Source organism: Myotis nattereri (genome assembly GCF_964212035.1).
Source record: "Myotis nattereri genome assembly, chromosome: 2".
NCBI lineage: Eukaryota > Metazoa > Chordata > Mammalia > Chiroptera > Vespertilionidae > Myotis > Myotis nattereri.
In genome coordinates this window covers 180,843,268-180,987,446 of record NC_138076.1, presented here as the reverse complement: position 1 = coordinate 180,987,446, position 144,179 = coordinate 180,843,268, and the positions used below count along the sequence as shown (strand labels likewise).

Below are 144,179 nucleotides of genomic sequence, written 5' to 3'. Positions count from 1 at the left end.
CAGAGGGTGTGGGAGGAGGTAGGTAGGAAGGGTTGAGAGTCAGGGAGATTGAGTGGGCTGAATTCTCTTGAAGTAGGGGTTTTCCGGAGAGTGAGGAGTCTGGAGATAAGCAGAGGTCTTTGAGGTAAGTGGGAGAGAGAGGTCTGGAAGAGTCATTAAGGAAACTTGAGAAGGAGCTAAGACAAGTAAACAGCCAGACACAGCAGAGAGGGCCAAGCAGAGGCTGGAGGTGATGCCAGCTGCAGTGGCAACAGGCTGTGGGTGTCCAGGTGAGAGAGACAATTAATTACAACACAAGTGAGGAGTCCTCGTGTGACAGGGTAATTTATTGAGACATGAATCTGTGTCCATTCACATTGCATTTCTCCCTCCACCCACTTTCAAGATGGATTTCAGGGAAGTTTTGGGTTAAATGCTTGAAGGAAACCGTTTGCCTGGCATTTTCTTTTCAAGCAGCGGTCCCGAAGTGGCCTTCTCCAGGCTAATACTTCGACAGATATGCTTCATTTGTAATGAATAGAATATTGAAGGTTTAAAAAATAGTTGCCAACATTTTGAAAGTAGATTTCGCATTAGAATCTAGACTTCGGCCTCTCCTGGGAAAATCAGATGACCTGGCAATACTGGGCTACATGTCCACCTGGCTACCATTACTTGGAGCTGAGTAATGCCTGCCCCTTGTAAGGGGGGCCCAGCCTCCAGTTCACTGTGGCCCTTACCATTCTCTCTGGTCTTACACGGAGCCAAAATCACTCATTTGGGTTAACTGCCTGATCCCTGGAACCGTCTCTAAAGTTGGAAATTATGTTAGGAGGAAAGAATAGAGAGAAGCAATAGGCAGTGGGTCACAGGTCTGCAGTTCCTTGGGTGTGGCAAAGGCCCAGAGGGGAATGGGGACCCGATACCCCTGAGGCCTAGATCTTCCAGCCTCAGCCAAGACTCCTACCTAGAAAACAGAAGATGAGGCAGGCTACCAAGCAGCAGGCTTGGACACTGACAATTATCTGGGACAGCCTAAGAATGAAGGGGCCCTTCCCCGGCTACACTGGCACGTGAAATCCTAAAGGGGGTGGGCGTGGGAGAGGCTACAGTGACTGAGATTATTTTCTACCAGCCCTTGGGGAGGCAACTTGAAATTAGACTGAAGGAGGGAGAATAAGGACACCTATCACTGCTTGCACATGAACATTTGTGGAATAAGATTTTAAACCCCCACGTGGAGATTTACAGAAAGCGCTCACAGAACACAGTAAAGAAGTGGGTGAGGTAAAGTTTTGACTCAGATAGGTTTTTGGAACTTCACAGAGGAGATGTAATTTGAGCTGAGCTTTGTAGCATGAGTAGGAGGCCTCCAAGCAGAGGTTTTTCCACCCGAAGACAAACACTTGAGAGTGCGAAGCATGTTCAGGAACTTGTGGTAGTTCAGTGCAAGGAGGGCATGCGATGCCCATTTTCTGGCTGGCGGATACAGGAGAAAGGAGAGTAGAAAGCGGGTGAAACTGGAAGGGAAGGTTTAGTCTTCATGCCTTCTTCACGCAGTGGGGAGTCTGCAAACCATTGTGTTTAGGAAGTTAATTGTGCCAGTGGCCAATACTTGGGGAGACAAAGACTGGACAAAGGCCACTGAGAAGGCTCTTACAATAATTCAGGTGAGAGATGATACAGCTTGGAACTAGGACAATGTTTGTGGGAATGGAGAGGAGGTTTGGATTTCAACACCCAGGGGTTTGTGCTTCTGTGTACCAGGCGTTGTGGATACACTGATAGATACTGGTTCTTGCCTTGAAGAAAATCATTGACTAAGGGACAAAGTTTACCACACCTGGCAGAGGCAGCAAAGAGCTGAAGCATCTGGGATTGTCAAGCCTTAGTTACATGTGTTGTGTATTCCCTTATGGGTCACATTCAGGGGGTCCCACTCAGTTCTACACAGGCCCGGGGCCCTCTGGGAGCTGACTTTCAACCTGTTTTGAAACTCACTTCCACAAGGCTACTGCAGCTTGTTCTCCCTGACTCAGAGGATGGGGAATGATCAGAATCTGTCATTTAAATTTCTAAGAAGGTACTTCAGTTACATGGACAATTGAAGTTGTAATCATTTGGACTGTTAGCAGAATTCTATTAATGCTTAAATAACATGACTATAATTTTATTGCGACAATAAAATTCATTCAGTTTCCAGATCGCTCTAGGTCTTTTCCCATGTGCAGGTATGGGACGCTAACTGCCTTTGACTCCTTGCCACGGATGACATCTAGGTCACACAGCGCCTGAAACACAGCAGGTGTGTTGAGGAAACAGATGCATAATTTGGAGGGGGATGCTCTGCGGTGTGCTGTTGCCTTTGGTGAAGTCATCAAGCCAAAGTGCTGTCAGAGAGATTCATTTATTCATCCAGCAAATATTTATTGAGAATCGATACATGGCTATTTATAAAAGGCAAGTAAATAAATACTTGTTTATTGCCAGGCACCATTCTTAGCAGTGGACAAAGCAGCGATAAAACAAAGTCCCTGTTCATCCTAGTGAGTGAAATGAGCAATCAACAAATTATGTATGTGTGTGTGTTCACATACGCATCCATATACACACACCGTGTCCGCAGTGACACCTGCTTGCTATGAAGAAATAAGAAAGTAAAAATAAGAATGATGTCGTGGGGTGGTATTTTATATTTTGCCTATGGGCTGCTCTTTGAAGAAGTGGCATTTGAGCAGAGACCTAAAAAAGGGTGGGGGGGGGGGTGGTTTGGAATCAGCCATCCAGACATCTGGGGGTTGAGTGTTGTAGACAGATGGAGGCGCAAGTACAACTATTCTGGGAAAGGATCAAGCCTCTCCTGTTAGAAGGCCAACAGGAAGGCGGTGAGGGAAGAGAGGGGGAAAGAGAAAGGGCGGGGCAATTGATAGGACTGGAGATTCAGTCCTTTCACCTGGCTTTCTTCAAATGCATCAGTTGGGGGGGGGGGAATCAGTGCAGAGGGATATGATCACTAGTTGACATAAATAACAACTGCTTGGCAAATACCTGGGAGCTTGTGGGGCTTGATGACGAGGAGTTTTAAGCACCATGATGAGTGATGCATTTGTTTGTATGGGTCACCGCTGTATCCCCTATGCCTGGCACCTAGGGAGAGATCAATATCTATTTGTTGAGAGAATGTTTGAAGTCTATTTTTGCTTTTTACACTTTCAGGATATTATTAATAGCTAAGCTGTCTCTTGCAAACAGCCTCACATTTGGGGCCCGGGAGGGGGGTATGGGAGAAGTATTCAAATTCAATCATAGGGCAATATGCATACATACCATTAAAAGGCGAACGAAATGCAATGGATTTGTCTTGTGTTTTGTGAATGTCTGTCAGCTTATAGCAGTCTGTCTCCAGGGCGGCATTCACTGTGCCCTTTAGACTGGAGAGTTTACAACCACTCTATCTTAGCAAATACTGGCACCTGACCTGTCTAAGTATTACTGGCAACGCCGAGATCGCTTTCCATCACATGACCAAAACCCTATTTGCAGGTGGTGGTGCCTCTCTACTTTTGTAACAGGGTTGGGGATAACTAAAGGGCATCATGAACTCCAAATCCCATCTATTCATTTTACATGGTTCATAAACATGCACGTTTCCGGAAAGTATTACAAAATCACAAAACATGGTCACTTCAAAAAGTTACTGTAAGACTTGATCATTTTTCCTAAGAAAAGTGGTTTGTAAATTTTTTAAAAAATCTATAAATTAAAAAACCCATCCTTCAGCCCGACTACACTAATTTCCTCCACTTTCCTGCACCACGCAGAATCCATTAGTGCTAGATGCTAGCAGCTAGAAAATCATCTCTTTTACTTTACACCTTGCAGGGGAAGTCCCAATATATTGTATCACAAGTAAATAATTTCCCTTGTGCGTAATCAGTGGGGCTTCAATTTGCAAAACTGAAACCAGTGACAGATGCAATGCCTCCACCAGCCTGCACTGCTCCCACTTTTGCACAGACCTCTGCTCTTGCACAGGCTCCCACCCCCACCCACAGCCGGGGGTTCTCCAGAAGACGCGGTCCAGGTACCTAGACAGACCGCGGTCTGGCCCGCATCCTGGCGCCGCCGGGCGCATCACAGCCTGGCACCCCCAGCTCCAAGAAGTTCCCGCCCCCAGGCCCGCCCAGGGCCGCCGACCTTCCTCTACCCCGCGCCCCGGAGGGCTGCTCAGAAACTGCTGCGTCAGGCTGGTTCCGGGAGTCCCGATCGGAGCCAGCTTTAATTCGGGAGGAATGACTATCCCGGGCCGGCCCGCTAGGGCGCAGCGGGACAGGGTGTGGCGCAGCTGTCGGAGGGCGCGTCCCCCTCCGGACCCCGCCCGGCCCTCAGCCCCGCCACCCCCGACCCTGTAATTCCCTGCAGCCAGCCCGCTCCTCCCCGCCCGCGTCCCCAGGGTGGCGGGCGCGGGGGCCAGCGCGCACGCGCGTTAGATCGGGAGCCCGACAGCCCCCCCTTGCCGCCCCCCCCCCGCCCCCGCCCCTTCTCACGTGCCGCGCAGCGTGCACCCCAGCATGTGCGGGCGCACGTGACAGCGCCGCGTCCGGCTCTGGCGCCCTCACCCCGCGCGGCAGCACTTTGAACCCCGGCGTGGGAGAGGGAAGTGGGGGGAGGGAGGAAGGAAAGCCGGGCTGGGAGCGGGCGGGAGGGGGAGGCCGGCCTCCCAGAGAAAGTCACGGGGAGGTTGATCGCTAGGCAACCTCAGAATGCGTCTCTCTTTCCAATCCCAAGCTGCTGGAGGCTCTCCGAGCTGATATCACCCCCTTCTGCTTTCATTCCCCCACCCGCCGCGCTGAAAGTGCGGTTTAGGGAGCCAGGGTGGGTTGCGCAGCTTTTCAACGAGCAGGTTTCAGGCACAGCGCTCTGAGCAAGATCCTGTATCACGCCCACGTGTGTCTGCAGAGCTCGCCAGGGTGCGGGCATGCTGTCAGGGTTCTTCACCTGTCCGGTCATCTGAGGATCACACAGCTATGTGCGAGCTGTGCAGAGGAGCCTGTTCAGAAGGATAGCCTTGAAAACCAAGCTCTGCCTTAAGGGATCATAGAAAGATAAGTTTAAAATGTCATGTTATAGAGTCTTATCTGATTACTCTGTGTAACAAATCTTCAGGGATTGGATCCAGGCTGAAGTTTGCCTGGTAAAGCTAATTTTCGAAGCAGTGTGGAGCCTGTACAGTGGCAATATTAAGGAGGCATGTGACAGATACTCAGTACCTCCGTGGTGAAGCGTTTGATATTCTACGTATAAACGTGTGCATATCCATATGCAAAAGGCTTCTCATGGAAACCGTAGCTAATTTGATAGTACCTAAATATTCCATATAAGCTGCAACAAGTTTTCTTTCCTACTTCCTAACTTCTAACGGTTCCCTCTGTCCAGCTTCATAACTTGTTTTGACCCCTTCTTTCCCGGAGAACCTTTATAGAGTTCAGCCAGAACAATATAGGCGGGGGAGGGGGGAGCTAGAGGCAGAGGTGAACAGCTGATCAGACAGGGACTTCCAACCCAGGGAAGGCACATTTCTGGATATCTCCAAAGTGAGTAGACAGTAAAATCATGCGGTTCTTTGTAGAGGACCTTGGAAATTGTTACTCCAGAATTTCTCTATCATAATTATTGCATGTTCTATGCCATAATTTAGAAAGGCCAGTACCATGGTAATCTTTCCTTCTTTGCCAACAAAGTATACTTCGGCCTCTTAGGACCTGGCATGGGCTAACTGAACTCATTCCCTGAGAAAACCGAAGCCTGTCCCCTCCTTGTTACCATTACTGTGGGGTAATAGTATAAAGACCAGTGGGCTCAGAACCAAACAATCTGGTTCCAATCCTGGTTCTGCTATTTACTGAGCTTTGTGACCTTGGGCTGCATTGCTTGCCTCAGTTTTGTCCAAGAGATTTTAGAAAACAGGCCTTGGGATATTCTCTCTCTCTCTCTCTCTCTCTCTCTCTCTCTCTCTCTCTCTCTCTCTCTTTCTCTCTCTCTCTCTCTCTCTCTCTCTCTCTCTCTCTCGTGAATGGAGAACATGGATCATCATGTTATTCCCCTTACTAGAAGGGAAAGAAATCAGTTTCTTTGTAAGACAGGTGGATGAGGTGAGACAGAGCTGCTTTCAAGATACTGTCTTGTTTTTCTTTTTTCCTATGAATGCTATATCCTTTGCAGTAGGACATACCATGACCCCCTAGTCCCAGTTTATGGTTCAGAACCTCAGGAGAAGATGATGGCGAGAGCCAGTATGACAGTAAAGTTGTAAAGAATGAGAAGTTAGGAGATCCTTGCTCAGACTCAAGTAAAATATAATCAATTAAACTGTCCTGGTTCTTAGTACAGGACCAGTGTGTGCCCGAGCCTTCTCCTCGGAGAGAGCCCCATGGACTCATGTACCTGTTTATTCTGTAAAACCCAGCTATTCTAACAGCCTCCTCTGACCCACCCAGATGAAGTTAGCAACCCTCACTCCCAAGTATTGTACTCACCCCCAAATAAGCACTTGCCATGTTTCATTATAACCCATTTTAGGGTGGGTCTGTCACCCCCACTAGGCTTTGAGATCCTCTGAGATGATTAATATTTTATTCTTCAACACTGACCACAGCAAAACACTTATAGTGGGAGCAAAACAAATATCTGTAACCCGCACCCATTTATTGAATTTACAGGCTCAAGGAGAAAAGGGGTATGTTGCAGTCAGCAGGGAGTATGAAACCTCTCACCAGAGGCTGGCCAGTGAGTATGTCTAAATTCAGAGGCACATCTGGGCCTGCACGCCCTCCCTGCCAGTTCCCCAGAATGCTTTCGCTGCACCTGCCAACCAAGATGTCCAAAACCCAGAGGTGGAGATGACACACCAGAAGCAGGGTCCAGGGTCATCCGTGAATCAACGTGAGAGCTGAATCAGTTTTCACTAATGACCCGGAGTCTCCTACTCCGATCAACTTGAAAGAAGTGCTCATCAAATCAAATCATTTATTCCTGGAATGGAAATTTATTTTGTGGTTAGTTGTGGAATAAAACCACGAGCAAGCTGGTTTTTTATGTAATAAAATGATCAAAAATATATAAAGTACCTGAAGGCTTTTGCATAGTGTTCTGATATGGAACATTGCTAAGAATGTGAAAGTTAAAAGAAATGAAGAAAAAAAGGTTGGGAGGAAAAACATTTCACTGTTTCTGCAAGCTCACACAATTTAGAGAAGTGCCCAACAGGTACTCTGTTAGAGCCTATTTATTCTAATTTTAGACACATTTTAAATGGGTGTGGTTTTGGTTAAATGGTTTCTCAGGCCTCAGTAAGTCAGGGGTAAGTGGCAAATTAGATAAGAGTTAGAGGCAGGCTCTCTGACACATCAAGAAGTGACAGCTGGCAGCCTGACCATGAGTAGAGACTGAAAAATCTATAAAAAGCAGATAGAAGAACTAAAAAAGAATTTAATGCAGGTGCCAATACTCCCAGATGATACCCAGAGTACAAAAGTGATGTTTATAATGATGACCCTGAATTATTGAGAAAGGCTAACTATGGACAGGGTATTTTTTTCCTAAGACATTCTGTAAGATATCTTACAGGACATGTGTAACATATTTCAGTAGGCTTTCCACTACAATAAGGAGAAAAAAAATGATAAACAATGTTGGCACTTGAACATAGAAAGTTCAGTGTCTGAACCAGTGTTTCATGGGCACATATTGTTCTCTGAGGTCAGATAAATTAGGCATCCCTAAAATGAGAATTTTTAAGTACCAACTTTAAAAAAGGGATAGTTTTACACTTGCTTGGAGTTTTCAATGTGGAATCACTGAACAAGTGCAAGAAACCTAATTTTAAGACAACGTCCATTTGTCCAACTCCTAAAAGCATATTTTTATAGTGCATGCTGCACATAGATTTTAGTATAAATCCCACCATCCTCACAGAAAATATGTGATAATTTCCTGTGTCAGCTCCCTATTAAATTCTATGCAAAACTGGAACCTTCATTGAACTTCAGCATGCACTGTATGATGATTTTGAACTTCATTAAAACAACACAAAACAATGAATGTGCCTAAATATATTGATCTGAGGGGCCAACAGATTTTGTTTTAATGAAACACATTAGATTGCAATCTGAAGTAAAATACTATTGTCATAATAGTACAGCCGCCTTTTGGCATTCTAATGGTCTTAATTCAAATAGTCTTTATTCATTCACGAGGACTCTGTTCATTTCTTTAAAGTAAAAGGTCTTTGCCCAGCCATGCCTTCCTAGAACCTCAATTGCCAATCACCTCCCACCGAGAAGTTCAGAATTGACCTGTGACATAGAAACAGGCCGAGGCTTCTTTTACATACATTTGAACAAATCTCAGGTGATGGATGGGCAGTCACCAAAGTTTTGGCCTGCATCACCAGCTGCAGAGAACTAAATGAAAAATAGTTTTCACAATGATAGGAACTAAATACTTTAAATAGCTACCGAATTATAGTTTCTAGTGCCTTAAAAATATGCTTAGCTCTTCTGGGGGAAAAGGCCATTTATCATTTCATTATAAAGTTTGCTGAGGAATATATGTATGTAAACTTGATTGGTGTAATACTGTATGTAAGAAGGACTGTTGACTCAAGATTCGTATTTCTCTTAAATTGAAAAATCCCACATACTATAAAGAAACTTGGCTAAAATTTCACCATTGCAGGTATATATACATTTGGACTAAACTAACCCTAGAATATCTGGTCCAACCCTAAGGTTTTTTATTATATGAAAGTTATACAAATACTGGAACATTTTATCATCCTGGATTTCTAATTTTTATTTCATCTGTTCCTGTAGGTTATTCATGACATTTCATGAATACTGCCCAAATTCAATTTATTTGGTTCAAGATGCATACAGCTGGTGGGTTTGCTGACAAGGGGATACAACATGTCTGGCCCCTGATGCTGGCTCCAGGTTAAGTGTGTGACTTTGGGAGATACTTGCTATCACTAGGCTTCATTTCCCTCCTATTATAAAATGCAGGGGGCTGGACAAACTCATCTCTGAGGTTCCTTCTGGCTCCACTTTCTATGACTTGCAGTTCTGCTGTCATAAAGTCAGCAGAGGGAGCACTCTTTCTACCTCTCATAAATTTTGACTATTATTTCAACACCTTTCAAAAATCAAGGGGTTGGTAAAGAACATTATTGAAACTAAAAATTGACAACCCGTCCACACAGTTGGTATCAGATCACAAATTTGATTTTAAATTGAGAAAAACCTAGAAATGACTTGTTATTTGAATTCCATGATGAAGTCCCACAAGAGAATTAGTTTATAAAGGTTAAGGAGCTCACATACACTGAGGAATGCAGCACCCCTAAGTGGTAGCATATTTATACAGGTCCCAGGGAAAGGGAGACAGACCAGATCTTTACAACAGCGGCTATCTGGTGTCAAAGATGAGAAGTGAAAAATTCACCAGTCACAAAAACATCAGCGAGTTGGGTCTAACATAAACAAACCACACAAGTTATCGGTAGTTGTTTCTTTTGCACTTTTCATTACGATACATTGGGAACAAGCAGGTAAACACAGCCAGAGCCTGTAGGCTCGCAAGAGATTGGAAACGTATGACATCATGCCAATGACAAAGTTGTATATTTGAGGAACGGGATGACTTTCACCCCTGTATTCATAGACATTTTAAAATTACTCGAGCATCCATTATGTCTTTTTAATTATTAGACAATCTCATATTGCATATTAAAGTTTTTATTCCTTGGTAAGAATTTTAAGATCAGAAAATAGTGTGGCAATATTTACGTAATAGAATTTATGGAGTGCTGAAAATACTAGAATATCAAGGTAAATTGTAGTTTATCTTCACATACTAAATTTTTCTAAACCAGCTGGTTTCTTGCAGACAGTATTTATTTTTTTTTAAAATAATTTAAGACAGCATAAGCTTGTACCAAGCATAAGCATTGTAACAAAAGTGCAACTTTTCAGCAAATCCTCCCCAAAAGATATTTTAACTCAAAATATCATTAGCACATATTTTCTCCCTACAAAAATAGCATGTCAGACATCATTAATTGAATATATTAACAACTATGTACATAAGAGCCACCTTGTAGGCTAAGAGTTTAACGTTGTTTAAACACAGCGTTTGAGGCAAACAGTAGCAACAGCAGCAGCAAATGCACCAAACTGACTAAAAGACCCAGATATTTTCTTCACTCACAGTCAGACTGTTGTGTCTCACCCCTTACATAACATTCAAGTGAGATTTCTCACAGTGCTACCTTGGCAACAAACTAAAAATATCTAGACAAGGTCTTGGTTTAAGCCTTATTAAAAAAGCCTTCTTTGTGATTATCTGGTATCTGGTTTGGTCTCCAGAAAATACATAGACTTGGAGAGAGGAAGGCCTCACAGGACTTCATTCAAATCTTTACAGCATTTCCAATGAAAACTGACTAGTTCAATGCTTTCCTCCACTTCTGTGATCTAACAGAATATAGGACAAAGCATTTTGGACTTTTCTTTTTTTTTTGTTTTGTTTGTATGTTTTAAGATTCAGTGCACATTCTTTTTTTTTTTTTTTTTACAGCAAGATTATAAAAACTTAGGAACAGGATGGATTAAATAATGCAGGGTGGGAATAGATGCTCTCTCTCTCTCTGGAAGTATTTATATAATGAAGATGAGTTTATTGATTCATGGTCAGTTTCTTAAAGTGCCAGCCAATGTACTAAGAATGATTCTGGCCTTCCTCGCCCATGCACTTCCCTGACTTAGTTCTGACAATGGCCCAACTCCGCGTCCGTTTAGACAAGTGCAAGTTACTAAGGGATACCATTCAAACCACTTCAGAATAGGTTGCGACGTGAGCAACTGCATCCTCTCCTCTTCCTCTTCGGAAAATAACGTCTTTTAATAAAAAGCTAAACATTACAAAATACTGAAGAGTAAACTCCACTCTGAAAGACGATTCCGTTTGCGGAAAGCCTCCTGAAGCAGCCAGGACAGCTTTGAGTCACTGACAGATAACTCTGCGGGTTCCACGTCAGCTCCTTGGCCACGTCCCCCCACCCGCGGCCCCCCCTTCCCACCCTGGTTCAACTGGCTCACCACCGAGCAGACCCTTCGGACTTCCTAGAGAATCAGGGTATTTTAAAAGATAATGCAACAGGCCTACGGGAAGGCAGAACTTATTTGGGGGAGTTCTTTAAAAAAAAAAAAAAGAGTATCTAGCGCAGAGGTGCTTTTACAGCGGGTGGGGAAGAGATGTTAGTGTGTGGAGGGTGGGGTGGTGAAAGATGAGCAAAAACAGGAACTCCCAATGTACACAAAACACCTGCTTGTTTTGAAAGCCTGGCGTGCATCTATCACACTTCCTCCCTTGAAAATGCTAAGGGTGTTTTAACGTATTAATGGGATTATTCCGCGCGAACCTCCGTCCTTTCTAGGAAAGGAGCGCCAGGACTCAGGGGGCTTTCTTTCCCGGCTGCGAGGGATCTTCCTGAGCAGAGCTCTCCGGCTTCCCGTGCTCGCGGGGGCCGGCGAAGGGCAGGTGGGTGCGGCCGTGCGGGTGCGGGGGGTGCCGCGCCCCCGGGGGGGCCCCCTCGTGCGGCAGCAGGGTCGCGGCGGCGGCGGCGCCCGCCTTCTCGGGAGGGGGCGACAACACCGAGGACAGGCAGGGGAAGGCGGCGGCGGCGGCGGCGGCGGCGGCGGCGGCGGCGGCGGCCGCCGGGGCGTGGATGCCGGGGTACAGCAGGGGGAACGGGGCGGCGGCCGCCGCCGGGTACAGGTACTTCTCCAGGCCGCTCTTGTCCAGGAAGGGCTGCATGTAGGCGGCGGCGGCGGCCGAGGGCGAGAGGAAGTAGAACGGCAGGCAGAAGGGGGCCGCGGCGGCCGCGGGCTGCGCGAAGGGCGCGCCCCCGCCTCCGCCGAACGCCACCAGGGAGCTGAGCAGGGCGGCGTCGGGTCTCAGCAGCGCGGCGGCGGCGGCGGCGGCGGGGTCGGGCCCCAGGAGCGCGGCCGCCGCCCCGCCCCCGGAATCCAGCTTCATCCTCTTGGGCGCCGGCGAGTCCTCCCCGGGGGGCTCCTGCTTGATGGTGACGCGGCTCGCCCCCGCGCCGGGGCCCTTCTCGCGGTCCGGCCGGGCCTCGGCCTCGCCGCCGTAGCCGCTGTCGGTGTCCGTGTCGTGCTCGGCCGCGAGCTCGGCGCCGGGCTGAGTCCGCTGGATGACCGGCACGCAGTGGGCGAGGGGCTCCAGCTTCTGCCCCGCGCGCTCCAGGCAGGGGGCGGCCTTGGACCCGGCGGGGGCGGCGGCCGAGGACGCCCCGGTGCCTTGGCTCAGGGGGACCTGTGGAGTCAACAGCTGGGGGGTGGGCAAGAACTGGGTGGCCACGGCGTGCAAGTGGTTGATCAGCTGGACGCACCGCGGCTCCCTGGGCGTCCAGCTCTCAAACCGGGAGAGGTATTGCAAGACTTCTTTGGCGCATGTTTGAAATCCCGAGTGGAACGCGTCCAAGTCGGACTGAATGGGCGATTTCAGAGATCGCTCCCCTAGGATGAGGAGGGGGTGGGGTAGGGGACAGAGGAATGGAGGCAAGAAGAAAAAACACCGACGTTAAAACATCTGTTTATCACGTGGGCCCTGCACTGACTAAAGTGATCTTGGTTTTTCCTCTGTATTCCAGTGATATAATCCACCGGTTGCAGAGGAGGGGGGGGGGGCGGTGGCGGGGGTGGGGAGCAGGGGGGCGCTCTACTCCCAACTGAAAAACCCAAGTGGAGAGGGTGCAACCGCCACTTAAAAAATTTTTTTTTTTTTTATTCCTCCGAGTTCTGCTGAAAGCCTCTAGGATGCTTCAGGAAATGGGCACTTTCCAATGAAGGGAAAGTCTAAGCAATTTCACAAATGAGAGTGAGCTCGTGGGTCCGCGGAAGGAGGTGGGGGTGGGGAATGAGTCCTAACACTGCTCCTCTGTGGGCTGCCCGGCCTCCCTGGACTGACTTACCATTCTGTAAAGCAATTATCTTCTGATGCTGCTGCTCGGTTAAGGCTGTTAAAGCTTTTAAGTGTTTCAAAGTTAATTCCAAGACTACCGCTTTCTCCAGATGCCCCAGCGTCTGCATTGGTGCAAAAGAGAAGGGGGCACTTGGTTACTTAAAAACACACATTTGGCTTGATTGGCTCTCCATTCAGCACAGCGACTTAAGCAAACACTATCCCTATACTTATTGCGCTTTCCACGAGATAGGCTATACATGATTTCCCCCCCTTCAGTTATGAGCACCTACTCCTGAGTTTGTGGGAAACTCTACACTATAGCATAACTTGTAAGGCATCTGATATTTACATTTATTCTTATATCTCTGGGGGTAGTAAGTACCAGGCGATTAACAAGCCCTTGGAGAGCAGCAAAGAAGGAAAATGTGCATCTTACTGTCAACTTCAGATGTTCAGGCAGTAAATCTTTCAGCTGAGCAATGCATTCATTAATCCGGTCTCTTCTTTTCTTTTCTATCAATCTATGCGGTAATTTATAGGTATCCTTAATATGTGAGAGTCATGGAAGAGAGAAAACACTAAGATAAACATTCGCTTACTGGATATAACAATAACCCCCACCACCCAAAACACACACTGTGTGATAAACTATGCCCAGGAAACCTCTTTCCCCTGGACTGTTCTGAAATTAAATTTAAATTCAGGTATGATGTTTAATCTCCCCCTGAGAGTATCCAGCAAACCACTTAAAATTCACAGTTGGGGAAGCTCAAGGGCTGGAATATATTTGCTGGCAGAGCTTCGCTGTGAAATCAATGGCCCTAATTAACTATCCAGGCAGGTTACAGGGAACATCGGAAACTTACTCTTACCTTGCTATCGTCTCGCTTCATGCTCCTTTTGGGTTTACACATATACAAAGAGGAATAGTCCAGGCTGCAAAACAGAAATCAGCATCAGGCACCCATTCGGGAGGGGCTCTGCCCTCGCCCGCTCCATACCACTTTGAGAAGAAAAAAAAAAAAATCAAACTGAAGCCCAGACAGATATTCGCAAGGGTGCGTGCACCTTACCCTATAAAATCTCTATGTTCCAGTAACTGTCTCTCTTGCAAATGAGGAATTCCTTCGTCCATGTCCAACCGCTGTCCGTTTTCCTCTGTTTCGTTTTTGGGGGGGTCCTGTTCTATAATCTGTGGGACGGTAGCTTTGAGAGATCTTGGGGGGATCTGTGCGTCTCCAGTCTCTCGCTCTCCCTCTTCAGTGCAGTGTTGAAAGTGTGAAGCAGTTGGTCCCCCTACCACCGCGCTCGCTCTCCTGCACACAGACGCATACACACGAACCCACACTCCCGCCGGCCCCTCAGCGCTGGTAGTTTGCTCTCACTCCGGGCAGTGTTTGGCCACAGGGCACGCGCGTCGCCGGCCAGACCAGCACCCAGCTCACGTGCGGAACGTACCATCCGCGGTCTAGCCCGGAGGGGGGCGGGAGGGGAGGGGCCGGGCCGGGAGGGGGCGTCGGGAGAAGTCTGCGAGGGAAAGCGAGCGGCGGGAGGGGGCGGGGACACCTGATCAGGGCCACCGGAAAGGAAAAACAACTTCAGCCAAGCTATTCATCTTCCCAAAGGCGCTGCAGTCAGCTGGGGGAGGAAGAGGGGTGCCGGGGGTGGCGGTGCGGGGGGGGGGGGGTGCGGGGCAGCTAGGGCTTCCTCAGCTCGGAAATGTGACTCCCTCAGTCCATCCGTCATTACGGTGCAGGAACGTGAACGTGGCTTTTTGCTTTTCCACCGACTGCGCTGTTGGTTTGGACCAGAGAAAGGAAAGAGAAAGAGAATTCGCGGTGGGTAAACTTCAGTCCCGAAGGAAATTTTGGAGACTTGTTTGCACACCGCCCAGTGGCCTGGGGGACCCCTTGGCCTTGGTTGGAGGTTGCCCCGAAAAGAGACCACTTGAAATCTTCCCCCACAAAGACTTAAGATAAATCAAAATGTCACTGGGTCAGAACGTCGCAATCCAAGAGTCTTTTGGCGACAGTGTCCCTGGGCCACCCAAACTTCCCGCAGCAGCCGGAATTGCGGTGCCACTAATCACAGCAGCAGATGACGACGTTTGGGGCCTCTGGTGCTCCCGGAGGAGCGCGGCAGGGAGGGAGGGGGAGAGAGCGGGTGGCACGAGAGGGGCCACCGCGGAAAAGCTATGCAGCATTATCACACGCCGCTGAACTCCGTCGCCCCTCCGCGCCCGGGGTGGCGCTGCGAGCTTCCTCTCCCCTCCCCCCTTCGTGCGATAAGCGACGCCGGGAGCGTGCGGAGCCCACGTTTACTACCGCTGGCACCTCCGAAGCCTCCCTCCTTAATCCTGTCTCAAACGGGTACCAGCACAGGGCCAGCAACGTGATCCGACCTGCCGCGGCTGCCACATCACTGCGCGGGGAACCCGGTGCGCGCGCGCGCGGGCGGGCGCGCTCGCTCCCCCTGCAGCCGGGGCGACTCCGAGAGGAAGCACGGGCCAGCGGGAGCCGGGCTTACCTTTTCCCCCGGGCCAGCCCGGGAACGTGACTCACTGCCAGTGAGAGTTACCCGGAGGTGCGGGAGATGCGCACTGACGCCGGCCAGCGGCAAAGGGCCTTGGAGGCCAAGGGCACGCAAATCCTGCGGGAATCCCAGGTCTAAGCCCCAGTGCCGCTACTTGGGTCTGCGGGAGTGGGATGGAGATGCATGTGGATAGAACTAAAACCAGAGGTCTTTCCTTCCTGTGCCCACGTTCTCCCGGGTGTTCCCCCGAAACAGTCATTATTGCCAGTGGCACGTGAACCAAGAGAAGTACGCCGAATGCACACGCACCAGGGCGCGGGGGGGCGGGGGGGGGGGCTGGAGCCGTCGCTACGTGTCCCTGGGCTCGCCCCGCCGGGCGCGGGTTCCGGGGACAGATCTGGGTCGCGGGAAGCGGCGGCTGGGCGGTCACGTGTCTGCGGGAGTCGCGTCTCCTCCCGGCCTCCCGGAGCCGCCCGGCCGTGGCCGCGGTGCGCGCTGCCGCAGTCTCCCGAGTCCGGGGCGGAGACGCGCGCCGCGTCTGGCTTCGTGATTCCGGCGGCGGCCCAAGCTCACCCCGGCGTCAGGAGACGCTCGCGGTCCGTCCACTGTAGAGGGCCTTTTAAGGTCGCTCGACTTCCTCCAATAGGGGGACTTTTTTTGCACCAACAGACAATTTAATAACACTTAAAAGAAAAAGTGTTTTTTTAAAAAAACGGATTTTATTTTAAACCTCAATCTAGCCTTTCTCTTGTTTCCAAGGGGTTGGGTGATGAATTCCTTTTGGTGGGAAGGGCTGTTTGGAGCTCTGAAAGTGGCCTATCCCTGCAGTATTGTATCATTTTGTTCTCGTTCTGAATTGACCAAAAAAAGCCAGAGTGGTGGGAATGGAAAGAATGCCGTTAAGATGAAAATTAAAAAATTAAAATACCAGTTTCCCTTAGAGGTTTGTAAATGTTTGGAGAAGGAAGAGGGTGTAAATATTTTCTCCGGAGCTAAATTTTCACTTGATGGCTTGAGTATTTAGTGAAAATGCAATGAAGACTGATCACTGCATCTGGGCCTTGTTGGGCGGAGTAGACAAGACAGAGGGCAGACATCTATCCGATCAGGACAGACCTTATGACTAAGTCTGTGGCAGACTCGGAAGCAAGTTAAAATAGGCGAGATAGAGAAAGAAGCCTAGTGGGCTATGGACGTGTTCATTTTTGAAGAAGCTTCCCATGATACACAGTCACAGAGGCCTGTTGATGCAAAGGAATCTTTTATGTTATCACTTGTATCTCCTCTCCCCCTATCACTTTTGTCCTGAGTTTCCCTGCTTCTATATCCAACATTTTTGTTTTCTCTTCCAATCCTTTTCCTGATACCCAGCTCAAACTGTAAATGGAGTCTTTTCTAATTTAAATGGCATCTTTTTCTAATTTTCTAATTCTCAGTCGTTTTTTTTCTGTCTTTCTTTTTCATGCCTGTCTTTCTACTCTTGTCTCCCTTTTTCGTTTCCCTAATGTTTTTCTCTTTCTACATTTCCTGTTAAGATAAATGTCTGCTGTTCCTCTTTCCCTGTAATTTTGTTCTATCTCTTACTTGCTTTTTGTCTTTTTTTTTTTTTTTTTTTTTTTAAATCTTTCACCTTGATGACTCCTTCTTATCCACCACCCTTAAACTTGAGTCCTACTCCTTGTCTTTCTCCAGCTCATGCCTTCTGGAATATCAAGCACAGTCTAATGCCTCCAAATGCCCCTTTGCTTCAAGCAGCTAACAACTGTATACCATTTGCAATTGGAGCACTAGACACCATTCTAAAGGCCTTTTATGTAATTAACTCATTAACCTTTTCCACAGCCCTATAAGATAGATACTATTATTGTCTCCATTCTACAGATGAGAAAATAGAGAGATAGGGAGGTTACAAAATGTGCCCAAGAGCCCAGAGCCATGATTTAAACCATGACAGTGGGCTCCCGAGTCTGTGCCTTTAACTATTACCCCTTGCTGTGACCAGCGGAGGCCAAGGTCAACTATCCAAGGGGCGTTTTCTAAATTTATCAGAGTGTGAATGTGCACATGTGTTGTATGTGTGTGTGCACGTGTGCAATTTGGAAGAGAGATGGGGAAGGGAGAAACAGCATTGGAGCTGACAGCAGAGAAAGAAAAGGATATGAGAAAAAGAAGGATGATAGTCTTTTGTCAATGAATGAGTCAGTCGGCATCTAGCTCCAAATTTATTGATTTAATTCCTATTTAATTGTTATAATTTCATATAGAGGGGCAGATGGAAGTACAGTTTAGAAAAGGCTAATGGTGACCAGTTGGTCACCGTTTGCACTGAGCAAACCAAGCCAAATTCTAATGTGAAGGCTCAGGTTAGTAATAGGGAAAGTTCACTTGTGGTGAGGTTAGAAAAGGGAAAAGAAAAAATTCCTGGTCTCACAAAGGAACAGAAGACAGATACCCTCTTTGGGTGTGTTTAAAAATAGGTTGAGTCTTATCTTTTTAGGAAGGTTTAATGCTATCCTGCTGAAAGTCAAGAAGATACAAGATGAGCTCAAAGCCTCTTTGAGCCTATAATTAAAGAATGTTGTGATGCCTTGCTTTCGATTAAAGATACCCATCTTTCTCCTTTTAATAGGCGAGGGAGAAGCAGCTTCCATTGCCTTTCTTTGGTTAAGTAGGGAAATCATTACCTATAGAGACTCTAATGAAAGGGAACACTTATCCCAGTTCTCACCTCCCTCCCCTCAACCCACCTAAGTATCCTAAGCCCTACACTCATATTCATCTAGTGACTTTGGAAAGTCTTATCATGTTTGCTTGCAAAGTCTTGGATTTCCAATAGAAACGGAACTCTCCTGAGAGGATTCGTTTCCAAGAGAAGAGAGGCTTTCTGCCTCTTTTGGATTTTGCAAGCCCTTCCGCTGTCCTAGAGGGATGAGGTGACAGGGTGTTTAGGACCCTGGGTCTGATTCAAACTAACTGTGCAGCTCTTGTGGCCTCAGAGGCCCCAGATCTGCCCAGGGTTGTGGAGCCTCCTGCCTGTACTGCTGTGAAAACGTCCCATCAAATGGGCAGATGCCTTTTTTATTGTTAAGTATTTTTATTTATATCAGAGAGGGAGAAAGAGAGAGAAATATCAATGATATGAGAGAATCATTGATCAGCTGCATATTGCACACCCCACACTAGGGACCAAGGCCATAACACGGGCATGTGCCTTGACTGGGAATTGAACCATGACCTCCTGGTTCATAGATCGACACTCAACCACTGAGCCACGCCAGATGGGCAGCAAATGCCTTTCTTAATCACCTCTTTTTGGCGTGGTGGACAAGAATTTACACACAGTCTACATCAATTTCACCCAAAAGAAGAATGTACCCCATTAAGTGGAATTTATAAAAATCTAAAAGAACATTTTGGGTTGATGCTAAAATCATGGTGGGATGCAGAGTGAGGGCTGGACAGAGCGGGATGATAGATCAGGGATGTGTGAAAGCTCCCCTTGGAATCCCTTTTCTGAGTATGCACACTGCTTCCAGGCGGGGAGGTTAGTGTTGTCAGGCACACCACCGAAAGAAGGCCACCTCATAGAAGGTTCTTAAGAGGAAGGTAGAACCAGCTGCTACTCACCAGAAGTCAAATCTGACTTTAAAATATTGATAATGCTATTTGCTGAAGATACAAGAGTTAAAATCTCCGAATAGAAGGTTGGGTTTTCCAGTTACAGACAGTTACCAGGAACAGTACAAGTATCCCTGTTTAATTTGTCAAAGAGCTTAAGTCTTTGTAGACTACAAACGAATGTGTTTTTATGGTGGTAAACATATACACGAATCACATTTTACATTTATGTAACACTGCTCAAGACATTGATACACTTAGTGTTTGCACAGCACCAAGGAACAGACGAAGTACAGGAAATGAGTTTCACTGCTGAAATCAGTGTGTTTTTGTATTTATGTGATCATCACAAACACTCACTTGGATGGTCCTGAACTTACCATATGCTCAGAGCTTCTGGAGTTTTTATCTACAAGAGACAGAAGGATGTTCGTGTTCCACACTTCTAATTTTTTGCTCCACTCTCCACCATCCACCCTCAAGATGGCCTGCTGGTCATCAGATGGCTGCTGGAACTCCTGCCCGGGAGGATAAAAGGGTGCCACTAGCTGAGCAGGTCTCCCATAAAGAGCTTTTCTATAAGTTCCACCCAGTGACTTCCGATTACATCTTATCTCCAATCCTATTCCATGGGGGCGAAAAATAGTTTCCTCGCTGAGGCTCCCTCAACAACGTAGGGATTTTTCAGTCAAGGGGGAGCAGGGAACAGACATTGGGTTAGCACTAGCCATCTGGGTGGTGGTCCGATGAAAGGAAATGGCTTGTTCAGGTCCTCTTCTTTTTTTCATCACTGGGTCTTTTCCCCAACTATGCCATATGTGTTGGCAATGCCCTTTTATTGTATGAGGGTATTTAATACCGATTTCAGTCTTTCCATCTGCAATTGCACAAACTTAACTAACTCCTTAAGCACATGCTTTTTAAATCGGTATTTTTTTTCAGTTCTAATAATTGCAGGAATCTGCTTAGGGAGGGAATTCAACAAGGTTTGCTCTTCTTGTAGAATGCAAATTGCAACTGCATGTTTTCTGGGAAAGGATTGTCTTCCTTTTTATGTGGCAGCATCTGTCCTCTGTTTGTTCTGTGTCTGTGGCTGTGCCTTCTGCCCTGCCATTTGAGCTGGAGAGAGCAACTCCCAACAGAAACACATCCTCTGATAGTTCCCACCTGACTGTAGCTAGGATTTTGCTCTCCCTCTACTTCAGGCCACACGGTTGAGCCTACAATAGCTTTAGGGTCAGAGGATGAGGAGAAGAGCTTTGTGGTTGAGTTGGGTTCTGGAGTAGATAGAGGAGTAGAGAAGAGGCGGGTGAGTGCAATAGCATGGGAGCAGAGGGGCCAATTCCTGAGACTAGAATCCAGAGGCGAATTCCAGAAGAAAATGCATCTGGGAGCACTTTAGTGTGGACAGGTATTCAGGCAGGCATTGTAGGAAGATGGCTTAGTTCTTTTAATTCTTTGAACTAGGCACCATAATCTCACTTCATGGGTGGACAACTCAGGTTTGGAAACTTTAGGGAACTTGTCTTTGCCACGTAGTAAATAGTGAAGCCAGGTGATAGGGCACCTACCGCATGAGGTGTGCTGCTGGGTGCTGTCACCTGCAGGAGTCTAGGGTTCTAGCAGTCACCTTCTCCTCTCGGCCCCTGAAGCCTTTCACCTCCCTTGGTAAAGCCCCTCAGGTGATGGGAGCCTTTGCCAGAGGCTGTTTAGAGATGAGGAGGATGGTGGGAGGGGGCATTCTTGCTCCCATTCTAGTGGTGGAGTGGTGTTCCTGATATTAGAGTTGAAATTCTGGATGTATGTTTCTACAGATGGACACAGGATAAAGATTGTGGTTAGCTCACTGGACAAAACTGTCCAGTGTCTTGGAATCTGCTATTCAGTCCTCGTCCATTAAATGAATATTTACTGTGCTTTTAGATGTACTGTGATGGGCATTAGGGACTCCTTATCTTCAAGGACCTTACAACTTAACGGGTCATAATTTCTCAAAGAGGAGAGATCACCAAGAAGGATGAGTAGTTGTCCTAAAGCCATTTCATGTTCCAAAGGCAGTACATGGGTGCATTTGAGATACACGTACAGCTATGCTTCTGTAGTAATTATTCCAGGAAATGCAGTGACCTCAACCTGGGTAAGTCTTGTCCTGCTATAATCCAAATACCCTTGGATGGAAAGATGGGCAAGGAAAATGCCCTCCACCCTGCTCCCATAGGCTGTCTATACCATCATTACCCTTCCCCAATTTGCCTTAACTGCCTGATGATGGCGAGAATGCCTTTTCAACACCCACCCCCTCAAAAACATACTCATTTTACATATTGTTGATCTGCTCTGTCTACAGATCTGCCAGCTTCCATCACACACGCTGTGATCTTCTCTTCTCGTGGCTCAGTGTTTGAACTTTGTTCGGTATTTGAATGTAAGCTCTGCCCTGTGGATTGTAAGTTGGTTTGCTCCCTTGGTGCTCCATACCCTCTACAGTCTCTAGTAAGAAGCTCCTACTCCATCCCCAACCTCAGCCCTCACCCTGACTCCAGCCGGGTGGCCATTGCCCTAGCACATTTCTTTGGGGAGATTTGGACAGAACTTGGTTGAACTAATTTTCTCTGCTCTGGAGCAGTTCTGAAAATGATAATAACTCATTAAAATGGCTCACAAGCTCTAGGATATAGAATTTCATGTCCTGCAGAAGGAAACCTCTGCCTCACTCTCACACTGTTGACTTCCATCCTTCTTCTTTGGCCTCCGCCTTTGAATCTGGACAGGGGACTAGCAAGGCTGGCAACTTGGGTAGCCTGATATTCATGGCTCTTCCAGCTACATGAACTGGATGGCAAAGGTATCAAGTTTGCCTGACCTGAAAACCACAAACATGGCAGTCATTCTTGACCCCTTCATGTGCCTCACTGCCCCATCTAATTCATAGCAATATGTTGTAGGTTCCACTTCTTGAATATACATTACATCCATCTCTTTTTTTCCATCCTCACTGCCGACACTCTAGACCAGGGGTGGGCAAACTTTTTGACTCGAGGGCCACAATGGGTTCTTAAACTGGACCGGAGGGCCGGAACAAAAGCATGGATGGAGTGTTTGTGTGAACTAATATAAATTCAAAGTAAACATCATTACATAAAAGGGTACGGTCTTTTTTTTTTTTTTTAGTTTTATTCATTTCAAACGGGCCGGATCCGGCCCGCAGGCCGTAGTTTGCCCACGGCTGTTCTAGACTAAGTCCTGGTAACTTCTCACCCCCAATACTGTAAGAATGTCTTACCTGCCTCTAACAGTTGGCGTTTAGTAAGGAAAGCAGAAACCGCTCTAGATATTTCAAGTAGGAAGGGTTTGACAGAGGGGATCAGAAGCATACATAACTTTGGACCCATAAGCTGGGGGAATCAAGGTTGGGAAGAACTGCTGCTGACTTTCAGGAAATTTTGAGACTCAGATGTTTCAGGGAAACCTGAGTACCATTGAGCTCAGCCGCCTGCCTTGCTGAAGAGGCTGACTTGCAGGATCTTGCCTGGAAGCCACTGTCAACCTCACATCTGCACACAGCTGCAGCTGCCACTGGAGAAATATGGCGTGTTGCTTCCACTTTCCACATCTGGCACCAGGGCTTCTCGTTGGCACAATCTAAGCTGGAGCCCCGTGGGCACGGGAGCATGGAAAATGTCATTCCCCAGCTTCTCGCCTGTGATGAGAGCCAAGTATAGAAGTCAGTGGAGCTGAGGTTGAGTTGACCACAGACATCTCACGCCTGATATCTACTGTGTGTGCCCACCTTCTCCCTTCGTCACACCTAATTCAGTTCTATATTATGACCAGATCAGTTTTTCTGTCCATGTCACCCTCTACATCAAAACCCTTTGTTTCCCATTGCCATTAGGTTAAAATAAAAATAAAAATTCTTGCCCAAGCCAGTTTGGCTCAGTGGATAGAGCGTCAGCCTGTGAACTGAAGGGTCCCAGGTTTGATTTTGGTCAAAGGCACATGCCCGGGTTGCAGGCTCTGTCCCCAGTCGGGGGTGTGCAGGAGGCAGCTGATTAATGATTCTCACTGATATTTCTCTCTCTCTCTCCCTCTCCCTTCTTTGAAATCAATAAAAGTATATTAAAAAAATTTTTCAGTGGCCTGGAAGACACTGTATGTGATTTGGCCCCTGCCAACATCTTTAATCTCATTTCTCTTCCTCTGTTTCTATACTCCAACATACTAGCTTTCTTTTAATTTATATATTTTAAAAATATGCTCTGCTTGTTCAGGGCCTTCACAAATGCTGTCCCAACTGATTGGAATGCTTTCCCCCACTTCCCCAGCCTCTGCCAACCCTTTTTCTCCCCCTCCTCCTTCAGGTGGCATCTGAAGCACCGCTTTCTCCAGGAAGCTTCCTCTGAGTTCCTAGACCAGGTTTGTCTCCTTCTATCAGCTCCTTTGTACCTTGTAATTCCCTGCATCACACTCCCACTGCTTGAAAGATTCCCAAGACTTTTCCATGTGTCTGTATCCCCTGCTAGTTGGAAGCCCCATGAGGAGTCACCTGAGGTATTTACTGCCGTATCCCCACTGCCCAGGACAGTGCTGAGCACAGAACGCTGCTTTTCTGAATGACTCCTGGAGGCGCTCCACCAAGTCCTTTATGAACTGAACCCTGTTTCAGGAAAAGGCTTGAATGACAGCTCCTAACCCAGCCAATAGCATTTGAAGGTCCTCTGCCTGCTTGAGGTGGGGAATATAATGTTGCCGATACCCTCCAATCCCGCTGCGAGGCCTTTCGTATATTGGTGCTGCTCTTATGGGCAGGGGCACCCTCACTGTGCATTTCTTTCTTGGCCTCACAGGCATGGGAAGATGAGGAACGAGAGAGCATGAAGGATGGTCAGGTGCTCCTGATGGAGCAGGAAACCCCAGAGTCTGGCAGGGTCTTGAGCGACATGGTGGGCATTTCTGCTGGGGGCAGGGCTTGGCACAATTGCTATTGGCCATGTGCCAGGATGCAGTAACTCTGCCAATGGGCGTGCTCCCTGACAATCTTGCTAGGTGGGCATTTCTCCCTCACAGAATCTTGCTTCCTTTACAGTGTGCATGAGCGAGGCAGGGAGACGTTGGGGCTGGCGCTAGTCCAGCTGACCTCCACAGGTGTCCTAGAGCCTGTGGGTTGGTGAGGCGACATCCAGGGCACCGTGCTCAGAGGCCAGGCCTGGGGAGGAGTGCAGAGTTGGTCATGGCAAGCTGTGTTTACAGATCGGTTGGGCTGAGTGGGTTGCAGGAGGGGGTTCTGGGGCAGTGCCAACCAGCTTGGTTACCAGGAGTGCAGAAAGGAGCAGGCCCTGCCAGGGTTAGGAGTCAAGCCTCAGCCTGGGGAACAAGGTGGGAGGGTTGAGAGCCAACGAAGTCAATCCATCAGAATGCCAAATGGGTAGCCGCGGAGGGGACAAGAAGGGAAGGGTCAGTGCAGACCAAAGAGAGCTGGAGCAACACCTGGGAGGCAGGGACCAGGTCTGGCTCACCCGCCACTACTGAGCGGGAATCCCCCTTGGGGTCCTCAGTCATGCTCCTGAAACAGGGGCATCACCACTTGGGCGCTGTTCCCTCAAACAACTTTGCATTTACTCCTGGCACTTACACTTGCGAAACAGAATTTCCATTTCCCTAATTATGTGTTCAGATAGAGCAGTGGTTCTCAACCTTCTGGCCCTTTAAATACAGTTCCTCATGTGGTGACACAACCATAAAATTATTTTCATTGCTACTTCATAACTGTAATGGTGCTACTGTTATGAATCGTAATGTAAATATCTGATATGCAGGATGGTCTTAGGCGACCCCTGTGAAAGGGTTGTTCGATCGGCAAAGGGGTCGCGACCCACAGGTTGAGAACCGCTGAGATAGAGAGACTTTTGATTTTCCAGAAAACGAGGCTTCAAAATAAGACTCCCTTGACCAGACACGGCCCCCTGGGTAGCAGCCTTGGCTCTGAGTTCACACCTGGTCAGCCACCCTGAATTGTCAGTGGCGATCAAGCAGGAACACATTCCGAGTCTATTGTGATTCCGGATGGCGGCACTAAGGGTTTTTCTGTAACCTGTGTTTTTTATTGTATTTTAGAAATTCGGCCGCAGACATGCCGAAGGTAATGAAATAGACACAGTGCATGTTTCTGTCCTGTTCCCTGTGATTCCATGTTCCTGCTCCTGGTGGCAGAGTGATGTGTGCTCTGGCTTTAAGGTCAGGGAGACCTGGGTTCAGCTGCTGGTTCCCCCTGACCGGCTGTGTGAGCTTGGGCGAAGCATTCATGTGTCGATTTTCTCAAATGGAGCGCAGAGGTAGCAGTGCCCGCCTCTGAACGGAGGTTGTACGGGTGGGAGAACACTTTCGGCCTGGTAGGTGAGCGAGCACTAAATGGGAACTATTATTTTCCCCATTTGAGTGGCCTGGTCAAAATGATGAGTCTCGTGGAATATGGTTTGAAAATAATTGATGGAATAAGTAACGTATGTTAAGTTCAAGAGGTAAACCTATTGCTTTCAATTATCCTTTCCTTTACCAATAGGTGAACAATGATAAAACAGAGGGCCAGACCTGTCGATATGATTTTCCGCTAATGAGATCTAATTATATTTCATGTGCTCGTTGGAAATGGGCAATACTGGCCACAACCTTATGCCTTTACATCGTATTCTCTAGACACTTTTCTGAGAGGTCACACAGTCCCACAATTGTGCACGAAGAGGGGAAATGCTGTCAGCCCATGCTTGGTCATAAGTTCAAGCCTTGTTCGGGTCTTCAGTGAATGACATGGATGAGTTAAGTTTCAAACTTTGTTAGCTGGCCATGGGAGATAGCTAGACTTATTTCTTCTTTATGCCAGCTAGCCTAAGAATCAGAGCAAGAAATATTACAGCAGTCACCCTGTGCCATGCTCTGTTGTAGAGTTTCAACTCATTTAATTGCTCAATAACGCTTTGGTGTAGGGCTGTGATAATGCCATTTGTGAAAGGAGGAGACTGAGGCACACAGGGGAGGGTCTGTCCATGTCACACAGCTAGCGAGTGGCAGAGCCAGGATTCCAGCTGGCACCTGATACAGAGCGGCTGCCCCAATCTCTCCCTTTACTGCCCCCTGCACAACGACCCCCGCCCCCAGTATCCAGACTAAAATGGAACACCCCTATCCACTACCCGTGATTTTTTTAGTGAAGAGAGGGTTCATGGTGCCAGAAGGAATATCTGACACTCTGAGCACAAGGTTAAACTTTGCTGCTATTTGTTTGGCTGTGAAAGGCAATTAATTGTTAAACCTATGCAGACCTCAGAGTTCTCATGTGTAAAGTGAGGATAGGGTCCGGCCAGCGTGGCTCAGTGGTTGAACGTCGACCTATGAACCAGGAGGTCACAATTCGATTCCTGGTCAGGGCACATGCCTAGGTTGTGGACTCAATCCCCAGTAGGGGGCATTCAGGAGGCAGCTGATCCATTATTCTCTCTCATCATTGATATTTTCATTTCTCTCTCCCTCTCCCTTCCTCTCTGAAATCAATAAAATATATTTTAAAAATACTCCTAATAAAGTGAGGACAGGGTGGACCTGTTGGGAGAGTGACTAATATCATGTCTGACACATAGTCCCTACTTTGAGTACCAAATATCTAAAAATATTCAAATATGCAATTATGGGTGATTTCTTTTCTCCTGAAAAATAAATTCTTGATTTCTTTTAACTTTTCAGCTTTAAGAAAAATTGGGCAAAATTTGATCACTCAGTTAATAATTGTAAAGCATCTTCTATGTGGAAGGCACTCCTTGCACTGGTCCTATGCAAGGGCTCTGTCTGTGGCCACGGAAAGGTTTTATCACCAGTGCTGTCCAATATGTAGCTACAAGCTGCACATGGTTCTTGAGCACTGGAAATGTGGTTAGTTTACGGCATTTGATTTTTAACTTTATTTCATTTTAACTACTTTAAATTTCAGTTTAAATAGCCCCATGCGGTTAGTGGCTAATCCTATTGCACAGGGAAAAGCTGGATACTTTAAATCAGGTCCGAACGCTGGCTGATTGACAGGCCATTCTATGGAGAAAGCCAGGACAGTCTCTTAGCCTGCTCTTTTCCGGAGGTGTCTCTGATGATCAGCATCTGTGTAGGAAGAAAAAAATATCAATTATCAGGCATAAATTCAGGCAAATAAGGAGAAACTCTAACCAACGACCTCTCTAAGTTTTATGACATTTGATAGATCCATTTAAATTTTACTGGAACCCAAATGACATAACTTATCAACATTTCAAAAAATACTGATCGTGAATTTGCTATGAATATTTTAGTCACTTCCCATAAATAGATAGTAATATAATAATTTTAATACTGCATATAATGCCACATGTCTATTAGGTTTGGCGATAGGCAGTGGTATGCTGGTAAATGTTTAATGGTCCTCTGGGAAAAATGTGTTTTAACTCATTTAATTGCTCAACAAAAATGTGTGTGTGTGTGTGTGTGTGTGTGTGTGTGTAGTTTATTATACATTTTCCAGTTATAAAGGATATGTAGCACATACTTACACATTACTCCTGTAAACTCATATAACCAATTGATTCTCACTGAATGCTTTTTTAAAAATATAAATTTTTATTGATTTCAGAGAGGAAGAGCGAGGGGAGAGAGACAAACGTCAATGATATGAGAGAGAATCATCGATCGGTTGCCTCCTGCACGCCTCACACTAGGGATGGAGCCCGCAACCCAGTAATGTACTCTGACCGGGCGGGAATTGAACCATGACCTCCTGGTTCATAGGTAGATGCTCAACCACTGAGCCATGCCAGCTTTTGATTTTTGCCAAACTCTTTTTATTTCTTGTTAGCCTATTTAGCACTTAATTCACCAGTGTATTGCTGACATGAATGTTGGTTGATGTTTTTATGTTAATAAGGTGAAAGTGAAACAATAAAAACATTTATTAGCACCTTACTCATTCATCAATGATATGAACAACTTTGTTACAAAATCAGATAATTTTCATATCCTGGAAAAAATTTCAACTTTTTGTGCTATTCACAATATAATGACTACCAACATTATGGTCAACATTTTCTCTATCACTTTCTTGGGTCTAACACTTAACAAAATAATAAATCAAGCCCCAAGTGTAGCATTTGCCAAATTCTGTGGTATAAATACTCCTACCATGGCCAATTTCAAGCTACAAGTGCCGTGTCACTGAAAGGAGAGTTGACAAGCTCTAATAGACATAACTAACCTCAAGAGCAGAGTTTATAGTAAAATGTAGCAACATAATTAGGAAGCGATGAGTTTTGATTACTTATTATTGTTCTTAATATAATTTATTTAGTTATAAGTTTATGGAACTTAATTTCTAATAATTGCTAGTCCCAGAGTTAGTCCTGTGTTCATCAACAATTTATTGAGAGGCCTTTCTGTGCCAGGACTAAGTGCTAGGGTCATAAATTTGATCCTGTCAGTATTTGTACCTTCCAGGATCCACTCTTCACCTCATCTGTATCTTTTTTTCTCCTGTATGACCTCATTTAGGCTTTAATACCATCTTTATGCTGATGACTCCCAAAGTTATGTTGACAATGCTCTTTCCTATTGCAAGTCCCAGACTCATAAATCCAACATCCTACTTAATGACTCCCTTGGATATCTTAGTTATCTTAAACTTAGCATGGACATTCCAGCCTGATTCTTCTCTCCCCCCCTCACTCCCCGCCCCCCAATATTTTCATTGATTTTTGGAGAGAGAGGAAGGTAGAGGGAGGGAGAGAGAAACATCGATGGGAGAGCCAACATTGATCGACGACTCCCTCTGGGAATTGAATTGGCAACCTCTTGGTGCATGGGATGATGACCAACCAACTGAGCTACACCAGCCAGGGCCCAGCCATATACTTACTAGCATCCACTGTCTGCCCTGAATCCTTCACTCTTCCTCTATTCTTCAGCATTCTCAGTCAGCAACACTACCACACACCAGTTGACTGAGCCCTAGATTTAGGACTCATCCTTGGTCCTATTCCCTAGTAAGTTTTTAATCTGTGTTTTATTTTCTGAATAGCTTTTAATCAAGATCTGAAATTGTCTTAATAATTTGTTTATTGTCTTTATTGCCCCTTTCCAGATACATACCATTAAAATATAAACTCCATGAGGTCCGGGACCTCATAATAGTCTATTATGTTCCACTTGTAAGTACTCAATAACAATTTGTTGAAAAAGTGAATGAAAGCATGGTGCCCGGCATCAGGATATGCACAGTCTATGGGCGAGAAGACAAATACTAGTAAAGGGATGATTACAGAATAATGTAATAAATGCTATGAAAAGGGCTCATCTGGGGTGTTATGGGCACCCATAAAAAAGGCACCTTGGGAAGCTTTTCAGAGAAATGACTACTAGGGTAAATCCTGAAGAGAAAATGGGAAGGCAAACACCAGGTGAAAAGGAGCAGGTGGATTTTCAGGCAGAAGATACTGAAAGTGCGAGGGCCCACAGGTGTTCGATGGAAAGGTATTATGGGTACTGCAGGTGGCTCGGTTACTGGGAAGCCTAAAGTAAAATGTAAGAACATCACAAAGGACTTTGCATGACCTACCAGGAGTTTTTAAATGTTTCTAGGTGGCAAGTAGGGCCCTTGGAGGTTGTCAGCAGTGTCCATTTTGCATTGTAGGAATTTTATCCTGATGTCACCATTGAGAGTAGCCTGCAGGGGTGGGCTGCTGGAGCAGGACACCAGGTCTTTCACTGTCAAGATGAAAGACCTGAGGACAGTAACAGTGAACACGATAAATATTTCAGAGGTAGATTCCATGGGATCGGTGACCAATGCATTGTGTGGAGTGAGGGAGAGGAAGAGTTAGGAATGACCTGGGACTCTGGCTTGGGTGACTGGGTGGAGAGTGGTACTACAAACTAGAATGGGGAATGCAGGAGGAGGATGGGAGGCAGATTTCGGTAGGACGTGTTTGAGATGCCACGGGTGAAGGAGACATCTCAGAGGCACTTGGATAATTGAATCTGAAGCTTGGAGGCAAGCTCAAGGCTAGAGATTTAGATTTGGTAGTCAATGGCATACGTGATGTGCAAGGTTGAGCTATTTCCAAAGACATAGCAATTAAAAGAGAAGTAGGTTGAAGGTAGTATCTTGGGGGACACCAATTTTTACGTGTTGGATGGAAGAAGATAAGTCCAAGAATAGGACCAAGAAGGAACAGTCAGAGGAAGGAAAGGATCAGGAATGCACTCTCATGGCCAGAACTTTCTAGCTCCTTCCTCTGCACATGTAATTAAGCGTTTATTCCAAATGTTTCCTCTTCCAGGTCCTTTCAAAGGGATGCAATTGTTTTTCATTGAATCACTGCCACACCTTATTTGTATCTATTTTATGACAATTGTCACACTGAGACATTTTTTTATACTCAGGTCTAATAATCTTCCTCCTAGATTATACATTTTTTGAAAGCAGTCTATGATGTACTTAGTTTTCATTCTTTGTACTTTTCACTGGGTGTAGCAAATATTTTGGAAAGTAACATTTGTTTATATCGATACACTTGATCATTGGGAGTTCCTATGTAGTCATAACAGAGAATTATTTATTGAATATTTCAGACATTCTGTCAAGTACTTTATTTATGATTTCATTTAATCTTCACAGTAACTCTGGGATTGACATTATTATTATTCCCATTTCACAGATGGAGGGTAGGGATCTTAGAGAGGATGAGTTACTTGCCCCAAATCACACAGCCAATAAAGGGCTAAGATTTAAAGCTGGGCGGGGCTTGTGTCTCTCAGGTGACTTTATAGAAAATCCTGTGCCGAGGGAAGTAGGGTATAGGAGGGGCACTTCAGAGGCCTGCCAAAGGATTTTGCTAATTTAATTGCCCATCGTCAGGTATGCATGAGTGATTAGAAATAAATATTTGACATATTTGCATGCGAAACAAATAGCCACGTTTTTGTGTTGTAGTGTAAAACAAATGCTAGGATGAAAGCAATCCATTGACTAAGAGCTTTAGAACTTTGCCATGGCGTACTATTGCACAGAAATCATATGCTGACCACCATGCTCTGAGTAAGGCAGGAACAGGTGAAGCTCATGGAGTAGAAGACCAACAACAGATGTTAGTGCCCAAAGTGGGAGGTACCGTTATTGCAGCTCTAGCAGAAACACCAGTTTCTCCTGGTTCTTTCTTAACAAGGTGGGGAGTAGTCTTCGCCCCAGCTGCCTGTTAAAACGGTAACGCATACGGTGTACATTGTGTCTCTCTCAGACTGTGAACACTAGAAAAAGGGCCCGGTTTTCCCATTATTCTGTAGCAAATACAGAACGAGGGCTGGCCATGACTAGGATCTAACCTGCAGCAATTACTGCCGCTGAGGCAGAGGATGGTGGGGGCTTTGCCGTTTTTGTTTACCACTGACCTTCAGCACCGATCCGGAGCTCAGTCATCTATGTGGAAAGGATGGTTGTACAGAATGGGGCAGTTGCTGAAGTAAACAGATTTTCTACTAAATCTTTCCATTTCCAAGGACTGTGATTATATATTATACATTGTCTAAATTCCTATTAAAAAGTATAAGGTGGTCACATCCCCTCTGCCAATAATGTACAAACTCTATTCATTTTTAAGTTTACTTTCCAGGTTATTCAACATAATGTTAAATTTGCTAATATATAATCACTTATTGGCACTATATAAGTATGTTGTTAACCATTATTTCATTTCATTGAAATATAGAGCAACTTTAAATGATTATCTTACTATATTATTGGGAAAAAGAGGAATTTTCATAATGGGAGACATCACCAACTCAAATCCATATTCCATGAATGGTAGACAGTCTGTCTATTGTTCAGTTTAAGAAGAACTCGAATTGACATGCCTGTCAAACTCTTGTCACATCTACGCTTGTGTAATCAGAATATCTCAGACTTCACCGGACAGACAGCACGACTGTATTATTCAGGATTCACCCCACTGCGAGTGGCAGAGAGCAAATAGGAATAATGCAACAGGTTTTAGTAATGCAGCTTTCCAAACCACGTCTACAAGCTTTCTTCCAGAATATACCTCCTGCTTTGAATACTGTGGGATGGAATGGACTCCCGTGTCAAGTTACATGCAGCTGCGTGATTGTGCTAGCTAGCGACCTTCATTCTCAGGGTGTGTTCTTGGAGCACCCCCAGGCTCACCCTCATCCTGACCTCTGTTGGGGCTATTTCAGTTTAAGAGGTATGAGGGACATTTTGTGCTGAGAGATTGTACCGCCAGCAGTGATTCTTTGATATTAATTTAGTCACCTGCATGTTTCCTCAAAATGCAGATTCGCCTTAACGTTTGTGCTTACAGGAATCTTACCCTCTCCATATACACTATTAACTTTGCAGAGAGTGAGTTAAGGCAAACTTACTATTTGTAAGTTGTTTTTTATAATAGTTTTATTGAAATATAATCCATACACCATAAAATCCACCCATTTAAGTTGTACAGTTAGTTCTTAGTATATTCACATAGTTGTGCAACCATCACCACACTTTTAGACCATTTTCATCACCCAGAAAAGAAACCCCTTACTCACTATGAGGTGCTCTTGCTTTCCCTCCCCCACCCTCCCAGCCCCAAGCGCCCACCCACGTACTTTCTGCCTCTTTGGATTTGCCTGTGAGGGACATCTTCTATAAATGGAAACATACAAGATGTTGTCCTTTGTGACTAGTTTCTTTCACTTAGCACAACGTTCTCAAGGTTCGTCCGTCTTGTAATATGTATCAGTACTTCATTCTTCCTGTTGCTGAATAATATTCCATTGTGTGGAGATGCCACATTTTATTTATCTGTTCATTAGTTGCTGGGCATTTGGGATGGTTCCACTTTGGGCGATTATGAATAATCCACTGTGAACATTCATGTACAAGTTTCTGTTTAGACACATGCTTCCATTCTCTTGGGAGCTGAATTGCTGGGTCATATGGTAACTGCCAGACTGCTTTCCAAAGCGGCTGCATTCCCATCAGAAATGTATGAGGCTTTCAGTATCTCCATGTTGTCAGGGGTGCTTTAACAGAAGACACGGTGAATGTCAAAGTGAGAAATAGGAAATCACGATCTCTCTTTGTTTACTGGCAATAAGCTCATGACTAGTAGACTTTTAAATTTTTATGACTTGATTGATTCAACATAGAACTCAGTATTTAAAATGCACACTTTTACTCATAAACATACAAGAATAAACCCTCAATGCGCAGAGCAAGTTTATCCCACACGTTTTAAAAAGTGACCAATAGCAAAGATTAATGTACCTGAACAAAGATTTCCGGTTGGTAGGGCTAAACTATTTTTCCCAAGATGCTCTTCAACACATAAGTAAGTTAGTAAATGCAACTGCATAGATGGGGATAATGATGTTGCTTAATTCCACTTCCTGGAAATATCCATGTCTGACCCTTAGCTCAGCCAAGACATTCCATAGCATATACAATAAAACAATTAACAATGTTAGCTACAGAATGAAAAAAATAATGCACAATAATATTCACAGATGATAAAAAGGCATGGAGGTGCTATCAAATAGGACTTAATGCGACATAGAAACGTCTTTGTAATCAGAAATGACTCTAGTGATGCGGCACCTCTTCTCTCCCCACTCTTCCTCAGCCAGCCTGAGGACGCAAGGCTTTTAAGGGAGCAAGAGCTTGCTTTTCAGTTATCTGTCCCTTCCCATCATGGGTGAATTTTTGCAGAACCATAGACCTTATGGTTAAGGTCTATGGTTAAGGTTGATATACAGTAGTTTGAAAAGTCTCTAAACATATCTGAGGAGGTGGGGTGAGTGTTCACACCTCTGTCTTTGCACCCATAGAACCATTGTTTTAGAAACATTGTGTATAAGACAATTTATTAGAACTTTAGAAGAGATCTTAATTTCAGATAATGAAGTAAATTTTATAAAATAGAAATGGTCGAGGTATTGTAGATAATTGGTACAGTTATTCTGTAGTTTGGGATTCTATTATGTAAATTCATTTCGAAGAAGGGACTCAGATCTCATTTGTGGATAGCAACCCATAAATTAGCATCGTGCACTTAAGGCCCCAGCTACTTCTCCTAATCCTGTTATTCACTGAGTGCCAGGTTATCTCCCAGGCCCGTGGTCGGCAAACTGCGGCTCTCGAGCCACATGTGGCTCTTTGGCCCCTTGAGTGTGGCTCTTCCTAAGCCTTAGGAGTACCCTAATTTAGTTAATAACAATGTACCTACCTATATAGTTTAAGTTTAAAAAATTTGGCTATTTGGCTCTCAAAAGAAATTTCAGTTGTTGTACTGTTGATATTTGGCTCTGTTGACGAATGAGTTTGCTGACCACTGTCCCAAGCTGTATGTCTCAGCCTTACCTTGAGACTGTTTTGGTGTCACCTGGCTTCTTCCCCAGATTCTAATTAGGTGGAATGGCCTAGGTTTTGGCTATGGGTTGGGGGGGGGGGGGCGGTGGGTGTGAATAAAGTGAGATGTGAGATGTGAGATGCTGCCTCGTCTGCATTGTACTTTCAGACACTGATGGGGAAGAGACCCTATATAAATCTGAGTAAAACCGAGGCAGTGAATCACTCCCCTTGAATGCTTTAGAACTGGCTTTGTGAGATAAATAGAACACAGTGGCTTCTGTGATGAGGGAGAATAGAGTGGATGTAAGGGGAAAATTCAGGGTGGGGAACAAGCTATAGTTAAGGTTTTACGTCAGGTTTTACCATTTTGACCCCTTGCACTCTGATTAAACTCAATTCCACTTTGCTTCCAGCATGATTTTCTAAAACTGTGGCTACTTCAAGTGAAAACAATCAACTGAAAGATTGTAACACAGTGATTTTTTTCTTTCTTTCTTTCTTTTTTTTTTTTTTTACCAAAGCTTACTTGATCAGTATGAGATTCTCTGAGCTGTGCTCTTATGTGACATTTCCATTCACAACTGTCTTGAAAATCAATGAAGACTTTATAGGAATCCCAAAATCCTGCATCTGCCCAATTGTTACTGGCTAATCTTAGTGCAATGACCATTCTCATCTGTATTGTTACACCCTCAGACCTGCTGGGTGCCCCATGCAAATGCCTGGATTTTAAAATCAGATATTCTCTTTATTCCTCATGAAGCATTACCCCTGTTTAAGGTTTGTAATTAGAAAAACTTTAAGCCATCTTGGATTTTAAAATAATGGTAGATTTTTCTTCTGGAATAGTTATCTAATGTGGAGAAACACTTACCATACATTGACGAATATACGGCTTACTTCCTTTGCATGATATGTGAAAACTATTTTTAAATTGGCTCTAGATGTGTTGCAGTTTATAAATTCCACCTCAAAAGTACTATATCTATTTGCTTGTGTTGCCACATTTGTAAACATGCAATAGAAATTTACTTATTCATGATTTTCATGATTGGAAATCCTAATGCTTTGTATTTTTTAAAACACCCCCATGAGATAATTAGTGATTAACTTGATGATTCAGAGTCACTATCACAATAGGGTATATATACATATATATATTTAATTTATTGTCTAAAGTTTTACATATGTCTCCCTTTTCCCCGCTTAACCCCCCCACCAAGCCATTCCCACCCGGGGCAAGCCCCCACTGCTCCAGTGCCCCTGTCCATTGGTTATGCTAATATGCATGCATACAAGTCCTTTGGTTGCTATATGTATTTTTATCGATTTCAGAGAGGAAGGAAGAGGGAGAGAGAGAAACATCAATGATGAGAGAGAATCATTGATGGGCTTCTTCCTACATGCCCCCCACTGGGGATGGAGCCTGCAGCCCAGGCATGTGCCCTGACCAGAAATTGAACCATGACTTCCTGGTTCATAGGTCAATGCTCAACCATTGAGTTACACCAGCCAGGCCAATAGGGTTTATTTTTTAAATCATCAAAGAAAAATCAAATTGTGTCCCTGATGATATCAATATTTAACTCAGTTTATTTTAGGCTACAAATTAGGCTTCAGAGAAGCCTTACACCAGACTCGAAGCCCAGCTTTGCCTTTTTCTAGTTCTGACCTTGAGCAAGATGGGTAACCTCTCTTAGCCTCATTGTTTCATATCGCTCTTTTATTGCTAATCCCATATAGGTCATAGGTTTCTCATGAGAATTAAACAAGCAACTAAATGAACATGTCTGCCACATAATTTGTATTTAATACATGTCGCTTGTTGTTATTGTCAATAACTGTAATGGCAATAACAGTAACACTTTGGAAATATTATTCTCTGTGGGGCATATACTAGTACTGTATTCTTTATTAGCCAAACCTGATATCCCATGACTCAATTACTATACCTTGTATGCATGACCACACACAGGCACACACACACACACACACATGCACATGCACACAGGTGCATACATACTGCACCTGAAGTTTTTAAGGAGCGGTTCTAGAATTTAAATCCCCCATATTTGGATACATATGCTCTCAAGGGCAGTACTTTTGCCCGTCTTCTCAAATGTGGGAAGAAACATGGGCACATAACTCTACTGTATGGTGTACTGTCTCAAACTCGAAGCCAATTCCGGCCGACTGAACACCATCTTAACCCAGGGCGCCCATGGTTTATAGCTCCCTCTTGATTGTGTCAGGAGGGGCTCAGGGCACTCTGGCATGAGCTGTAAGAAAGAAAGCACTGTGGAGAGAGCAAAAAGGGGATTTGACTCTGGGGCAGCACAGGGGGGCTTGGTTTTGCCTACCCAACTCACACACATGGCAGGTCACACATGGCATGCCACTCAAAGCCCGCTAGCCACATCATGTGGCTAGGTATTTTAACACGAAACAACATATTTCAGTGAAAGCTTTACTATATATATATTAAATATATATATTAAATTATATATATATATATATATATATATATATATATATATATATATGTATTTCCATTTCAGAGAGGAAGGGAGAGGGAGAGAGAGACAAAAAAATCAATGATGAGAGAGAATCATTGATTGGCTGCTTCCTGCACACCCCCCACTGGGGATCGAGCCCTGACTGGGAATGGAACCATGACCTCCTGGTTCAAAGGTCGACACTCTACCACTGAGACATGCTGGCTGGGCCAGGGAAAGCTTCCGATAGTGTCTACACTCTATACATCACTCTCCCAAATATGGCACCCTCACATTTTAGTCTGTTAACCAGTTCTAGTTTAACATATAGATGCCGTAAACCTGGTTTAATTATTTTTTCACTTAAGGTAATGATTTTATTTCCCAGGAATGACTATTTCTTTGTCCAATGCATATGGTTTAAATATGCTTCTGAAAGAGCTTGTTTACATGTGTGTCCCTTTTAAAAAGGCAAGTCGAGTGAAAGTTCCATTTTTCCTTTTGGGAAAATCCTTGTAAAATTTTAATTTGAGGACTCATCGGCATCCTTATAATCTAGGTGCTTACTAAAAAAATATGTTCAGGGAGACCCTTGAGCCTCCAGAATACTTTGTAATACATGAGCAAAAAGCTCAATGCGGTGAGTGCTGGTGGGTTTTGGAAGGAGGCATGAGGCTCTTGTGCTGTTACCAGGGGTGGGCAAACTTTTTGACTTGAGGGCCACAATGGGTTCTTAAACTGGACCGGAGGGCCGGAACAAAAGCATGGATGGAGTGTTTGTGTGAACTAATATAAATTCAAAGTAAACATCATTACATAAAAGGATCCGGCCTGCGGGCCGTAGTTTGCCCACGGCTGTGTTAGACCCTTCCTAAAACCTGGAAAGAGACAGCTGTCACTGGGTTGTGATGTATTCTGCATGAGGATAAGTCTGCCTCTGGGAAAGTCAGAGCTAGGCCACCATCACTCCTGGGGTTTCGAAGTCCGAGGTCACTGGTTTGGCCCTGCTCCCCAGAGGACTCAAGAGTGCTCTTTACCAGCCAGTGTGAGCAGTGGTTGAGAAATGATTTGCTGTAACAATTACTTCCAGGGTTTTTAAGGTACAGAAATTCTACATTGCTTTTCAGGCACTTGAATGTCAACTCTTAGTGGGGTTTTCAGGTGGGACTTGGAAATAAAGAGGCTAGTATTTTAGAAATCCCCATGACTGTTCTTTCAGATAACTCGTAAGTACCCTGTTTTAGAACAGGTCTTTGTTTTTTATTGTTGTTTTTAAATAATCTTGCTAGAGTGCTAGCATGAGATCAGCTTTTGTTAAAACACCTGAACAAAACCATCCAACATTACTAAATGCTTGTGGAGATGCTAGAAGGAAGCAAGGAGAGAAAGTGAAGGGAGACAGAGTTACTCTGGGATGTTTATATCAGTACTGGCGTTATTTCCCTACTTAGATTTCCTCTATACCATGAAAAATGGTCATATACATGGTCTTAATTCCTCTCTTCCTGTCACCCAGCACGGCTGCTGCTTAACATCCTCAGGTGGGTCTCTAAGCTTCTGCTCAGAGGCACTTTTTTCATATAAACGTTCACTATCACAATTTTAAAAATCATTTATTCATCCAACACATATTCATTCAATACTTAGTGTGTGTCAGCCAGTGTTTAAGTCCTCAGTCAGTGAGAAGACAAAAGCCGCCTGCCCTCCTGGAGCTCACAGTTAGCTCACACAGAGCATGTGACTTACCTGGGCTCCACAAAACCCAGCCTTCAGCAGGTCTGCAGGGCCCAGGAGCCCATGGGCATCTATTCCAAATGGCTTGTAGTGTGGCTTCAACTTCATTAAGACACTACACTCAGATATGCAGAAAAAATATTTTTAAAAATTTGTCTACATGCTATCTAATCTTCCTTATGTGCCAGCCTGATCTCTCCCCCAACTGCCCTCCCCTGTAGGCCTGATCTCGCCCCCAACTGCTTCTGCCTTGGCCCCCACCACCACAGCTTTGTCCAGAAGGAAGTCGGACATCGGAACCTGGTCTAATTAGCATATTACCCTTTTATTAGTATAGATAGATTATATAGGATAGGATTGCTTAAATGGGGGGAAAAGCCTTTTTCAGCAGGAGGAGATGCTCTTGGCAGACAAAAATACATAATCCCTATATCTGGACTGATAGCCAGCCATATGCACTATACTGCCAAACCAGTCATTAAAAAATTGAACTGCTTTCTTACACCTTACACCAGTGATGGTGAAACTATGACACGTGTGTCAGAGGTGACACGCGAACTCATTTTTTTGGTTGATTTTTCTTTGTTAAATGGCATTTAAATATATAAAATAAATATAAAAAATATAAGTCTTTGTTTTACTATGGTTGCAAATATCAAGAAATTTCTATATGTGACACGGCACCAGAGTTAAGTTAGGGTTTTTCAAAATGCTGACATGCTGAGCTCAAAAGGTTCACCATCACCGCCTTACACCAAACAGCTGCCCTTAAAACCCCTCCTCAGCTCCCACCTTAAGTTCTGCCTTTGCAGTTCACCCAGATTAGGTTCTGATTGGTTGGTTTCTATGCCAGTCAGCATTAGAAGCTCCGCCTCCTAAGCAGCCATTGGCTTCTTGCAGTTCACCCAGATTTGGTTTTGATTGGTCAGTTTCTATGCCAGTCAGTGTCTCCAGGCCTGATCAGAGAGGTGGGGCTGATCAGCAGCCTCCGGAGAGAAAGAGAGGTTCGGCTGCTGGCCAGGCCCAGAGAGAAAGAGAGAGGAAAGGACTGATCAACAGCTGCCACGGAGGCTATGGGTCATACCCTGCTTCTCTCTCCAGGCCTCGCTCCGGGCCTGATCCGCAGCCCTCTCGGCAGTCAGTGCTGTTTCGCCACAGCAACCCAGCACTGACTGCAGGACTGACTTCCGGTCGGTCCAGCCTTTGGTCGTTTTGGATGTTACAGACCCTGGGTTTTTATATATTAGGATATAATTTAACTGTTAATGATATGTTTAATAACTGTCTTGGAAATTTTCTAAAAATGTAATTGATTATCACAAGACACTATGTCAGGCTGAAAGCATAGTAGTCATAAATGATCTCTTTGATTCCTTTATTGCTATCCTTCAATCCAACAACAAATCATGTTAATTCTATCTCTATAATACATCTTGAATTGCTCACTTCTCTACTACATCATAGTTTTCATCACCATCACCTCTCACTCATATTCCTGCAAAAGCTTCTTAACTACTCTGTCTTCACTCCTAATATGTCTACAGCCCATTTTCCATGTATTTTTAAAATGTGCACCATATCATAGCACTTCCCATCTTAAACTCTTCAACATCTTCCCATTGTCCTTAGAAGAAACCCAAGCTCTTACCATGTCCAATACAGCTTTACATCATCTGCCATCATCCCATTAAAACTACATTCCAGCAACACTGGCCTTTCTTTTCCTAAAACATACGTAGTTTGTAGTAACCTCAGGGCCTTTGTGCTTGTTCTCTCTGCCAAGAATGTTCTTTTAAAAATTATCTTTATTGTTGAAAGTAATACAGATGCACCCTTTCCAAGAATGTTCTTCCCTCCCAACATTCCAGGGCTGACTCCTTCTCATCAGGTTCCAGTGAACTATCTGTCATCGCTGTGATGGTTAATTTTACGGGTCAGTTTGACTTGACTATGGGATGCCCAGACATCTGGTTAAACATTATTTCTGGGTGTGTTTGTGAGGGTGTTTCTGGAAGAGATTAGCATTTGAATGGGTTGACAGTAAAGCAAATGGCCCTCCCCAATGTGGATGGTCATCATCCAATCCACTGAGAACATGAATAGAACTAAAAGTCAAGGAAGTCACTCTGCCAGATTGTTGGAGTTGGAACATAGGTCTTCTGTTTTTGGTGCTCCTAGTTCTCAGGCCTTCAGACTTGGACCTACACCATCAGGTCTCTGGCTCTCAGGCCTTTGAACTCACCCACAGGCTTTCCTGGTCTCCAGTTTACAGATAGCAGATCATGAGACTCCTGAACCTCCATAATCACATGTGTCAGTATCTGGTAATAATTGTGTGTGTGTGTGTGTGTGTGTGTGTGTGTCTCTGTGTGTCTCTCTCACCACACCAACACACACACACACACACACACAAACACACACATTTATGTGTGTGAGTGCAAACATTCTTCTCCTATTTGTTCAGTTCTTTGGAGAATTCTGTCTAATAAAATGTTTTAGAAGAGGTCTGCCCTGACTATTTCATCTGAAGTAGCCCTCTCTCCTGTATCACCACTCTCTGTCACATTATCTTATTTCCATGAACTCAGGCAAATTACTTAGTCTCTTCATGGCTCAATTTTATAATTCGTTAAACAGAAGCAACTGTAATACTTCCCTCATAGGGTTGTGGAAGATGAAACGAGTTAATATATGTAAACCACTTTGAACATTGCCTGAATCATATTAAGCACTATACGAGTTTTAGCTTCTATTATCATAGTAATTACTGTTACTGAAGTATTCAAACTACTTATTGCTGCCTAAAAGTATTTTGTGCACGTATTTGTTTGTATGTTTACTTTCTGTCTCCTCCACTGGAGAACAGTCACCTTGAATGACTTATGTACTGCTGTATCCCATCACCTAGAATCGTGCCTGGCACACGCTAAGTACTTAAATAGTTCCTGAATGAATGTGTGTTAAACGAATAAACACAAGAACTGGTGGTGACACCACTCAGAGTCTTGGTTTATTTTTAGAAAAAAGTATCAAAAAGGCTTATAATCAGCATGATTGAAAAGGCACAGCCTTATCGGTATGTGGTAGATTTCCTTGACTCCTGCGACTGGTCAGCAAGGGCTTCTATGAATCCTGGGTACTGATCCTTCGTGAGAGCCACATCGCTGATGCCCTATGGTCTCAATCATCAGTCATATTGTGGCTAAACTCAGCTGGTATAGTAAAGTTGAAGTTGTGAGAACTAGAACTTACATCCATAGTAATGAGTGAGTCCAGACGCAGCACAAGGACCTTGGGATTTCTGAGGCCGGATGCTTCAGGAATGACTCAGAACCTTTGTTCTCCCCGTTGGAGAGGCTCTGCAGTGGTTATCTGTGGAAGATCTTGGAGTAGCCTCAGGAAGGTTTCCAAAGTTTGCTTTCTAGTGGTTGTATTTAGAGCAGATAGATTATCTAGGGCAAAAACCTTATCTCGAATGCACCTATCTTGAACCTGAGCAGTTGCTCAAGAAGGCAATTTAGAAAGGCTCATTTCCATATTTTTCATTTTTCATGTAGATCCCGGATATGTCCAAAGATGGTAAGGTTCATGAAGATTTCTGCAACTCACCCCCTGTTGATCGGGAAAACCAAGTGTTTTTCATACTGCTGTGAGCTTTTTGAGATTAGACTGCACGTCTCCCTTATCATTGCACACCGGGTCCTAGCACTGTGTACCTACCAATGAAAAATAACCTGTGGGTGAAAGACATGATTCCCATGTTCTGAATACCATCAATATGGCACCTGAAATTCTAGAAAGCAGGGCCTCGGTGAAGCTCTGTGAAGTTCTAGGGGTCAGAAATGCCGAATAGTCTACCTCCTCCTTCTCACCAATTCCTTTTCAGGAAGCACTGAGCAGAAAAGAGCAGATCTTGGAATCAGAGAGATCTGGCTTCGGGTCCTGACAGGAGTTAAATGACTAGTTAAGTGGCCTTGAGGAAGGTACTTAACATCTCTGAGCTTTTTAATCTGTAAAATGGAAATAAAATGATACCTATGAGGACTAAGTGAGATAGAGTAAATACATGTTTTAGCCCAGAATGTGGTACCTATTATGTGTTCAATTACTGGAAGCTGTTGATAGGAATCTTGTGGAGTGTTTTTTTTTTTGCTTTTTGTTTGCATGTTATCAGCAAGCATACTGAGAGGTGGAGTATGTCCAGAGTAGAGTAGAATTGGGTCCAATCACATAGGGCCATAGAAGATCCGGAGCCAGAGTTTTTTGGGAAGAACTGCGGTTTGGGCCTAGAGGTTGGGGCACTGCAATGGTAGGTGTGGTGAGGAAGCTGGGCATGACAATATAACAGAGAAAACAGTCCATGGGACCCAGAAGTAGATCAGTTTTCATGGGTGAGATACCTTTTATTGGGAGCAATACCTGGATCTCTTTCAAACTACTGGAGAATCTCTGTTCTTCATGGAATATCTAGTTATTAGAAAATAAAAAGCTAAACCATGTTCTATGACCATGGAATTAGAAGTCTGGCTGATTTTAAACTAATGACTAGTGTATTCATCCTATAACATAAGGTCACTAGGGAAACATTTATTTCTTCTTATATTAGATAGATCAAATAATAGAGAGTGAATCATGAGTTAAAGTTACTGGTGCAGATTGATCAGGAAAAGATGAATCAGTAGATAAGGGGTGAAAATTAAAGATGAAGGGGATGGGAGCAGGTATCTGAAATAGAAGGGGATGGTATTATCTTGAGGGAGGGCAGAGGGAAAAATGAGAAATAAATAAGACTTCAACAATATATAAATGAACCCAGCTTTATCCTTAAATGGCCATGCATACAATTGTAAGACCTCAAAAGGAATAAAAATCTTAACATTTAAGAAAATGTCCTTTGGCGGAGTAATAGACCAACGCCCCTTGCAAGGTTTTGTAATACATGTGTAGGCGAGAGAGTAATTTGGCAGAAAGGGGAAGAGTTAATCTGAAAGAGGAAATTTGAGGTTAGAAGAACATGAAGGCAAATAATTCATAATGAATATAAAGCAAAGAGCAAGATTTAATAATAAATCGAGGGACAAAGAAGAGAGCTAACATTAGTGACCACGTACAACACATGAAGCCCACTGTGCCAAGCTTTTTATGCGTATAATCACATTGATTACTACAATTTATAGGGTGAACTCTATGCTTCTCCCCATTTAACAGGGCAAGTAGGTGTCTTGTTTGTGCTGAGAGAGCTGGGAGGTAGGGGATCTGAGTTCTGCCTCTGGGTTCTCTAAGACAAAAGCATATATAGTTAACCATTCAGCTGGGATCCCCAAAGGGCAGAGAGAAGGTGATGAGTTAGGGAAAGGACTGGGAAGGAAAGGTACAAAGAATTTTATGTTAAAGAATCTCAGAATAAAAATAAGACACCGCGAAGAATAAAAAGGAAAAAGCATCCATGCAGGAGTCAGGGAGCTAATACTTATTGATCATCTTGAATGACTCGGGTGCACATTCTCTTTCATCACACACGAACCTTTTGAAATAGACATGATTTTCACTTACACAGATGAAGGGATAGAAACGCAGAGAAGTCACCCGTTAACCACTTAGTTCATAAATACCAGAGCCAGGATTAGAATGGCCCGTCTGCAGCAAGCATTAGAAAGCCCACAGTATTTCCATTCGAACAGCTGCCTTGGGAAAGGAAGTGCTAAGACTAGGTGTGAGAGAGCAGAAATGACATCTCCTTCGAGTGGTGGGGTAAAAATGCAAATAAAGGCATGACTAGAAAGACAAAAAAGGGAAATGAGAAAGGGAGGACCCCAGGGTGATAAGTAGGCCCACACCACCTGTTGTTCCTTTGGCCAAAGAGGATGTCAAGGCTCTGAGTGAAAAATAAAGAAACCGAGTGCTCAGAAAGGCCCACAGAGACACTTCTGTCAGTCATCACACGGAGTGTTCTGTGATGTTGAAACATGTGATTCTTCCCTTCCTCCCACCCTCCTTTCCTCCCTTCCTTTCTCCCTGCCTTCCTTCTTTTCTTTTTTAATTCTTCTGTATTTGCACATCCTCACCTACTTCCCGCTCTGGGCCTCCTCTCCCCCAGGACATGGCCATGCAGGAGCCCACCTTGCCCAGGTTCTGTAAACAGACTTGTAACCTTTCTGGCCACATCGGACATCCCCAGACGCTAATAAGCTGGTCAGGATGGAGAAGGTCCAATAGCTTGGTTGTGACACCTTCGGGCTCCGAATGACAGCGGTTTCTTACCATCTGCATTACAGGATCTCCGACTATGCTTATTGACTCTGAAGAGCCCTGGCAATTCCCTTTATAATCAGAAAGGCAGATAAGGCCCCAGTGGAGGGAGGCTGGCTCGCGGGTCACTGCACAAAGAGTTGAGGAGCCCCGGCAGGCAGGGTGGCTCTCATCGCAGACAGCTAGGGTCCCATGAGCTTTTTATGTCTAGGACTCTCTGATTTCCCCACTGCCACCTAATGGCCCCTTGAAAACCAGGGGCTGTGAGTCCCAGTTGAGTGCTGTTGAAAGATTGACCTCATTCCGTGGATATGACATTTGACATCTATCCTGCCAATATAGTTCATAGTGTGGTCCGGCTCACAGGCACAGGGGTAGGTAGCTGAGGTCAGGATATCTTTCATTTCAACTGACAAGACCAAGGCTGGCCTGCCAGCACCTAGGGTGGGCCACAGTCTCCTCTGCTCTATTGCCTTTAGTTAAGACTCCTCATGGACACCACAGCCACGTGACCAGCGCTATGGTCAGGAAAGGCAATACTGCCTCATGGCTGGAGGCTAGTTTCACTCAGCCCTGGCCATACTGAGTGGGGAGGGGATGGGGTCCTGGCTGGAGTGCAGAATCCGTCTCCAGGGTGTGATAAACAGATCAGCAGAGGATACTGAGGCCCTGAGGTCTGACCCTGCTGCAACATGCCCTGGTAGGCGGGAGGGTCAAATAGGGCAGCAGAGAGGCCCCACGGCTAACTCTCTGTCTGAGGAATTAACTGAGTCACTCAAGCAGGAGTTTCGCTAATACCCTAGCCAATGGTCGGCAAACTCAGTAGTCAACAGAGCCAAATATCAACAGTACAACGATTGAAATTTCTTTTGAGAGCCAAATTTTTTAAACTTAAACTATATAGGTAGGTACATTGTTACTAACTTAATTAGGGTACTCCTCCTGTGGCTCCTAAGCCACACTCAAGGGGCCAAAGAGCCGCATGTGGCTCACGAGCTGCAGCTTGCCGATCACGGCTCTAGGCATTATGGGTAGTAAACATGAGGAAACTGGGATAGGCAAGGCAGAAGCCTAGGCAGCATGACCAAGCTAGAGAATGGCCACCAGGGGAACATGAGGGTGGGTGTAGTGTCTCAGGGGTTTGTCTGGAGGATGGGTGTGTGCTCTCAGGTAGGGATCTCCTGGGGCAGGTAGAGCGGCACAGGGGGTCATGCCCAGCTGAGCCACTTTGACTCTGTCTTTCTGGATAACTACAGGAGCTATTCGAGGGTGGCTCAGGTGTCATTCAAGCAGCAGGGTTCCTTCTGCACCCATTCATGAAGTTGATCATGACTACAAACACAGAAAGGGCTGATGTGTAGATATTGGAATAGGAACACACGTGGTCTTTGAGTATTCCTGTCCAGAAAAATCTCAGATGCAGGCAGAATTGACAGAGACAGATGTTGATTGAATGAGAAAAACCGATTTTCTAACCTTCCAGCAGCAACATGTGCTTCCTGAGTGGTGTTCTCAGCAACCAGCACAGTGCCTGGGACACAGTCCCCACTCATGGAATGGACGGCCCTCGATGAAGGTCCATTGCTGAGACAGGATCCCCCAGAAAGGGTCTGGGTGATGAAGGGATTGGCTCTGACATCTGTGCCCTGAGGAGCAATCCTAGATGGTTCTGCAGATCTCAGTGAACATCTTGCCTGCAGCAAGAATCCTTTCCCTCTGACTAAGGAGGCCTGGGGGTGCAGAAAAGGTGGGAAGTGAAAGCAGAGCTGCTCGGGGAGTGGAGCAGGCGCTGTGGTGGATTGTGGGGGGCTGCAGAGGATACGTGAATTCCATTTTGAAAGAGAGAACCCGGGAGCATAGTGTGTGCCGTGGACAGTCCATGACAGTCAATATTTGATCAAGATAAAGAAAACAGAAAAACGCCCTTGTGGACAAATGGACACTTGTTTTCTCTTCCTCACTTACCTCTGCCCCCAAAGGGGCTTTTCCTTTCAAATGAGCTGCCCTTTTACTTTTTAAGTTAAGATTACATTGTTTGCAGACCCCAGTGATCACTGCAGTAGAAACACACACATACCATGGGTGTGTTATGTTGTAAGATAAATTACTCTGCTAGTCAACCATAGCTGCCGGAGCACACTCGTCTTGACAGCAAGCGCTGTCAGTCATTTGGAGAAATGCAAAAAGCAGCGTTCAACATAAACCATACAAATATCGTGGTTTGCTTTGTGTCCGTGATGAAAAAGGGAATGCGTGATGTTTTGCTTTATAGATACTACTTGTCTGTGACAGCTCTTCAACCTTTTCCCTTCCCTTTTTTTTAAAAAAATATGTTTTTATTAATTTTTTTTTTTTTTTTAGATAGAGGAAGGGAGGGGGATAGAGAGACAGAAACATCCATAAGAGAAAAAACACATAATTGATTGGCTGCTCCCTCACACCCCCCAACTGGGAATTGAGCCGGAAACCCTGGCCCTGATCTAGAATTGAACTGGTGACCTCTTGGTTCCTGGGTCGATGCTCAACCACTGAGCAACACCGGCTGGGCTTCCTTCCTTTTTGTAACCTGCTATCCCCTTGGTTCCCTCTCACTTCTCACCTCTCCTGCTGCCACTCTGGTCAGAGCCACTGTCATCTCTCATCTTACATGAGCCTCAGAAAGTCTCCCTGCTTCTGCCCTTTCCTTCTCCCACCTGTTCCCAACACAGCAGTTGGAGTGAGCATTTTAGAATAAAAGTCATCTCCTGTCACTCCTCTGCTTACACCCTTGCCATGGCTCCCGTTTCACTCACAGTAAAAGTCACAGTACTGACCTAGGTCTGCATAGCCCCTCATGATCTGCTTCCACCCCTCGTACCTCCGACTCCTCTGCTTCTCTTCCCTTACTCCCTTGCAGCTGTGGTCTCCTTCCTGTTCCTTAAACCCATCAAGTGCCTTGTGAGAGTTGGGGGTGGGGGGGCGTCTTCGTTTTAGTCTTCCCCCAGGTCAGCCTCTGGGCTCTCTCTCTCCTGCAAATCTTTGCTCACATCTTTGTTCTCAGTGAGGCCTGCCCCAGCTGCTCTAATTCTGCAATTTAGCACCTTCCCCTGAACTCCTGCTCCCCCTTAATTAGCTCTACTTTATCATTCTTTCTCATTACTTATCACTTCTTAATATACTTCATGATTTCCTTATCACATTTATTCTTTATTGTTGGTGTCCTCAAACCGCATGGAAACTACAGGGACCTCTATTTTGTTCAAGTGCCCAGAATAGTATTGGGCATGCAATACACACCCAGTACATGTCGTTGATGGTGTGGAAGCACGGGATTTGGTTGAAGATCTGTAAGAAAAATTCTCTGAAAGGTCGGGGGCCTCTGAGGGGAAGGTGGTTCCCTTGATTTTTCCAAACAGGTCCAATCGCCTGGGATGTTTTGCTAGCATCTCTATGTTTAGTCTTTAAAGGCCAGGCCTTGTAAAAGCACATACTTTCTCAAGAATACCTACCCTGCTAATTGTATCTAAAGGTTAATTTTAATTCAAGCTGTTATGACAATAAAAGCCTAAGAAGGCAGGCAAACAGGACTGCTTTTTACTTCTAAAGTAAAACAGCCCCTTAGCCTCTCTTTCACAGAAACGTGTGTCAGAGCAATCTGTTCATCTGCCTCTCAGGTCTGCTGGTCAGCCCTGGCAGCTGAGGACTAAGTGAACAGATGTGTGTTTTCAGTGCATATTAGTCCATCCAAATCAGTGTCATCCTTCTGTGTCACAAACGCCTGGCCAGTTCTTTTGGTCACTGCCTCATTCGCTCTTTGGGCACCTGCTGCATCTCATTTGATGACCCAGTATGCAAATAATGTCAAATGCTCCTTTTTGTGTGTTTTGTTTTAACTTGAGAAAAATCATTGTCATATTCATCCTCGTAGTCATGCTTTCTCTTCAGTTCATTGAGGCTGCAGGGGAACCTCTCAGCCAGGCCCTGCTCTGGGCAAGTGAAAATCCGAAGTTTTCACGTGAGTTTGCTAGTCTCATCCTCAGGTGACTGTTGCTGCCGAGTTCTTCCCGCTGTTAAACTTGCAGCTCTCTAACTTAAACCCTTATTTATTTTATTCATTTTTATTTTATTTCTCGTATTTATTCTTGCTAGACATGGATAACTAGTAACATTGCGTCTTCCTCCAAAGCCCTTCATATAACTGAAGAAAGTACAACTGCCCCTCAGCATTCTGGTCCCTAAAGGAAACAGCTCTCCAACATCACTCATCTATCTCCGGGGGATGTAGCTTTTTTTCTGCAGCATGCCATGGCAACTTAAGAAACGCAACAGTTGAATGAAGCTCAAACTCGTTGGTGAGCAAAGATTGCCTTTTTGAGGAAACCACAGTAGAACTTGATTTGAAAGAATTTCGCTTGGTTTAAACATAAAATATTCATGGCAGAAGGAGAAATTCCATTAAGTTACAACTTCAAAATAATGGGAAAGCTTATACATTATCTGAAAAATAACATACAAAGTAACACCCAAATGAAGTTGGTAAGTGGGTAAGAAGATGTTTAACTAGAGTGGACAAGAGAAGAATAGGAATGTGCAGAAGCAAATAGTGTATGCTTCAGTGTGTGTGTGTGTGTGTGTGTGTGTGTGTGTGTGTGTGTGAGAGAGAGAGAGAGAGAGAGAAAGAGAGAGAGAGAGAGAGAGAGAGAGAGAGAGAGAGAGAGAAGAGAAAAGAAAGAAGAAAGCCTGAGGCCTAGGACCGTAGAAGCTAGATGTAAAAGTGGCCACAGCATCACAGCATGAAGAAACTGAAAGCAGTTGTTTCTTGAGAGAAGACAGGTTTAAACCTGACTGGAGGAAGGGGAGGAAACGCAGTGCTGTTTTTAAGAAGGCAATTAATACCTTCTCTGTGATCAATTGTAATCAGCTGTGAAGGTAATCTGAAATGGCTCAAAAGTCAGATTAGGAGGGGGGTTGCCTGTCTTTAACTTTATAAATTAAAGAGAAGGAATAAAATGTGGGCTTGTCTTTATCTTTACAAATAAAAGAAGAGAAGAAATCAAATGTGGGCTTAATGATTATGTGACTGAAGGAAAGAGGTAGAGCAGGTAGAATTGGGTGAAGGCCAAGCACAAGAGTAAGGGAGAAAAGGGTTTCCATTCATGGCGATAAAGATTGAATGTAAGTGGAACTTGTTACTCAGAGATTTCTATTCCTTTAAATACAGACATGTTATATGTCACACCATATCTTATAACATTAAAAATCAATAATGTACTTAGCACCCCAAAATTCCAAAAATAAAACATATAATCGAACTCCACCGTGCTAAGCGCTAAGGCCACGAGGGTGAACAAAACACTTGAACAAACCTGTGTTCAAGAAGCTTAGAGAACAGAGAAATGGTCAGATCATTTGAGCATGTCGTCTGAGCAGTTGTTTTAATAGAGTTATATTGGTTAAAGGAATGAAAGACGGAAGTGGGTGGCCTGCACACGAATGTAGTTTCTCTTCATTCTGAGGTCTGTGCAAAGCCCAGTAAGCAGATCACTCAATGGACAGTCAGCAGCACGGACACTAACGGTCAACACCTGAGCCCCACGCAGAGGGACTGGAAGGAATTCATCACCCTCTAGATCACAGCGTGTGCTCCGGAAAGCAACCTGCATAGGAACCATGTGCCAGCGCCTTCAAAACGCAGATTCTTGGGACCTTTCTCAAGAGCTGACTATATCCTATTTACAGTGTTGGGCGCCAGAGTCTTTGTTTTAAAGACTCTCCAGGTGATATCCTCGAGTGCTGTTTTAGAATCATGCTGTTTAACAAAGAATGCTTTTTGAACCTATGACATGATGGCAAACATCAAAATATCCTAAATCTACATTGGCTTACCTTCCAGGAACATCGTTTTGATGTAAGTCAGTTTATTGTTGAACATGAGCCCAAGTTCTTTCCTATTGTACTGAGGTCTAATCGGTGATCCTTTCCTACATTGCGTATGTATTCTTGTTGACTTTTCTTTTCCCTGAAGGTGTATCATTTTATACTTGTCCATATTACAGCTCATCCTGTTTTTGGAAGAACATTAAAAAATCTGGTCAAAGCCATTTTGAATTTACCTCTTTTCTCTGCAGCCTAAATAGCCCTGTATGACTTAGAACCAGTCACATAATTACTGAGCCCACATTTGATTTCTTTTCTTCTTTTATTTTTAAAGATAAAGACAAGTAACCGCCCCCCCTCCTTACTTTACCCCCCAGACTGTGGAATAAAGTGAAATAACACTCTACCCATTAGTGACCCTCAGCCATGAGCAACTTTGGCCTTAGATTCTATGACATTCCAATGAAGAGAAATGGCTATTTTCTTCATGTGTAATTGATTACCTACGTTATACAAACATCCCATAAAAATACATAGAACATGCTGGTGGAGGGATTATATAAGCTAGAGTTCTTGAATGAGCACTCTGATTTGAAAACTATTAACTTTCTGGACTATGAACGAGAACTGTGCTTCATATCTTAAAATGAAGAAATAATTTAGAAAACTGGCCGATGAGATAAGCTCCCTGCAAATGCCATCTGCAGGGAGCTGGGGAAAGGTTTTCTTCTTGCAGGGGGCTGTCCTTCCTGGTCTGACCAAGTCCTCTGGCCTTCAGAACATCTTATCATCTGCCCCTCCCAGATTTGGAGAATTGTATGGTAAAGCTGATATTTTAATACACAGCATTTTAACTGCTGCTGCCTCGTTCTGTGTCCTAATTGAATATTTTAAATTCTATACTTACGTCCCGAAGCAATCTAATCACTCAGGCTACAATTTAATAAGTTGGAGGGAAAATAAAAATATATAGTAATGAATGGGACTAATTGCCATTGTGCCTCACTCTGTGGCATCCAACCAGTAGATGCTTAAGAAATATGAATATGATCCTGACAGTTATCCCTGGAGGCAATGGACGTGGTTTTCCTTTCCTCTGAGTCACCATCCTAGCAGAGAAAAGGCACATTTGTACTTCAGTTTCACAATCCACAAAAGGAAATAGTTCTTGTTCACCATTATCAGCCCAGGATAGAGAAAGAAATGCAGAGAGATTAACTTCATAATTATCTCTGTGTCTGAAGGTGGCAGAGGGCCAGGTGTGCTCGGGCTCAACGGAAGCATTAGAATGAGATGTGCTTGAGTTGGGAAGCTTAAGGTTGGGTGATGAAATCCTGGAGAGCCCTTTCTGTCACCTTTTAACTGCTCTTGCTTCAGGCGGCCACCGCAGGAGGTTGGATCAGATGACCTCTCCTACAGTCTTGTCACTCCAAGTTACCGGCCAGACATCATAAACTCCAAGAGTGGTTCTTTGGCCAAAGCCGCTTGATAATTATGTGATCCAGGATGGGAACGCTGACTATTGAAATGCCTGAGCGCAGAAATTTAACAATGAAGAACTATAATTGAAGGTAACCATCAGAATTACCAGCAAGGACTTGACCGATGGCACATCGTTTGACCCAGAAATCCCTGGGCGATAGAGCAAACTGTAGGCCAGCCGGCCAGATCCAGCCTGCTGCCAACTTTTGTGCAGCTTGTGGACTGATAATGGTTCTACATTTTTTACATGGTTGAAACAAAATCAAATTCATGACCCTCCGAAAATTAAATACGTTCAGATGTCATTGCACACACATAAAGTTTTACTTAAACATAGACATGCTTGTTCTCTTATGTGCGGCTTATAACTGCTTTAACTACAGCGGCAGAGCTGAGTAGCTGAGGCAGAGACCACAGGGCCTTCAAAGCCAGAAATACTAATTATCTGTCCCGTTACAGGGAAACAAAAGTTTCTCTACCCCTGATCAGGAGAATCTATCAAGAAATGGACCACAAAATCTGGATTAAGCATGTTGTCACAGTGTTATCTATAATAATAATAAAAAAAAAATCAAGAAAAATGTCAACATTCCCCAAGTCTATAGGTATTATTAAGTAAATTGTGTTATAGCCACTCCATGGAACTTTTCAAAACCATAAAATGAAAGCAATGACTACCAATATTAAAAAATAAGATGGTTTTGTTAAAGTAGAAAAAAAAATCAGAGCATAAATGGGTGTAAGTATATGAGTATAGCCTTTCATCATTCAATTACTTTCTGTTATCCAACTAACATTTATTGGAGGGTAGAATATTATTGAGTCATATGCCATATACATGAGAGAAATAAAGACCTAGAAGTGGTTTATGGTGACTGGGTAGAAGTGACAGACTTTGTTGATTTTAAAAAATCTTTATTTCTGTTTTTTCCCCTGTAGGATGTTTACATTGCTTACATATTAAAAATCTTGCTAAGAAAGAGTGGGAAATGCACGAGAGTGCACAAAAGGACAATAGAGCAGCTCTCCCCCAGACGGAAGCTGCCTGGGGGGCTCGCAGAGGACGCCTGACACTGGGGACCGCAGCCAGTTCCGCTCCAGCAGCTCCCAGTCTCCATCTCCTTTACCGCATTGCTCTTTAGAAAAGAGCAAGCTTCCGGTTAAAGTCTTGCCTGCTTTCTATCCCCAGCAACCCAGGGAGCCAGTAGGCATGAAAGATTTCCCTTCATTCAAAATACATAACCAAGCTTATTTACCAACAGTTGTACCATCTGAGCACACGGCCACTCCTTCTCTGAAGAGATTTAAGCAGTGTTCTGTGTCCTTCACAATGAGTGGCCACAGAAGGCTGTCCTGAGAAAAGTTGAATGGGGGTTTTTCTGAAGGGGAACTGGTGCTGGAGCCTAGAAACTGAACACTCTGCTCGTTCTCCCCTCCCCCTTTGTCAGGAAAACGGCCATTCATGAAATTACTCTGTATCTTTAAAATAATCGCATCACCGTTCCTTAACATTGCTTTTTCAATATTTCAAGACATACTAGTAGCAGGATGGAATTAATAACAAGGGCAACGTTCTTAGGATGAACTATATGACTAGCACAAAACACTGAAGGCAAAGGCACAAAGGCATTACTATGCACCTATAAGGCATCCGTAGAAAGATGAAAAAAAGAAGTTTAAAAAGATGCCAGAATGATCCAAAGGGTGATCCACCCAACCCAGTGTTCTGAGGCTGTCAGGGCAGTAGGTGGGAGTGAGGGCCAGCGCTGAGGGCTGCTCCACATGAGGGAAGTAACATTGATGTTAGAGACGGTCCTCTCTCCCTCCCTGTGGATGCAGTTCCTATGCTGCTCAGACACTTCCGTGTGGGGACTGGGAAACTGAAATATATCTAATGATATTGATTGAGCACCAGCAATATTGGGGTCAAGAAATAAGTGAAGATGATGTTGTGCTCTTAGCGACAGAATGAGGGCAGTGTAGAGGGGGCGGGGCATTGAACTACTCCGGCTGTGATTCAGATGTAAGGAGATGAAGACAATAGAAAAGAGGAACAAGAGGACCATGAGACACATTTCAGAGGGAAAACATATATGGTTTAGTGACTGATTACATAAGGGACATTACATACAAATTTCTCTGAGGGCAGAATTTGTGGCTTAGACATGTTGGGAGAAATGTGCCATTAGCAAGATTAAAAGATAAAGAAAGTGATTAAAATATGTTTTCATTGATTTTTTAGAGAGAAGAAGTGAGAGGGAGAGAGAGAGAGAAACATTGATGTGAGAGAGAAACATTGATCAGTTGGCTGCCTCCCGTACCCACGCCCACCAGGTTCAAAAAAAGCCAGGTAGCGTTTGTCACACCTCCGCAGTCACCAGTCCAGAAAGCAGTTCCACTCCCTGCATCTCTCCTAAGCATCTATTAAGGATGCAGTAGCCTCAGGCCTCTTTCCTACACCCAGAAGGACAGAGCTGACTTCTGCATGCCTGAGCACTTACCTGAGGTCATCCAAGAAGGAGGTGAGTGATCTGAAAAGACTGCAAATGATTGGACAGGATAAACATCTGCAGATTGGGCAAAATATGTAGCCACCAGCCACCCCACATAGCTCCAATTCCTTAACAATGTGGGACTCAGGAAAAAAAATCTGAACAATTACAATGAAATAAAGAAACTGTATTTCTTTGTATATCCGTGTATATACAATGTTAGTGTATATTAACCACGGCTACACCTTCTTAAAATTGGGAGTTAAATGAGAATTGACTAGAATATACTATGCTCAGTGTAACTCTATAAATCTTGGATAAAGCTACACTAAGAAACCTGTCTTCAAATGTATAGCATTAATTCTGATTGCTCTAAGTAAGAAATATCCTATGCCAATAATAGACCATCTTTGTCCAATGATATTAAAAATAGACTTCAGAATATAGTGCTATTTTAAAAGTCTTCATGTATTTACGAAGACCCCAACAAGTGGATTGATGAACACTGTTGGAATCCTTTCAAAGTATCAAAGCACTATAAAAAAATTCTATACAAACATCCCTGGATTGTATGCTCCACTTCTTGTTCTCTAATCATCTATTGTTATTACTCTAATTTTTCTCTGTGGTCTATGATTTGCTAATTCCAAGTCAGCTAGAGGAAATTTGCTTCAATTCAGAATCTGATATTTTGTTTTGAATTCATTGAATAAATACTTATTGAATAAGTCCTTTTTCCAAGTTATTTCTTCCCCCTTTTAGTGCCACTTATTCAGTCATATGGGCGATCTCTCGCTCATTCTCTCTCTGAATCATCAGACCTCTTGTTCTAATCTGCTGCTTTGATGGCTTCCAGTTGTTATGTTTTGGATGCCATATCTTTATTGATAGCTGTGAGGACACTGATTAAAATTTTTAGCTACTTCTCTTCTGTTTCTGAGGTTCTCCCTGTTCCTTTTGAGGGCTGTTCATTTGCAACCTTCTGTTTTGTCCTGTTGATTTTATTTATACACTAGAGGCCTGGTGCATGGATTCATGCACCAGTGGGGTCCCTCAGCCTGGCCTACACCCTCTAGCAATCCAGGACCCCGCGGGGGATGTCGGAGATTCCGTTTCAGCCCGATCCCCGCAGGCCAGGTTGAGGGACCCCACTGGTGCACAAATCCATGCACTGGGCCTCTAGTATGCATATAAGATCTTTGGTTAATCTCTTCCTGCCCTCCCCCCTCCTCCTTCCCGCTGAGATTCATCAGTCTGTCCCATGTTTCCATGCCTGTGGTTTCGACTCCTGTGTTGAGCGTCTGCCTCCCTGGTGGTCAGTGCATGTCATAGCTATTGGCCGGTCGGCCAGTTGACCGGTCGGTGGGTCGACCAATCACTTTGGCTTTTATATATAGAGATTCTGTGATCCTTGGGTGCCTGTTCATACTTAGACAAAGGGACAGGATACAATGACTGGCAGACTTCTGGTGACTTCCAACTTCCAGAATTGGGGAAACTTTACTCTTGAGCATGATCTGCTATCGTGGTAATCTCAGTTTGTTTCATTTCTTTATAAAAGAGTGTGGAGATAGACTTCAGGATGGAATGAAGGGTTTTTTCTGCATTGAAGAGTGGAGGTGGAGATAGGGATGATGGGCGCAACTGTTCTCTAAAGAGATCTTTAGTTAAGTTCCCAGTTTTCAGGGCCACCACTGAACTTTGCCCTCTCTACCTACAGATTCAGAGCCTAGAGCCTACCTACAGCTCTACTTGAAATCCTGCCTCACAACCCTTCTTTTGGGGGGGTAGCCATGGCTGCTACTCCTGTTAACATCCTCCCTTCGTCTTCCCAATGTCTAGATATTTGTTGATTTTTTCATATGTGGATGATTCCTTCCCCTTTCTCTCTACTCTTATAGGCTTTCTTTCTTTCTTTCTTTCTTTCTTTCTTTCTTTCTTTCTTTCTTTCTTTCTTTCTTTCTCCTTTATTTTTTACACTTCTTTATGGCCAATTAAATAGGGTCTTGGGAAGGATAGGCAAATGCATATGCTTAATCATAATCTTGTATCAGAAGCCCATGGTATTTCTCTTAGAAAGCTATTTTAGGTAATTAATGGACTAGCCATTGTATCTTCGAATTTTCTGTTTCAAGAAATTTAGAAGCTAAATCCCAGCACATTAAAATAACATTAAAATATATTTTCCTGATCATTTTTTTCTTATCTCTTTTTGGTATTATGTTGACAATGGCTCACACATGTGGATGATTAAAGTTATATGGTGTGTTCAAGGATAAATAAAGAAATGAAGACTTATTTAATACTGTAAAACTGGTAGACAAGGAAAAATTCATTTGCAGCCATCTCAAAAACTCAAATGAAATATGTGATACATGTGATTTCTGTCTTAAGTTCACAAATTTCTTTTAGTGGAACATCACAGGACATGGAAGGTAGAACTCTCATGGTTGAAAGAGTGCTTGGGAGGAAATGGCCAGGGTTTCATTGGTCACCAAGAAAATAAATATACCTTGTTTACAACCTAGTAAAGATGAAGTAAAAATAAATCAGGAAACTTCCTTGCAGTAGCCATGAAAAATGTTAGACATTATTTGAAGGTCGAACTCACACTTTCAGGGCATCATCACTAATTTATTCTACACACCTGATCTTTAAATACTATCTTGGTTAAATATTGATTGTTCTTCAGGCTCCACTTAAACTACAAATACTGATCATATCTACCTATTTTTTTCATTTTTAACAGCTTTATTGAGATATGATTGACATATAATAAATGGTACATATTGTAAGTATATAATTTAATAAGTTATTTTTTGTTTTATTTTTTTTAATCTTTATTGTTGAGAGTATTAAAGATCTCCCCCTTTTTTACCCTCATTGCCCAGCTCCACCTGGTTCTCTCCCCCTACCTCAGCTCCAGGCCTTCAACACCCTATTGTCTGTGTCCATAGGTAATGCATATATGCATATAAGTTCTTTGGTTAATCTCTTCCTGCCCCCATCTCCCCTTCCCTCTGACATTCATCTATCTGTTTCATGTTTCCATGCCTCTAGTTCTATTTTATTCATCAGTTTATTTTGTTCATTAGATTGCTTGTTCATTTATTTTTATTTTTAGATTCAATTGTTGATAGATATGTATTTATTGCCATTGTATTATTCATATTTTTATCTTTTTTCTTCTTCTTAAAGAATGCCCTTCAACATTTCATAATACTAGTTTGGTGGTTATGAACTCCTTTAGCTTTTCATTGTCTGTGAAGCTCTTTATCTGACCTTCAATTCTAAATGATGGCTTTGCTGGGTATAGTAATCTTGATTGTAGGTCCTTGATATTTATCACTTTGACTATTTCTTGCCACTCCCTTCTGGCCTGCAAAGTTTCTGTTGATAAATTAGCTGACAGTCAGATGGGTGCTCCATTGTAGGTAACTAACTGCTTTATTCTTGCTGTTTTGCATCATGGGGGCGTCAGAAGGAGATGAGAGAGAGAGGGAGAGAGGGAGAGAGGGAGAGAGGGAGAGAGAGAGAGAGAGAGAGAGAGAGAGAGAGAGAGAGAGAGAGAGAACCTATTTGAAGAAATAATTACAGAAAACTTCCCCTACCTGGTGAAATAAATAGGCTTACAAGTCCAGGAAATGCCGAGTGTCCCAAACAAGATGAACCCGAAGAGGCCCACACCAAGACACATCATAATTAAAATGACAAAGGTTAAAGACAAAGAGAGAATCTTAAAAGCAGAAATGTAATAAGTTTTGACATATGTTTACACCTATGAAATCATCACCATAATCAAGATAATGAACATATCCATCACTCTCTAAAAACTTCTCCTCTCTTTGCAGTTCATCTCTCCTGCCCCTCCTCAGTTCCATTGCCACCTCCAAGGAACCACTGGTCTGCTTTCTGCCACCATAGGTTAGTGCGCATTTCTTTCTAGGGTTTCTTAACACTGTGTGTACTTATTTTGTCTGGATAGTTTCTCTTGGACTAATTATTTTGCAGTTCTTCCCTGAGGTTGTTTCCACTTTAGGACTGTTATAAATGAAGTTGCCATGAACATTTATGTACACATCTTTGTGTGGATATAAGCTTTCATTTCTCTTTGGCTGGGTCATATGGTACGTGTATATTAAACTTTTTAAGAAGTTTGTGCTATCTTGCATACCTAACAATAGTATATAAGAATTCCTCCACATTCTTGTCATCCCTTTGAATACTCCATCTTTTTCATTTTAGCCATCCTAATGGGTATGTAGTGATCTACCTTATGGTTTTATTTTGCATTTCCCTAATGACTAAGATATTGCACATCTTTTCAAGTGCTTATTTGCTATACATGGGGAGTGGGGAGCAGGGGCCATGGTACTATTAGGATAGGGGAGGATTCAAAGGTGGGTCTGTGTCAAGAGAAGCCTCATGTACTTCACAGTTTTTGTTTTGTTTTGTTTGTTGGTTTTTAATCCTCACCCCAGGATATTTCCCATTGATTTTTAGAGAGAGTGGGAGAGAGAGGAAAAGACAGAGAGAAATATTGTGTGAGAGAAACACATTGATTGGTTGCCTCCTGCACGAGACCTGACCAGGGCCTGGGCCAGGGAGGAGTCTGCAACCAAGGTACATGCTCTTGATCGCAATCGAACCCGGGACCCTTTGGTTTGCAGGCCGACGCTCCATCTGCTGAACCAAACGGGCGTGTACTTCACAGTTTTGCTTTGGGCTCTGTGTTCCTTAAACTGTCATCAGTAAATAAAGCTCTGCATGGGTGTGTTTTCAGTTTCTGGTGACTACACCCATGCAGCATCAGAAATACCGACTTTAGTTCCAAATGCCTCTGAACAGGCCCTATAAAGTGATCCCAGCAAATCAGACAAAAGACTTCTCAAGAACAAACCAAATTTTGTGCCCCTTAGTTCAAGGCTACCTGTTGAAGGAGGCAACAGACCAAATTCAGTTGTTTACCCCTCTTAGGCTCTCTCTACACACACACACACACACACACACACACACACACACACACACACAGTGTTACAGTCTCTCTGCTGATGCTCAGCACATGGGTAATTGAAACCTTCTGATGGTTGGATCCTGATTCAGTCAGGCATTTATTTATTATTTTCGTATTTGTTTGTTTGTTTATTACAGTGCCATGAAATATTTCCTTAGGTTGCTGTCTTTTTGTATGAAGAGATCACAGTTTGTCCAGGTGTGACGATGTTATGTTTTCTGATGGCTCCCCTTGAGGGCTCCATGCTGCGAAAATTAATAAAGGCAGCCTGAACTAAAATTGGAGTAGGGAAGGTCTGTGGAGGGACTCTCATGTCCTACCACTCAAGGTCAATTACCTGAAACAGGAAGCTGTCGATTACTCCAAACAAGAAGACAGCTGTTATAGACCCAACAGGAGGAGACACCCCTTGTATCCCCAAACAGGAAGTGCAGCTACTTTACCACTCCAGCAGGAGGAAGGGAGGCTTTCCTCTTGCCCAGCAACAAGCCCAGCCAATGGAAATGCCAGGGCTCAACCAATGAGAAACTGTCTTCACCTGAACTCTTACTTTCCTCCAGCGAATTTATATTTTTCTCTTGCTGATGACTTCCTCCCCTCACCCTCTTTTCTATAAAAGCCTTCCACCTTGTTTAACCCCTTGGAGGGTCTCCCTGCTTGCTAGATGAGCTGCTGCTCAATTCATGAATCATTTAATAAAGCCAATTAGATCTTTAAATTTACTCAGTTAAATTTTGTTTCTTAACAGAGCTCTTCTACAAGCTCTCTTGGAACCAGAGACCTGGGCAAGATTAAGGACTTAGTTGAAATAAGTTGGTGAATTTATGTTTCATCTTCTTTCTTCTCCTGGAAGTGTGAACAAATGATGAAACTGCTAAAAAGGAAAGGCAGCGTGCTAGAAGGAGGCCGTGCAATTTGCCCTTGAAAATTCAGAATCTAGATCATTAGCCGTGAATCTGAGTTGGAGGTGCTGAATATTCATTCACACGGTTGTGCACATAGTGGCAAGATTTCTTTTCTCGACAAAATGAACAGAATGTCCTGACACCTTTAGACGCTAGGGTGCTTGCAGAGCCTAGTCAGAGGCACAACGCGGGAAGAGACTTTCTCTTCACCTCCCACACCACTCCAAAAAGCACCGCCGTTATGCAACATCACATACAAAATTTCATTGCTACAAAATAGAAGCTAAACCACTAACTTTAAGAAATTTAATTTTTCCTCCGTAACTGTCCTCTGGACTTTCTGGGTACACAGCATATTTTTTCCCCAATCTAAAGTTTAGTTTTCAAGTTCATGGTTAAATAACTAGGCAGTTTTAGTCCAGAGATAGATTCTGGAGTGAAAGAAACATTATTTTACGATACATAGAAACTTGAAAGGCATTTGACTTCTTTTGAGAGGAATGAAAATTAAATCAGATTCTCTGTCTTTTCATCACCTTCATAATCATACAGCATCTCGTACAGAGTTGACAGTATTCAGCAGAATGGATAGCTCTGGAAGGGAGGAATTAAAACATCCCTATTGTCTGTTAGTCTACTCAGATGTACACATGGATGTACCCACTATAATCCATGTCAGTTGGACTGTGTTCCAAGGAAGATGTTGTTTGGGGCAAGAAGTAGCCTTCACAGGAAGCAGAATGAATCTCTTACACTGCACAGAATCTCACACAAGTTCTACTTTTGTTTTCTTTCTCACTTTGGTCATATCAGTAAAAAAGCTGTGATCTCTGTGAAAATCTTTTCCCTTGCTTAGAGTTTAGTACTCATATATATTTTTTTAATCCAAAGAAAGCTGTTGTCAATATAGTTTGGAAAACTTTTATTTTATCTGCCTCTTTGTTTATCCAAATTCCATGTTATCTTTTATTTGAAGACATGATAGTAGCAAAAGTGATGTGGTAAGACAATATTGTTATTTAGGACCAAAGTTTTACTCCATCATTCTGATTGTTGAAGGGAGATTAGTCAACAGTGATAGCCCTCTAACACTGTTTTATCATTACAATTGTTTTCTCTGTGGTGGCTTAGAAGGGGTGTGTGTGGTGAGAATGCATTCTAAAACCACAGTTTCTCAAGATTCCACAGGACAGTTTACAAAAGGCAATCAGGCAAGCTTATCTTAAAAAGAATGGTTCAAAAACAGAGACACAAAAATACAGATCAAAGTTTTGTTCCTTTTTCCTGGAGCGGGGAGGAGGGCATCAATGGGGGTGGGGACATCTGTAATACTTCCTGTAATAAAAATAAATTAAAAAAAAAATCTAAGGTCCAATTTCTATCCAAAATGGTCAATGTAAGAAATTGGAGACACGGTTGATGGTATTACGAAAGGGGTGTACAGATCTACTTCAAACCACAGTCACCCTTCCTCATGAGTTTCCTGAGGGATATAAACACAGGACATGTGGGAAATTGCTAACTGGCCTTGGACCCAGACACCCTTGCAGGTTGCAGTGTGATTCTCAGCTGGATCACAAAGCCCAGGCTGGTCATCATGGCCACGCCACAGCTCCTGGTCATCATCCCAAATCCTACTGCAGTCTAGCTGGCTGCATGGAAGGAAGAAACTGGGGGAAAGGAACATGCCATCAACTAAGAGCACCGAGGGGCCCTAAATAAGCCTTCCAAGGAAGCAGCCCCTGACGCAGCCTGCTACCCTTGCTTATCGGTGAAACTTGAAGGGAGAAGGAGCAAGCAAGCTTGTCCTACCTCCAGCCACTGTACCAGTGGGTGCTCTGGATTCTAAAAGACCTACAACAACTTCCTGGGGTGCAGTCAATGTGTGGAGTGGAAAATGAGAAGATTCCTGCTCCATAGCCTACAGATGACAATGTGGATGGGTGAGGTATTTTCTTTCTGGATTTTCAAAGCACTGTGCATATTTAGAAACGGCTATTATTTATTACACTCTATTACAGTCTGTCCTATTCAATTCTCCTTGTGCTAACACAGTTCCTAGCACACAGTAGCTAACCAGTAATGCTTTATAAGTAAAGTCTACTATATAAAAAAATAGAATGTAAGATCATATAAATAAAACGTATGTGATACATATAATGCTATAGAAGTTTTTTTAAAAAAAGTAGCTCAATGGCTTGGGTGGCTAGGAAAATCTTCACAGAGATGCTGGGCTTGAGGTAGACCTTTCAAGTAAACCTTGTATTTATACACAGGAGGCGTGGCCCGTGACCGGGACTGTGGACTCTCTTTGGATGTTGGAGAAGAGTGACAAGTCAGCTGTCACTTTGAAAGTTAGTATAAACTGGAAATCTGACAAATGACCATCATTGGTAAATATTTATTCCATTTAATGGCATAATTCATTTCTCTTCTAGATGGCACCCATAGAAGAAAGACTATCATAGAAATTAGTACGTTAATAGAAACATTTTATCTCATAGAAAAGAAGGGAGCAAAAATGTTAACTCCTGGAATAATTGGAGTGAGGTCCTTTTGAAACTAAGTTTTTAAAAATTTTAAAAAAATACATTTTATTTATTTTATTTTATTTTATTTTTACAGAGAGGAAGGGAGAGGGATAGAGAGTTAGAAACATCGATGAGAGAGAAACATCGATCAGCTGCCTCCTGCACACCTCCTACTGGGGGATGTGCCCACAACTAAGGTACATGCCCTTGATTGGAATCAAACCTGGGACCTTTTAGTCCGCAGGCCGATACTCTATCCACTGAGCCAAACTGGTCAGGGCAGGTGTTTTTTAAAAAAACATTAGAATGTAATGGCCTTTTAGAGGACAATGGAAAAATTGGAAGGGGAGGAACATATCGCCCATGTCTCGCTGCCCCCAAGCAACTGCTCACACCATCTCAATGAGTCTTTCCTAGGTGCTGGTTTATTCTTATTAAAACTCAAACAACTCACTTCACTAATCATTTCACATTTCCTCTCTTTTCTTCTCTTGTGTTACTTCCTATATTCTCCCTAAACAGGATGTACAAGAAAATTAAATTATTTTTATTTAAAATATGGATTATTAAAGCTTTTAGGAACAAAACTTAAACCATTGCTTTAACTTGGTAATATTAGTGCATGATACTGAAAAATACCCTTTTCCAAAATTTACATGATGAATTGTTTATTGTAGATTGCTTATTGACAAAAAAATATGGCTGAGTTAAAAAAAAAAAAGATGTTGAAGAAAGTTGCAAAAGATTGACAGGCCTGGGGTTTATGAACGCCATCAAGACTGTGGCTCTTCAGTATTCAGGGACCTGAGAGAAGACTGACCTCCCAGCGGCTGGCCATCAAGTTGGGTTGTTAGAGTCAGTCACCCCCTCCTTACCTTGTCCTGGTCTGATTATCCCCTTACTACCCTGGGGAAGAGGAGCAAAAAAGTGAAACTAAGAAGGATTGTCTTCAAGGACTAGGCACAGGGAAGGCACTGCTGGCTGGGTGATCCGGTGAGGCAAGTCCGAACCAGTAGGCCTGACCTGACACATTCTGGAGTCAGCTCATAGATGAGTAACCACAGGTATGAATGATCACCCTGCCATGCCACCCAGTTCCCAACCACACAGTCCGTGCGCCTTAGGTTGTGACATGCTATAATAGAATCACTTTGTCCTCTGTGCCTTACACAATTCTGTCCTCACAAGTGTAACATTTTATTACAATTCTGTTTATATGTCTGTGTCCATCCCTCCAGTTGAATGTGAGCTCCCTGGGAGCAGAAACCTGCCTTTTTACCGCCAGTGCCTACTTGGTTACTTGGTGATGTTAGGCCCTCCAGAAATATTTATTAAATGAGTTTAAGAAAGAATGTCATACAGGCAGCCACCACTGAGGAATTGCTACCAAGAAGAAATAAATGATACAGTTAGAGTTAGTGTTTGGCAAAAGAATGCTTCCTATTGCCTTCAAGGATGGTAAGGGTGTGAAACTTAGCTTGAGGTGTGTCCTGGGCAGGTTTTGAGAGTAGGACTTAATCACAAGGGTACATCTCAAACCTACTAAATGCCCAGACTCTACCCTGAACATAACTAACTCCAAGTAAAAGAAAACATTTGTTGTTGTTTTTAAAATATGTTTTTATTGATTTCAGAGAGGAAGGGAGAGGGGAGAGATAGAAACATCAATGATGAGAGAGAATCATTGATCAGCTACCTCCTGCATGCCCCCCACTGGGGATCAAGCCCACAACCCAGGCATGTGCCCCTGACTAGAATCGAACCCAGGACCCCTTCAGTCCGCAGGCTGACGCTCCATCCACTGAGGCAAATCAGCTAGACTATTGTTTTTTAATTAAAATTTTTTTCTTCTTTTTTTTTTTGTAATTTCTAAATTTTTCTTTTTTAAAAAAATTCTTTATTGTTGAAAATATTATATATGTCTCCTTCCCTCCCCCCCCCCCATTGTCCTCTTCCCAGCCCACCCAAGCCCTCCAGCCTAGGCCTTCACCCCCCTCTCCACCCCCTATTGTCTGTGTCCATTGGTTATGCTTATATGCACTCAAGTTCTTTGGTTGATCTCTTACCCCCGCCCCTCCCCCCACTCTCCCCTGCCTTCCCTCTGAGGTTTGATAATCTGTTTGATGCTTTTATGTCTCTGGATCTATTTTTTTTTTCATCAGTTTATGTTGTTCATTATATTCCACAAATGAGTGAGATCATGTGATATTTATCTTTTTCTGACTGGCTTATTTCACTTAGCATAATGCTCTCCATTTCTATCCATGCTGTTGCAAATGGTAGGAATTCCTTCTTTTTTACAGAAGCTCAGTATTCCATTGTGTAGATGTACCTCAGTTTTCTAATCCACTCAGTGTACCATAGGTTTTTTTAAATTTTTTAAATTTTGTTTTATTACTTAAAGTATTATAAAGAGTATTACATATGTCTCCTTCCCCCCCACTTAACATTCCCCTGGCCTCCCCTACCCCCCAGTGTCTTATGTCCATTGGTTATGCTTATATGCATGCATACAAGTCCTTTGGTTGATCTCTTACCTGCCTCCTCCCGCCCCCCAACCCTCCCCGGCCTTCCCGCTGTAGTTTGACAGTCTGTTAGATGCTGCTCTGCCTCTTATCTATTTTTGTTCGTCAGTTTCTAATGGTCTTTATTATCCATAAATGAGTGAGATCATGTGGTATTTTTCTTTCATTGACTGGCTTATTTCACTTAGCATAATGCTCTCCAGTTCCATCCAAGCTGTTGCAAATGGTAAGAGTTCCTTCTTTTTTACAGCACATTTATATAAATGTGATTAGACATTTATATAACGTATGAAGTGATCACCCTGATAAGTCTAGGACCCATTTGGTGCCATACATAGTCATTACAGTATTATTGACTATATTCCATATGCTATACTTTATATCCCCATGTTTATTTTTATAACTGGAAATTTGTACATCTTAATCCCTCCCCCTTTTTCATCCAGTACCCAAAACCCCTCCTATTTGACAATCATCAAAATGTTCTCTGTATCTATGAGTTTGTGTCTGTTTTGTTTGTTTACTTATTTTGTTTTTGAGATTCCACATATAAGCAAAGTCATATGCTATATCTTTCTCTGACTTATTTCATTTAGCACAATAACCTCCAGGTCCATCCATGTTGTCACAAATGGCAAGATGTCATTCTTTTTTGTAGCTGAGTAATATTCTATAATATATGTGCACTACATCTTTATCCATTCACCTATCAATGGATACTTAGGTTGCTTCCATATCTTGGCCCTTGTAAATAACACTGCAATGAATATAGGGGTGCCTATGTCTACAAGAAAACATTTTAAATGCATTACAGGTGAGTCTGACCTGCATCCCTGGCTAAAAATCAGTGCATGCGAGTATCTGTTAATATACTACTTAATTTATGATTTAGGCCAATAAGAGAGCAACAAAAGTTCCAGGTGTAAATAACTAACTGAGCATGATGCTCTACTAGTACAAATACAATTAAGCTAAAGGTGATACAGATTTTAACATGGCACTCGGCATTTCCCCACGGGCCAAGTTAAACAGGTTTGTGAATTGACAACTTATAAAATGTCTGTCTGCCCTACAATGGCCCCGTATCTTCCTACACAGTCTGACAGAAAATGTGTTATTTTAATATTCCTATCTTTTTGGGAATAAATGTATGGCTCACCCGTCACTTCCATATATTGTCCTTATGCTGCTGTTGAGCTGTAATTGCAGAGCTGAGGGTGCTCCTGGGCAATACGGAGGTTTACCTGGGTGGGTGCATTCGGCAGTCAGGGCACCTCCAGTTTCAAGGGTTAGAAATAACTCAAGAAACCTGAGGAGTGTCTCCTGGCTTCGTGTACATTTACCCACTCAACGAATATTGATGGAGCCCTGGTGTCTGCCGAGAAGGATGGTGCGGTGGTGAGCGAGACAGTCTCCTGTCTTGTCCATCGAGAGTGAGCTTGCTTCAGGCGTCATTGTTTTTGGAGACTCAAGAAACATCTCCCCCTTCCTTTGTTTTGACCATCCCAGCCTCTTTGCTCATTGGCTTTGTTCTCACGTGTCATAGAAAGACTCCCTCCAAGTGGGGCAACAGAATTCCTCCCTCTGGCAGCCTCCCTTCCAGAAGGAAGAGAGGACCGCTTCCATCCCAGCATCCTTCCCCCAGGCCTGATGGAAGGACTCTGATGCATCCTGCCTTGGCCTTGTCCTGCATGTGCCTGAGCCTTACACCCAGGGGAGGGGGCAGGGATACGACCAGTGCCCCAATCAAGTCCGATAGCCAACTCCTGTGGTTCTGGCGTGGACAGCAGTCACACAAAACCATACTGGGTGGTGAGGGGCCATTCCCCAACACATAGAAGGATTTTAGGCCCCAAACAAAGACATCCACCATCCCATGAGTGATATTTTAGGGAATATAACGTGAAAAATGTGAACACTTTTCTGTTAAACTTTAATCTAGCTTAATGTTAGATTATTAAAACACTGTTTTTAAATTTTTTATTGAATTTATTGGGGTGACACTGGTCAATAAAATTACATAGATTTCAGGTGTGCGATTCTGTAACACATCATCTGTATATTGTATTGTGTGTTCACCACCCCAAGTCAGGTCTCCTTCCATCACCATTTATCCCCCCATACCCTCTTCTACTTCCCCACCTCCCGTTCCCTCTGAAAACATTGTTTTTAAAGTGGCAGCAATTCGGTAACTTCTGTGAAATAATTTGAAATCCACTGGGGAAACCAAGCGTGAATCCCCTGCTTATTTTGAGGCAGCCTTCACAAGATGCTTAGCAAAAGATTACACAATAAAATGAGGTCCTTCTAAGACAGCGGTTCTTAACCTGTGGGTCGAGACCCCTCTGACGGTCGAACAACCCTTTCACAGGGGTCGCTTAAGACCATCCTGCCTATCAGATATTTACATTACGATTCATAACAGTAGCAACATTACAGTTATGAAGTAGCAACGAAAATAATTTTATGGTTGGGTCACAACATGAGGAACTGTATTTAAAGGGCCAGAAGGTTGAGAACCACTGTTACTGGGGGTGGGTGAAAGACAGCATTTGACTCTGGTCACTTCCCTGAAGCAGGGGGCGGGGTCAAAGGTCAGATGAGGCACTCAAAAGAAACAGAAACCACTAGAAGAGGAGGGTGGGGGGGGGAAGTCATCTTTCTTTAGGGATCATTCCGGAAAAGTCCCAGAATTACAGAGTTGGGTGAGAATACAGAGGTGGTGGTGAGGGGGAAAAAATTATATTGTGAAGTAAAGCACTAATTCAGTAGCTGAAACTTCAGAGCATCAGGCAGCGAGTAAAGCAGAAGGACAGGGAGGGTTCTATTTTTCTGTGGAGAGTGTAGGAGGAGAAACAATGAAAGCAGAATTGCCAAAGAGAAATTTCAGAGAGCGATAATGCATAGGAAAGGGAAGGGAATAAGAGAAGAGGGCAGGGTTAGGATAATAGCTAACAATTATGGGTTACTTACCCGTGCCAGGGAATGTTCTGTGTGTTTTCATGAACTATTGTATTTATACTTCATAGCAACCTTCTGAGGCAAGTACTTCTAATATTTACATGTTACAGAAAGGAAATTGAGGCTGAGAGAGGTGAAGGAACTTGTCCACATCGCACAGCTGGTAAGAATTAGGAGGTTGGAAGTCAGGCAGTCTGAGTCTAGCCCTTGCGCTTGTACTGAGTAAAAAATGAGAGCGAATTCATAGAAGAATGGTTGGAGAAAAGAACCAGGCCTACAAGGTTTTGTCTGACGGTCAAAGCTGTCTTTTAATGTGGTAATGACTGTGTATGGAAACAAGTTCAGGGGCTTGTAATTCCATGGAAACTTACATTACAATAAAAATGGTAAAAGATATCAATCTGCTGAGAGTCAGACAATGACTCAGCTATTCAAACTAAGGAGGAAGATTAGTGGTCAAAGTGAAAATCCTATAGTTTGCTTACAACACATAGGATTTGAAAAATAACTTTGATGTGTTCTTTAATGTTATTATTTTAAAAACCTGGTTATAATTTATCTAGAGTATCCCAGTCATGTTGTTCCTCAAGATCAGTGGTTCTCAACCTTGGCTGCACATTAGAATCACCTGGGAATCTTTTTAAAATCCTGATTTCTGGGCCTCATCCTCCGGAAATTCTGTTTCTTTGTTATGGGGTGGGACCACAATATTAGTAACAAAGAAACAGAATTTCTGGAGGATGAGGCCCAGAAATCAGGATTTTAAAAAGATTCCCAGGTGATTCTAATGTGCAGCCAAGGCTGAGAACCACTGCTCAAGATGATTCTTAAAACAAAAATTTAAATGTACAGAGAAAATATGAGATTCTAGGATTTTAAGAAATATTATTAATATCAGAGAGATCTGAATCCTCATGAATCTTGTATGTAAACTGTATTTATGATTTATCAATATTAACACCACACAATGTTATTTGTACTGTGTGTCGGACCAATCATGACTAAGAAAGCCTGGTGTCTACCTTGATGGTGCTTTTATTTTATTTATTTTTTTAAATATATTTTATTGATTTTTTACAGAGAGGAAGGGAAAGGGATAGAGAGTTAGAAACATCAATGAGAGAGAAACATTGATCAGCTCCCTCCTGCACACCCCCTCTGGGGATGTGCCCCAACCAAGTACATGCCCTTGACCGGAATTGAACCTGGGACCCTTGAGTCTGCTGGCCAACGCTCTATCCACTGAGAAAAACCGGTTAGGGCTGATGGTGCTTTTAATCTCATGGCACGTTTTAAACTAATTACTAAAATTCTGCGGCACACCAAAACATATATTTATTGCTGATCTGACAAAAAGTAGGTATGACTTTGATTCATTCACACCAGATGGCTATTGTGTTGACTGTTGCCATTTTTTTTTTATTTGACAGTCTAGGCCAGTGATGGCGAACCTTTTGAGCTCGGCATGTCAGCATTTTGAAAAAACCTAACTTAACTCTGGTGCCGTGTCGCATATAGAATTTTTTTTGATATTTGCAACCATAGTAAAACAAAGACATATTTTTGATATTTATTTTATATATTTAAATGCCATTTAACAAAGAAAAATCAACCAAAAAAATGAGTTCGCGTGTCACCTCTGACACGCGTGTCATAGGTTTGCCATCACTGGTCTAGGGAAAAGACGTCAGTGCTTCTGACTAAATAGTCAGGTATTGCATGTTTTAAAAATTCTTGCGGTGCGCCGGTTTAAAATTGCTGCTCTAGACCCTAATCAGCATCTGTTCTTGCTACCCTGGGCCTTGGCAGGAATATCTGGACTTAGAGCAAGAAGAAAAAATGTCGCCTTGGGCAAGTCACTTAACCACTCTGAAGAAATTTCAACTTCATTTTGGTTAGACTTAAAGATATAATATGTAAGAGTATTTTGTAACTTATAAATATGTGTATCATATATACATATATACATATATTCTAGAAATTATTCTTATTGTAATTCATAGAAAATTGTTTTTGTTCTTTTAGAGAAAATTTTCAGGAAATAATGTATTTTCATTAAAATTTATCTATACTTATGAGATATAGCAATAACGTGCTGTGGGATAGGATGTAGAGTTAGAATGGCTCTATATCTAAAATCTGCCTCATTTAGAATAAAAATATTGCTTATACACAGAGCCTAGAAGATATGAGTTCTCTCAAATGTTTTCCTCCCACTCCTGCAAACTCAACTGCACTTTATCTAGTCTTTCATTCTTTCCTCCCATCTCAGTCTACACGGGGACTTTCCTTCTGACTAATTCTCCCACCTCAAGGAACTTATCTGATCAACTGTCCAAAAAAGGATATTATCCCTCTAGCTATAGGCTTTTCTCTTTCTTTCCTCTCATAGCTAAGATTTTCCACAGATTTTTTTGTACCTCTTTCCCCCCTCTGTCCTCTTAAACTCACTGAAATCTTGAAACTGCTATATGGGATTGCTTTGGCAAAGGCAACCAATGACCATCTTGCCACTAAAATCTGTGGACACTTTATGTTTATCTTACTTGGTTTCTCTGTGGAGTTCAAGGACAGAGTGAATTTGAGGCACATTTGGGACATTCAAATGGAAATGTGGGTAGGTAGTTACATTTGCAGATCTAGCGCTAAGGAAAGAAGTCTGGGCTCTTTGAATAGATTTGGGAGTTTTCATTGAAATCATGGAGCGTATCGTGTTAGAAGGAAGAGGACCAAGAAAGAAACCAACCTTTAGGAGATCAGCCAAGGAAGCACAGTTCATGAAGTTATTGAGGGGAGGGTATGGTGGTTTTAAAATATGGTTTTGATTGTTTGATACTCTTTCTTAATTTTTCTCCTCTTGAATGTGGGCTGGACCTAGTGACTCCCTTCTAAAGAACAGAATGAGGCTCAGGTGTTGCTAAGTGACTTCTGAGGCTGTGTCATAAAAAGGATGGCTTCACCATGTTTTCTCAATCTCTGAATCTCTCGTTCTGATTGAAGCCAGATACCGTGTTGTGAGGACACACAACAGCCCTGTAGGGAGGCCAATGCCTGGAGAGACCACACGGAAAGGCACCAACTTGCCGATCAGATTAGTGAGCCTCCATGAAAGCAGATCTTCCTGCCTCAGTCAAAACTTCAGATGATTCTGAGTCTTTCAGCTGAGACTCCAGAAAATGTGATGAAATAAACTATTCTTGCTTTGCCCTGACTATTTGACTCATAGAAACCATGGAAAAATAATTATTGTTGTTCCAAACTACTATTTTAGGGTGATTTATTAGACAGGAATAGATAAGTAATTCTGAGGAGCCAGAAAGGCAGGAAGAAAAGAATTTTGTAAGGTAATTTAAATTCAAAACAAAACAAAACGCACAAACTTTATTTTTTAAATTGTTAATTCGTTATGGATACACAGTGACTCCTTGTATTTCTCTTGTTATTACGTTTAAAAAATTGAGACATCGTTACATACAATAAACATGCACAGACCTTAAATGCTGTTCAGTGAGTTCTCACAGTTGTTTGCACCCATGTAACCACCACCCAACGCAAGATACAGAAGACTTCCGTCACCCTAGCAAGCCCCCTTCGGCTCCTTTCTAGTCAGCTCTCTCATCCCAAGACCAAATCACTTTTTAAATTCAATGATCACAAGTTAGTTTTGCATTTTTATTTTTATATAAATGGAATTATGCAATGATATTTTCTGTCTGATTCGTTTTGCTCAGCAAACTATTGGTGAGATTCATTCATGTCATTGCCTATATCAGTAGTTCACTCCTACTTATTAGCAAGTAGTATTCCACTGTATGAATATACCACAATTTACTTATACATTCTTCACTTCTTATTTCTTTTGGAAAAAAAAAGTTTGTCTTTTTAAGTTGATTTTAGAGAGAGAGGAAGGGAGAGGGAGAGAGAAACCTCTATTGGCTGCCTCCTGCATTCCCCTGGGGATTGAGTCCACAACCAGGGCATGTGCCCTGACCAGGAAATTGAACCAGCAACCTTTTGGTGCACAGAACAATGCCCAACCAATGGATTCACCAGCCACAGCCTCTCTTTATTTCTTAAATAAAATAAGTATATTTCTTCTTCATTATTGTGGACATGTCAAAATTACACGGACAAAACTTACATGTACAAAGTTACGCGGAAAAATTGATATCATTATAAATATCATATAAATAGGTAGAATGCATTAGGGAATGATTGATAGTAACCATCTCTACGGACTCTTTATAGAATAAGAGTTATAAACGCTCTGTTGATCATAGTGAGTACACTGCCCCTAAGACATTTAACTTGAAAATATGAACTGTTATGCAAAAAATCATAAATAGGTCAATTATTCTGAGAAGAAACTTGAGCCAAAAGACACAGAATTAATGACACAGAAATAAAAAAAGGAAAAGAATAGAGAGTTATTTGTTGTACACACACACACACACACACACACACACAGATCAGCAATATTTCTAGACTCATGTATGGAGGCCAGTGAGACATATGAGCCAATGGTGAGTTCAGTTCTCTGTGGAGTGTCTGATACTTCTTTAAATCAAATCTGAATGAGCATTTTTGATATATTTAACTACACATTAAAGAGATTTGATATAGACTTTGGAACTGTAATAATTTTTTCCATGAAATCTTTATTTTGTTCTTGGTGAGTCCAAGATCATGTGTTCAGAAATATGTGGGTTTGGAGATTATTTTCAGGTGGATTTCCCAAGGCCATTTTGTTAATGACACTTGTTTTAAAAAGAGTTATCATCATCCCAGTTCTGAACTTCTAAAGCAGAAACAGTTCGAAATAATGTTGAAATTGAGATACAGCAAAGAGAGATACTAAGCTTGATTTTGTTATTTTCCCCAGAGGATCAAAATAATCTCAAATCCTTTATGTTGACTACTCTCCTGCACTTTCTAATTTATAATCTCTTGTCATTTTTGAGTTATAGGAGCAGCCAATAGAGTATCTGAAAAACACTTTGTTTCTACTTTGCCTTTCTTCCCGGTAATATAAATATCTGAAGAGGTTATTGCTTACCCTATAAAAGAGAGGCATTAGAATTTATGAATACTAAAGAAGCCATGTTCATTTCTGTTAAACTATGTGAAAAGCTGGAAACGGTGGCTTTTCTCATAGAAAAAGATATATTAAAGGGAGCGCTCTCCCTTCTGTATCCGTAAGGACCTTTTGATCCCATTTTAGCCCTGATTACTCTCTATCTGTAACCTCTGGACAACTTTCCTCACCCTGTTTTTTGTTTTTACTTTCCTGTATGAATTAAGTGGAAATACTGTCCTCATCAATATCATCTCATGGTATCGCCAACGATCAAGCCCTCAGGCCCAGATTCCAGCATGCAGCCGGAAATCTGAGCAGGTGGGAGGCCCCTATACCGCTGCCTGCTTCCCCGGAAGCTGAACACTGGAGTCAGGATTACAATTTATCCGGGCTGTTGTTCGCTGCTACTGGTTTCATTTGTAACTTGTCGCAGCTAGGCAATTAAAAGGAAGGCTTTAGAAAAGAAAGTATGTACAACTGTTTTGTAACTGTGAGCCTCACTAGTTCTGAAACTTAAAAGACAAACCTACAGGAGCACCCTATTATTTTGTTTTATTCTAATTTATACCTAACTTAAGGTTTTGAGGAATAGGGATATTTTATTCTTAACTAAATGACAGCCCAGCAGTATGGTTAGCCAATAGAGCCTGCATCTAGTTATATATTTGTAATAGGAATAATGGTCTCCATCAACGATTGTATACAGGGTTGGGCAACAGTAGGTTTACAGTTGTAATATAAACAAATAATACAATAATCAATAAATAATAATACAAGAATAAACTGTTTTTGCATACTCACAACTGTAAGCCTACTGTTGCCCACCCTGTATATTATGGTGGTGAATCAAGATATTTTTGTACAGTTCTCAGGTAGCTATAGGTTCAAGGCCAATAGCTAATTCTATGATAGATGAAATACTACCCATGATCATTAAATTGTTTTAAATCACGAACAATTTAAACAGCCTAACACCCATTTGTTTGCCTATAGGTAATTCACAAGAGTTCACATTTGGTTACCTTCACCTCCATCCCCAAATAGGAGTGTGACTTATTAATCTGGTTACTTAATAATTCTGATATTCATTTTGCATCTTTAGAAGTGGAAACTGTAATTATAAGGTGTTTCTAAGGAGTAACAACAGTAAGGTATGTAAAGCACCTAGCATGTGTTTGTTACAGAATAGAATAGATACTCAGTATTTGGAAGCTATATTATTCATACTAACAAATAATTCCAGGTGGTCAGTTAGCTTCCTAAAAATGTTTAGTATATTTAGATAGAAAAAAGTAAGTATTGTTCTGTTTCATTTGTTTTGTTCTCAGTCATGGCCAAATCAGGTGGGTAGCTTATGTAACACCAGCTTTTGTCTGTTCTCCCTAGAAACCCTAATGGTGTAATGGCCGCAAAGCAGCTGACAGTGACCCTATGTCAGTGCAACTCCTCAGGTTGAGGGCTGCTTCTGCTGCTCTAGGGGGAACAGGGGGGCCGCGGTTTGGATTCTGCTTCCCAAGCTACTGCAATGTGTTCCACGGACCTTATTTTTTCTCACTGATCCAGAAGGAAGGTGGAAGGAAAACAATGACATTCATAACATAAGGAATAATATATTTTATGTCTTCAAAGGTACCTTTGTGTGGACTAACTAGGCTGTTTCAAGGAGAGCTGATGACAATTAGGGTATAATTCTGAGGAAACAGAGCAGAGTTAGACTTTAAATGTGCTGAGATAGAACAATCTAGGAGTATCTATTCTAGTATCTTGGCAACATCATTTATTTTTTTAATACAGCGTTCTGATTGTTCACATGACCATACCAATGTGATATATAAATACTCCAAAGTGAAGGGATCATTTCTTAGTGGTTTCACTGAAATTCTAAGTGCTACTGAGAAGTATGTGGGAATAAGAAGAATCAGTTTTATTGATTAGTTCTATGACTTTGGGCAGGGGCCACATTATGTCTTGAACATCCTTAATATTGTCGCACACTGTAGGTGCTTTTAGAATTTCCTAAATGTAGACTGAGACAAATGCGGGAGTCCTAGGTGCATAATAACCCCCCCCCCCCCCAGGCACGGTTGTGGAAATTAGTGAAGACTGGCTGGGGACTCCACATAAACAGTTAAAAGAGCTTTTAAAAAAAAGTACATGTGAGAGAGTTCACAATGAGCCCAGCATCTCTGTAAACAGTTATTTCAAAAGCAAATACCTCAATGGGAGAAACGCCTTTGTCAGTTAGATTGCAGAACTTAAAAAAGAAAAAGAGCCCGTGCCTTTGTTGGGAAAGAAACAGTTGAGCTCCTGGAAACGATTTCACAGCTTGGAGCCCAGCGATGCCTATTTTAGATTAAATTGTCTATTAATTAAACTGAAATGATTTAAACATTCGTCACCTTGCATTGCACCTCTCAGAAAACAAAAAAACAAAAACAAAAATCTTGGGGTTTGGAATGATGACAACAGACATTCTCCCCCGCCCCCCGCCCCCCCAGCAGCCCGCCTGTTTAAAGGATTGAAGAGGCCAAGGCACCCGCGCCGGCTCCCACGGGCTTCGGGCAAACCCTGCCCGCGGGCCCAGCCGGCGCTGCGTCCCAGCGCGTTGGCAGTTGGCGACCCCCCTCGACTCCCCCCTGTGCTGCGGGCTCCCTGTGGCCTTTGGAGGCCCGGCCAGTCGGCTCCAAATGTTTTCCATATTTGTTCAGCCTCCGTAATCCGAATACCAGGGCAGGCTCAGCCCGCCCAGCGCCGCTCGGGGCCCAGTGCGCGCCGCACACGCCCGGTCCCACCCACGCCGCCGCCATGGGCAAGGACCGGCAGCCCCGCGGCCAGCGGAGGCAGGGGGGGCCGCCGGCCGGGGACGCCGCCGGGCCCGACGACATGGGGCCGAAGAAGGGCACGGGGGCCCCCAAGGAGTGCGGGGAGGAGGAGGCCCGGACGTGCTGCGGCTGCCGGTTCCCGCTGCTGCTCGCCCTGCTGCAGCTGGCCCTGGGCATCGCCGTGACCGTGGTGGGCTTCCTCATGGCGAGCATCAGCCCCTCCCTGCTAGTCAGAGACACTCCATTTTGGGCTGGGATCCTTGTAAGCATCAAGTCTGTTTTGCCTACGCGCGTTTGCCGAGCAGGAATGCCGAGCCGCATGGTCGAGTCACCACTAACCCAGCTGCATGCGCCCCTCCCCAGCTCCACGCCGCTAACTCGCCCTCCGCGCGGTGCCGGCTGCCCGCCGCGCTGGGTTTGCCGGGGCCAGGCCGGGCGCCCGAGGACTTGCGCCCGCTGTCCTGCTGGTTGCTCCAGACGCCTCCAGCCGGCCTGACTCTACACGCGCTCTGGACGTGGGGAGGCCAAAGGCTGTTTATTTGGATCCAATTGAACAGTTCTCCCCCGTAACAACAGCAGATTCACTTTGGCTTTTTCCTTATCCTCGTCCCTGGGCCCCACCCCTATCCCTAAGTAAGTAACGAACAGAGAAGTAGTTCATCTTAGTAAAAAAAAAAAAAAAAAAGTAGGTTTGGAAAAATTCTGCCCTTGGAGTTGCCCTATTGGTTCGCATTAATTTTATTCTTCCCAGTTGAGGTTCCATTAGTACATCTTTACAAAATAGCGGTCTAAAGCAGGAAACGCGAATGCAGCGAGCACAACCTTAATCTGCTGGAGTCTCCAGTGGGATAAACCCAGGGCTCTGGCCCTGGCCGAGGTTTATTTGGGACTCTGCTAATGGATGCACTGTTCTGAGCAGAACACTGCTCAGCTGTTGTGAGTGTGGAGACGCACCGCATACTCGGCTTAATTAAATGGCTTCTTTGATGTGAAATGGGTGCCATGTATTGAGCACCTACTGTGTGCCTGTCCTGCTAGAGGCCTTACATATATATTTTTTTCTAATTCCCACATCATTCGTAATCGGAGACTTCTTATTTCATTTCTCAAATGAGAGAACCGAGGGTCATGAGTTGGCAAAGTTGCCACATCAGCCAAGTAGATTGATTCCCTTTTGCACCAGACTACACGTGCACTTTTCTCATTGAGCCACACTGCCACCACATTTGGGTTGTAATTTTAATATATATATATATATATATATATATATATATATATATATATATATGTAAATTGTGTGTGTGTGTGTATATATATATATATATATATATGTATATATGTATATATTTGCCTGTAGAGTCTGATTTATTTTTTAAAACCTCTTGCAGAATAAGGGACCGGAATTAAGAGAAATGTCCTACGGTGATTACCATGGCATTTTTGTACAGAACACGGTTTTAATAGTATGCTATATTATGGTGCCTTGTGGTTTACCGAAATCCCATTGATCCGTGAAACAACACTTTGAGGTGGGAACTGTGTTTCCTCTTTGGACAGGAGGAAACAGACTGAGAGAAGTTAAGTGACATTCTCAGGATCCAGAGATGAAGAGTGGCAGAGTCAGGCAAGACTGGAATCACACTTCTGGCTCCTCGTCTCATATTGCATCATTACTGCTATTACTGACCACGGGAGCTATAACTCATAGAGCAATCCTCAAAATAATTTTGTATCAGGGCAGATGTTAAAAACAACTGATAAATATGCATCAAGGTAGGGCTTTCCTAATTAAGATTATTTGAACTCACAAATTCTTGCAGAGCAATTTAAAACTTTTAATTTGTGTACTAAGAATCCCCATGAAATTACCATGATTGGAGTTTTCTAAATCAAGTGATTTTAAAAATAGCTTTTCACTAAGATATACTGGGTATTTTAGTCACACCACTGTCAAGTTACGAGAGGACTTTAATGCGAGGCAAATTAAAAGAAAAAAGGAATGAAACTCCTTCATCAGTGGTTTTGAATATCATCTGTGAATGTGTTTTCTATCTTTTCTTTATTTCAACTTTGAAAAGCCCAGTACCAAAAAAGCAAATTAGATGGGAAGAAATTTTGTTTTGATGTTTAAGGCATGACCATACAAATCATGCAACTCTGAAATTTCAGGAGCTCCTGTTTGGAGTATCCCATGGATACTCCCTGGGTGTGGTACAAAGAGTATTATCTATAGCCAGGTCTCTCTTCTTTCCAGTTTTCTAGTTTATAATGTGGGATCTACTTGAAGTTGTTTTTTTTTTGTTTTTTGTTTTTTGTTTTTTGTTTTTTTTGTAGTGATATCTGTCCCGGTCTTTATAACCTTAAGCTTTCTTTGGAAAACCTAGAGTGTATTTGTAGAGCAGAGCAGTTTGTGGAGATGCCCTGAGACAGATGAGGAGTGCCTCTAAGGAGCCAGGCAAGGACAAACTCTCACCCCAGCTGGGCCAGCGCTGCAGGCAACATGACACTGCCTCCCACAAACACCGTGCTTGTCGTCCTCATCTCACTGTCTGTGCTTGTGCATGGGGCACTCTTCCAAGCTTTCAGGGGTGGGACAAGGCAGGATGGGGACGGGCAGACGCATAAACACTGCACCTGGTGTTGGCCCTCCCTCGGCCATTATTCACTGAGTAGCTTGGAGTGAGTTAACCTCTCTGGGTTTCCATTTTGCCATTGATGAAATCTATGGTAATAATAATTCCTACCTCTTAGGGTTGTCCTGAGGATTAAATAAATTAAGACATGTTCTAATACTTAGGACAGTGCTGGCTAATGGTGAGTATTCACTGAGTCAGCTCTTTTTATTAGCAACGAGCAAAACCATCATTGGTAGTGGCACTCTTCAAATTAGAAGTGGCTCCATTCTATCTCTAGTCTTGCAGAACAGTCATTTTGGACTTGCTACATTTTTTCCAGACCAGTTTGAACCCCAATTTGGCTCTCCCTTTTTCTGTTCTCTACCAAGTTACTATTAGCAATCTTAGTGGTATTACATTGGTCCAGTACTTTCTGAATCTCTCTGAAGGTTTATAAAAATTAACTTGGAGGAAAGACCCTCCCCCCCAGATCATTTTGCCTAGAAATATGGGGTGCTTCTGGCTCTGTTTAAGAGAACTGCTAGACCAAAGCAGGCCAGGTCAATTCCTGGGGCTAAGGCAAAATCGAGTCCCCTTTCAGAATTTAGGCTGAATTCAAGCAGGGACCCCAGACTGATGCACTCAACCATCAGTAGCTTTGCATGCTTAATTCATGTTACTTGTTCATTTTTCAATGACCTGGGGATTTGGGCATTGCCATTCCCGTAATTGAATCTCGGTATATGGACAAAGCCACTGAGGTGACTTCTTGTTGACCAATGTTTTAGATGACTTGATGAATATTCAGGGGCTTCCTGGTTATAAATTAAAGAATCCTTTGGTGATCTATGACCAGAGAGTTATGTCCAGTGAAACTTTAGGAAAACAAATAGGTTGTTTCTTGCCTACCCACAAATGTGACTTCCTCATATCAGAGAAATGACTGAAGTATTTTTACTTCAGTTACAGAAGGTTGCTATAAAGGAAAAAAAATAGAATGGAGCCACTATGGAGTCCAAAGTAACTTGTCAAAGTGCCATTCTTCTCTCAGATTTCTTTATAATGGCTTCAGGATTGTAAGTCATACCACAATGACAATACAAAGTGAGACAGGGTCTTTGAGGATGAACTTGGCTAGAGGCAGGGGATCCTAAGTAGTAGACGTTTACTCTGCTTTTTATTCTATCAGTGCTTGAGTAGCTGGGTCAAATAGGCATTTAGGGTTGCTCATCATTCCAGAATTCTTACTGATGAAAAGTGAGTATGGATTGAAGGAATCTGAGAACTTTGGGCCTTTAATTACTTCTTACTCAAATGAATACAATTTTGGAGTAGGTCAATCATAACATGTTTGAACATTGGTTTGCTTTTCTTCATTCAGTAACATTTGTTGGGGGTGTCCACTGTGCTAGGTATTGGTTGAAAAATAATGAATTATCTACCAGGAGGAGATCTCCAGAGATCCGGATGGACATGTGCCTTTACCATATCAGACAGTAATGAATACTTCTGATTACAAAACTTAACCCACACAAACATTTTTAAAGCCCATTTACCTTTCAAAGCATTTCACTTACAGTGATTTATTTGTTTTGGCACCTCTACTCTGAAGTCAATTTAAGAGCAGACTCTTGTCTCTCATCCCCAATGGGGATGCCTAGTATTTGTTAGTCTCTTGGCCCTTACAGGTAATATTCTCATGAAAAATAGGGGTTTCCTTGCCCTATTGTAGTTTTTAGCTTTCCTCATTCTCTCTCTATTGCTCCCATACCCCACCCAACTGGAATAAAAATCCTGATATATATATATATATATATATATATATATATATATATATAATCACATCAGATAAGGAAAGGGCTTAAAAGGAAGGGAAAAATATTTCCTTTCCTTCATATCATTCATAAAACTCACTGTATGAATCTGTCATGATTAAGAGTCTTGTCAAGAATCTGACATACTCTAAGGAGTTCAAAATGCAGATTTATTCAATTTTAAAAATCTATTTTTAATTTGACTTAATGGAAGGGAAAATTGAGTGGTTATTTATTTTAAAATAGAATATACCCTGAAATTCACAATTAGGTATATGATATATAGCAAGTAATTATTATTTCCCATAATTTATAAGTAGAGAAACTAAGACATGATGATTTAGCTAAATGATTTGATCACAGTTATGAAAAGAAACTGGAAGTGAAGAAGGCTTGGCATTGGGTTATGTACAGATCCTAAAGCAAGTCAGGAACTAAAAATGGTATCAATTTTCTATATAGGTGTATTGACATTTGAGCAATTTAATCTGGAATTATATTTTAGAAATATATTGCATAATAATGCATTACTTTTTATATTGGGACTTTAATATCCTTCCAAAAATCTAATGTTGCATATATGATACCTCTGGGAAATAATTTTATCATAGCAACTGTCACAGGATTATTGGGAGCTGAGAGGTGATAATTACGTGGCCTAACTTAATTTATTATAATAAGTAATGGTAGGAAAATTATCTTATATGTGAAGGCCTCCTACTAAGTATAAATAAAATATAATTGAATTAATGGGGCAAACAAATATAAAATGTACATGAAAATAAAAGGGAATATTAATAAATTTAATCACATGTTGCCTGAAAGAATTTTAGGAACACAGAATAAAGAATAAGGCAGGTTAAGAGTGAACAAAATCATTTGAAACTCAGAATATTAGGAGAAATGTATTTTCCCCTTTCGACTGGCCTCATACTAACCCAGACACACAAAGGCCATGAGGGAGAGTGCTTATAAAAGGAGACAGTGGTCCCTGAATCTTCTTTCTCATTTTAAGAAAAGGAGGAGAAGGGGGAGGGCCTGATATTTTCCATCCAGTAGTGTGACTGTCTTCAACTCAGAAAGTCAATCTCTGGATACTTTTGAGATGTCAATCATCATTTGGTTTTATTTTTTTTTTTATCATAGAAATACTAGTATATAGTATTTGAGGGTAAGCCAATCAAAATAGAGAAATTTATTCTCTTTAAATATATGTCCATATGTATTTCCTGACACATAATGGGTATCTGAAAAGTGTGGAATGGAACTCTATTTATTTGTTCTATACTTGCCATTATCAGAGTTTCTGTTTGAACTTATGAAAAAAAATTTTAAACTATGGTTGCAGACAAATTTAAGTTTATTGGTAGCATTTAAAAGAACGCTGAGGCCGAAACCGGTTTGGCTCAGTGGATAGAGCCTCGGCTTGCGGACTGAAAGGTCCCAGGTTCGATTCCGGTCAAGGGCATGTACCTGGATTGTGGGCATATCCCCAGTGGGAGATGTGCAGGAAGCAGCTGATCGATGTTTCTCTCTCATCGATGTTTCTAACTCTCTATCTCTCTCTCCCTTCCTCTCTGTAAAAAATCAATAAAATATATTAAAAAAAATAAAAAAAAATAAAAGAACGCTGAGGTAGTAATAAGAAATCTCGTGGGGTCCTGGGTTCCAGAAATATTCAGAACACATTAGATTAGTATTGTAAAGATGTTTACTTCATGTCATAAAATGCCTGTAGGATTAAAAAAAAAAAAAAGGAGGAAAAAGAGATTGTTGGATTTATTTTACATTCCCCTAATTAGAATAAATTAGGGCAAATTAGGATAGCTATAACTGAATGCTGGGTGTCTTCCTTCAACAAAGAAAGCAATGGGATAGGTTTTTCCAATATTTGGTCTAACAGTTGCTTAGATTGCCATTATAATGTCTGCTTTAAATTTCTTCTGAGGAAATGGATGTTTTCTGGACTGTTTCTTGCCTTTAGCCTTGTCTGTGACATTTCTCTGAAGGGTGTTCTTTAACTGGGTCTCTGCCTGTGTTGTACACTGAAGGGTTAGCATCAGCATTAAAGGTTATACACAAGGGTATGTGAAGAGTTCAGTTGCATATTTCCATGTTGCTGTAGGACAGTTATGGAATCTCATCATTAAACTTTAATCAGATATCATTTCACTGCAAAATACAGTTCATTTTTTAGGGCTCAGATCCTGGCTAACTAGAGAAATGCTGATCAAAAGAGCCCATCAAAATCTATAGCTGGATGGATCTCATGTTGTATTTTAACTCTGTAGTTTTTGCTTCTTGTGAATATTCAAGTCCAGGTTTATTACAGCGAGTTCTTAAGCTGAAGAGGAACATTTTTTTTAAAAAAAGAAGAATGTTGGCAATAGTATTTAAATCATAAACTATACATAAGCTTTTTTCAGAAGAATCTCTTTTAAACGGTTTGGATGCCGCCTCAGATCTCAGTATATTGATATAAAACTTGGCAGGAGTAACTGTCAGATGCCTGAGCGAGGCAGCACACTCGATCACCCTGGTTAGTTTTAAAAATCATATGTGTATGCCTACACATGTGGCAACAAGCAGAATACATTTTCCGTTCTTCCCTGGTCTGCTCCAGCAGCGGCAGGTTCTGGCCAGGGTCTCCTTCCTGGCTCGCAGGAGGCTGCTTTCTCACTGTGTGCTCACATGCCTGTCCTCGCGCATGTGCGTGGAGAAAGGGAGTTCTCTGTTTCTCTCTTCCTATAAGGCCACCAGTCCTGTAGGATCAGGATCCAAGCCTTATGACCTCATTTAACTTAATTACCTCTTTTTTTTTGATGGTTATATATTGAACATAATTTTTTCTTTATTTTTCCATCACCATTTATCTCTCCTATACCTGCCTCTACCCTCCTCCCTTCCACAATCACCACACTGTTGTTCATGTCCATGAGTTCTTTCTCTTTTTTATTCATTTTTGCTGAATCTCCCCCCCCCCCCGCCCCCCAACCAGCTCCCACCTCCTTGAGCTGTCAGCCTGCTCTCTCTATATGAACCTTAATTTCCTTTTAAAAGCCCATCTCCAAATTCAGTCACTTTGGGCATTAGGGCTTAAACATATGCAACTGGGTGGGTGGGTGGGTGGTTGGGGGTGGGGCAGGCACAATTCAGTTCATAGCACTTTCAGTGAGGGATATAAGTGCACACCCAGGCCATTCTTAAGCTTGTTTGTCCGTTTATTCACGAAGACTCTGTGGCTTTCATGGAACAGCTAGAAGTCTGAATGTTTCTGATTGAGAATTCTGAACCAATAACCTGACACGTGACGGTGCATCGAGGTGGTGTGGCTCTGTGCTCACATGCAGCGTATGGAGGCGGTTGTTTTAACTGTGTTTAGCGATTTTGTCTTTTGTCAAATTTCTGTAAAAGTGGAACACAGTCGCTGGTGAGTACAGTTCTGAGGGCCGCGTAGGCAGTTCTTTGCTGCGTTAGCTCTCTAAGGCTGAGGAGCCACCCTTTGGTAAATCTGCCTCCCTTGAGTGCTGGGAGAGGACTTGTCCGGTTCTAGCAGGTGACGCCTTGGCTTCTGGGACAGGGAATGCGGGGGTTGCTCGTGGTGCTGTGAGGATGCTCAGATGTCAGCAGTTAGAGGAGCCCTCTGTCCTCTGAGGGGCGGGGATCTCATGCGCGGTGTTTTCAGAGCTCAAGGAAAGCCTCTCAGGCCTTCTTTGCAATATGCAGCCACTGCTTTCATTTCTCACGATGATTCTGAAAATGAGAGTCATGCTCTTGGTTTTGTGGAAATGGCCAGAATAACCCCCCCGGGGTGTTCCCACCTTGGGCCTCTTGATAAAACATCCTCTTATAGGAAGGAGCCTGCCTCTCCTTGGTAGCCCTTCCCTTGGGCAGTCCTTCAAGGGCTGCTGATAGATCCTGTTTGTCCTGCTTGCGAATTCCCACTGGCCTTTGCTTTACTCTGTCAAGTGCTGCACACACCCCAGCCGTCCCAGAGGGAAAGGCAAGATAAGACTGACGAGAGCGGCCTGGTGTGCCTCCTTCCGCAGCTGGTCCAATCCCAGTTCCAAAATGAGTGGCAAATGAAGGCACAGCCGGCGTTCCAGAGGCACCCAGTACTATCTCCGGTTTGATTTTTTGAACATATTGAAGGTCGATACTCTTGATCTAATGTTGCTAGAGCCGTGTGCCCTGCCTAGCACAGTCGTGAATGTACCTCAGTGCTGTGTGTCCCAGGCGCCGGCTAAAGGCCAGCGGGTGATGGACTTTAAAAAGCACAGGTTTGTCCATTAATAAGCCTTCTCAGATTCTGCCAAAGAAGTGCTACTGGGGCCTGTGTCTGTCGGTGCAGAAATAAGCAACTCCCCGCCTCTGGCCGGGGGGTGCCGAGGGGCTGGGAGAGGCTGCAAGGAAGCTGGAGGATGCTGTTTCAGGGGCATCCCACTCAACTGTTGCTTTGAAAGTGTTGGATTCAGCAATTCATTGTAATGAGCCATGCAACCTCCCCCCTGTAAGATAGGGTATTATCAAGGCTTTTCTCAGGTGGAAGATAGTGACAGGTGACAGGAGAAGAGGGGGACTGTGAATGTGTTAACCAGACCCCGACTAGGGAGAGAGTTTTAGCTTTATTACTGGTGGGTGGGCGTGGAGGGTGGGGAGAGACAAAACGAAACACTTTCCAGCTCCTTCTAAAGGATCAGGTGCGGCACACAGATCAGGCTGTTAGGCGCGGGCTGAGCTCGGCCTCACACTCAGCTGCGCTGGGAAAGCTATGAAGAAGGCCCTTTCCAAGAGAAGGGAAACAGATTCCAGTCGGGATCGGTTCTGTTGGAGGGTGGGGGGCGCGTACAATTAGGGAGAACACGGGGTGACTCTCCCTGGAGCAGCCAAGGCCAGGAGAGGGCAAACTAGGGCTCATAGGGTGAACACGTTATAGTCAATCAAAGGTCATCTCCCGCGACTGCACTCAGCTTCCAGACAGAAGTACGTTTACACGTTACTTGTTCAATAGGGCATTTCTCTCGAGCTTTCAGCTGGTGCGATTCCAAACCAGAGGGATCCAGCGCACGCTGGTTGGCTCCATCTCATAATCTTTTCCGTGAACAAGTCGTGTGGGGCTCCCGTTCAAGGGCTTCCATCGAAGTTAAGAGCTTCGAGACCAAATGTAATTTTTGAAATGAGCATAGGGTGACCGTGACTATTGTGTTACAGAACCCTCGATAAATAATTCTCACTCAGTCACCGAAGCCAGTGCGTCACAAATTTTTCCACCTCGAGACCTCCCTGAAGCCTCGCTCCTCACACACACATCACAAAAAGCTCACAAAAAGCTCAGTGTCTCGCTAACCCACGTTGCCATGGAAGGGAAGGGGAGAAATGTTGGAGAGGCTGCAGGCTGCTTGGGGACACTGACCTCGTCATGCTGCAAAGAACAAAACACTTTTCAAAGGAGAAATAATATCATATATTCCTTAATGTGCTGTTATATTCTGGTTTCTGTGTGTGTGTGTGTGTGTGTGTGTGTTTTAAAGTGCTCTCAATTAGAAAGCCACTTGATAATATTTTTTAAAGGTTGAACTGTCATTCATACTCCTGCTCCAGTGTTATATAAGTGAATTTATATTGATTTACTATATCACTGCTGTACACTGTGCTATTTCCTACATTTTTATTTATTGTACTATTTCAGATACATGAACCAGGGGTATTAATGTAGAATTATCTCTGCAGTCATTTCTAAAGAGGAACCTAATTTGAGAACCTACTTAATTATGCCTGAGTAATAAAACCCAGCTTATAACTATACTCCTAGAGTAGACAAACCCACATGTACATGATTCTTTTCCCTTCTGAGGGCTTGAGAAACCCCACAGTGAAACAAATACACTATAGGTTGTTTTATTTTCCTCACAAATATGGAGCAATTATACCCCTCCTGTTGATTCATGAGCAATGTTGGAACACAATCTTCGTTTCCCGTACATTCTTTGAAAATGGATTATTTTGCAAAGTAGATATTTATAAAACTTATTGATGGTTAGCTTTTGATCAGTCATCACAAGAATGAGTTCGGTGGTTGATGAGAAGTAGAACAGAACCCTATGAAAGAAAGAAACTTTTCACATTTTAACCCGCGCCCCTTTGTCTTTCCGTATGTCAATCCAGTGCCCTCAGGGGCTCCGTGTCTGGTAGAAGACACACACCTACAACTAACTACAATGCAATTTAAAAAACCAAGTGCTGAAGTGGTGCCCTGAAGAAAGTAGCGCAGGGGAGGGTGGAGTTAGTCCTACCTGGGCGGTTCAGAAAAGATAAGGGGAGGGCAGGCTGAGATTGCCGGAGGGGCTCCAGCTCTGCAATAAAGCAAATGTAGGTAGACCTCTGGGTCTACCAATTTGTAACTATTTTAAAATTTTTTTGGTTATACTTTTTATTTTCATTTTTGTGTGGATTTGAATAAGTCTGAGCAATTCTATGATTATTTTTTAATTAGGAGAATTTCTAAGTCTATAGTAGCCTACGTAGAGAATAATAAAACAACCTCCTACTTACATGCAGATTTGTTAAGTTTTATAGGCTGTATTTATTAGTTCTATCATTTGAAATTCAGGTGACTTAATTCTGGGAGAGAGAGAGAGAGAGAAAGAGAGAGAGAGAGAGAAGACGTGTGCACATGCTTATATGCTGGCCTTCACTAATGAGTTGCTTCTTCATGTGTCTTCTATAATTGGTTTGTGAATTCATTTTCCAAAAGGCTTAATATGTGATAATTTGGTGTGGCCTATTGGATAGTATAACCCTTCCAGACAGTTTGTCTTGCCAGGTGTCCCCCTGGTATCATGAGCCAAGAGCCACCGTTTTCCCTTAACCTACTTATTACAGAAAATTTCAAGCATACATAAAAGTTGGTAAAATAATTTAATTAACCTAGTCAACCAGCTTCAATAATTATTAACTTATAATCAATCTTGCTTCACTTGTATGTCCCTGTGGTCCATCCATATCCATATACTACACGCTGGATTATTTTGAAGTGAATCCCAAATGTAATATCATCTCATCCATAAATATTTCACTATGTAAGTCAAAAGATGAAGACTAAAAATAAAGTACCAATTACACCTAACAAGGATCAAATCAGTGTTCAAATATCTATGATTAATTCATGAATATTTCTTCATAGTGTGCCAAAATCAGGGTCTCAGTAAGATCTACAAACTGCAATTGGTTCATATATTTCTTTTTTTTTACACTCAAAGATTTACCCTCTCTCTTTCCTTTCTGTCCTCTCTCTCCCTTCCTTCCCTCTCTCTTCCCTACAACTTATTTATTGAAAAAAAGCCAGTGTTTTTATCCCCAGGATTTCTGTCAAATTATTTTCTACTTTCTTACCTGAAGACTTTTCAGGCCATTCAAGTAGTAGGAAACCCTCAAAATCTTAACCCCACCATCAGCTGAGACAGAACAATTTTTGTGATGCTGTTCAGTGCTCCTGGGTTAATTATTTTGTGGTCATGGAAGGGTGTAGCCTACCTTTATGCCATGGTCTTAGCTCCATCTCTTCACCTGTAGAAGCTCAGAACATTTAAAAGTGCTTTATAGGAAGAAGGGTTTCACATCATTTAGTCCTTAAAATTATGCAGAAATAAAATTTCTTGATGCTTTAAAAAACCTTTGAATTAACTTGTAAGTTTCTGAACCCTTCTGAGTCACTATTTTCTGTAGAATGGGTAATATTATTTATTACTTATTGCATTGTTTTAGGGAATAAATGATGTAATGTATACAAAGTGGGTGATGCATAAAAGGTAGCCTTTCTGGGCAGAGGAGGTCCTTGAGCAGGGTTTGAAGAAAGAATATTACTCGATTCAAAATGGTTGAAGGGGGAGTACATAATTAAAGGATGAAGAAATTAAAGGACATTTTAGGTCAAAGGCACAATTCGTGTCTTATGACTAGTAAGCTCAGTTTTCATTCAAAACCAACTTAATTACTTCACAATTCTGTTGTTTGTGCACATTGTCTTTTGAGGATATAATTGCAGAAATTCCCAGCAGTTCCCATATAATATGAAACTTAACATGGATATACAAGTCTGTCCTAGTCTTCAAATAAGACCAAACCAAAGGAATTCCACTTGAATGTTTCCATCCGTGATAAGTCATACACTAGCATAGTTGTCAGAGTTCCTCCCAGTTTCCTGTGAGTTGATGAAACACTCAGTTGTGAGTTTCATTGATTTAAAAATGATGAGCTATTTGCAATCATTGTCAAGCAAAGGTTTGGAATTTACAAATTGCAGCAACTTTGCGCTGGTCCATCTCTTGCAGATCTCTTTGACTTTCCAGCCTCACTTTGGCAGGAACATCAAGGAAAGCACACTCTATCCATAGGATTTGGGGGATTCACATGCCCTGCATCTGACTGCTGGTCACAAGTTCCAACTTCTCAGTTCCATCAGGATCGTTTTCTACCTTTCTTTCCCCATCTTTCTATGCTTGTACAACAGATCTTGCTAAACTACACGGCAGTGCAAAAGTACAGTACAACACTGGCTAAGAAAATCAAAGATATATGTCATGTAAAAGGATATAAATATATATAACATGCATATATACATCAAAATTGTATATGTATATGTATATGTCAGATCAAAATACTTGAACAACTTTTACAGTGTTGCTGATGTGAACTATGTAACAAGTCCTATGATGGTTGCTTGCGTACTGTACATGTTCTGACCTTTTCTTGTCATTATTCTTGAAACAATACAATATAACAGCTATTTATATGGAATGTACATTGGCTTAGGAACTGCAAGTAATCTAGAGATGATTTAAAGCAAGCATGTCAAGCTCGCAGCCCACGAACAAATATTTTTGTGGCCCAGCCAATATAACGGTGTGAGCAGTTATTTACAATTATGAAAGGAAATAAGTCTCCCGTCAGATCCAGAATTACTGACATTCACCTTGGGTCAGTTTTGAAAGTAATCACTGCAAACAAGATTTCCCCTGAAGTAGGAGAGATAGTAGCAGAGAAAAGATGCCAAGTGTCAGGAAGAAAAATTAATTTTATCATTGCTCTTGTTCTTTTTTTTTTATACTACACTTTTCGAAATAAACCTACATTTCTATGAAAATCGAAGCTTTTGTTTTTTTGCGGCCCACATAAACTTAAACCTTGTTCATTTGGCCCGTGTTAGCCTTTGAGTTTGACATGCTTGCTTTAAAGTGCACAGGAGGATGTGTGTAGATTATGTACAAAACTATGCTGTTTTATATAAGGGACTTGAGCATCTACAGATTTTGGTATCTGTGAGGATCCTGGAACCAGTACCTCACAGACACAGAGGAAATCTTATATTTTTGGTTATGGGATATTTTAAAATCAGGATAAAATCTGCCACTTTGAATTAGAAAGGATGTGACTTACAAAGAATGTCAGCCTCATTCGTAAGTGCTCCTTAACTTCTTGGCGAACCAAGTAGAGCTTTTACCACAACAGAGCAGGAGAATGTACTCTTATCACTGGCAACTACATGAGCAATCGTGTCCTTAAGAATTGCCTCATTAAAAAAAAAAAAAAAAAAAAAAAAAAAAAAAAAAAAAAAGATTGCCTCATAAATTCTTTGAAATTTTACGTTTACCATTTATTTTCCAAAGAGATCTAGCTTTAGCAACGTTCTAAGTAAGAGTAGGCCTGCTTTTGTTTTTCAATTCAATTAATAGCACATAAATCATTTATTTTGAATCAGTTTGAATGTCTTTGCATACTCACAGGTGAAAAGTCCCGTGCATTTACAGTAATTCAGACATAAAACCTGTCAGGTATGTACTCCTCAGGCAAAAGGATAATTATAATAATAAAAGGGGAAAATGACTGAATGGAGTTGGCTGACCAAGTGTTTTTCTCTTTAGACCCTGAAAATAAATAATTTTCTAGGACATATTTTCACCTATATCTCTATCAGCTTAAAAAAAAATCTCTGAGGTGTCTTTGCAAAGTAAATATTACAAATTTTTCTCTCCAACCCCCACAGAAAGATGTGGAAATGCACAGATGGGATGTATGTTAAACCCAACCTCTTCTTGGGCCGGGTGGAACTTCGTCCTTGCATGAAGACAGCATTTCTGCACTAGAACTCCCTGTAGGCAATTTTCCCTCTAAAGAAAAATAAGAGCAAAACAGTGAAGCTCTAAGCAAATGGAATATCTTCCTGATATATGTTAGGCCAAGTAAAACAATTCTAAGCAAAAGGTGCTAGCTATAGCTTTGTTTGTAGTGGAAAATAAGCGACTACTTTGAGCTTGGTTTAATAAAAATCAATAATAAACATTTTTTGGTTAATTATATTGTGTCCCGGGTTCTAATGCCTGTACATTAATATTCTGTAATGTTTAGAGGCAGATGGTTAGTCTGCTCATTCAGAGCGATGGTTGACTCTGCCATAGATTCATGAGTTTGAATCTTACATGGCTATTACTTTTGGAATTTCCCATTAATATCAGTGCACTAAGTTTGGCTGAAACAATTGTGTGTTTTTTTTCAAATTTAAAAAAAGTAATATTAATTTTGAATCTGTTATGGAGAGAAAAATTTTTAGCTGAACAGCATTTTTTTCAGAAATTAAATGCTTATCTTTGTAAAACCACAATAGTAACCAGAGAAATATATATAGTGTGGCATGGTTACCAAGATTGGCATTTCTTGGGTAGTAGATAATAAAGAGGCTTGTAGCAGAAAGGAAAGAAGTTGTCTAATGCTAAGTGTTTGTAAACTGTGTATGTCAACACTATTGGAAAGATTTGAGTAAAGTGGGTCCTTGCTATGAAAGCAAAAGTAGCCCAAGTCACTAAATGAAAGCATTCATTTATTTGACAAATATGTATTGACTTCATGTGCACTGGGTATTTGTTAAGCCCTTTCCATATGCTGTCTTATGTAATCCTCACAGCGATTTATTGTTATCATGCTACTGATGATGAAAGTGAGTCTCAGAGAGTTTAACTTGTCCAAAGCCAAAAGCTGAAAGTGGTAGAGGTGGGTTTTGAACCCAGTTCTGTCAGATCCAGAGCTAAGATATATTGCTTCAGTCTCTGTCTTTTGGGATGCGGCCCATTTTGCTGTAAAACTATATAGTTACTCTCTTTTGCCCCTTCTCTGGGGCAGGTATGTTATCTTTTATGGCACCTCTGAGATCGTAGATAACTTATAGTGGATATGTGTTGTTAAAATAACAGAACCAGCAAGGCTCTCCTAAGAAACAATCATGAGTCCACCATCTTATTTTTTTTAAATATATTTTTATTGATTTCAGAGAGGAAAGGAGAGGGACAGAGAGAAAGAAACATCAATGATGAGAGAGTATCATTGATTGGCTGCTTCTTGCATGTCTCCTACTGAGGATCGAGCCAACAACCTGGGCATGTGCTCTGACTGGAATCAAACCTGGGACCCTTCAGTCCACAGGCTGACACTTTATCCACTGAGCCAAACTGGCTAGGGCCACCATATTTTTTTTTAAGGTGTTGCTGGGCATTACCAATCCAATTCTTAAGAGAAATATATCACTTTAAAGACTTATTGTTTGTAGTTTCCTAATTACTATATGTCATATTTATGGGGAAAAAGAAGCTACGATGATAAATGCCATGTTCTCCAAGCCCTTCTCAACAACTGACATACATAGACTTATATGTTTACTAGAGGCCTGGTGCACAAAATTCATGCAGGAGTAGGCCTTCCTTCCCCTGGCTGCCAGCAGGAACCTGGGACCCGGGCTTCCCTCACAGCCCCAGCTTTTGTCCAGAAGGTCGTCTGGAAGGACGTCTGGTCTAATTAGCATAGTATGCTTTTATTATTATAGATGATCTGCCTCTCCACTTTAAAGCATTGGTCCTATGGAGGTAGTGATTTTTGTCTCTTCTGTTCACTGTCGTATCTCCAGAGCTGCAAAGAGTACCTGGCATGTTGTGGTAGGTATATAATGAATATTTGTTAAGTGAACAGAATGAGGTTATTTCTAAGATGTGATAGAGGCCTACATTTATATGTATTATTTCAGCTGAAACTTCAGAGTAAGTTATAGTAGCACTGTTTGAGGTTATATGAGATGGAAAAAATAATGCCCACTATAATTCCAGGCACATTATTTATGATCCTTAAAACAAATTATAAGCTAAGTATTATTTTCTCCATTTTATATATGAAGAGACTGAGTCTCCAAGACTGTGTCCACCTTCATGCAGCTTAGACACTTGTTTGGACCTCAAGGACTGTTCTTTCCACTCTGTCTCAGGAGTGGGCTTCAAGCCACTCAGCACAGGAGAGGAGCAGATGATGGAAAGTTCTCCAAGCCTCTGCAGCTCTCACTTCACTCACAGTGCTGTCAGAATCCCACCAGGGAAGCAGCCAGGCCATGCAGTGGTTAGGAGGTAGGCTCTGTGCTTTGACAGGTACAGCTATCAGCTCTGTATTTGCTATGAGATCTTAAGAGCATAAAACCTTTCTGAGTTTTAGTTTCCTCACTTACAAAATGGGGTGAATAATAGCAACTACCTTATAGGATTTATGTGAATGCCAAATGGGGTACTCTGCAGAGAGCTTAGGTTAATTCCTGGCATATACAGCAGTCCCCCTTATCTGTGGTTTCATTTGCCATGGTTCCAGTTACCCACGGGCAATGCCATTCTGAAAATATTCTGTGTAAAATCCCCCAAATAAACAATTCATACGTTTTAAATTGGGTGCTGTGCTGAAGAGAATGATGAAATCTCGTGCTGTTGTACTCCATTCTGCCTGGGACGTGAATCATCCCTTTGTCCAGCGTTTCCATGCTGCGGACACTCCCCACCCATTAGTCACTTAGGAGCTGTCTGGGTTATCAGATTGACTGTTGTGGTATTGCATTACTTGTGTGCAAGTGACCCTTATTTTACTTAATAATGGCCCCAAAACACAAGAGTAGTGATGCTGGCAGTTCAAATATGCCAAAGAGAAGCTATAATTCCTTTAAAGTGAAAACATGAAAGTTCTTAATAAGGGAAGACAAAAATCATATGCTGAGGTTGCTGTGATCTACAGTAAGAACAAATCTTCTATCCATGAAATTGTGAAGGAAAGAGAAATTCATGCTAGTTGGCTGAGAGAGAGGGGGAGAGAGAGGGAAGGAGAGAGAGAAGGGAGAGAGAGACCACATTCACAGAACTATTATTACAGTATATTGTTTAATTGTTCTATTGTATTTTTAGTTATTATTGTTCATTTCTTACTGTGCCTAATTGACAAATTAAACTTTACAAAGTATGCATGTACAGTGGGGTCTTGACTTACGAGTGTCCCGACTAACGAGTTTTTTGAGATATCAGCTGTCTCTCTGCCGATTTTTTGCATTGAGTTGATAGAGTAATTTGAGTTAACGAGCTCCTTAATGAGCTCCTTAACAAGCTCGGTCTCGGAACGAATTAAACTCGTAAGTCAAGGCCCCACTGTATAGGAAAAGACATGGTATATATAGGGCATGGTGCTATCCACAGTTTCAGGCATTCAGTGGGGGTCTTGGAAGGAATCCCCTATGGACACAAATTACAAACTATAATTTGTAATTACATACTAATCTCACGTGGCAACCAGAGGCTTCTGTAAGAGAAGGGCCTCAGAGGAGGCAGAAAATGTGGTGGAGGTGCAGAAGTGTGCTAGAATATCTCTGATGAGTTTGTGAAAGCCGATTGTGCACATCTCTTCCTGACTCTGTGAGCAGTGACTTCACATTGGTAGCTTGAAATTAGCCACAACACAGATATCAGCCCCTGCCCCTGCAGCTGCTGGTTAAACATTTCCCAGCATGCCTCTGTAGAGGCGGTGCCATTTTGGAGGTATTGCTTTGCTTTGACTCCGGGTGGAGTGAGCCATGCCTGTCAGCTATAGCAGAGTGTCACATCACACACACCAACTGATGACAAGAGAGGCTTCCCAAACCAGCAACCAGACACATGGAGGCTACAGGCTCTGAAACGAGGTCATATTTAAGTAGCAATGAAGACACAGAGTTCCCCTCCATTTTAAGGACTCCCACAATGGCAAAGACTAAATTTCTTGATGGGGAAACTATTATTGTTTCATCTTGTTATTATAATCAACTCTTCCATAGGAAACTCCACTGGTCAGTGAATCACTCTAGACCCGTGGTCGGCAAACTGCGGCTCGCGAGCCACATGCGGCTCTTTGGCCCCTTGAGTGTGGCTCTTCCTAAGCCTTAGGAGTACCCTAATTAAGTTAGTAACAATGTACCTACCTATATAGTTTAAGTTTAAAAAATTTGGCTCTCAAAAGAAATTTCAGTCATTGTACTGTTGATATTTGGCTCTGTTGACTAATGAGTTTGCCGACCATTGCTCTAGACCCCTAACCATTCCGATAGACCTCACACCAGGTGTCAGCGTTTAGGAGACTGTTTTTCGCTTAGACTAGTGGTTCTCAGAGCGTGGCCTCGTGACCAGCAGCATCAGCATTACCCAAGAACTTGTTAGAAATGCAAATTGTAGGTGCCCAGCCCAGACCTACTGGTTCAGAAATCCTGGGGACAGGGCCAGTTTGTACCAGGCCTTTCAAGTGTTTCCCAATCGGGGGCCTAGACTTCGTCTTGCCATCAGGCAGTGGCAATGAGAATCCAGTAAAAAATGCTTAAGTTATGCTAAAATATTCTCTCCCAGCCTTCTGAAATCTTGATCCAATATGCATCCTTTAATAGATCCTCATGAAATGTTCTTTTGTACATTGTTTAAATCTCTAACACACTGTGTGCTAATCAGCAGTTCTCCTGAGTGAGCCTGCATTCGGTTGACAGCTTGCAATAGAGTTATGGTTTCTTGAAAATGATTTCTAATATTCTAGCTTAAATTTTATTGAGCAGATGAAAATCCAGAGGAATGCTCTTGAGAAATATCCAGAGGAACATTTACAGTTCCGCTGTATCTCTGTTCATCAGTGGGCTGTGCAGACATGAGAAGAGAGTTCATCTTGTTAGGATAGCGACTGAGTGAAAACACTTTAAATACAAAGATGAAAAGTTCATTAACTTACAGAAATAGAGCCACATTTCAGGTAACGCATGGCAGGGAGGGGGGTGGTGAAGAAAAAAAGGAGAGAAACCTTCAAAGGCGTTTGACCAGGGAAGGTTGTATTCCCCAGATAGCCCTGTCAAGCAGCTCTGTCGACAATGAAAAGGAGAAAACAAATAAATTGGAGGTTGTGTGAATGTCACAAGACCAGAATATAAATACATAAGACACCGAGAGAAGTAAATACCACAAAATATCACATAGTGTTTTAGGATGATACCTTCTAGCTTGGCCAAAATGAGAAAGAAAAAATAATATGTAGGTAAATCTCCATCACACTGGTCCAGCATTCACCTTTTGCTCATAGCGCCAACCTTCAAAAAGACACCGCTGTTTAACAAAAACAGACAAGATCCGGTGTGTGACAAGACTCAGGACTCAGACATCTAGAGATGGGTTTAACATTCAGAGAACATTTCAGCCCTGTTAACTTTCTAACTCGCAAGAGAGAATGCAGTCTTCCCTCTGAGCAGACAAAGAATATCTTTAGACAGGAAGCAGAATTCAAGACTTAGTTCTTCTTTTCACCCTAAACAAATTGTAGAAACGTACATCCAAAAATGGGTTGAAAATGATGGCGATTGTCATTTTCTCTTTTCTATTAAAAAGCACTTCAAGCTTTTCTTAGCAACATAATTATCCATCTGATCAGGAACTAAATCACAGCAAGCTCTTAAAGGCTAGTGGCCCTTCCTTCAGCCCTGGTTTTCCTGATGTCACCCAGTTCATATATGGCTTTGCGATCAGTGACACCACCTGTCTGCCCCAGGCCTGGCCCAACAAATGCCTTCTTGAAAACCTTACATAACTGCCTTTTTCCTGTTCTACGGGCCTCACACACCATATCGAATGGAAGCCCTGGCCCAGAATCCAGGAATGTCGTTCCAGATAGGGCTGGCGAGTCTCACTGCTCATTACCGTGAGCTCCCCCTCCCCTGCCTGGGAAGCCAGAACACTCTGTCTCCCTGGTGCGCCCACGCCCTGCCAGCTCAGGAAACAAGACCCTTAGTGTGGCGCGAGAAATCTGGTTTCCTCCTCACGGCCATAAAGACTTCATTTTTAAGTATTTAATAAATAAAGAGGTGTTGTTTTATCATGCAAAGCTGTAGGTAAGAAAGTGAAATGCCACCTCCTATATCAGTGATGGCGAACCTATGATACCTCTGACATGCGAACTCATTTTTTTTGGTTGATTTTTCTTTGTTAAATGGCATTTGAATATATAAAATAAATATCAAAAATATAAATCTTTGTTTTACTATGGTTGCAGATATCAAAAAATTTCTATATGTGACACGGCACCAGAGTTAAGTTAGGGTTTTTCAAAATGCTGACACGCCAAGCTCAAAAGGTTCACCATCACTGTCTTATATCCTATTGAGCCCTATCAGAAGGCTGAGAAATTCTAGAATGTTGAATTAATCAGGCTTTATAGCAAATATCATATACAAAGACCTAGAAGTGAAACTTTAAAAAATCCAAAAGGAGCCTTGGCTGGTGTGGCTCAGTTGGTTGAGCATCATCCCATGTACCGAAAGGTCAGCTGGTTCAATTCCTAGTCAGGGCACATGCCCAGATTACAGGTGTGGGAGGCAACCTATCTATGTTTCTCTCTCAATTGATGTTTCTCTCCCTCTCCCTCTCTATCACTAAAATTGATACATAACATATTTTAAAATAATAAAATAAAAATCCAAAAGGATGATCAGTTTCATAATATTTAGACATGTCATGATGTACAACCATGATTATAAGACGTGTATTTGAGGTGCTTTCTGTGCAAAAGAGTTAAAGGTTCTCCATAACTCGGTAACTCCCTTGGCCCTTTCTGTTTTCACTGGACTCTCTCTGGATGGCGCAGCATTTCTGATGATTTCTGCTGCTTTCCGAATGCCGATGACTAACAAATGCTTGTCTCCAGCACACATGGGTCCACAGTTCTGGACTCATGTGGCTGAGCTTTGAGTCCATGTGGCATCATCATTTCCCACTCCCAGTCTGCTCCTCCGCAGACTGGGAGTGGGAAAAATCTCATGACTTATTAAATTTCAACACCAGCCACGTGGCAGCTCAAGTCAGGTAGCCAGCACCCACCTGACCCCTCCCTGTCCTTCAGCCCTCACATCTAGTCAGTCCTTAGAGCCTATGTATTCTGCTTCCTGCCTGTCACTCAAGCACACCCACTCTCTATCCCCATTGCTACCCGAGCTCAGGAACTCATCATTTCTCCAGAGATGAACAGCCTCTTAGCAGGTCTTCTTTTCCCAATCCATTCTTCTCAGCCAGAAGGACCATTTTAAAAGTCAGAGTTGATCATATCCTTTCTCTGCTTGAAATGAACTAACAGTCCTTTGTGTCCTACTTCCTGTCCATCTCTGTGAGCACATTTTTGCTGTCTCTTCTCTTATCCTCTGAACTGGAGCTGTCGGAGTCTTTGCATGTTTGTTCTGTGTTTCTCCATGCTTTTGCATCTGTAAACTCCCTCTACTCTTCCTCACCTCCTTCTCCCAGCTAATTTCTTCTTAGCCTTCAAAACCCATCTTCCTCCTGGGAGCTTCCTCAAGTTATCTTTGGGTTAATCACCCCTTCGGTATATCCCAGCAGACAGGGTCCTAGCACTCACACAGGATTGTAACTTTATTCTCCTCTCTTTTCCCACGGGGCTGAAAGCTCATCGAAGGCTGAGACTGTCTTTTCACCGCAGGTCCCAGAGCTGTGCACAGGGCCTGGCTACTGCACGTCCTCAAAAAAACTTCAGTCTATCGACTAAGTGAAGTCCTCTGCAATGAGGTCACATGCTCCTGTGCAACCTCTTGCTGGAAACCAGCCTAGGTTAAGACTATGAAGTAGATCCTACTGAAGTGGGAAAATGTGTTCAAACAAGGAACAGAGTCAGATTTCTAAGATGCTACTCAGTGAGACTGATTATTGGGATGTGTCTCTCGTAAACACAAAGAAGAAATCTTGGCAATTGCCAACTTTCATACAGCAGCCTCGAGGGACAAAGTCAGGTATGTGGGAGAGAGCCTGACCATGTGCACCTACAGACAGACACTACCAGGGAGCGTAGGCTCGCGCTTAGGGATTTAACAATCCCCGTAGAAGTGGGTTTAGAAGCCTCCATCTTGTTCATTGCTAATAAACAAAAAGGGGATCTCTTCCCCATTGTTTCTGTTCTGTAAATTCTTAATGTGAGAATGCATAGTAGGCCTTTCCAGTCCTTATCAAACGTATACCTCAGTTAGATATATGTTTAAAATGAGTTTTGAGAAAGAACTTCATCCCTGACTTGAAAGCATCACCCACCATGTGGGCTACGCAAACAACTTCACTTATAATTTCCAAATCTTCCAGTCCTCTGCTGGAAGCCTGCCTCGGTGGTCCTGTCTGTTTTGCTTCCTACCTGGACTTCTCCAGTCCATACCACGCTCACATATTTTAAGTCTGGGTCTCTCCACTGGGCATGCTATCTACTGCTGTTAAGCCATGCAGCTAGTCCTAATGATGGAAAACCTTGCCAATGCCTCTACTACAGAGGCTTGGCTTTTGGCCTCACAGCCCAGTAGAAACTCAAACAGCTCTCAACTTGGGAACCCATGAGGGCACAAGCAACTTAATGAGTTTGCAATCCAAGGGTGAATAGGATAGAGGTGTTACCTTAAAATGCTATGTTGGCTTGTAAGTCAACAGCTCTGCCTCCCTAGCAGGAATGGTCCAGGGTTTGAGGAGGCCCTAGGGGCAGGGATTATGAATATCACCGAACTAGTTATTTGATGACTTGCTAGGTGACTCTCAGTCACCCTTCCAACATCTGTCTCTAGGAAAATTGTACTTACCAGAAAATGCAGTACTGCTGCTTATATTTTCCATCTTAAAGTAAAACTTAGCAACATTTTAGGGTTTCCAAAATTGAGTGTGAAGAGATATGCATTGATTAGAAACTCTAAAATATAGTCTCAAAAGCTCCAGTAACAAGAAAATCTGGTTTGACTAACCAGTCGAGTATCTTTTTTTTCCTCAAAATTGCCATTCCTCCTGCCAACCATCTTCCATCCAGGCACATCCCCTCTCTTTCCATCACTGACACTCAAGAGCTTGGAAGTCGCCTCGTTTCTCCCTCTCCAGGGTCCTCCCTGACATGCGATAGCCAAGATGTATAGCTTCTGCTTTTGCTACATTTTTCCTTTCCACCTCTTTCTCTGACTTTGCCTGCCACCCTCTGAGCCCTGGCCCACCTGGCATATTAATCTTGCTTCAATTGGTAAAATAATATCCTGATGTTCTCACTGCTAACCCACCTGACACGACACCACTGCTTATTTTCCTAAAACATGTCTTGAATAATGTCATTCTCCTGCTCAAAAGTTTTCCAGGGAGCCCCACTGCTTACTAAATTAATCTTACAACACCAGATTTTTAACCTACCTTTTCTGATGGTTCCATGTTTTAGTCTTTTATTTTTTCCAGGGAGCTCTATATATTTGTTATTTCAACTTTGGATACATGTTGGCTGTTCTTTCCGCATAATTTGTGAGATCCCGCCTCTGTACTATTGCTCATGCTGTTTCGCTCCAGCTACCTGGAGTAGTGCTGGCTCCATTATTAACTAGCTTTGTGCTTCTGTTTCTTTGTTTATGATAGGACGATTAGCACCTACTTAAGAGGGGATTGTGATAATGCTGTGAAGAAACCCATACAAAGTCCTTAGGAGAGCCCAGCACAAAGTCAGTATTCAGTAAAGGCTAGTGATCATGATTATGATCATCCCTTTCAAGGCCCATTTCAAATCTACCTCTTTAGTGACGCCTTTTCGAATTGCCCAACTCAGTGTTATTTTTTTCCTCTTTTTGTCCATCTCTGGACAAAAAGCATCTGACATATAATGCCCTGCTCCAGAATAGTGTGTCACTTATCTTGGCCTGGATTGGACTGGACACTTATTGAGGTTGAGGAACTTGTATTCATCATTGGATACTCTGAAGGACTTTGTATAGCCCCAGACACATCAAAAGGATTTAATACATCCTGGCTAAACTGATTTTACTATTTTAAAAACTCAATTCCACAAGCTGAGAAAAATAGTAAGTAAAGATAAGTAAATGAAATGCACACCTGGCTCAGAAGGACGTTTCTGGTGGAAGACACTGCGACTGATGCTGTTCGAATGCACGGTCCGCCCTGATAACATCCTTTCTCCCTGTTTTCCATTGCAGGTCTGCTTAGTGGCCTATCTTGGTTTGTTCATGCTTTGTGTCTCATATCAAGTTGACGAACAGACATGTATCCAGTTTGTTATGAAAGTAAGTTGTCATTTTTCTTTTCCTTTTATTGTCACATAGAAAGAAACCCAAGTACAAAATAAAGGAGTGCTTTTTAAGGGGTTGCATATCTGATTATCCCAGAAATTGCATTTTTAGGCAGGCCAAAAAATGTTTTAGGAGGGCATTGATCCAGACTCCAAATGTAATGCTAATTTTTTTTAAGTCGTAATTTCCATGAACTGAGTTGGCATATGAAGTCTGCCTTTCAGTGCCCTTAAAAGGAATATTGAAAATTCACCAGTTCCACAAAACGCTTTTGCCAGGGAAAAGATGCCCATATCAGTGCCCTCTTCCATATCTTGGGGGTTATTTCAAATGTTTTAATAACAAAACCGTCTAAGTGTACTTCCTCTTGTAGGCAGGATCACTAAAATAGAAAAAGTACATTGGGTGCATCCAAATGATCTGTGCCAAGAGTCTGGGGGCAAAGGAGACAGGGAGTTGGGATGTGCACGGTTTAGCAAGTATGTGTGTGTCTTACCTGTGCATGTAGTTTTTCTCTGTTAGAGACAGTGTGCTCGGTTGGAGCCGGTTCAAATACCCGGCATTTCCACTGCACATAGAATCTACTCTAAAAGGAATCATACACACACACTTCCAGAGTTGAGGAAGATAAACACCCAACTCAGCAACCAGAGTGAGTAGAAATCCAATCCCTACATTTTCTTTCAACTGCTATAGCAGAGCACAAAAAAGCTTTCTGTAATTTTTTTGGTCCACTCACATCACGTTTACTTTTCTTCTACAAGAAAATACATAAAAACGGGATACTCCTTTGTCCACTAAAACAAGAAAGCATAAGGCATAAGAGTAAGTTAACTATATTATGTGGAAATTACAAAGGTGCAGCAAATAAGATGATAGTATATTCTAGTATAATTGGTGCTGTTGGCATAAAAAAAGCAGTGTGTTGATATATATGTACATATATGTTGAAACGAGTAGTTATTTGAATAAAAAAGTTCACATCATATTAACTGCAAAAACAGGCCACACAAATTGTACAGTATGATCCTACAGAAAGAAATGAGCTCTTATGTGCTTTAAAAAATTGTTGTCTGTGAGTGGTGGGGTGATAGCTGCATTTTTGTAGTTTTTTTCTCTAATTTTGAAATGTCCTCCAGTTAGACATCACTTTTCTAATTAAAAAATTTAATGGATGCTATTTAAAAATAATCTTGGTGGATATGCCTACAATTAGAAATTTTACTTTTTCTGAGGGTGTTCCTAAAAGAAGGCCAGATAAAGCAGGCATTAATCCATGTTTATTTTTTTGTAAGGCAAGGCTTGGTGATGATTTTTTTAAAAAAAGCAAAAAGCCAGACAGCCTCGTAAGAAATGGCCTGCTAAATTACAGGGACTTCATCCACCAGGTAGAAAATGCTCTAACCTGGATTCATCATAGTGTGTGAAAGGCCCTCATTCCTCCCCAGATGATCCTAGAAACAGCAGAGGCAAAAGCATCAGCTTCACAGAGTCCTCCAAAGCCTTCTCAACATCTGCAGGTAAAATAAGGAGCAAGGGCAAAAAAATGTCACTGCCAATGTCAGCCAGGTTGAGAATTCCCCACTAGGAACCTCTCATTAGCTGTCTTTTTCCCCCACCTGTGACAGACACTGACAAACACTGGGGCCCTTTTCTCCTGCAGGTGACCTTTAGTGATGCTTCCTGCCAGCTCTCTAAGATGCCCGCTATCTTATCTTCAGTTAGAAAACGAACTTCAGTCAATCTCAAGGTTTTCCAAAGCCACGACAGGTTACAGCAGACGTCCCTTGTGCTTCTTCCACCATTTGGTGGGGGGTGGGGGCAGGAATGACATACATCTTTCCTGTGGTGCTTCTCACTGGCATAACCACATTTTAGTGCCCCCCCCGCATTGAAAACCGGGCCTTAGCTTTGAGAATTTATTTCCTCCTGTTGAAGACCCTGGTGCCTTGGTATAGCCTGCACACACACACACACACACACACACACACACACACTTTTTTAAAGATACAATAGCCACGGAGCTTGTTTTTTCGTGTCAAGCTGGTACAGTCTTCTCCAGAGGCCCTTTGGCACACCCTGGATGCCATCATCATGTTCTTTCTCTCTCCCGCGGGCCCCTGGTCTTGGCAGGCCATTCCCTCGTGGACTGGGCCTCCTGCGGCTCCTGGTGACTGGCTTTCTAGGGGCTCACCTTGAGGATTTTCAGAAACATGTCTGATTCATGTGCTTGCAGGAGCTCGGCGGGCCACATTCCCACAAGGGCGTTTAAGGCGCAATTGCCTCCTGCCCTCATCCAGGAGGCCCCTGGGCTGCAGCTGCCGCCTCCTGCGCAGCATGCTGTAGAGGGGCCTTCCCATGCCTGCCACCCGGGAAGCTAATTAAAACGAAGCCCAAACTCCCTCTTCCTGTAATTCCCAAACGTTGAAGCTGCAGCCGGGTACCAATTAGAGGCAGCAGCGCGAGGAGCGGCGGCGCAGGGGGCTGGGTTACATAAGCGCCCAGGGCCACCGCGCCTCCATCCGGCCCGCTGCCCAGCGCCAGACGCACACCCGCAGACTAAAGCGTCCCCAGCCTGGGGCTTTTAGCAAAAGCTATTTGCTCGCATTCCCGAGGTCATCGTAAACACTTTCATTGATAGTTGATTCCTGCTGGGTAGGTAAAACAAGCCACTTGATTTTAAACTACAGATTCTAACCCAGAAGCTTGTTACTGTCAGATGAGCTAAAGCCACGAAGGAAAAATGCCACAGCGCTGCAGATGTAGCCCGCAGGCTTTGGGGGATCAAGTATTCATTTATGTGTTAAGATGGATAAGAAACTTGATGCTGTGGCTCACTCCTGTTTGTTTACTTGGCCGATGCTTTCACGGAGTGGGAGAAGCAGAATTCCAACGTGTGAGTTGTGCACCGCTGACCAGGGTTTGTGCTCTCCCAGGCTGCGGGCACATTTGAGATGCTCAATTAAAACTGAGCAATCTCCGCGTTTAAATGTTTACATTCTTTCTATAAGCTCAGTTTGCACTGTTCCTCCCACAGGGCAGAGAATAAGACAAAGCCAGTAGGGTTGATGGCCCAAGAGTCCTGAGATCTGACAGCTGCTTACATCTCTACTAATTTGTTTATTTCTTTCACAAATACTTAAATAGTGCTACTATGCACCAGACACTGTTCTAAGCTCTTTACAGATACCAGCTCTTTTGATCCTTATAATAATCCTGTGAAGTTATTATGATCATCATCCCAAGTTTACAAAGGAAGAAGCCGAGGTACACCTGGGATTGTTTCATGTGTCCAAGGTCCATAGCCAGTGAGGGGAGAACCGGGGTTTGAACTCAAGGCAGTTTGGTGCCCTGGTCCATGCACCTAGCCATCACCAAACACTGCTGTACATGTATTAAATGTCTTGGGCAAATCTTTTGATCTCTGTGCCAAAGGTCATCTTTTAAAAAAATAGACACAATTCTCATTTTAACAAATGAATTTTTGTGATGATTATGAAGGCAATAATATTTTTGCAATTATTTCAATTACTTATAGATTGAGAATAAGGGATTATCATCATTAATTCTAGATATTGCCCCAGTAAATGCTGTAGAAATCTACTAAGGATGTGTGTGTGTGTGTGTGTGTGTGTGTGTGTGTGTGTTGGAGATAGAAAGGCTATTATAAGACAACCCTCCCTCCTCCAGTTCCATCCATTAATGGCAATAAAATATGTAGAGACAACTCAATTTTGGGCCATTCTACTAAGTATATGACCCTCAGGTGGAAGATTATCTCTTTAATTTGAGCCTTCCCTGCTGGTAAAGTCGTAGATGTACCCATGTTCCCAGAGCAAATAATTCCAAGTTCTGTGTGGGCTGCATTGGAAAGGCAGCCACAATGGGTGCGCGCACACATACAACATGGCCAGTGCAATTTAATTTGGCTCTCGGCACCAAGAATTTGAAGTCAGTCATCAAGCCTGAATATTCTAGAACAACCCAGAATATTTCAAATATTCTGCCCCAATGATCCCTCAAAATAAACCTGCACTTTTTAGCCTAAGTGTGCCAGTGATGGGAGGATATATAACCACTGAAAATTTTGGGGATAGGACCAAGGCAATGGCATTTAATAACACAAATTAACTATTTCCTTCTTAAATTTTGTGAGGTGCCATTTTGTATTTATCTGGCTCCCTTTATCCAAGGGAGAATAAATGTGTTGAGTATAAATTACTCTTGTTATATGCCTGAGATGTAAGATGTTTCAATAAACTGTTTCACAGGTGAAGAAACGTGGATTATTTTTGGTAATCCTTCAAATGATTTGAAAACTAGAAATAGTGTGCATGGTTAAGATAACTTTGATGAGAGGATCCAACGAATTCATGCAATCCTTGGCTGTCCATTTTAAGACAAAATGGTATTAACCAGTTCCACTGTCTTCCTGTTCAAGTGTACAATCAAGTGTACAATCAAGGCAAACCAGATGTACAGTCAAGCTGCCAGGCAAAACAGACACATGCTTAGGGCACCAGCAATTACATGTGCATCCATGCATGTACACACACACACACACACACACACACACCGCTCAGAGTAAAAATAACATTTTAAATAGTCTATCTTTTTAAAAAATATGTTTTTATTGATTTTAGAGAGAGAGAAAGGGAGAGGGGGGAGAGAAAAAGAAACATCGATGTGAGAGAGAAACTTCTATCGGCTGCTTCCTGCATGCCTCGTAATGGGGACAGATCCCACAACCTAGGCATGTGCCTTGATTGGGGAATCAAACCAGCAGCCTTTTGGTAGATGGGACAATGTTCAACCAACTGAGCCACACTGGCCAGGGCTAAATATTCTGTCTTTAAGACTTAGAAACGTTTGAAATTGTCAATGTGTGGAAAAATCACTCATTTGAAGGACTTTTGTACACATATTTTATAATCATAGATATATGTTTTTATTTGAATTACATATAGTTGGAGGGGGGGGGCATAATCTTTTCAGAGCTACTTTATTCTGAACCTAGACATGATTGGAACTAACTTTACTTTTGGGAGTTCACATTCACTGGAACTGCTCCTTGTAAGGAGCAACTTTTAACTATCCTGTATAATAAAAGCCTAGGTGGCATCTTACAAAGTTGTCACAAGATGGCTGGCAGGGGAGGGCAGCTGGGGGAAAACAGGCCAGCAGGGGAGGTTAGTTGGGGGAGGGGGGGACCAAGCCTGCAGGGGAGGGCAGTTAGGGACAACCAGGCCGGCAGGGGAGGGCAGTTGGGGGTGATCAGGCCTGCAGGGGAGGGCAGTTGGGGGCGATCAGGCTTGCAGGGGAGGGAATTTGGGGGTGACCAGACCTTCAGGGGAGGGCAGTTGGGGGTGAGATCAGGCCGGCAGGTGAGGGCAGTTGGACGCCATCAGGCCTGCAGGGGAGAGCAGTTGGGGATGACTAGGCCTGCAAGGCATGGCAGTTGGGGGCAATCAGGCCAGCAGGGGAGAGCAGTTGGGGGCGATCAGGCCAGCAGGGGAGCAGTTAGGCGTCAATCAGGCTGGCAGGGGAGCAGTTAGGGGGTGATCAGGCTTGCAGGCAGAAGTGGTTAGGGGCAAGCAGGCAGGCAGGAAGGTAAGCAGTTAGGAGCCAGCAGTCCTGGACTGTGGGAGGGGTGTCCAATTGCAGGTTTAGGCCCGTGTGGGATCAGGCCTAAACCAGCAGTCGGACATCCCTCAATAGGTCCCTGATTGGAGAGGGTGCAGGCCGGCCTGAGGGACACCTTCCCATGCATGAATTTCTTGCACCGGGCCTCTAGTCTATATATATAAAAGCCTAAGTGACCGTCTGATGGTTTGACCATCCAATGGGCCAGTAACTATGATGCGCAATGACCACCAGGGGGCAGACGCTCAATGCAGGAGCTGCCTAGCTGTGATGACTTGGCAGCTGCGGTTCTCTGGTGACACACCCAGAACTAGAGAGAAGGGAGCCTGATTCTGGGGTGTGTCACCCAAGAACTGCCCTCTTGCAATCCAGGACCCCTCAGGGGATGCCAGAGAGCTGGTTTTGGCCCGATCCCCACAGGCCAGGCTGAGGGACCTCACCGGTGACGAATCCATGCACCGGGCCTCTAGTAGTAATATAAATCTTGCACTCTGTTGAATATACTAGTCCCAAAGGCTAGGGACTCTTTTCCTTATTTAGAGCCTTGATAGACAGGACCATTTAGAGCAGCCGTGGACAAACTATGGCCTGTGGGCCGGATCCTGCCCGTTTGAAATGAATAAAACTAAAAATAAAAAAAGACCATACCCTTTTATGTAATGATGTTTACTTTGAATTTATATTAGTTCACACAAACGCTCCATCCATGCTTTTGTTCCGGCCCTCCGGTCCAGTTTAAGAACCCATTTTGGCCCTCGAGTCAAAAAGTTTGCCCACCCCTGGGTTAGAGAAATGTGTCCAGTTAAGGAGATCAATCACAAGGACATTTCTTGTTCTGTAAAATGGTTTCTATTGTGGCCCTGTCAATGAGCACTCACGGTTTTGACCAAAATACTTTAGGTGTAAGCTAAATGTTTGAATTGTTCAGACATTCCAGGTTTCTTTAGCAGCAGAGTTAGAGCTTTAACCTGACATTTCCATTCCAAGGCTAACATGTAGGTCGACAATGTTCAACCTTGGTGGCGGAGGGAAGGTTTAGAGTTTATTTTCATGCTCAGGAGCTACATAGCTGGATCTGGGATGAGACTTGTAGGTGATGAAGCTGACACCAAGTCACCTGCCATATATTTTTTTTTCTCCCTGCAACTGCTTATTGGGGATCCTGCTCTTCCTGGACACAGTTTGGCAATTGTTGCATCAAACATAATCTTTTCTGTTAACCTGTGTTGCTAGTTCACCAATTATTGCCAATTTTGGCCAACACAGAATTTACATTGCAGAAATTTGTTCTTTACTTTCTTGTCTTGTTTCAGTTGTTACATCAGCAGTTCTTGAGGTCAAAACAAGCACAGCACGCCGTTTAGAGATGCCTCTTGTGTTTGGGATTCATCGAAGCTGCTTGCTACACCCACACACAAACATCCACAGTCGAGCTAATATCCTCAGCTCCGTTCATGGATAGCGCCCAACATCTGTATGACAAACGAAAATACGATGAGCATTTAAGGATTGCTCACTGACAAATGTGGAGCCACTTCCATGTCTTGGGTGCTAGTTTCTGAGGAGCGATAGCTCCTCCATCTGGGACCTTCCTGGGAGAAAAGAAAAAAAACAACGGCTTTTATTCATTAGCTTTCTCAAGAGCCACTCAATGTACTTTGTAATCAGAAAGGTTTTCTTCTGCTTTCTTGCAGCTACTGTACTTTTTGCTGAGCGCCCTGGGCTTGATGGTCTGTGTGCTGGCCGCGGCGTTTGCTGCCCACCACTATTCACTGCTCAGCCGGGTTACCTGTGGGCCCGCACTCGACGCCTGCCACTGCAAAGTGCCCACCTCCGAGCCTCTCAGCAGGACCTTTGTGTACCGGGATGTGACGGACTGTACCAGCATCACTTTCACTTTCAAAGTGTTCTTACTCACCCAGATGATTCTTAACTTGGTGTGTGGCCTTGTGTGCCTACTGGCCTGCTTTGTGATGTGGAAGCACAGGTACCAGGTCTTTTATGTGGGCGACAGGATGTACTCCCTCACAGCTTCCCAAGGCCAGCAGCAAAAGGTCTAACACTCTTGCTCAAAGGTGGGAGAGAAAAACAGCACACTGACTAGCTGAGGTTAAAAGAGAAACGAAAGAAAAAGAAGAGAGAGTAAAAACTCTGACCATAACTAGTATTCACGGTTCTAAATGAATATTTTTATATTTTTCAGAAAATGAAAGAGCATTTCTTCAAGTTTTCTATAGTATTTTTTACAAATCCTTATGAGAAAAAATGAGATCCAAATTGACGTTGGGACAGTAAAGGGACACTGAGTGGGGAAAGGCTAGCATAGATTTATCTTCACAGCCTGGAGTTTATTCCTTATATTCATTTTACCCATTACTTGTATACTCTTCTTTCCTGTTAGTCTAGTTTGGAGGTGCAAATTGCCATTTCAGGCCCACATGCTCAATTTTGTAGAGTCTTTTCCAGGCCTCCTTCCTCCCACCTGGACGTCCTCACTATGCCTTGGAGAAAGGCAGGGGCCAGGGAAAGAGCCGATCGGCTATCTCTATTTTCCATGGCAGAGATGTCTTTGAGGCGTGAAACAAGTTAGAGGAGCAGAATAGAAAAGGAAGAGACTTTTGTTCAATAATTATGAACACCTGGGCTGGGGCAGCAGCCTTTTCTCTCAGCTGCCTGTGTTCGGCTCTGTAAGTAGATCACTTACTAAATGCTTCAGGTGATTGTCTGCGTCTCCATAATTGAAAGTTGGTTGTAGTTGTATTCTTAATGATGTAGAAGGCTTACAATAATCACATTACGCTTCTATTCTATCATCTAAAACAAATCATTAAAACCAATTTCAAGCTAATTGTTCATTATAATTATGCTCAGAAGTCTATTTAACAAGCCCTAGCTGAACTTAGGCAGCACAGTCGGTGTTAGGAGACGTGACTCTCACAGAGAAGAGGCTTAAAGATGGTTTCTCCTGAAAGCCACGCTTTATAAGGGAGAAAACAATTTTAATTAATAGCGCAGGTTAAATATACTCATTTAAACAAACACAAGAGCATTTGTAACAGGAATGGTTATACAAATAGCACATTTGTGATAGGTTGTGAAGTGTCTCTCTTGGCAGCTAAGTACTTTTGAGGAGGATTGGGTAATGCCCATGTGTTTCATTCACGAAACTGTATTTGATATGCAATCCTATTATTGATTTGTATGCACAGTGAAACCTAGAGATTAAAACGTTTGGAAGGCCTTATTTGATTGAGCATTTGCACATTGACTTGAAGGGTAGTTTTTGTTTTTAAGTTACTGACATAAAAGAGCACAAATTCCCTATGTAGGGAGACTTTTCTCTCTTATTATTGCTATTATTAAATTTGGAACAATGTCAGTGTTTTAAGGAAGGAGCTCAGAATGCAAATTCATGCACCATGAATGTTACCAAAAACTTTTTCTCTTATTATGCTCTGTTGAAATTCAAGATAATAATTGAGTTCAAGTTGCTTTTCCACGTTGCTTATAAACTTTACTAATTATAAAATTCTACCCAAAAGAAAAACATTTTCTTGTTTGCCTTAGAATATAGATGAATATTTCTACTGATGGTGATAATAGTGTTGATTTCTACACAGTGTAAATACCCTGATAAGCCTGGCAGGTGTGGCTCAGTGGTTGAGCATCGACCTATGAACCAGGAGGTCACAGTTCAGATTCCCAGTCAGGATTCATGCCTGGTTACGGGCTAGATCCCCAGTGGGGAGCGCACAGGAGGCAGCCGATCAATGATTCTTTCTCATCATTGATGCTTCTCTCTTTCTCTCTCCCTTCCTCTCTGAAATCAATAACAAATGTATTTGAAAAAAATAGCCAAATAAAAAGAAAAACGTTAAGTCAATTAGGTGGAGGATTATAACGATCTTTTATGTCCTCCAGATAAAACACCCGATTAACAGATGGTAAAACCTTTTTATGTATTGACTTGCTATTTGAAAATGGCCTTCTTATACACTAGCTCAGGCCAAGAAGGCACATTGGAGGGATTAGAAGATAAGGCTCCGGAGCAGGTGTTTGATCGCGCACAAGAATGGCATGGACAGAACACCAGGCATCCTGATGAGGACCTGAAAAATACTTTGTGTCTTGATTTTAAAAATCTCAATAATTGAATCCATTTTGATTTTGACAGTGTTCTATATAAAGAAGAAAATGACTGAGAATCTGAAATGTTGTAGGCTATTCTTTAAAGAGTGAAAAACTAGTGCTTTAAAGTTAATTCCTAAGAATTCAGCACCACTGGAAGCACACACTGAATACCTTTAACAATGTTTTATAATAAACACTACAGATTTTTATATTCAAAAATTAGAATTCTACACATTACTAAGGTGCTCTATGCTTTACAAGAGATTCACAGGGTATTTCAAATAGCAAAATACTTTAGCTGATGGGCTTGCTTTTTCTAAATAATGCAACCAGTAAGAACTGACATGGCAATAAGCTTGATAATAATCAGAATAATATATATATATATATATATATATATATATATATATATATATATAATGGGGATTTTGCTATTGTGTAATCAAATCATTCTTAAATGACCAAAGAAATGAAAGTTGTAAGTTAGAAAAGGAACAAAAGGAAAAGAAAAGAAAGAAGCAAAGAAAAGATTCCTGTTCTGTGAACTCACTGTGTATTGATATGTGTAAGAACTGTGTTACGTGAATAACAAACTGCTTTGGGCTTGATTTGAAGTATTTTGAGTTTCTGTTTTGCAAATATTGAAGTTCCGATAACGGCAACAGGAAAGGAACAGACACACAGCTTTACACTTAGCAAAATGTTACATTTAAAATCTGACAGGAAGCCAAGATGGTGACTGTCTCCTCTAAACCATAAAACACTCAGATTTGTGCAATCCTCCTCCTCTTCCACCTCCTTCAGGAGAATTAAATGAATCAAGACTTTGGAAAGAGGGGAAACAGCCTGGACTTGGCAGTACTTGAAATAGGAGGAATACAGCAGCCTAAATGTACCGACTTTGTAACCGAGCCCACTCGATCAGTCTGTGCCTTCACATGACCACCATCTGTGCCTCCCCCGCTCCATCCAAATTTGTGTAGGCAGCTCCTTGGAGCCAGGCCTAAAAATATAGTTACACTAGGCCCTAGAAACTGTAGTCAAGTCACAGGCCTAACTTTTCTCCTTCTTTGGATTAAAAGTCTATATTCTTTCTTGAGGGGTTGGTTCCCAGCTGCGCACGTCAATGTGTTTGTTCTGATGGCCAGGACCCATTATATGTGTGTTCTCTGTTCATGTCCAGGACATCAGAATCTTTTATTATTCTTACTAGAGGCCTGGTGCATGACATTCATGCACTGGGGGGAGGAGGGGTGTTTCCCTCAGCCCGGCCTGTACCCTCTTGCAGTCAGGGACCCCAGGGGTCCTTAGCGCAGCTGCGAAGGGGGGAGAAGCTCCCACCACCTCCACTGCTCTCGCCAGCTGTGAGCCCAGATTCTGGCTGAGCGGTGCTCCCCCTATGGGAGCACACTGACCACCAGGGGGCAGCTCCTGCGTTAAGCATCTGCCCCCTGGTGGTTGGTGCGCACCATAGTGGCCAATCCTTCAGCTGTTTGGCTGATTTGCATATTAAGGTTTTATTATATAGGATACTTCCCTTTTTGCATGCAGTGTATTTTGAGTAAGTTTATAGGTCTTTAGTAAAGGGTTGGGTAGAGGGTATACAAAGGAAATTCTGAGGGACAATGGTGAGCAGTATTTAAAGAAAATCATGCCCCAGCTGGTTTGGCTCAGGGGATAGACCATTGGCCTATGTACTGAAGGGTCCTGGATTTGATTCTGGTCAAGGGCACATGCCAGGGTTGTGGGTTTGATCCCCAGTAGGGGCGTGCAGGAGGCAGCTGATCAATGATTCTCTCTCATCATTGATGTTTCTATCTCTTTCCCTCTCCCTTCCTCTCTGAAATCAATTAAACACACACACACACACACACACACACACACACACACACACACAAACAAACATATAATAAAGAAAGAAAAAAGGAAAATCAGAAAAGAATTTCAATGGATCATACCCTATGAGGAAGTATACCTTGACCTTTTGTAGGGATTATCTTGGCCTATTGTTATGTAGCCATACATTTCTATAAGTCATGTTGGCTCTCAGTTCTGACTATCCTCAAATAACTCTATCATTTTTTAAATGTACACTGTATATTCAGGATACTTTTAAAAAGAGCGGATAGCCCTAACTGGTTTGGCTCAGTGGATAGAGCGTCGGCCTGCGGACTCAAGGGTCCCAGGTTCGATTCCGGTCAAGGGCATGTACCTTGGTTGCGGGCACATATCCATTATTTGGATAAAGACTCAGTGGTCCACCCTATAAAATGAATATCTTGATTTGTTTCTTCTGATTTTCTAGTAATTTATTATCTCAAATGATTATCCCCTTCAAAAATATCGGTCTGTGCTTTGGTGCTGTGGTTTCATTCTTCCGGCAATGATGAAATAGTGATTAGAAAACACAGTTCTTAGACACCTCTGTGTCTGAGGTGGTTGTTTTTAAAGGAGATGTGTATCATGCGGATTTTCTTTATTAATAAAATTTTCATAATCCCTGAAGACACTGTGTTTGGATGTGCTTTTAAGTGCGGGAACATTGCATATGAACTGGTATATGTACAATCTCTCAGATTCATGTTTACTTTACAAATCTGGCTTTGGGATATACCAGAACTAATATTCATTTTGACCCCATTGTTTCAGGGACTATCTTTACTTTGGTATACTACACCTATCATAGCAGTTAAGGTGGTAAACGCTCCCCAGGCAAGGGGAGCCAGAGCTGGAAAATATCTTGCCAAAGGTACTTAGAACGCTGATCTTCATTTATATCCATTAATGCCAAGTAAAGCTTGGTCTAAAGAAAGGCACCCATGCTGAGTGTCACATGTTCCATCACAGTATACATTTAATTACTTAGAAAATCAGCTGGCCTAGCCCATTTCAAATCTGAACACAAGGAGTCCTTTTTACCAACTCTGAGGCTATTTAAATAGTTGATTATGCTATAAAATGCACGGGTCCTTTTTGTTTAATTTAGTTAGAAAAGCTTGTAGAATGCAAATGGAAAGAGAGACTGACTTAGGACACACACTCGGAGCTGGATTTCCTATCCTGATCGTCAGGGCTGTAGGCCTTAGGGCCGGACCTCTGTCACTTTCTGGCTCTGTGATTTTGGATAAACCATTTAGTCTTTCACTTCCTCTTCTGTAAAGTGGAGAAAAACATCACTGCCTCACAGCATCATGGGAAAGTTCAATGAAATGGCACTTAGCAAAGTGCCTGGCTCATGGAGGGAGCTTAATACACATTTGGTGTCTTCCTTCCTTAGCTGAGTTCTACATACCTTGTGACATTTCACATTGATGCAAGCTCTTGTCCCCACATCCAACTAGCAAAGTAGCTGTTTTGCTCTTCCCTCTGTGATTTCCTTTTTATAAGCCAGAAACATTAGCAAATGGGCCTCAAACAGAAATGCTGCTTTTACTGTAAGATAGCACCAGGTCTTACTGATGCTAGCTCATGGAATGGTGTGCTGGCTGGGTTTGTTGCTTTATACATCTAGATGTTTCTTGAATGCAGCTGTCTTCTCTCGGTTCTTCTCCCAGGCAGAAGGAGGAGCTGAGACCTTTCTCCTTATTTTCATATTACTTCTCATTTAATGTAACAGAAACATGTGTAACCCCAACTTTTAAAAAACAAAACTTTTGAAATAAGCCAATCAGAAAAGATAAATATCACATGACCTCACTCATATGTGGAATCTAATGAACAAAATAAACTGATGAACAAAATAGATCCAGAGACATAGAAGCATGGAACAGACTGTGGAATCTCAGAGGGAAGGCAGGGAAGGGTGGGTGGGTGGGTGGGTGGGAAGAGATCAACCAAAGAACTTGTATGCGTATATGCATAACCCATGGACATGGACAACAGGGTAGTGACTGCCTGGGGTGGGGGTAGGGGTGGACTAGAGGAGGTAAATGAGGGGTAAAGAGGACATATGTAATACTTTCAACAATAAAGATTTTTAAAAAGAGTAGTAAACAGAAAAAATATGAAAATGTTGATTTCCTGTAAAAAAACAACAACACTGTATTGAGCTTTGATACATTATCCGTTCAATATATATATATATATATATATATATATATATATATATATATATATATATACCCTTATTTATTTAAAAACTAACCATCAAATACCTTCAGTATGCTTGACCCTGTGGGTCACTGATTCTCATTCAAGAATCATAAAAACATTTATGTTTGAGCATAATTGGGAAATACCAACTGGAGCTTCATTCTCTAGGCTGAATATGGAAATACATGAATCTTTACATTTGTAGCAAGTTTTATAACCAGGAATCTACTTTTTTCTCTTAATAAAGTCCATCTTTATAGTTTATAATAAATTATTGTAAATTATTTTTTTATTTGACACATTTATCTTTTATAAGTTAGTCTTTATGAAGTGCAGGACTAATATTGGTTATGGTATTTAAAAAAAATCAGATTATAAGCAAATGAACATAAAACTAATGATAGACATGCCAGCTTGGAGACCATTCATTCTGTCATTTCTTTCCAACAAATATTTATATATGTTTATTCCAAAGCATGGGTTCTTAGAGCAAGCCTTTTTGTTTGGGAAGATCCTTTAACCAGAAGGCGTGGGACACACACTCCTCTGTTATTCTTGGGAAAGAGCAGATACAAGGACAATAGTCCAAGTACAGAGATTTCAACGGAGGCATGAAGTCTTCTGTTTAACAAGGTTCTCTGCCTGGGGAGTGAGGTGGTGGGGAGGAGGCCTGGAGATTCCTCTGTGGGACCTTGGCTTGTCCTTCCTCTTCCATGTGGAAGCCTGTTGGAGGAGGCAGAGGTTTCTGAGATGGGGTCCAGGCCCACCTGCTGCGGCCAGGAACTGTGGAGGAGGCTTGGAGCATACCTGATGAGGGGGGCGAAAAATGAGATGTCAGCAGGCACTTTGGAGTCCCTAAACCTAGAGACTTTGGCCTCTGTGTGGGGAGCTCCATTTACTCTGTGTGCATTCCTACTCAGACCCCTCTCTCCAGAAACTCTCCCTGGGTAGTCATTGCCGGACCAGGTGTGATTGTAAAGAGTAAGAGGATGACTCTCAAGGACCACAGGGAGCAGTGGCACTTGGGACCAGAGAAGATGACTATAATCTCATGAAGTCCACTGCAAATTGATCTCCCTACATCTCCTCAGGCATGTGTTTATTAGACCATTGGTTACAAAGGGAATGCCTGAAAGTGATGTGCTGGCCACAGTGAATTGTCAGAAATAGAGGAACCAGAGTCTGAAAAATAGGTGACTAAGGTTGGCACTAATCTCAATGCAAGTTTTCTTTCTCTTCCATTCAGGATCAAATTCGTGGGCTCTTACAGAACAGACAATGTTCCCTTAGGGACCTTTATGGGCAAAAGCAGGCTTTTAATTTTTTATTAATATTTTTTTTTAGGTTGCAATAAAGGTGACCCTAGGATGGTGATGCAACTGAAAAAGAAGAGAGAGCTTACTTTATTTTAATATAGAGAAGCCTAAGACACGCGACATTGAGCTTGGCTATTTAACCATAGCTGGGTATGGGCACCTAGACAAATGTAGGGAGGAGTGGCTTCATGAGTATATTTGGGGCCTGTAGAAGGTGACCACCAGTGAAATACTGGATGCCATCTGGCCTAACTTGGGTTAGAGAAAGAGCCATCAGCCCTCACACTCACTGACACCTAGATTTTAAAGTTGCCCTGGACAGCTCTGGGTAAAATGACCAAGAGGGCCACGTCCACTTCTGGGATTTATATACCTCTCTCCTGGGCTCCCTTGACCCTTCCAGAGAAGAGACTACTAGTCCCCCTCCTTGCCCCAACCTCATTCCACAGCAAAATCTGCCCCTCCTTTATCTCCTGTCCCCTTTATATGAGACTCGACTGTGGTATTGTTAGCTCAAATGCTGGGGGTTAAGGCTTTAAATAGAGAGCTCTATAAATATTGTTTTCATTGTAATAGCATATTCCTAAAGATCAGAAGACTTTTCAGGCCCGGAGAAATGAGGCATGATGCCGGGGAGGAGACACCTGCCACTAGTCCTCCAAACCCAACCATGTAGGTGGCCACCTACTCTGTCTGGTCAGAAGAACCAGTTTCAGAGCTGGTGGAACTTGGAGAGCATTTCCCAGCAGCCCCTGCTCCCACTGACACTTGGGACCCCTTGTGGGTCTGTAGCTGAGCAAATCTCTGCTCAAACTGGTTGAGAGAAGTACCCAGAAGTCTGAGGGAAGGGTTTTTTCCTCCTACTATTTCAGAAGAGGGCATTTTATTGTTGAAGGTAGAAAGTAAGAAAAGGGAGAAATTCATGCAGAATCTCTTTGCCCCGAGTGTCGGGCTCCCTGAGCATTACTTGTGACAACTCACCAAGGTTGACTAACTTTGCTCAGACCCGGCTTCTCTATTCATCCCACACAGAACACCCTCAGAGACTGGCTTGGCTTCCCACTGCTGCCCAGAGGAGGACGTGTCAGGCAATAAGCAGGAAAAATGCTCATTTCTTGTTGAAAAAGTCCCAAATTGTAACTTAACAGTGTAATCTTTTTTTTTTAATTTTCAAAATGTGCTTTCCCCCCAGAGTCCTTGAGCACAGACCTGCGGTTTTCTCTCTCCTGGGTTTTACAGTCTATCTGCCTCAAGCCAAGAGACTTGGCTCTGCTCCTCCTGAGTCAGAGTCTCGGCTGGTAGCTGAACCCAGGAAGCCCTGGCCCCACGTCTCTCCCTGGAACCACCAGACCACACAGCCTCCTGTACTCAATCCTTTGGCTGGATGTCCTGCCTCCTCTTTGTTTGGAAAGAGATGTCTTACGTAACCACACAACCTACTAAATGCTCCATTGTCTTCCACTTGGGAGAGCTCAAAATAACCCATTAGTGACTTATGACTTATCAGAAAGATAGACTCTATTACCATGTATCCACAGCCCCAATGAGGCGAGCCTTGCCTATCTTGCTTAGATCAATAATCAGCAACAGCTCAACGACTGTGGTCTTTGCAAAATTCTGAGTTCAGGACAAGGTGCAGGAAATACGAAGCCTAGTTCATCTATAGGTCACAGTCCTTTGCCCAAGCACCACATGAAAGTCATTTGTAATTCAAGAGGAAGACAGGCATAAACAATTCTGATCTGATTATTCTTTCATTAATCTGGTTTTGATAAACAGCTGATGAAAATGGAAGGTGTCTGGTCACCAGAGGAGAGATACCCAGGGAGTGCAATCAGTTTCTCTTATCTCCCTGGGCAGGGATTTATTTTGAGGCTCCTATTAATAGCCCACAATGCCAAGGACTGTGATCGTGGCCCTGGATTGCAAGAGCCTTCTGAGCAGAATGAAAGAAACCCTTTGGGTAAGGTCTTCTTCTCCATCTTTATTTTCAATGAATCTCTGATTAGCCCTATTGGGAGTTCTAGCAATTACTTTGAGCTGGCATGTCTAGAAAAAAATATATACCTCTTAGGATTCAATTAAAAATGAAAAGAACCTCTGTGTGGTGTTGCCAAGGAGCTTTCAGTGTATAAGGCAGGGTGCAGACCAGGAGGAATAAAACACTGCATTAGGTGACATTTCCATCTGGTTCTGCTGCCAGAGCAGCCCTGGAGAGAGAAGCTGGAGAGAGAGACGGGACAGCCGGCTCTAGCCCGTTCTCTCTTCCCCGGAGACCTCAGCGTCTTTCAGGGACCCCCCACGGCACGCACTTCTTTCTTTCTGCAGCAGACGCCTTCTCATCTGGGATCGGCTACGTGCTTAGTTTCAGGTAGAGGAACACATTTCTCTCCCTGCTCTGTGGCCTGGGAGCCCTCCGCCAAGCTTTCAGAAAGGGCCCCTCCCTGAACCTGGTGAAGTGCAGCCATTTCCAGCAGCCTTGTGAAGCATACCTGGGCTGCAAAGAGGAAAGAGGTGAGGGCTCTCTCCCCCTCCGACAGCTGCCCCTGCCTAACACCTCTGTTTCATGTGCCAGTCCACCAAGTTCAGTGCATGGATCTCTGGACAGCAGCAGCCAAAACTGAGCATGTAAGGAATCTTGCTGTGCTGAGTTTTGTGTGCAAATGTGGCTCAGGTCTCATTATATTTAGCTCACTGAATCAGAGAGTGCTGAGAGTAGGAGGGGACTTCCATTCTAGTTTTAAAAGAGTGATTTCCACCAGGGTCTCTGAAGCCCAAGCTACTTGTTTAGGTGATAGGGCAAACTTTTACGCCACGTAATTGGAAAACCCCACCAATTTTGAAATATTAAAACAAATCTACTTCTTTTTTTTTTTTTATTTCCATGACACAAGGTGGAATTCAAGTCCACCTCAAATGAGAAAATGGGATAGTTTCCATTTTATTTGAATACAAGCTGCATCCAAAAATGGGTGGGGACTGCTTGTACAGCAAGAACAACTCAAAAGGCAGTGCTCAGGGTAGCTCATGGAAATGTCATTATAAGTCCATTTTCCTTTATAATGCTAACTTGCTGTGTAAGAACGATTTCAAATACACAGTAGGAAGAAATGCCCAAGTACAAATGTATAATATATGGAAGAAATCATCAAGGGAACTTGTAGAAACCCTATCCCTGCATAATAATCTTATCTGAAGATTATTAATAATATAGCAACACACTCTTTTTTAAAGAATAGCTTCATTCAAATTCTACCCAAAAGCTACAAGAAAAATTTCTTCCAACTGGACAACATGGAAATTTACCAAACCAACAGACTTCTAATTGTGTCGTGATCTCTTCTCGTGTGTCTACTGGCCTCTTCCATGTTCAAACATACTTCTGGCATAGGGAATTTTGGAGACAAGATTAAAAAAAAAACACAGGAAAATTAAGGGATAGTAGAAAGGACTAGAATTGAAATATCAATAAACTATCAGTTCAAGGTAGCAATAAAAATAAAATTTATAGCAAAAAAATCCTTAAGTACAGACTGCATATTTTGAGCACATACATAAAAATAATATACAAAAATATGGCCCGCTTTAGCTAGACTTGGGAAATCCCAGAATGTTATATTAAGGGCCCTTTGAATTAAGTGTCTGTAAGTCTTTGAGAGGCCATATATTATGCTCATTAAGAGTGTGGTTCTGGAATTAGACTGCCTGGATTTAAATCCCAGTGTGTGGTCTCGTGCAAGCCACCCACCCTCTCTGTGTCTCCCTGCCTCAGTTTCTGCATCTGAAAAATAATAATAGGGTTGAGAAGAGTAAATAAATAAATGAATGAATGATTATCTGTACTAGATTTAGACAGTACTATGGTCGATGCTATGTAAGTGCTTAATGATGATTGCGATGATGAGTATAAACTGTCAACAAATTAAAATTTAGGGGTACATCAGGAAACCAAGAGAACAGTGCTACCACCTAAAATTTCTATAGCAAAGCACTCTGCAAAAACACACAAATTAATAGATTTTATCTTCTATAATCCCTTTTCCCTAGCAAACATGGGAAGGGCCATACACAGGATTTCCTTGTGTTTCTTTTCTAGCCATGATCTCTCTTCAGTGGGAAAAGTGGATTAGGGCTTCAAAGGTCTGGTATCTGAGAGCCCTGGCACACTGACCTGGGGGGATGATATGCCAGGGCCAGAATAAGACTTTTAGAACCTAGAGCCATCCTGTGGGCCATTCTCCCATTCCTATAGATATAGGGGACTCTATAATAAATAGTTCCTGTGCCTTTAAGGGGGTAAAAAAGTCACAGAGCTTCAAGCAATGGGCTGAATACACTGAGACAAGAAAAACTTCCACCCCTCCTTTGGAGACACTGGTGGATTTATGAATTCAGTGTTTGCACAGATACATATGACTTCTTCCTTCGATCCTTGCTGGATGAGTATTCTCTTCCTACCCAGGCATCAGTTCTGAGTCCCTGCCTAGTGCCAGCGACTCAGCTCCATGCAGGGGCAGAACCTTAGGAAATTCCTGGCAGAGACCGCTGTGTGACAATAATAAAAGGAGTTTTAGGGGTAAAATAGGAGTTTTAGGGGTGAAATAGGCAGGTCTAGGAAATTTTAGAAATTAAGGGGTCCATGGATAAAGCACAGGGCTACAGAGCTGCAAAGGGTACATTTCCATAAGACAAGGGAACTGAGAGTAGCAAAAGGTACACATTACAGAATAAAGGGCAGGAAGCCCCTCATTCAAAGAGGGAGGAAGAAAGCCCAGAGGAAATAGGAGAACAATAAGGGAAAAGAAGGAGGGAACCTCAGTACTTCACATGAGGCTTTCGCTTAGGAGTTGCTAAAGTGACCAAATCAAAGGGGGACAGTGACCAGTCAGAGGGGATATCGAGGCACAAAATAACCGCAGCCTTTATACACTGTAGGAAAAGGGACTCAGAGGGACTCTTTCCCCTCCCCACGTGGGAGCCTGTGCTTATTTCTCAATAAATTCCCGCCTTTGCTATACCATTCTCTGTCCCTGGTTTCATTCTTACCCTAACGGACCAAGAGCCCGGGAACCATCCTGCCCAGGGGAACACTGCGCATTTCCAATCCAAATTCCCCATTTCAATAAGATGGCTCATAGCAAACTGGTATTCTTGAACGTTATGGCTCTATGTCCAGATAGATCAGCACTAGAGGCCAACACTAGAACCCAAGAGAGGACTTTCCAAAACTGTTCTTATCAGGACATGTTGACTGCCCCAAACCCCCTTGTGCTGGTGCCAGAAGTGGGCTTCAAATGCAAGCCTCCTTTGTCCAATCCTAAATGCAGAGGGCTCTAAATGGACAAATTGGGTACTCTGAAGCTCTAAGATAAATGAGATTTAGATTCACTACATGCCTGTGAATTAAAAATGAAAATTAAATACAGACATTAGCAAACTAACCTGTTGGGGGAAGGGTGCCTTCCCTACCTTTAGGATGCATGTAATAGGATCTGATCTGACCACCAGCAGACATTCCAAGCCACATCCATTGCTCTGAAAGTAGAACTATGACGTCAAAAAATAGACATGGAGCACAAAACTCCACCTCAAGCCACCTCCCGCACGCCCCATGTTTACTCTCTTTCTCTGCTTGTCTTTCATTCAGAGGAAGAACCACAACCAGGGAGAAGGACCAGGGAGACATTAGCACAAATGCCCTTGGCTATCTACCTGCAGAGTATTGTACTCTTTCCTTTTATAACTCAAGAGCAGCTCTGGATGAAAAAGGGGTGGACTGTCAGAGTGAATAAAATGTGGGGTACTTAAAATGTATCAGGGTTTTCATACTGTGTTCTGTAGAAACAGGATTTACTGAAGGTTCATGTACTCTTTTGTAAGAGGAATTAGGCTTCAGGTGGGCTTTTTAAAAAATAAAATTATCATATTTGAAAATGTTTTTTAGAAACATCATTTATCCTATACTGCCTGATTATATTCCGGTACACACTCTACATCTGTGCATATTTCCAAGCTCAGTCATGGCCCTCAACATAAAGAAAAAGGGAGAATTATTTTTCTGCTTGTAAGTTTTAAATTCTGAGTCATGTTATTTACAATCAAAGTCATTTATTACATTTATACTACTATAATAAGGCAACATATAAAAAGGGAATAATGTTTTACAATCTCTCTTAGTTTACTGCCGAAGCTTTCTCTTTAACATGTGTTTCTTGTGTTCAAACCATGGTGTTGGAGCTGGAAGGGATCCTTCTTGTCCAACTTGCTCATTTTACAGAAGTGCAAACTGAGGCCAACAAGAGTAAGTGACACGTTCAAAGTCACTTGGTTCAAGCTCTCTCTCTCTTTTTCCTTTTTAACGTAAACATTTGGCATAAATTCTTCTTTCACTTTTTTCTTTATTCTTCGCCATATAAATTAAAATAGTTTACTGTTTGATTGGGAACTGTATTTATGCAACCCTCCGATTTTAGCAAGTTGGAAACCCCTGCTCAATATTCTCAGGTAGGCTAAGCAAGGTTTTGTTTATTTCTGGAATGGGGAGAAAACTTTACATTCATTTTGCTAATATATTCCAGGATATTTCTTTTACTCTTTTTAAAGAATATAATAAAATTTACTCATCTGCATCCAACCACAATGACCCTGAGAGAGTAGAGAAACAGAAGGTGATTCAAGGGGACCCAGGACCCTGTTGAAGAGAAGTAGCTCTAAGAGTGACTGGGAAATACCAAGGAGCAGACCAAAGCCACCTCTTTGAGAATGTGTTCCTGGTGGTGATTAGATGGCGTTAGTAACTGAAATTCCCAGGGGAGCTTCCTCTCCGCCTTGCTTAAAAATTGACTCTAGAAACAGGCAGATTGCTATCGGTCCAAGTCTAGGTTTTGCTACCATTTACTAGCTATAGACACTTGGACAAATTCCCTAACTACTCTATACCTAAGTTCCTACATCCATCAAGTTGGAATAAGAGCACCCACCTCATAGGGTCATTGTGAAGATCACATGAGTTAATATCTGTAATGTGCTTGAAATAGTGCCTGTAACATTCGAAAGGCTCAATCTATGTTCATCATTAACATTACCTATTATCAACCTTGTGTCCCAATTCATCTTTGAATCTGAAAATGTGGGCCCAAGATGAAAGAGGAAAGAATTGTTTTATTATGTTTGACCTGGTGCTCAGGAAAACTACACAGTTATGGCTTGACTTGACAACGAGGAACCTTTTTTTCTATCCCTAAACCCAGCTTTAGCTATCAAGGCATATTTGCTCATAATTAACATTCAAAATAGAGAGCAGTTTCCAGACTATGCTTTCTTAGAGGACTCTTCGGTAAACCTCAGACTTTTATATTAAAGTCTAGTCTTTGGTTAATGTAATGACCCTCTCTGTAACTAATATGCACCAGGTTTTCTCACTGTGGCACTAGATATGCAATAAGGGATGATAGTCCCATCAACTCCAAATCTTCAAATATAGGATTACTTTTAGACTCTACTCCAAATGCTCCTATTGCCAATACGCATTGGATATTCCTTCCCAGTCACCTTCCTATACTTTTGGTGATGTCCTTTTCAAAGCCAGACCTGTCCTCTGGAGAGCTACATGTTGGTACTTCTAAAGAGTACTAGGCCCAGCTGGCTTGGCTCAGTGGTTGAGCATTGATCTATGAACCAGGAGGTCACGGTTCGATTCCCAGTCAGGGCACATGCCCAGGTTTCCGGCTTGATCCCCATATGGCAGCAGTTCTCAACCTTTGGGGGTCGAACGACCCTTTCACAGGGGTCGCCTAAGAACATCAGAAAACACATATATAATTGCATATTGTTTTTGTGATTTATCACTATGCTTTAATTATGTCCAACTTGTAACAATGAAATTGGGGGTCACCACAACATGAGGAACTGTATTAAAGGGTGGCGGCATTAGGGAGGTTGAGAACCACTGCCATATGGGGTATGCAGGAGGCAGTAAATCAATGATGCTCTCTCATCATTGATGTTTCTAGCTCTCTCTTCCTCTCCCTTCCTCTCTCTGGAATCAATACAGATATATTTAAAAATAAATAAATAAAGAGCACCAGGATTTCAGTGCCAGCCCTCCTAGATGCATGGAAAAGTTCAGTGTACAAGTAATGAGCATTTCTTATCAGATCATCAATCTTCCCAGTGTTGTGTCAATCCTTTTGCCTTTAATGGGGTTGCAATGGACCTCTCAGGAGACGTCACACAATTACCAGTCCATAAGAAAAAAAGTGGGGAAGGGGATCTAAAGAAAATTTCTAGTGGCAATGAAATGACCTGACACTAATACATTCTGAAGTCCATTTTATGCTGGGAAAGAACACGTTAATCTGGGAGTCACTGATGCTGTTCATGGAATCACGCTGCAGAAAAACCTTCCACTGTTTCTGATTTTTTTAACCTGTGTTTTGTGTACAACCACTAATGTAAACACACAAAATGGGCAATAACTGGAGAATCTGGTAGGTGGATTGCATAACTCCTTCCAAAGCAATCAGGTCTTGTTCCTCCTTGCTGCATTAGAGGGAGGGATTGAATATTCAACCTCAAGCTAAGAACACTGGACTTCGAAGTCAGTAGGTAAAGCAGAAATAAGCAGAATCATTGGTCATGCCTCCAGAATAGTTAGAACCATTCTTCACCTGCTCAGCTTGATAAAAGGAACCGACTCCTGCTTATCTCCTGCCCAGCAAGTGACTAATGTGAAATCAGCCATGGGGAAGCCTGCCATGGCCCCAGCCCAGCCTCCGAGGTGCCCTGGCAACATCACCAAGGCTGGAGGGGCCGGGTGAGGCTGGACTGAGGAACAGAAAAGAATGGCATGAAATATGATGCAGCTGCTGAGCTTTCTTTTCATTAACTTTAAATTATAGCAATTTATGGAGTTTTGGATAACTACTGAAAGGAGAAAAAAGACAAAAAAGACAATCTGTCTGCTTTTAACTTAACTCAAAATGAGCAATAATGAAAGTAATTCAGCCTGGGGCAGAAAGACAGGCCCGCCTCTTTCCCTGCTCCCGGCCTTCCAATTCTATTCCATTTCAGTTAGAAGTTTCCATTTCAGCTCTCCTCCTCTGAGGCAAGAATTCCAGCTCCAGAAGGAGCCTGTCCCTGCAGCTGTCTCCTCTGCTAGGCCTTACCCCAAACCCAAAGTGAGTCCGCAAAGCAGCCCCCTCCAGCGTGGGGCCAGGGCAGTGCGTTGGTGACATGGCTGTAGGAGTGTGTGCCATCTTTCCAGCTTGCTTATTCATGCTGTCCCAAAACACATCTATTAGAAATGGCCAACAACACCTGGATTATTAAATTATTTATGTACTCCATATTCCAAGTGTAATTTGGGGAAGAGGTGACCAAGAAGATGTTTCTTGGTTGTGCTAGGCCAGCTGAGATTAGGATCTGTGGATGGGAATGTGATGGGTATAGAAATAGGTATTAGCTTTCATCTCCAAATCCCCCAAGTATTCTAGATCCCAGAACTCCATTTCCTTCTCTGATCTTCTGCCCTGAGGTGCATTTTATTGGAATTGGATCCATAGATCTTTGAATTCTCTGAGCTTCTTCAGAATGCCTGTACCTCTTAGTCACAGGATAAAAAATGAGGGAAAGGAAATGTAAAAGATACAATACTCCAATACATGTTTGAGTGCCTACGTTGTGTCAGTCATCATTCTAGGAACTGGATGTATAGAGATAAATGCAGTTTACATTCACATGGGAGAAACAGACAATGAAAGTATAAACAAATAAATAGAACATTTTAGATAGTGTCAGTATTATGAGGAACAAAGTCTTATGGGAGAAAATGAAGAGGCAGGGCCACCCTGGGATGATAAGAAAAGGCCTCTTTCAGAACATGCCATTGATCTGAGAAGAAGTCATTCCATGCAGAAGGAACAGCAAGAGCCCATGCTCAGGAAGGAGGCTGGGCAATCAGAGCAACAGAAAGAAAACCAAGGAAACTTGATTAGTGTCAGAGGGATAAGCTGTCACCAGACAGGGATGAGGGGGTAAGTTGGGGTCAGATCACAGAGGGGCTTGGAGGCCATGGGAAGTGGTTTGGGAGCCATTGAAGTATTTATAAGCAGTGGAGAAACAAAGTTTATCCCATCTGCTCCCCATTCCCACATGTGATACACACTTATGTATACACACAAGCATAGACACACGCAAATAGGAAAGATATGTGATTAGGATGGAAACTGAGTTTGGATTCTGAAAATATTTTATGTTTTTATAATTGAATATTACTTTAAATTTTAAATTCAGAAGGATGAACAATTTCTGAGAAATTCAAGAGGAAGGGCTAGGTTGGAAAATAAGGCAACACTTCCTTGAAGCCATTTTGTAAAATCAACTAGAGGCTCAGTGCATGAAATTTGTGCACGGGGGGGGGGGAGGAGGGAGTAGTCCTTCAGCCCCGGCTGCACCCCCTTACAATCCAGGACCCCTAGGGGGATGTCCAACTGCCGGTTTAGACCCTTCCTTCCCTGGCTGCTGGCTGCCAGCTGTCGGCTGGGGCCTTCCTTCTTTCCGCACCACCCCTTCGTGGTCAGCGCACATCATAGTGAGTGATTGAACCTCCGGTCTCCCAGTCGAACTCTTGAGGGGACACTTTGCGTATTAGCCTTTTAATATATAGATACCTGAAATGTAACAGCATCATTCACACACAAGTCATGCAAGACATGAATATTTCAAAGTCAACTTTTAAGATATTTCATCATGGCTAAGAACAGGGACACAACAGGGAAGAGATGGGCCATGGCTTTCTCACTAAGTCCCCAGGACTTAATATCCATTAACACATTAAGTGCGCTATCAGTCACTGGTGACTGACACTATACTTTCCGTCCAGAAGACAAAATAGGCTGGGCACTTAACGTGTTAAGAAAAGGCACCATTTGGTTTAAGAAACCAATAACCAGTGATTTACAAGTGGCCTGGTCTATCCATATTTGCACAGAGTTCCAGGTCTCCCCCTGAGAGCCAGATGAGAACCTTCAGCTTTAGCCACTTGTTTAACCACAATGGTCTCTCTTTGTTCCAAGATTGGCACCACTCTGGAAGATCCAGTCAGTGAAAGGACTTAGACAAGTAAATATTTTGGGGTGTTGACCTCTGAAATGCCTTCAACTATCTCTTTTCTATGTGACTTTGTTTCTCTCTTTCCTTCCTTATTTCCTTACTTCCTTACTTTTCCTTTCTTTCTTCCTTTCTAGAATTTTAAGAAAAAGGAAGGAAAATCCAAGAGAAAAGGAAGATGATTTTTGTTATGAACTCTGTGATTACGTCTACTATGGCTAAAATTACATAATATTTTTCTTGTAAAAGGATGGAGTTTTAAACACCTAGTGATTAGAGGCGTTCTTGCAGACTACAAATAAACAGGAGACTGTGTAGCCACAGAATTTCTTGTTGTTTAAAGCAAATATGTACAAAAGTCAAACAAACACTTTTGAAAAAACAAAGTTAATGTCTGAAGAAAACTATGATGGCCTTGAGCTGAGTAGTTATTAACAGAGAATAAATAAAAACATGAATTACTTGTGGATATATTTTTATTCAGTTCATCATATTTATCCTCTGCCAACTTAAAGAAATAATATAAGATAAAATATTGTTTAAAAGTAAAGAAAACAGAAGTCAAATATCAAATAAGTTAGGGAGAGCAAAGGTAAAATAGTAAGAGAAGCTACTGTAATTGAGCAAAATTCTTAACTCTGAAAAATGTGGACACTTTCTGCCATTATTTATATATATATTAGAGGCCTGATGCATGAAATTCATGCAAGAGTACAAGAGTAGGCCTTTGCAGCCCCAGCTTCATCCGGAAGGTTGTCCGGACAGTTGTTCTGCTGTTCGGCCATTTGGTCAATTTGCATATTATGCTTTTATTATTATGGGTCACTTTCACAGTGATTTTATCATTATAAGCGGCTTAATGATAAAAAAATTCAAAGAATAGAAGTATGGGAGATTGAATATTGACCTCCAAAGGACCACGTTTTAATCCCTGGATCTTATGAATGTTTTCTTATATGGAAAAAAAATGACTTTGAGATGTGATTAAGTTAAAAATCTTGGGATAGGGAGATTATACTGGATTATCCTGGTGGGCTCTAAATGTAATCACATGAGTTCTTATGCGAGGCTAAGGGAAATCTGTCATAGAAGAGAAGGCAGTGTGACCATTGAGACAGAGATTGATGTGATGTGGCCACAAGCCAAGGAATGCTGATAGCTACTAGAACTGAAAGAGGCAAGGAATGGATTCTTCCTTAGAGCCCCTGGAGGGGAACTTTTCTAACATCTTAGTTTGGGTGTGGTGATACTTATTACAGATTTTTGGACTCCTAAACCACTCAGTGGTAACTTGTTACAATAGCCCTAGGAAACAAATAGAGAAAGCTATTCTGAATTAACACACACTATCATCTTAAAAGGAGGAAAAGATAGTTGAAAGGGGGCAGGAGAACTTTTTTAATGAGGCAGCATTGAAAATGATCTGTATTTCTATATCAAAGGAGTAAAGCACAGGATTTATTTCATTGTGTATTACACATGACTTTAAGAAAAACAGATACTATCCAGCTCACATTGGCTGGTGAAATTTTAGTACTAACCATATAGGAAGCATTGATTCTTCACCTGTGAAGAAACTATAAACTTTTAAACATTTCTATAAGTCAACATAATACATGCACATAGTAAAAAAAACCAAAAAACAAAAAGAAAAGAAAAAAAAAGCAAAAGAAAGAAAGAAAAGAAAAGAAAAAAAGAAAATTAAATAATACAGAGGGGTTAGACTGAGACCTAATTCTCCTTCCTCAGTCTTTCCCACTCTTCCCCAGAGGTAGCCACATTAACGCTTTCTGACTTCATTGCTTCTGACGTCATTCCCACAACTCTGAATAACATGGTTATGCCTCTATTATTTCATTTGATCAACTTTAGGGAAAAACAAAAATACTACTAACTCTTCACTAAGTGTCAACTCCAAGGTTGGGAATCTGAATATGCAAAGGACTTACTGTAGTTATACATGGATTTTTGACTGGTTGATACCCCTAAAGCCCACCTTGTTTAAGTGTAAACTGTACAGAAAGAGTATCAGCCCTTCACAAAATCTTTCAGAAAGTACAGGAGGAAACAATTCCAAATTCATTTTATGAGGCCAGTATTACCTACTGCCAAAGTCAGAAAGAGACATTGCAAGAAAAAAACTACAGACCAATAACTTTCATGAGTGCAGACACAATAATCATTAACACAATTTTAGCAATTTGAATCCAGCAACATATAAAATGAAGTCAAAGATTGTGATTTATGCCAAGAATGTAAAGTTGGTTTAAGACCTGAAAATCCATATCCTATATAATAAAAGGCTAATATGCAAATCAACCAAATAGCAGAACAACCAGTCGTTATGACATGCACTGACCACCAGGGGGCAGACGCTCAACACAGGAGCTTCCCCTGTTGGCCATTGCGCTCCCACAGGGGGAGCGCCTCTCAGCCAGAAGCCATGGTGAGTGCAGCGGGCCTAAGCCATCAGTAGGATGTCCCTTGAGGGCTCCCAGACTGTGAGAGAGTGCAGGCCAGGCTGAGGGACCCCCTCACCCCCCTGAGTGCAGAGTGCATGAATCTCATGCACCAGGCCTCTAGTAAAATATTAAGGACAAACACCACATAATCATCTCAATGGATACAGAAAAAGCATTTAACAAAACATACATCCATTTATGATTAAAACTCTCAACAAACTAAGAATAGAAGAGAACTTCTTCAACCCTGGATGTTGTGCTTGAGCAACACCCTAAATTCACTACAACCATTAATTGCATATATACAATAGGTACATTTTAGTATATATATATATACCTTAGAATAGCTATTATAAAAAAATAAAAAAAGATCTAAAGTGGTTAATTCTTATCAGAAGTTGCTATAGACAAGAAGTGTATCTTTATTATCTTTAGAGTACAGTTCACTAAGATTGCTCAATCAATTTTTAGAATGTATTTTAATCATGCTTTTAAAAATTAACCATATTAACCTATAGCCTGGCATTCAAGTTGCTATATATCCTTGGCATGATTTATTCTGTTTTATCTACTCTATTTTCCTCAAAGCAGCTTTTTGTACCCACTTTTTATCTCTGTGCCTTTACTCGCGTTGTACACTTCATCTACTAGGTGGCATGTTGGGCACTTGTAGCCTTGTTGCTCTCCAGAAGACCTGGAGTGGGTTGAGAGAGGGAGACACAATGTGTAAACAGGCCATTTCTTAGTTGAGTAGCCATAAGCGGAAGAGGGCCTTTATCAGATATAATTAGATAACTTTAACTCAGATTCATAGAATAACTCTTTTTCTTTTCCTCAGCAGAAGTTGAGCATGAAGAAACTCATGTTTCAGAGTTTTTCCAAAATGTGGGTTCCTTGGATCATGTACACACAAAGCCAATAGTAAGAGGGAGCAAGTGAGCAGTTGCACAAATAATGGGGCTTCCATATTTACTACTCTTCAACCAATATTTATTGAGCGTCTGCTCTGTGTCAAGCACTACTCTAGGTATGAACAGTACCGCAGAATACAAGAAAACAAGGTTTCTGTCCTCATGGGGTTTACATTATAGTTGGGGAAGGTAACCAATAAACAAATAATTGCTGATGGTTATTCTGTAAGGCCTTTGGAAAGCCCTGAAAAGCAGGAAAGGGAAAATGGGAATAGTGAAGGTGGCAGTCACCATTGTATGTGGAGTGGAGGGCCATAGCTTTCTAACAAGGTGACATTTAGTACAGCTGAAGGCAATGAAGGAGGAAATCATGCAACTAACTTGAGAAAAAGCAACCCAAGCATGGAGAAAACAGCATATACAAGAAATGGTAGGCAGGAGCCTCTTGGTATATTCATGTCAGAGGAAGAGGGGAAAGTATGTGGGTATAGCACAGAATGTTAGGGCTCTGTCGTAGAAATAAGCTTGAGAGGTAGATGGTGCAGCTTATAGAGCATGAAGGACCTTGTGGAGCACTTGAAGGCCTGTTTATTTTACTCTGAGTAAAATGTGACTTATTGAAGGATTTTGAACAAAAACAGTGGCATAATCTGACTTCTGTTTTAAAGGGATTACTCTGGCTTCTGTGTTGAGATTGACTATAGTAGGTCAGAGGCAGGGAGACCAGTTAAGATGCTATTGCAACAAACCAGGCAAGAGGTGATGGTGGCTTAGATTGGGGTGTCAGCAATGGAGGAGATGAGAAGTGCCATATTTTGTATATATTTCTAAAAATGAGCCAATAAGATAAGCTGATGATTAGACATAGGGTGTGAGAGAAGGAAGAGCCAAAGATGATTGTTTATCTTAATCATTTAACAGAAGTTTATGTCGTACTAATTATATGCTAGGCACTGTTCCAAGTTCTTGACAAATATTGACTCATTTCATCTTTGTAATAGCCCTATGAGATGAGTACTATTTTTGTCCTCATTTTCCTGCTTTCAAGGTTTTGGCTCTGAGAAGCTGGGAGGATGGAATTGTTATCTGCTGAGAGAGGGAAGAGTATGTGAAGAGCAGGTACAAGTTAATATGTTAAGGTCGAGAGGACTGAAACAACTGTGTAAAGATGTCAGGCAGGTGGTTGGTTATGCAAGTCTGAAGCTAAGGATCGTGATCTGGGCTGGGGATATACATTCAGTGGTCCTCCCTGTAAAGAGGGTATGTAAAACCAGGGGGGTGACAGGGATGGGGTGGAGAGGATCAATTGGGGACAGAGAGGGGACATCTGTAATACTTTCAACAATAAATATAGTTTCTTTAAAAAAAATAAAGGTAAATTAAATAAATAAATAAAACCAGGAAACTGATGAGATCTCCAAAAGAATATTAACAAAAAAGAAGAGGACCAAGGACCATACTGGAGGCCATCCAGCATTTAAATATGAAAACATGAAGACAAACTATCCAAAAAGATAGAAGGATGGCCAACGAGCTCGGCTTCCTGGAACCAAGTGAAGAAACTACTTGAAATCATTTGAAACCGCTTGTCTTGATTTTTCCCTTCTAGAAAAAAGATGTAAGTGCCAACCCTTGGAAAGAATTGAGGATGTAGGGTAAGGAAAGATACCTGTGCTTAGGAGGAAAGGGGCTCCCCACAGGGATAAGAAGTTTCTTCAGATCAATAATACATTACAATTAGAAGGGTGTCTCTATGTCTATCAAACCCAAGTATATGTTGTTTCAGTAAAAACCCCTCCCAAATTAATAAATGCTGAGTAGCAACATACTTATTTGTTCTCTCCTTTACTATTATGGCCAATGAATTTACAGAGAATTTTCTTTTTTAAGAAGGCACAGATTTGGGCCACGTATGGGATGGCAAGAGAAAGCCAATGATAAAACCCAATGGGCTCTGGAACGTCCCTTATGCTTGAGTTAGAATGCCAGTCCTACCACATCCTCAAAAGGTCTGATCCTCACTGAGAAGGTTTCTCTTTTATAAATCACTAGTGGCCCTGCGCACGAATCCGTGGGCAAGTAGCTTGCTGCCATTTGCCTCAGCTGACCGCCCCGCCCATCACTGCTCGTAGCTCGCTGCCCCGCCCTCCTGCTGATTGGTTGTTACTGTCATGGCATAAGGACCATTTGCATATTACCTCTTTATTATATAGGATGGGCTACTGATGAAACCTGTTGTAAAATTAAATGAAACAATGTGCCACAGTAAATGTGCAGCACAGCGCCTGGCACACAAAAGGCTATTGCTTTCATTTGTATGTTGCTGGACTCTTAGGTGTTATCTTCCCTTTTACCTGGAGAAACAGCTAGAGAATTTCTGTTTATACTCAATCCAAATAACTAAATCCCACTAACCAGAGGGAAATAAATGGAGAAGAGTTAGAAAGTGAAAAATGTATAGGCTATGTATTTATGTGTGTGTGTGTGTTTTCTTAGAAATAACTTGAATACGTGTGTTCTTTTTTTTTATTATTTTTTTTTAGGGATGGACCTGGAACTAGACCTCACTTTTTTAAAAAGTTGAGATAAATTACAGATGACATTATGTTTCAGGTGTGCAACACAATGATTCAATATAAAGATCTATTGCAAAATGATCAACACAATAAGCCTAATTATCAGGTTAACATCCATCATCACACATAGTTACAAAATTTTTTTCCTGTGATAAAAACTTTTAAGATCTACTCTCTTACCAATTTTCAAATATACAGTACAGTATTATTAACTATAGACACTATGGTTCACATTACATCCCCAGGGTTTATATATTTTACAACTGGAAGTTTGTGCCTTTTGACCCCCTTACCCATTTTTCCCACCAACCACTAAAGAGTGAGATTATATGGTACTTGTCTTTCTCTGTCTGACTTATTTCACTTAGCACAATGCCTTCAAGGTCCATCCATGCTCTCACAAATGGCAGGATTTTCTTCTTATTTTATGGCTGAATATTTCTCTGTATATGTATATATCACATTTTTAAATCCAACTATCTGTCAATGGACACTTAGATTGTTTCCATTTCTTAGCTAGCATAAATAATGCTGCAGTGAACACAGGGATGCAGATATCTTTCGAGTTAGTGTTTTCATTTCCTTCGGATAAATACCTAGAAGTAGAATTGTTGGATCATCTGGTAGTTCTACTTCTAATCAGTGAAAAATAGCCATTCTAGGCTTTGCTTTTAATTGTTTCCTTGGTCATGTAAACTTGTCAAGGACCACTATATATTCTGTTCATCTCTAGCTTTCCTAACTCTGGAATCCTTAGGCAACAGCTGAGGAGGACATCTTTATTTTACCATAATATTTAAGAAGTTCCAGAAGGGTGGGGACCATGTGTCTCACTAAATTTAGTGGGGCTACTTACCAACTCATTAAATGAAGAAAAATAATCTAACAAAAATGTGTAAATTTCCTGAGCAGTTGGGTTTCAAAAGACTGCAGCCATGAGCTCCATCCCAGATTGGCTTGGCCCTAGGAAGTGTGTGGGTGTGCTGGCTGCTGGAATTGAAGCTGGATTTAATGATATTCTCCAACACTGAATCCTTTGCTGATATAGCTGTTTGAATTTTGCAGCTGTTTCACTGTTGGATTTTCTTATATGTTACAGTTCAAAATAAAGAGAGCAGGGAAAATCCTTGGAGTCACATGGGGCGCCCCCATGAGCAGAGTGTCTGCAAGCTAGGATGCTTAGGGAGCAAGAGAGACAACGTTCTGTGTTCTGCAGTAAGCTCGTCCTATTACCTCTGTGTATGAATCAGCCCAGATTCTAGACACTCTGACCGATGGAAAAGGTTGGGGCCCTGGGACAGCCCTGCCAGACACAGCTCCAGCCCATAACTGAAACTGCTATCCATTAAGCTGGCCAGGTGGGAGGGAGTCAGTCTGTACCTGACATACTAGTTTACAGGCCACAGCCATGGGGCCATACGTCTTTTACAACCAGCTGGAGTGTGGGGCCACTTCCACGCTTGGCACCTGGCCCTTTTCTTTCTTGGCAGGTAACTATTTACTCTTCTCTCTGTCTCCAGAAGCTGGGCTGGGGCTCTTAGCGCAACTTGCAGGTTATGCTGTGCAAAGGTTTTTAGCTTCTTTATTTAGCTATGGAATTTCTTCTCCCAACGATATCTCGTGCCAGAGTCCAATACTTAAAACAGTTAACTCTGGAAGTATTTGGCATGAAGTGGAAGTATACGATCCAAAGCTGGCCATCTCTACCTCTCTCAAATTCATCGCACACACATACTTTTAGAGGCACGTTTGAAGAATTTCTAGGACTCTAAACAGAAACAGTTTGATATAGTAGCCACTAGTCACATGTGGCCACTGAACATGTAGAATAGCTAGTTTGATTTGAGGTCTGCTGTGAGTATAGCACGCCCAAAACTTCAGAGTTGGTACCAAAAAAAAAAAAAAAAGAATGTAAAATATCTCATTAATGTATTTCTCATTGATGACAGGTTGAAATGATAATATTTCAGATAGACTAGGTCAGTGATGGGGAACCTTTTGAGCTCGGCGTGTCAGCATTTTGAAAAATCCTAACTTAACTCTGGTGCTGTGTCACATATAGAAATTCTTTAATATTTGCAACCATAGTAAAACAAAGACTTATATTTTTGATATTTATTTTATATATTTAAATGCCATTTAACAAAGAAAAATCAACCAAAAAAATGAGTTCGTGTGTCACCTCTGACATGCGTGTCATAGGTTCGCCATCACTGGACTAGGCTAATGAAAAGATATTAAAATCAATCCCAACTCTTTCATTTTACTTTTTTAAATGTGATCACTAGAAAATTCACTATTATGCAAGTGGCTCATGTTAGTGGTATGTGTCAAAATTCTATTCAACGGCGCTGGTCTAGATTATCCTGCTAAATGTATTGTTCAAGGCTGCCCAGATCACTGGGGGCAGGTCAGGACTCCCAACTCAATGCTCTCCACATTCCTCCATTCTCACAGGTAACAGCTGAAAGTGACATCCCTGGGCAATTTAATTGTATGTGATGGGCTAAGACAGCCGTGGGCAAACTACGGCCCGAGGGCCGGATCCGCCCATTTGAAATGAATAAAACTAAAAAAAAAAAAGACCGTACCCTTTTATGTAATGATGTTTACTTTGCATTTATATTAGTTCACACACACACTCCATCCATGCTTTTGTTCCGGCCCTCCGGTCCAGTTTAAGAACCCATTGTGGCCCTCGAGTCAAAAAGTTTGCCCACCCCTGGGCTAAGAGGAAAGAACTTGGAAACAAAGGTGAAGGTAGGGTAATATTAGGCCCATGGATGGTTTTTTCAATCACATCTGTTGGTTTGGCATCTAGGAGGAAATCTACCCAGGGAAGGAGCATTGACTTAGAAACCGGAAGGCCTGAATCTTAGACACTTGGATTATTATGCTCTCTCTTTGTGTAAATTGCTAATCTTCCTGGGTAACATTTTCTTTATCTGTAAAGTAAGGGAGTAGGTTCCCAAGTGTCCAAAGTCCTCTTCCATCTCTGAAATCCTGTAATTTGTGTGTTATGTACCCTTGAATCAGCTCTGGCTCCTGGTGAACCTATGAGTGATACCCACAATGTCCTGTCCTCAAAAGCCCTGTTCAGCTCTTGTAGACAGGTGACTTTGGCATCTTTTATGGAGTCAATCCATCTCCTGTTTGGTCTTCCTATTTTCCTGCTGCCTTCTATTTTGCCAGCATTATTGTCTTTTCCAAAGAACCCTGCTTTCTCAAGATATCTCCAAAATAGGAGAGCTCCAGTTTTGTCATTCTTGCCTCCAAAAATGTTTCAGACTTGAATTGCTCTAGGACTCACTTGTTCCTCCTTCTGGTGGTCCAGGGTACCCATAGAACTCTCCTCCAACACAATATTGCAGATGAATCAATATTTTTCCTATCAGCCTTCTTCACTGTAATTTACCATTTGTGTATTCTCCTCTATCCCCCCTGCTAGCCAATCTTTTTGACAAGGTGCTCCTATGTCCACTTCTTCCTCCTCCATATTCCATGCCTCCTAAAAGCAAAGAAAAGTTGGGTTAGGAATGGAAGATTACTTCAAAGACAACTTCGCCAGCACTTGTTGATTTGTTGATGATAGCCATGGCAAGTGATGATAGATAAGTGCTGGAGAGGATGTGGAGAAAAGGGAACCTTGGTGCACTGCTGGTGGGAATGCAGACTGGTGCAGCCACTGTGAAAAATAGTATGGGGTTTCCTCAAAAAATTAAAAATGGAACTCCAATTTGACCCAGTGTTCCCACTTCTAGGAATATATCCTAAGAAATCTGAAACACCAATCAGAAAGAATATGCACTCCTATGTTCATAGCAGCACAATTTACAATAGCTAAGATCTGGAAACAGCTCATGTGCCCATCAGTAGATAAGTGGACAAAAAAGAGGTGTTACATTTACACCATAGAATACTATGCAGCTATAAAAAAGAAGGATCTTTTACCATTTGAGACAGTATGGAAGGACTTGGAGAGTATTATGCTAAACAAAATAAGTCAGTCAGAGAAAGACAAGTATCACATGATCTCACTCATATGTGGAATCTAATTAACAAAATAAATTGATGAACAAAATAGATCCAGAAACATAGAAGCATGGAACAGTCTGATGAATCTCAGAAGGAAGGCTGGGATGGAGGGAGGATAGGAGTGATTAATTGGGGAACTTATATGCATACTACATGCATAGCCCAAGGACATAATAGTGTGGTGAAGGCCTGGAAGAAGTGGGTGTGGAGTGAAGGAGGTCAATGGGGAAAAAAAGAGGGGGGAGGGGACATCTGAACTTCCAATAGTAAAGATAAATTAAAAAACAAAACAAAACACAAAGACAACTTCAAGTACTTCCTTTTACCTTTGACCCTGAGAGCAATGAAAGATTAGCTGTGTGCTCTAACGTCTAGCCCAGTAAAAGAGGACCTGGAGAAGGAAGAAGGCAAGTAGAGGAAGGGGTGGGGAAAGTGAAAGGATAAGGGAGAGAAGAGGAAGAAGCTGAAGAAAAGATAATGGGTTTTTAGAAACACATATCTGAAGAAATGATTAATCTATCTGGACTCCTGGATTTATAAACTCCTAGAAAGCAGGGACTATGTCCTATGTTTTAGAGGGGGGACTTGTCTTACACAATTCCCAAGCACGCTGCTACACAGTGGATAATAAACATGAAGCAATCTCATCCTTCGGCTCGGCTCACTGAGTCTGTTTACAGCCCTGCCTTTTATGGCTGGCACAGTTATAATAGGCGTGCTAGCGAAGGCCGCTGAAACACACAAGTATGCAGAAGAAGTCACATTCAACAACAAATTTATTAAACTTTTTAACCTCCTTCAGAGCTCCTCTGAAGCAGAAACACCCAGACATTGTTTTAAGTCAGGGAGTTTCCAGCTTTGCAACCGAACGCCCTGGCGGAAGGCCAGGCCTGCCGTCAGTGCGTGGGAGCGCGCGGCATTCTCAGGGCTGTGTTGGAAGTTCCAAGTTTATGAGGCATTTATGTCAGAGATTTCACTGTTACCTATGGGCTTAGGGTTTAATTTTTCCTCCAAAATACACTTCAGCTCCGAATTGCAGCATGTGCTAAGACTCCGGTTGTGCTCTCTGTTCTGAAGGGGTCTCTAAACTTTGTCTCAAAGGAAATGATGAGGCCCAAGCTCCTCTGCGGCCCCACCCATACCTGACCGCCCCAGGGAAAAGCAGTGTGGGGGGAAGTGGCTCTGAGGGACTGTCCTGAGGCTGGCCCACAGTGCCCCATTGTCCCCTGCCTCATGTGGGCGTGAAGAAGTGGAGCAGCTTTCAAAGGCAGCTGTACTCAACCTTTCCTGCCCACACCAGGGATATTAACAGTTGAGGTTAGCTTTGTAGGGAGCCAAAGACCGTTTAATTAAAACAGACCTTATGAAAAGGAAGAAGGGAAGGAAGGAAGAAGCCAAAACCAGAATATTTAATTAAAATATCAGATTTGTGGATGGTTATACAAGACTAAACCCGGTGGGGTATGGCCCTGTTGATGTTGGTGACTAATACCTGCTTTACAGGTGAGTTAACACAAAACTAAGCTCTACCAAAGCTAACAGCCAACCATCTAATACTGTGTATCGGGCGGAATTTCTCCCTGAAGGGTCTGCTGAGACCTTCTAAGCCAAAGCCTGGGATTACTTTCCCTTGATATGCTCAAGGCATGTGGATAAACTAATCCTTTGGCAGTTTCTCAACTGAACAGGGGCTGCTAAATGCCTGGTGGGTCTCCAGAGAAATGGAGTTGAAACGTGGGGCTCAGGGAAAATGCCCCCTGGGTTGAGCGCACTCTGTTCAGACCGGAGTAGAAGGCCCACAGGACTGTTCCCCTACCATGGCCTCAGGAAACACACAGGCTTCTCCTCACCAAGGCTTAGGGGACCCAGTCTCCACAGCTCCATTCATACTCAGGGATTGTAATGGGGCAAAGAAGACCGCTTTCCTCTCCACACCCTAGCTTGTCTTCTGAGAACTACTCATAAAATGGACTGGCTTTGAGCTGCAAAGAAAAGCCAAGGAAGGTCTCTAAATTGAGGGGAATTGTAGGATCACCATGTATATTAGTCTGCTGGGGCTGCTACAACAGAGTACCACAGGCTGGGTGGCTTAAACAATTTATTGTCTCACAGTTCTGGAAGCTGAAAGTCCAAGATCAAGGTGTCAGCAGGATTGGTCTCTTTTGAGGACTCTCTCCTTGGCCTAGCCATGGTCCTCTTTTCCCTGTGTCTTCAAATGGTCTTCCTTAAGCGTGTGCCTGTGTCCTAACCTTCTCCTCTTATAACAAGCCCAGTCCCATGGGATTAGGGCTCACCTGATAGCTGCATTTTAAATTAATTATCTCTTTAAAGGCCTTCTCTCCAAGTACAGTCACATTCTGTGATAATAGGGAGCTTAAGACGTCAACATAGGAATTGAAGGTGGGGAGGAACCCACAATTCAGCCCATAATACCATGCCTGTGACTTTCAGGAAAGGCTCAGAACCTCAAGGCAGTGCCCCACTCATGGTGGCATACCACATTTGGATAACCCACCAACGCCATTCCATCTCCATTTCTTACCCAAGTGCCCCTGATTTACTGGCCTTCCTACGCGCCACAGGCCGGTCTTCTCCTGGATCTCATTTCTCTGTGGTGTTGGGGATGTTTCCTGGAACATTTCCCTTGAGGGCGGCAGCATTGCCAAGCTGGAGGCCAATGTGCTCCCTCACCCACCACTCCTCCCCTGCAGCCCTTCCCAGCTCAGCTCATGCAGACAAGGAGGCCCATTTAAGGAGGGTTGTGGTCTTGCCCAAGGAGCCAGGTACACACACACACACACACACACACACACACACACACACACCAACCCCTAGGGGTGGCATTTAAAAAGATAGCCTTCTCTTCATCGGCTTGTACTTCCTGTGGTGTTTATAATCAAGCCTTCTCTGAGTGAAACGGGTTCCAGAAATGGATGTTCAGAATTTGTTGCGCTTCCCACCACTCCTCAAAAGTAATTCCCTGGTCATGCCGGCAGGGAAAGAGAGCAGGATTGCTGAGCCCAGAGATATCCAGCCCCTCTGTTTCTGTCCACGAGCAATTTGAAGTCACTTACTCCTGTCCCTGAACCAGACAAACAATGATTTCCTTTACTCTGGGCTTTGCAATTCAACTCTATTTCCTCTGATCACAGCATTGAGCTTGTTACACAAAAAACTGTTCTTTCCAATCCTCTCCCTAAGATGATCCTTCCTGGGTGGTCCTCCTTGGGTGGGTCCTTGGGCACCGAAACCCCACCCCAAGTGTTCTCCTCTGCTTAGCATGCTGGGCAGATTCTGCCCACGAAGCTCAGCTCCAGCTCATCAAGAGATAAGATCAGAGACAAGGTGGAAAGGCCTTGTTTTAACAAGGCAGAAAATACAAGGCATTCCAAACGTCAGGCCTACTGTGCAAAAAAACACCCCCCGCAGCACACCCTGGCTCTGGGTGTCCGCTCGCAGAGAGGCGTTCTCCCCTCGTAAAGATGGGGATCGTGGGGTGAGGAAAGAGTCATGTCCCTCCCAGCAGGGCTCCCAGGCAGAAAGTCTTCACTTTCAATTACCCCAGAGCAGCTGTAGGCTGCTGCTTATGTAACGGGCCCTGTGCCTCCTTCTCGGGAGGAGGATGTGGAACCATTTGGTGTTTGTGGAATAATGAGTCATGGTCAGATTTAGGGAGCAGAAACAGTGAATTTCGCCCCTGCATTGCTTCATCCGGAACTTCTAGTAAAGAGTGATAGGCAGTGAGTCAGTGCCCGGGGGGGCCCTGGGAAGGGAAGGCACCACGGAGGCTCTGGAAGGCAGGCCCCTGGCGGGCTCACGTGACCAGCTGCGGCGGGGACTGTGGGGGCATCTGAGGCTCCGCTGGGCACTCTGTGAGGCGACTCACTGTTGACTTAGGCCTGTGGCTGACCTGACAGGGGTTTTCCTATCTCGGTCATTGGCAGCCTCCTTCCAGGCCCCGGCCAGGATCCGGGAGCGTCAGGGTGAAGACAGAGGCTTCTAAGTGAATGGAGCTTTCTCCCAGCCTCCGTTTAACCCTAAAAAGTGAAACAAGCATGAGAGGTGAGGAGAGGGACCTGTTTATATCCACTGAGGAGCTCAAAGGTTTGGTTTTAGCCAGAAAGAAAAAAGAAATTAAGATATACTGCTGTTCGTTACACTGGGAGGTAAAACAGACCCTGAGAAAAGAAAACAAGCCTTGAAAGAAGATGGCCTCGAAATGATTTGTCCTTCAAATAATTTCTAAGAAATCCAGTCAAACTTTATAGATCTTGCACATCAGCAAATCATCTCTCGGAAACTCCTTTCTTACCCCATGGGATGCTTTTAAACACGCCCAGCAAGAAGTCACAGGCTCTATGGTTCCTCCTTAGCAAGCCACAGCCCAAATCTGTGTGTGTAGTCGGGGTTCTGTGGTGGAGGTGGGGGTCTACCTTTATGCTGTGGTAGGTGCTGCAAGAATTTCAGAGCAACTTGCTTGATAAACAATGATGAGAGCATTTTCTGCAGCAGGCAGAGCTTCGGGACGCTGGCAGCTCCACTGTGAGAAGGAGCATCACTGAGGTCAAGGTCAGACTGTCTGAGCTGAATCCCAACTCTACCTACGGCCAGCGATGTGACTTTGACATATACCAGTAATTGGTTTCGCTGCTGCTTGGTTCCTCCATCTGTAAAATGCAGACAATGAGAGTCTCTGTTTCACAGGGTGGTCATGAGGTCTGAGGGAAAGCATAGAAAGCATTTTGAATGTTTTTTAAACATTCAGTAATGATAATGATAGTGATATCATAGTCATATACACTGAGTGGCCAGATTATTATGACCACCTGACGCTTGTAGACAAATTAGCTATAATTTCGCGTTGAAGTTGCTTGAGGGACAGACCATTATAAATAGGGAAGCAGGTTGTTTACCACGACAGTAGAAGTAATTTGTTTTCCTGAAGATACGGGTAAACAGCGCAATTTAACGGCCTTTGAACGTGGGATCATTATAATGATCAGTATAATGATCATTATCATTGCCACGATTGCCATGTTACTTAATGTTAGCCTAATGTCCACCTCTATTCACCCAAAAATATTTTAGTGAGATGGAATAGCATGAGCAGGCCTTGTGGTCAAGCAGATATGAACTTCTCGCATCTAGTAAAATGTCTCTTTAGTATTTTCATTTGTAAAATGAAGAAAATATTATACATATATAGTGAAGGTTCAATAAAATAAAGCATATAAAGTTATCTAGCTTAGAAAGTACTCAATAAATAGTAGCTATTTTGGTTATAATTATCGAGACCATGAATCTGAATTTCTGCTCAAATATGTTTCAGATTCCTTTATCTCATGTAACGAAATGAAGTTCCGAGCCCCGGATCACAGATTCTCCTTCAGAATATTTGTATGTATATTTATGATATACAATTTCAGAGGGGAGGAAAATTCATGGGAATCTACCTCACCACAAAGTTCAAAAGCAATCTATTTTGGTGTTCGGTTGAGAAAAGACAGGATGAAAGGTGAGGTAATTCTTCAGATTTTTTGAGAAGGGCTCTTTCGGCTGGAGTTATATTGATTGATTCCTGGTTTGATTTACTGCGTGGTATTTTGGTCGGCTCAGCTGACCACAGGAAGCAGACGGCACACCTCCTCTGCGCTGGCTCTGAGTGCGGAGGCTGAAGGGACAGCCACAGTGTGACATCATCGTCACACAGCCTTCACATTTAGGGAGCACTGACTAGATGTGTGAGCACAGCTCAAAGGACTTTGATCTCAATTTGTCCTTAGACAGCCTCTTTGGTTTAAGATTATTATCTCTACCTTAAGGATGGGAAAATAGTATTGTTGTTGTTGTTTTTATATATCTTTATAGATTTCAGAGAGGAAGGAAGAGGGAGAGAAAGATAGAAACATCAATGCTGAGAGAGAATCATTGACCAACTGCCTCCTGCACGGCCCACACTCTGGGCATGTGTCCTGACAGCGATTTAACTGGGACGATCTGGTTCATAGGTCGACGCTTAACCACTGAGCCATGCTGGCCGGTGAGAAAACGGTGTTCTGTAGTGGCTTGCAACCCGCCCATGATCAATTACATGTAAGGGGTGCATTTGGGGCTAGAATCCAGGGTTCTGATCTCGGAGGCATTGTCCCCCGGGCTCTACCGCCATTGCTGTGGAAGGTGGGGCCCGCCTGGAACACCCCTGCCGTTGTGGTAAACAAGACATCTGCTGTCACATCGCCGCTGAGCAGCATCAGGTGACCTGCCATCCAGGAAGGCACAGGCAGTCTGTGTCTGAAGACACTGCAGCCATGGCGAC

The 144,179-nt window shown here is 42.7% G+C and overlaps 2 protein-coding genes across 3 annotated transcripts; one reads left to right on the top strand and one right to left on the bottom strand.

Moving 5' to 3' along the window:
* Positions 1-10,581: 10,581 nt before the first annotated feature.
* BHLHE41 (basic helix-loop-helix family member e41) lies at positions 10,582-15,309 on the bottom strand. Its single transcript, XM_081084535.1, has 5 exons — positions 14,097-15,309; positions 13,896-13,959; positions 13,460-13,567; positions 13,031-13,142; positions 10,582-12,575 (listed from the first exon to the last, which is right to left on the bottom strand). Exons 1-5 carry the CDS (start codon positions 14,156-14,158, stop codon positions 11,491-11,493), a joined length of 1,431 nt encoding a protein of 476 aa, XP_080940661.1. The 5' UTR covers positions 14,159-15,309; the 3' UTR covers positions 10,582-11,490.
* A 46,149-nt stretch (positions 15,310-61,458) lies between these two features.
* On the top strand, positions 61,459-110,762 carry SSPN (sarcospan; the record flags this gene model as incomplete). Of its 2 annotated transcripts, XM_081084155.1 has the most annotated exons (4): positions 61,459-62,758; positions 63,092-63,169; positions 101,496-101,582; positions 108,926-110,762. In XM_081084155.1, 3 exons carry the CDS (start codon positions 63,131-63,133, stop codon positions 109,289-109,291), a joined length of 492 nt encoding a protein of 163 aa, XP_080940281.1. In that variant the 3' UTR covers positions 109,292-110,762. The 2 variants fall into 2 exon arrangements, with proteins under 2 accessions (XP_080940281.1, XP_080940280.1); XM_081084154.1 differs by lacking the exons at positions 61,459-62,758; positions 63,092-63,169 and adding an exon at positions 76,715-76,993.
* Between the last annotated feature and the right edge of the window lie 33,417 nt (positions 110,763-144,179).

Excerpts from the sequence above, each read along its gene's own strand:
- BHLHE41 (XM_081084535.1), bottom strand. The coding sequence starts at position 14,158 with ATGGACGAAGGAATTCCTCATTTGCAAGAGAGACAGTTACTGGAACAT. Across the intron at positions 13,568-13,895 it reads TGAAGCGAGACGATAGCAAG|GATACCTATAAATTACCGCA; the intron begins GTAAGAGTAAGT and ends TCACATATTAAG. Across the intron at positions 13,143-13,459 it reads CTGAACATCTGAAGTTGACA|ACGCTGGGGCATCTGGAGAA; the intron begins GTAAGATGCACA and ends GCACCAATGCAG.